Source organism: Thamnophis sirtalis, unplaced genomic scaffold (assembly GCF_051295495.1).
Source record: "Thamnophis sirtalis isolate CommonGarterSnake01/CBP01778 unplaced genomic scaffold, rThaSir2_p1.2 scaffold_9, whole genome shotgun sequence".
NCBI classification, from domain to species: Eukaryota; Metazoa; Chordata; class Lepidosauria; order Squamata; family Natricidae; genus Thamnophis; species Thamnophis sirtalis.
This window is the reverse complement of record NW_028261389.1, coordinates 33,978,783-34,106,644: the sequence shown is the minus strand read 5'-3', so window position 1 is coordinate 34,106,644 and position 127,862 is coordinate 33,978,783. Positions and strand designations below refer to the sequence as shown.

Here is a 127,862-nt window from a genome sequence, read left to right as displayed (position 1 = left end):
TCGGAATGTTTATATACTTGAGAAAGCAGAATTATCAGCTAATCAGCCTTTCTGGCAATTGCTGAGCACTAAGATCTGTCAGCCAATTTCTCTGGCGTTTCTCTGTTTTCCCTATGGTGACAAACTTCTATTGCCTTCCAAACTGAATCCAGCATTTGGGCTCCTTCAACTAACTGTTCTATCATGCTGTTGTGATGGACTTCCAGGAACTCTGTCCAGGAAGAGTACAGGCTGTCCCTTCAAACACGAGAAGAAGTATGCTACTATTTCCGATGCAGCATTCATTGCCTTGAAATGCTGTTTCTCTATCCACAGATATGCTACTGCTACAAATTAAAACTGCTCACAGTTTTAAGCCACTATTTGGCAATATATGTATGTGCGCATATATTACTTATATATCCTTCTATTCCTTCATCAGCTTAAGGAACTCTTGCAAGTGGATCTCACTTTATTTTAAACCTAGAAGAGCAATGAGTTAGGCTGAGAGACAATATTTGGCCAACTGTTATCCACTGAATTTCTATGGCTAAAGATAGATCTGGACCTCTGTTGCTCAAACATCGTCCTTAATCACTACACAAAGCAGTCATATCTTTGCCATATTGTCAGAATTTTTATTAAAGTAAGGCTACCATATGTAGGCTTTAAACATTTGGACAGCCCTTAGATGGAGGCAAACAAATACAGAAAATCAGTGGTCTGACTTTTGCAATCCAGATGTGGGAGTTCTAACGAGGATTAATAAATTGAATACAAATCAGAATTATATCTTGTATGGCAAGCAAAAACAGTTTTCTGAAGAAACTAACCAAACACTTTGTTTAGAGTTTTAATTTTAATTGTCATCTGCAGTAATACATAGGAAGATAAGGTTACTGAGATTCAGGACACAAGGGTGTTATGCTTATCACACTTCAAAAAATGCAGAATTGATTAAGTGCATTTTATGGATTACATTACCCCACCTTTTGTACTATATTCTTGATCTGTAGAAAGATATGACTACCTTAAAGCACTCTACATAGTAGATGCATTCATCATCATCACATATTCCAAATGTGGTTCAGTCTGCTTTCATGCGTTAGCATGTATCTGATTTTAAACCGATATATCCATTTATCAGGTGAAGGGACTAGAAGAACTTACTCGATTTAATGTTCTTCTTTCCAAGATCAATAGTTTGATATACTGATGAAATATGGGTTTTGCTTATATTATCTTGAACTAAGGGCCCTTTGTGTCTGGCATTTGTACTTTGAAGGACTATCAGTGGAAAACCTTTATTTGAAGTTGTCTTCTCTGGAAAGTTCCCTCCTTCTAAGGTTAATTTCAGACAAATGAATCATGTCCTGCTAATAAAAAGACATTGGCAACTACATTTTTAAAGTATTTTTTCCTGAGCAAATTTTCTGAAAAAAGAAAAAAAAAGTTGAGGAAATGGTAGGAAGACTATATCATACATATTATGCTTGACTAGGTTAACATAATATGTTACACAATATTATAAAACTTAATTGACTGATTTCAAACAATAACCAATCTAAGCTGCACTTTATAGCTTAGACTGATGAAGTTTCTTTCAAACCAAGTTCAGCATTTGTTGACCTCATTTACATGTTTCCCAGGTAGAAATACTAAAAGCTGTATTTTAAAGAAGTTGCCACTGTCTTCTTTGGAGATTGTTTTTCAGCATCCCATTCTTGCCTCCAGCCCTGATATTTTATGTTTAGATGTATGAACTTGGTCTAAAAGTCTTCTTTTAGGTTTAGGACTTCCAGTGAGGACATGGCGAACTGAAGACACCTTCAAAGAAGCAGAGATATTATGGGTGAAATTGATGGCTGGATTCAAGATCTGAGTCAACAAAAGGAGAGGCTCCGTGATCACCGAAACATATTCTGGACGTTGGCATCTTGTGAACAGACAGCAGGAACCAATGTTTTTGTGATGAGCAGCTGGGAGTTTAAGGATTCCATCTTTAGGCTTAGTCCAAGAATGACATCACAATCCTGCCAAACTTCAGTTCTTTATTTGCTTACATTGTATAGCAATAGCACTTAGACTTATATACAACTTCATAGTGCTTTTACAGCCCTCTCTAAGCAGTTTACAGAGTCAATATATTGCCCCCACACCACAGTCTGGGTTCTCATTTTGCCCACCTCAGAAGGATAGAAGGCTGAGTCAACCTTGAGTCAGTTACATTTGAATTGCCGAACTGCAGCTAGCAGTCAGCTGGAAGTAGCCTGCAGTACTGCACTCTAACCACTGCGCCACCTCGGCTCTTAGACAGAATCTTGCCAAGCTAAACATATACTACTTTAATATAATGGCTATGACTTAACACCCCCAAGACCACTCCCACTAATGCTTACAGGGCAAGGTACTAATGTATAAATGAGAACAAATCCCATTCCTTTCTAGCACTGGTGATGTTACCTAATTTGATAATGAAATACCTTCAGGAAAATAATCAAGCTGAGAGAGCATCAAGAAACCCATAGATAATGAGTGATAAGATGTTAAATTATTTATACTTGCTGGGATGAAGGGGAAGTTATTTCTTTTGTTTCTTTCTCTTTTTATTTTTTTTCTTTGCATCTTTTTAATACTTCATATCAGTTTTATCTGTACTATGTGATCTTTAACAAATTATACAAAAAGGTTTTCTTCTAAAGAATGGTTTAATGATCGAAAACCAAAAAGGAGCATTGAGCCTAGGAGTTTCCTGACAACAAGGGCCCCCAGCAGCAGATGAATAGGCAGAAACATACATGTTGTTTCTCCAATGTAGTAGATAAATATACATCTCTATCTGTAAAGATAAGGTAAAGGTTCCCCTTGCACCAGGGGTGGGTTCCTGCCAGTTCTAACCTCTTCTATAGAAGAGGTTCCACAAATCTACCGTGCCATTCAGAACCAGTTCCAGTTCCTTCCTCCCTCCCATTCGCACCACGCTTGCCCCACCCGCCGCTCACTGATTGGCTGGCTCACCAACCACCCCGCCCACTCTAAGAGTCCTATCTAAACCTTAAAGTCTTAAAGCTGTCAAGTTTGAACATCCCTGGGTTTTTTTTCCTTAAAGGATTAGGGGTGCAAGGGTCTTGTAACTTGACAGCTTTAAAACTTGCACACTTCAATGCCAGAGTTCCTGAGCCAACATGACTGGAGGAGGAATTCTGGGAGTTGAAGTCCACAAGTCTTAGAGTTGTCAAGTTTGAACACCCTCGGGTTTTTTTCCCCTAAAGGGTTAGGGATGCAAGGGTTAGGGATGCAAGGGTCTTGTAACTCAGTGTTTTTCAACCTTTTTTGTGCAAAGGCACACTTTTTTCATGAAAAAAATCACGAGGCACACCACCATTAGAAAATGTTAAAAATTTTTAACTCTGTGCCTATATTGACTATATATAAAGTAATTCTCCCACGGCACATCTTACACTATGTCACGGCACACTAGTGTGCCGCGGCACAGTGGTTGAAAAACACTGTTGTAACTTAACAGCTTTAAGACTTGCCCACTTCAATGCCAGAGTTCCTCAACCAACATGACTGGAGGAGGAATTCTGGGAGTTGAAGTCCACAAGTTTGAACATCCATGGTTTTTTTTTCTAAAGGGTTTGGGGTGCAAGGGTCTTGTAACTTGACAGCTTTAAGACTTGCATGCTTCAAATGCCAGAGTTTCTGAGCCAACATTTTGGTTGCTAAGCAAGAGCATTGTTAAGTGAGTTTCACCACATTTTACAAGTTGGCCACATCCACCCAGTCACATGACTGCCAAGCCACTCAGTCACATGGCTGGCAAGCAACTCGCACCTGGTCACATGGCCAGCAAGCCACTCCCACAAAGCAGGCCACACCTACAGAAGAGGTTCTAAACATTTTGGAAACATATGTGGTAGCCGTTCCCAACTCTAGGGGGAGGTGCTCATTTCCGTTTCAAAGCCGAAGAACAAGTGCTGTCCGTCTCCATGGTCATATGACCAGCATGACTAAACACCAAAGGTGCATGGAACACTGTTACCTTCCCACCAAAGGTGGCCCCTATTTGCATTTTTATGTGCTTTCGAGTGTGGGCTTTTGTCCTTTCTTTTCAGATGCTGCTGTTACACTTTTGGTAAGACCAACATAGCCTGATGTTCTTTGGTGTATAAGAAGAGCAAGAAAGCAGTTTAACAAAAATTAAAAGAGGCTTTAGTTTCAAAGTAGAAAATCCAAGGGAATATTTTTATGATGTCTCATGGAGATGTTTGTTTCATAAGCAAGGATCAAATCCAACACTTTAAAAGAAACATATGAAGATTTTGGATCACGGGCAGGGCTTTAGCCTAAGGCTGCCAAAAGAGCTGTTTTGTAAGAAAGATGAAAGACAGTTTTTTTTTTCTGGCATAGCATGTCAGGCAGTCCAAGGCAGTTCTTATCACCTCTCAGATCTGGACAGGAAAGTTGTTTAAATCACATCTGGCTGCAGAGAAGGAGTCATGTCATTAGGTTAAACAAGGGGATGGGAGGAAAAATGCAGAAGACTTCTGATTCATGTTCCAATTTGAATTTTAGCCTAGATCTTCTGCCATTTAGATAATCTGATTAGTTACATGCACCCCTTGTCTGAGTACTCTTCAAATGTTAAATGTATAAAAATAACACAGAGAGACTTTATAAAATAAATAAATAACCTCCCTTTCCAGCCTGCCTGTCTTCATTCCCAGACTGTAGAAATAATAGCTTCATTAAACCGGAAGAGGACTATGAAGAGTAATTGAAGGGAAGCTAAGAAAATTTTTCATACTTACATGCTTTCTCTTGGATGACAAGTCCCTCATCTGCTCTTGTTTCGTACTCCTACCAGATTCATGTCCTAATAGAAACTAAGAACGGGGAGGCTTTTCTAAATGGAACATTTATTTGTGAGGTTGAGTCTACATGTGAGTGTCTATTGTAAAAAAGAATAAGAGTATAATTTATTTATTTTGTATCCTACCTTTATTATTTTTACAAATAACTCAAGGTGGCAAACACATTCAATACACTTTCATCCTCCTATCTTCCTCACAACAACAACAACCCTGTGAGGTTGACTGGATTGAGAGAGAATGTCTGGCCCATGATCACCCAGCTGGCTTTCATGGCTAAGGATGGGATTTGAACATAAGGTCTCCTGCTTTTTGTCCTGGTGCCTTAACCACTAGACCAAACTAGCTCTCAATAATAGTTAAAGTTAAGTTTTTTGGGGTCATCTAGTTTATGTACTGTTGATACAGTAAATTTAGAATTAATTCCTCCTGCATCTTGTCCCTATATGGGATTTCCTTTAAGATAATTCATTTCTTTGTCAAACTGCTGTGCCATCACAACATTTAACAGTTTTTAACAGTAACAGAGTTGAAAGGAACCTTGGAGGTCATCTAGTCCAACCCCCTGTACTATGTACTATGAAGAGTAATTGAAGGGAAGCTAAGAAAAGCATTTATAGTTTTCGCTGAAACTTAATAATTATTTGTAAAAAAGAAATCAGTACTTTTTAAACATTTATTGTGAACAAATCAGTATACCAATTTCCTTTATATTTTAATCTAATGGGCACCAGGTAGCCTATGCAAACCGTAAGCTCTGAAACCTCTTATCAAGCTAGATCAACGGAAGGGCCTTAAGATGTACTTTCCTTGGGTTACCTTTTATGTCTGGAAGTGACCTTGTATAGAACAATTGGGCTTTTCTAAAAAAAAAAAAAAAAAAAGGAGCACTATATTAATCCTCTAGATGTTGTTCAGATATTTATCCTGCACTGTTTGCCATAACTGTAAGAAATTAGCAGGCAAGCAGTACACTTTGCCATAGTTGCAATGAATGCCAGTCTCTGGGAAATATCTAATGTGTCCAAATTGGTACCCACTCAGAAGTAAAGCAAACCATGGTCTGGATGTTCTTCTTATGAAAGGAAAGTAGAGATGCCAAAGTTTTGATTTGTTCAATATTTGTTATATTGAACAAATACATCTGAAGGGTGTTTATTACTAATATAAAAATGTTATTAGATTGAAAATAGCCTCCAGGTGCACTTATAAATACCTAGCCAGGTGGTTTCTTTCCACAAGTTAAGGCATTTAACTCTGAGCATGGAGAGAGGATTTTTTTCTCTCTTTTTAATGAGATTTGGATGAGGAGTCCAATTGTTCCATTTGTTATGCTTGTCCAAAATGGCATGGATTGTTCATTCTGTCATTACATGCGTAATGGATTTCTTTAAACATTCATTCATCTGGAACTAATTTAGAAGTTGCTTCCTACGGATGCCAAAACTCCCACTCAGTTCAAATACATGATTCCATATTTTCTAATTCCATCCTGAACATCTCTTTTTAGGTGGAGAAATCAGGTTGGGAAAAGCAGAAAAACTCAGACTCCCCCCCCCCTCCTATTTTTTCCTCCCTCTCCAGGACTCAAGTTAAGCTCAAAGTGTTTAAAGGACTACTGTGCTTCAGAGCATGATTACTGAAGGATAAAAGGGTACCACAGCCATCAGAGAGTCCCCATATAAAAGTGTGATTTGCTCTCAAGACCTCTATTCAAGGTCCCTGGATAGTTTAGATGCAGCCACACTGCCCCCAAGATGTGGTTTTGACTCCCAGGAGCTATTAGCCTCTGTTGTCTCACCCACTCACTCTCCTAGTTTCATTTCCTGAGGTTTCTGATTTCCTGAGTGAGGGATGGAAATATTCAGAAAGAGGGTGGCAGTGTGAAGGAGGAGGCTGCATGGAGAATGGGAGGGAGGGGTCACTTATCATAAATAAAAAGGTCTCCACTTTACCAGTGTAGAGTCTAGGAACGTTGGGAACATCAGAAAAAGCCCCATATAACAGAGGACAGCACAGACCATTATAATACAGTGAGTATGCAGAGCCTAACTAACATCTGTGAGCTGGTCAATTGCAAATGCAATAGCAAGCAAGAAAGAAAAAGGTGTATGTATGTATGTATGTATGTATGTATGTATGTATGTACGTACGTACATACACACACACAATATTGTGATCATGAATAATTTCAAGGGAATAAATTCCAAAGGGCTCCCTTTGCTCTATTAAAATGCAGGATTGTTAGTGAAAGTAAATGCTGGAATTAACACTAGAAATATTGGTTTATAATTCTAATAGGAGAGAAAAGGATATGAAATTAGAGTGGTTCTGAATATTTTAATATTTTAAATGTGCACAGTACTGCATGTTATCTGTGATAGTAAACTTTTCATTTTCAAATAAAAATGATTTGAGCCTCAGAATTGAATGATTTGTTGCTTAGAATTGGGATAAGGAACATATGACTCTAATACTGTAGCTAAACTACAATTCCCAGGATACCTTAATATTTAATATTTGAAGCATGCTAAGTAGGTTGGATGAGAAGTGTAATTCAGCAGCAAGGAAGGTAAGTTATATAACTTGCTTAAAATTAATATGTTCTTCACTTTTTAAAAAGAACATAAAGTTTAATTTGCATTAAAATGTTGCTGGATATTCCATATTTCCCAAATCATTTTTAACCTCTGATTTTAGCATCATAGTAAGCTGCCTATAATTAGCCAGTTAATTTTAATGAACACTATTAAGATATACTCCCATTAATTATGGGTCAAACGCAAAAATAGTATCATTTGGCAAAGAATTCTGTAAATAATAATTATAAACCAGAACCAATACAACCCCAAAGCATTGCTTATCAAAGTTAATGAAAATGATGATACGAACCCAGATATTTTTCCCTCTGAAAATTTATCCTGCTTGACTAAACTTTACATTATTTGCTTTGGGAAGTATGAGACATGATGTGAGAAAAATGCTTAAAATAAAAATACGGTATTTTAAAAAGTCCATCTATATTTCTATGCATTTCACAATAAGCATGATGATGGATGGATGGACAATCTGAGAGGAAGAAAAGATCAGATAAACCATAGATGGTGTTGTGGTGAGCCACTATTTTCTCTCCAAGCATGTCTTGATAGCTTCCTCTGAAAGCAAAGGTCTGTTTGCAAAGACCCCTGCAACACTCTGAGGTTCTGAAACTCTGAGCCTCCTTGTCCTCTCCCACTCAGAACTCTTCCAATAGCTCTTTTTGCCTCTGTTTCTCTCCCCCCCCCCAGTCGTGAGTTGTAGGCAGTATGCCCTGGTATGTGTGTACCGGTGCCTGCTGGAAGCAGAGCCACCGTACTGCAATGGTGCTTTTGAGGGCCTGTGCGAAGCTCCGCCGAGCAGCTGGAGCATCGTAGAGAGTGGGTGTGCATGTGTGCACAGCACATGTGCCAGTGGTGCATGCCCGGCTCCCGTTGCAGCATACCAGTTGCAACGGGAGCTAAAACTCACTATCCCCTCCCCCAATTACAGTTGTCTTTCTCAGCAGGAGGCCAGGAGAGATGCAGGTTAGCTATGATACACAGTCAGCTGATAAAATCCACATAGACAAAGTGGAATATAAACAAGTCCTTACCATGGCAAGTTAATATTTTAAAGGGCATTTTTGCTACTTTAATCTCAGAGATGCAGGGCTAAAAGGAGTGGAAGGGAAACCACTGCCGAAGCTTGGAGGACTGTAGGGTCTCATGGGCTAATGGCTACCGTGATTGCTCTGGTTGGCTGTCTGAGTTGTTCAGCAAGCAAACTAGAGATTTCTGGTCACAGTGCGATTTTAGAAGTGGTTTGAAATAGTTTGGGGATTATGGGGAAAGGTAAGCGATAGTCTTCCATTCTTATTTACTAGGAATTTTGGATGTTATCTACCCAGAGTGCCCGATACTGGAATTCTGTACACCTTTCTTCATAAACATCCCTAGTCATCTCAAGGGGGAAAATGACCTTGAAGGAATGTCATTTGGAGAAAAACATATTGCATATGGATAGTTATACAGTATTCTGGACATATGCACACATTCACTTTTATGCACACACAGTTTGGAAGCCTTCATTGCCGCTGACTTTGGAAATTGAGAATAAGCAAAATTGCCCTGTTGTTTGATTTCCTTGTTCTTTTATTTTAATAGCTCTTCTAGGCTGCCCTACTCCTAACAAACTCTGGACAGGGAATGCCTACTCAGCTCCATTCATGAATTCATTTTATGTGGTATACCTCACTACGCCTCATAATAATCAGTGGCAGCTCATAATAATGGGAAATAGCTGCCAAGTCGCTTTTATTGCCTTCTTAAAGAGCTGTGAAATAACAGTGGCTTGGCAAAATGCTACAGCAGATGATCTTTGTTGGAAGAGGATTGCAAGAACCAAGATGATGTGAAACTCCTCACAAACAGGAAACCAGAAATAGAAATGGGTAAAAGTTCAAGTGACTGAAACCTGGTTGAAAATTAGTATCATGGAGGCATGATGTTGCCATAGTCACTTTATGTGGAAACTGTTCTTGTGATAGTTCTGCTGTTCACTGTCTACAAAACCATTAATTTTTGGTTAGGCAAGGGATTGAGAAACTATGATTTTGAATTGATGCCAAGAATTAAGATTTAGCAAATAGTTAAGCACAATTTGATTGTGCTTATTGCAGATATTTATATGACTCATTATTGGTCACATTTTTATAGTGTGGCAAGCCACTGGCTTGTCCTACCAAAGTTAGCAATTAAAGAAATCATAGTGTTCCCTGTATAATTTATTTACTATGAAGTGTAGACTGGAATTCTCTTTTTTCTTCTTTGAAATATATCAGGACTCTGATTGCAAGAACAAACATTGCTGTTTTTCTCTGGTTTTTAAAAAGGAAATCAGTCAGAGACCCTGGTTCACAAACCATGATGGCATAATGAACAAAAGAAAGATATGCCTTACATAGTAATTCTGCCTAAACAAGATCAGTGGTGCTAAATCCTTCTTCTATCTGTAGCATAATCTACATCTTCCATAGTAGCCTGTTTACTTCTACCCTGTTTCCCTGAAAATAAGACCTCCCCAGATAATAAGCCCAATCGGGCTTTTCAGCACATGTGCTAAAATAAGATCTTCCCCAAAAATAAGACCTCCCCAAAAATATTGCAACACAGCAGCAGCCATGAGGTGACCACACTCACCTCTTCCTGCACCTCAAAAATAATAAAACCTCCCCGAAAATAAGACCAAGCGCTTATTTTGGGGGTCAAAATGAAATAAGACCACGTTCAGGGAAACACGGTATGTACACATAATTTTCAGCATTGCACACTCCCGAGTGTATCTCCTCCCCAGATTTCTAGTCCCATTTCTCTTGCTGCCTTTTTATCTGCCATTACTTTTCTTTTGTTCTTTTAATTATTAAAGAGTTTGGTTGTACAGTAGAGAAAAGCTTTATTGCTACAGAGACTGTATAGAGTAGAACCTGCCTCTAAGGTATGGAGCCCTGAACCTATGATGGCTTTCCTCCTATGGCATTTTTTTAGCATGGGAAAGAAGCTAAGGTAGATGTTTGTGTTTTAGCCAGCAAATGAAAAGCAGAAAGGATTTTGTGCCCTTAAGTGAACCTCTTTGTCAACAAAAGAAGATCCCTTCCCCGCCCTTGTATGTTGAATACATTATATGAACAATATTTATGGTTGCTTTTGTGATATTTAGATTGGCTCTGCAAGATATAGTAAAACTGTGTTTGGGCTGATTAAAATGGAAAGTCACATCCTTGACTGACTCTACACAGAATATAAAACAAACCTTTAGACAGAACATTACAGTAAAACTCTTTTTCTTAGGAACTAATTTTCCTAGAGGGAGGAGAATTTTCTCTAGACCTCCACATTGCTAGTAGTTTTGTAGAGAAGATGTAAGTTTATCAACTTGATTAGATAATAATACAAAGTGGAAGACATTGGAATTTTAAGATTCACTTTGGGGGCAATAAGAAATTAACTTGTTATTACTGAATATAAAAATAAAAGGGGTGGGGTAGTACTGGATGTAGCTTCCAAATTTTCCAATCTGCCTCAGTAAGTCAACTGAGCCGCAGTTGTTGGTGTTCATCAATGTTTTTATTGTGCCAAATCCCTTTTTGCAAAAGCGTTATCATATTAACATGTGCTTCATTTGCCTTCTTGGGCATATCCCAAACCTTGCTTATTGACTTAATAGATAAATAAGGTTTAGTAAAGTATGAAGAGAAGTCAACAGTTGAAAGTAACACTGAATTTTCCAGGATGATATGGTAAGCCCTGCTAATTTTGAGAGAGCGAATGTATGTACTGCAATCCAACATTTCTGGAGGGAGTCAACTAAGGAAAACAGTTATTCATGGAAAGTGGCAAGGACAGGAAAACCAGCAGTCCGCAATAGTTTCTTGATGTAGGGCTTTGTCTGGCACTTTAGTTGAAGGAAGCATTCCAAAAAGTGGTAAGTTGGACCAGGGCAAAAATATAAACTTGGACAAAAATATGAACTTGATTTGATTTCATCTACATTTACACTGAAATATGTTATGTTATATGGTTATTCTTCAGTCATGCATTTAATAATAGTCAGCTTCTGTATTGTTACACATTATAATGTGGTAGCAATCTTGGAGGAGGGATTTCTTCCATGGACTGCTTTCTATGTTTTCACAGGAGAGACAAGGCCTTGGAGCCTTCAATTGTGCCCTTTTGACTCAGAAAATTAAGCATTGTCTTTAGGAGAAAACTAATCCTGTCCCCATGGGCCTGGGTTAAACTTGGAATTCTACTCCACATTCAGTATTTTTGAACATGCAGTGTTAATATCTCACCTTCCTTTGAAATGTGAAGCCCTCCCTCTATAGGAAGGGAGGGAAAGAAAAGAAGCCCACTCCCACCAGAGGCTGATTAAACCCTCTAGGAGGATATTTTATAACAGCCTTTGAGAGACCGTGTCAGGCACAGCGTTTAGCTGACTCTTGTTTTCCTACTGCTGGTTTTAAACATACATATTTAATTGCTAAATTTTGCAGCTTGCTTGGAGCTTGGGGCCAGATTCCATACAGACAGAGAGTAAGGCAAGAGCAGAAAGCAAGAAACAGACGTAAAAATGAGGACCCTCATCATTCTTGCACTCCTGGCTGTTCTCATGGTGACAGCTTTCTGCTATGGTAAGTGAGTCTTCAGTCTCCTAATACTTATTTTTGGGGTTTGGAGTGGCAAAATGGTCTATCATAGAAAGTTGATATTCTGCACACATTCTCATCTAATTTTATTTTCACTTCACTGTTTACTTATCACTGTATTGTATGTATCTTTCTTCCTTAGTAGTCTTTTTCCAGTACTTCAGGCTAGATACTTCCTGCCTAGTGTTCAGTTGTTGTCTGTCCATCTAATACAACCATCCCATTTTGTCTTTACTCTCTAGTAGTAACCCATCTGTGTTTTCAGCAAAGTTAATTGTTTTACTAAGAAGCAGTACAACTTATAAATACACTGTATGCTTGTAAAATTGCAGGATGCAATTTGCAGAAAATGCATATGCTTTTTTTTTTTTTTAATTTAGCTGAGTTTCAGCTGTGATGAAGAGAGTGCTAGATTTAATTTGGAGAGATTGATAAACATATTCTGGTAATGCAGTTGTTCGAAGAAAAACCTATCCTGCAGAGATATTCCAAATGTTTCCTTCTGAAGTTTTAGAGATGGCCAGAATATCCAATAATGAGATATCAATTAAATAGGTAGATATTTAGATAATTTTAGATAATTTAGATAGATAAATAGGTTTTTATTAAACAATGTAATATTTGATTGTTGGCTCCACTTACCTGCAGTGTCTAAAAAAAACCACAAGTTCTTTCAAGTGGTTTATATTTATCTTGCTAAAATAATTTTTGCTCTGTCAACCTTTTGTTGCTAATGTATTGTGTCTCCCTTCACTCATTATTCTTGTGCCTCATTCTTGTGCCTGATATGAAACATGATACATACAATTCTGTAAAATGGTCAAGCTATGAGTAATAATTAGATATGATTGATTTCAGTTTGGGCTACATTACCTGTTTTTGGGTGTCTTTTGTGTATACAACATCTTGGTGCTTTATTAATACTGGACAAGATTTCATAAAATTGCCTAATACGGAAATAATAGTACTTGGTTTGTGTTATCAAGGTATATTTATTCTTGGAATGATGGTACATTTTATAAAAATAATGTAATTCGTAAAACATTTTTTCATTTGAACTATTTGAATAAAGATACTCTAATCTTTTAATGTAATTGTATATCTTTGGAACCCCAAAATAAGAGCTAACCTTTTAGACTTTGTAGGTAAATTAAAGCATGAGTCTGCTTTTTAGTGGACTATATGTGTATGCTAATATGCCTTAATTATAAGCCAAATTCAGATGTTCTTATGATTCCAATATCATGTCACAATTACATACTATAGAACTCTATCAATCCACTTGATTGATAAATTAATTGTACCTGAATTTATGTTATTACAACATCCACTAATATAAATACATTAAAAAAATAATAGTTGATTCTACAAGTAGCTCAGTCTATTAATTGCCCTAAACTGGGAATTAAACTTTTGTAAGAGGATATGTTAATTAGACATATTTAGAAACAGATTTTTGGAGACTAAAAAGATTTTTGATCTGGTTCATTAGGCTGGCTTAAAAAATTCCATTCTTATAGTGTTGTAGTTGAATAAGCCACTTTCTCTTTATTTTCTTACAGAGTCTCATGAAAGCATCGAATCACATGAATTTACAAGTAAGAAATTATGGTATATGGTTCTCGAAATGTTTGGTTTTTGCAGGGAATCTGAAGTGATCTCTCATTGTTACTTAAAAAAAATCCAAGTTTTTTCAATCAATTGAAGGAATACAACCTTACCCTTTCACCATGACTTCAATTTATCCAAACAGCCCACTCAGATTCCCCTGTGCTTTCTTTTCCCATTTGGGCACAACTGTTCTCTTATCATCCAAGCTTGTGATACTTTCAGGGAGCCAAGTGATTGGAAATTAACATCACTAACCATTGTGTTAGAGAACAAGCTAAGAATAGCATCTGTCATAGAAAGGGTGGCAAGCAATAAAATAAAGAAAATAACTTTTCCAGTCCACACAGTGAAAGCCAAGTCTGACCTGTCATCCACAATGGGAAAACACTTCAAGAAGTCTTGCTTATCTATGCCTGAAAAAAGGCCTATTTGAAAGGGAGGAAATGAATATCCACAGCCCTCCCAGGACTGTATCCAGTGAATGTACTTTCAAGGAAGCATTTTTAAGATTGGACTATTAAATTCATATCCATTAGGAGATGTGGTAACAGCCAAGGTGGCGCAGTGGTTAAATGCGGGAACTGCAGGCTACTGCTAGATCAGCAGGTCAGCGGTTCAAATCTCACCGGCTCAGGGTTGACTCAGCCTTCCATCCTTCCGAGGTGGGTAAAATGAGGACCCAGATTGTTGGGGGCAATATGCTGACTCTCTGTAAACCGCTTAGAGAGGGCTGAAAGGCCTATGAAGCGGTATATAAGTCTACTGCTATTGCTATATATTGCTATAGATTCATTGGAAGAATTACAAACAGGGAGAATATTTGTAAAATGGTGATGTTTTAATCATATAACAAAGATATTCAACCTGCAATGTATTTCTACAAGCAACTTTGTCAAAGGATCCAAAAAATAGATGTTTGTTAAAAATCAACTAAACTTTTGTTAAACCTCTTTAGATCCAAATCTCATTTTTATCCATAATCAGTTCAAAGGAAGCTACTTTTACAGTAACATAACATATATTTTCAGTTTTTAAAATTACATATCGATCTTTAGGATAACTTTAGCAACCTTGCCAGTTTAAGAATCCGTTTGCCTCTCAATCACGTCCTTGGAACAAGTTAATATTATGGTAAAACTGGATTATATTAAGGCAGTGTTTCTCAACCTTGGCAACTTGAAGATGTCTGGACTTCAACTCCCAGAATTCCCCAGCCAGCATTCGCTGGCTGGGGAATTCTGGGAGTTGAAGTCCAGACATCTTCAAGTTGCCAAGGTTGAGAAACACTGTATTAAGGGATAGTCTTCTTCCCCAGAACTCTTTTTTGTCCCTGGAGTTCCTTCCTTTAAGCAGAAAAATGGATTTTTCTGTGCCAAGGGTGTTACAAAGCAATCATTCTCTACCTTTATCTGCACCAATAATAGTTAAGAATGGGAAGTGAGAATAGAGAATGAGTTCTCTGATTTCCAATTTTTCCTTTAGGCAATCAGGAAGGGCTACTGAAGATGAAAGGAAAACAGAAGACATATTTTTCTTCTCATTTCTATGGAGTCAACTACACACAACATTATTTTATTTAAAAAATCTGGCCTCTTTTGCATCTGGCTTCTTCCTGATTTTCTATTTCTTTTAAATAAACAAGCTTGCCATGAAATGCAATAAATGGTAGTAAAGTTAGTTTAGATCCCAAAGCAGCTCATTTGTCAATATTCTCAATCAGAATCTTACTATCATTAGCATAATCATAAATCTTTCACCTTGAGTGATCATAGAATATTGTTTTAATAGACTGGTGATTGCTGATCTCTCCATGAGACTGGAGAGAGATCTAATTGTTACTGAAATGCCTTAAATACTGGAACTATTTCAAAAAGCTGGAGAGGAAAATGGGAAAATAATCTGGAAGAGATGAGAGATTAAGAAATATGAAAAATAAATAAATAAATGTGCTTTTACCTTCTGGAGAGAGATAATTACTGAAAAATCAAAACACAACAGCTAGTTTATATGCAAGTGGATAACACTCAAATGCAGGCTCAAAAACCTGAAAGGTTTTCTAGTCCTTGTGTTCTGTTTATTAGCTTCCCAAGGTATCAAAAAGTTGGACTAGATCCTTGCTCTCAGTCATCTGGACTCTTGCATTCTTATGTAACAGGATTTGTACTAAAATAAACAATCCTTCCTCAGATACTTTGTGTAGGCGGTGAGAATGAGTTGGAAGCTCCTATGGAAAATCATGCAACAGAAAAGCCATTCCTTTTTATTAATAACAGAAGGCTTGCACTGAACAGAAGAAAACAATAGGCCTGGCTATCTCATATGGGGAAACCAATGTCAAAAGGACAAGCACAGGATAGATGGGGTGGGTGGGTGTACATCAAGCTGTTATATTTTGATTTATATATTATGATTATGATATATCAACAATTATTATCTATTTATCTCTTTCTCATCAGGTCCTTTCCTTAACAGAAGATATGCCAACATCTTTATGAGACCCCAACCAGAGAACAGGAGAAACTTCTATTGGCAGGAAAGGTATGCTTCATCATCCTGGTGTCTTGGTGCCAGTTCCCAACTTTTACTATCCGATTCACTTATGGGAGCTGAACTCAAATTATCTGAAAGATAAAAGATTATATAAGACTTGCTTTGAGGAAAAGCTTCTTTTCCTCAAAGAATGCTGACTTACATTTGGAACAAATCATAGGAAGAAAATATCCAGAAAGGTTTATTGTTGATACACATGTATCCTGTGCATAGTTGAGAATCAACAACAGCCAAGGTACAGCAACTGCAATGTAAAATGTTTGAGGAAGTGGGATGTCACAGATTGGCATAGTCAATCAGTTCTGCAATTTCTTAATCATCCTATTATTTCTCATCATTGCATTTAGCCCTCTTCTCCCTTATTCTTTTTCTAGTGCCATTTCTTCATACAGCTTTATAATGGTATCTCCCAGCCACTATTAAAGTGATAAAAAGCCTGTCCTGATTACTGATATTTTGGCACAAAAATAGTTGGATGATTCTAGAGAATTCCCCCGAGGGGAAATAACCTAAGGTTTAGGCAGCCAATTGCTGGTTGGAGGCTATGCATTTTTATTTTATTTTGGTTTGAATGGAGATCGACATTATTTTATTTATTTTGTTTTGGCTTGACGGAGATCATTGCTATGGTCATGTCACACGATTGGGAAAGATTGGCTTCCATAGATACCTTCTTCTCTGATTTTCTGTCAAATGTTGACAAGTTAAGAATTCCAGAAGACCCACAGACTGTATTTGATGTAACTTATTGGCTGTGACTGCCCACCCTATTCTAATTTAGACATGGAAAATTTGACACTTTCCAGATGTTGTTGAATATCAAGCTTTCCTGGCTGTTGGCTACCTAGGTGGGGCTCATAGCGTCAACATTTAGAGAGCGTGGGTTTCTCCCCTTGCTCTAAAGCCAATTCACAAGTTTGTTTTTAATGGGTAGATTCTACTTACAGGGATTTTAGCTCTTACTTTGGGAAACATCTGCCCTATTTGAGAATCCTGAAAAGATTATTCAAAGACTTTATATGGCAAAATATGTGAACAGAACTGGGAGTCATTTAAAATATGGCACAGGAAGAAAAATAGAATAAGATGGTACTTAGTAGCTTACCAAAGGTTCACAGGTAATTCTCTTCACCCTGCCCCCAATCTGCTTTTTCATCATCTTCTCCTACTTATGTTGACAGGATCCGAGAGCGCAGGAAGACTACCCAGGAACTCCAACGGGAGGAATGTGAAGACTATAATCCATGTGAACGTTACGCTATGCGCCATGGCTACGTTGCTGCCTACAAACGGTTCTTTGGGCAGAGGAGAGGAGAGTGAAAACATTCTATTCCCAGTGCCTGGAGCCTGGATTTTGTAGTTACAAAGAGTGACACCTTTGAAATGTATTGTTGCTTCTTAACTGCATATTATTCCACCTGTCGCTTCATTCTTTTGTAGCCAGTGATTTCTAGTATCTGTTAATTAGCACAATGCTGATGTAATGATGGTTGGGCAGAGGTTTTCTTATGAAATAAACATTATGGTTTGTTCATAACTGAAGAGTTTTTTTGTGTGCTATTTGTATGTCAGAGATGAAAGTGCATATTTGTACACACTTACTTAGAATTTAATATACCTAATAAAATACTTTGTGTTGGTTGTAACTTTGAATGAATGAAATAAAGGAGCCAACAGCACTGTATTCTCATGATGCCCTAGAATATCTAGGACAGTCTCTAAATTTTAAATGTATTTTTTAAAGTGTAAAAGTAGGTGAAATGTCAGAAGATAACCAAATCTTCCACACAAGTACTCAGTGTTCTTTTGGGGTTCTTACATGAGATTGTGCAAGGATTTGGAGTGAGGCAAGATTGTCAAAATCTCACAAGATTGATGAGCTCAGGTGAAATTGTTTTGTTTTGTGGCTGTGCCTTTGAGTGGGTGTTGATTCCTGGCAATTGCTTTGCCTGATCCCTGCAGTTTTAGGAATTCTAGATTTTTATTATTATTTTGACTGTCCAGAAAAGTTACTGATCCAAGCAACATGATTTTTACAACTCTCATCTAGCCATTTCAGTAGGTTTAGTGATTATTGCTACTATCTTAATTGTTTCCATGATTAAGTGCCCTTAACTTTCAACATTAAAAGGCAGACCTCTAAAATTAAATCCATTAGTTCTTGAAAGTATCCAGATCGGTATGACCAAAGGGGACATAATTTTTGTTGTTTGTTTCACATTCAAAATCAAGCAATAACATTAGTCATCCCCCATCTTTAAGATTGCATAAGATACCCAGGGACACATTCATTTATATAACATAGCATGCTGATGTGGCATGTTTATAACTGTTAAAGAAATGGGTAGAGCACCAAAGCTGGCGTCAGTCATGTTATAAGGTCAATATATACTGTCCGCTGCAGTTTGAATTGTTTCCTTCAGTTCAACTCTGAAGGACATTTGAACTGATTGTATTCATAGACTGGTATGACCACAATACTGCAATCATAGACCAGTATAAGGGACAAACAAAATACAGTTTAAGATAGGTGTTAAAATACATTTGTAAAACCACCAATGGATGCCTACCAGTATACGTGTGGTCTATATAACTGCATCTATGGGATGCAGCCTACATTAAATTATAATGTAAAAACTAATAATATATCAAATACTATGATATGTAAAATTGGTATCTAAAACTTGGCATCAATGAAGTAATAATATCTAAAATGTAAATGAATTATAGTTACAAAAAATGCATTGTGGAAGATTGGTCCATCAGGGTGTGAAGGTTCTTCTGTGAGCAGCACAAAATGTAGCTGCATGTGCTGTAACAAATAGTACTTCATTTACAAGCAACATCTGTTCATAGGTCAAATACAATATTTACTAAACAGGTATGTAGTATGAAACTGGTTCAGATGTATCCATAAAAGAGGAGCAATGAAGAAAAACACTTCCACTAATACCAACAAGAGTGAGGAGTAAAGAAGATAATAGAAGGATAAATAATACTACTACAGCCATACTATATGGGTAGTATGACATTAGATAGCACTGTGAAATCAGGTGTTCAGCAGAGTAATGGCCCAAGGGGGGAAATCTCACTGTGTCTAGTTGTTTTGGCCTGCAATGCCCTATAGCGCCATCCCAAGGGGAGGAGTTGAAATAAGTTATGTCCAGGATGTGAGGGGTCTGCAGACATCTTCTCAGCTCTCCTTTGACCTGTGCAATATACAAGTCTTCTGCGGAAGACAGGCTGATTGTAATTCTTCTTTCTGCAATCTTAACTTTCTGATGGAGTCTGTACCTGTCTTGTTTCTTACCAATTACAGAAGTACAAATTACAGACTCAATAATCCCTCAGTAAAACTGTATCAATAGATGCTGGGGCAGTCTGAACTTCCTAAGTTGATGCAGGAAGAACATTCTTTGTTGTATCTTTTAAATGATGGCTCTAATGTTACCTGTCTATTTCAAGCCCTAGGAAATTATAGAACCCAAAACATGAAGGACTCTACCATGGATATTGTGATGTCGAATATTGTGGTAAAATAGAGGAGCACCTCTATCCTAAAATCCATTCTCATAGCTAAGGTTTGAAGCATGTTCAGCTCTAGGTTGTTATGGTTGTACCACAGGGCTAGTTGTTCAACCTCCTTTCTATACGGGGACTCATCACCATCTCTAATGAAGCCAATGACTGTTGCTGGGGTTCATTATGATAGAACAATATACTATTTATTCACTGTATTCCCTTGAAGGCTCATGCAGAACATGAGTGGAATTAAGAGAATCCAATTTTTTGGACATTGCTTTTCATCATGCAAGTGTGTGCACAACTGTAAAGCTAACCATGAAGGCTAAATGCCAAATTTTATCAAACTGCTCATTCACCATTGGTAGGACTGGCAGAGACTGTTCATAAACAGGTAGGGTTTCTGCAGCATTTAATAAAACATACTTATTCAAAATGTTTTGTGCAGACTATTCTGTAAATATCTAATAATATGGAAAAGCATATTATTATCATAAGATCACTCATGCAGGCTGGCTAATAGTTGACATGAAAAACAACTGCAATCTGTCCACATACTATCATACCATGTATTTGGCACCAATAGAAGAGATTAGAAGATTTGCAATTGATGCAAATATTATGAGTAGAGTATGGGTTGTGTTATGGCCAACATTCCAGCAACACAGTTGTTGAATACATTTGGAGCAAAATATTTTTATACATTGTCCTTAGAGAAATCATTAAACCCTTTTATGCTGATATGGCACTAGTGTGTTTTTTGAAAAAAGTATGGTATGTATGCAACATGAACTGAGATCTTTCAGCAACCTTCATGGAACTCTCAGAAGAAAAGCAGCTGTAAAAAGGGCATGATGCCAATTCCATAAGGGGATTACAGTTCTCAACTGTGAATATACTGTGTCAGCAAAGAAGCATATATTAAAAACTTTTCAAAAGTTGTGAACTACATCAGGAGCAGAGAACCTGTGGTATGCATGGACAACACTGAGGAATGCTACCATTTGTAATTCAGCAACATCTAGATGGCCATCGGTTCCTCATCCCTTGTCTACATGAGCCATCTCTACCTGCTAAAATTAGGAAGATTATATTACAAGAAAAACCAACTTCTTGTTTCTCTGTCCACATGTATTTTGGTCCCCATCCATCTAACTTCACTTTAGGTTCTGTTTTGGTCTAAAGAACAGACTAGATAGAATATTCTGTGCCCTGAAGATCAATTTAATTAAGATGTTGAACAGACCTCCTGGATAAACCTATTTGAATCTGGAAGATGTAGCACCTTAAATCTGAACTAACTGACACAGTAGGAAAATATTGTGAAGCATGATTTCTGTCCATATCATCAGAATTCGTAGCAGTACAAATGTAACAACTCTCTTCTGTTTTCGATTTCCTGTCCTTAGAAAAAACTACCCGACACAGTCACGGCATCGCCTTCAGTTAGTACTCTAACATCTTCAAAAAATTGTAAGCATTATATGTACCTTCAAAGATACTTTTTAATGAATATCATATCCGCTCTATTCCTGATCATGGTTGTATGCCAGGAGAAGGAATGGGCAAACTATGACATGTCACAATGCAAACTCCAGTCCTTTTAATATGTGAGATCACATGCAATCATTGAAGGTCAGCTTGCATCATAATATTATGATGCACAAATGGTCTTTTTGACTTCTGCCTATTACAGACACCATACATGCAAATCATTTTGAGAATATACAGTTCACCTTCACTGCAAGTCCTATAATCAGCCCCTCTTTCCTTCCAGCACTTTCCCTCAAAGACTGATTATATAAAGTGGAAAGTTAATTGGATTTAGAGGGCTCCCAAAACATGCATTACTGAGTACAACTAGTTTAATCCTGCATAAGAATCTTTTTTTTAAATTAAATGTAACATCGTTTCACCAGATTTTACAAGTTGGTCACGCCCACCCAGTCACATGGCTGGCAAGCCACTCCCACCTGGTCACATGGCCGGCAAGCCATTCCCACCTGGTCACATAGCCGGCAAGCCACTCTCACAAAGCAGGCCACACCTACAGAAGAGGTTCTAAAAATTTTGAAACCCACCACTGGGAGACTTGTTTTATTTTTCTGATATTGTTAATTGTGGCTTAGTGTTATAGAGAAATAGCAGTGTGTGAAATGGGGGATAGTCTGAAAGTAAATATTATATTAACTGATGGGGTGGCTACAATGAGAGACTATTGTCTGAGTATTGCTAGAGGAAGCAGTGGACTTTTGATGGATCTCACTTCCTTTCAGATTGTAATCTAAGGGATGCGGAAGTGAAGGTGGAGATAGTCCAAGAGTCTTGCTTTTTAATCAAAGATCAATTGCTGATATTTTCCAGGATTTAATATTAGATGGAAGTACTGATTTGATATGTATTGTGAGGACATGACAGAGAGAAGAGAGGTGTATTAGGTGTGTTTAGATCAGCGGTTCTCCACCCCTGGATCACAGACCAATACAGGTCCATGGCCTATAAGAACTGTTAAGAACTGGGCTGCACATCTGGAGGTGATTGGTGGGTGAGCAAACAAAATGGAAGCCACCACCCCCTCCCCGGTCCATGGAAAAAATGCCTTCCATAAAAACAGTCCTTCATGCCAAAAAAGATGGGGGACTGTTGTCGTGATGTGCTGAAAATTAGACTGAGGAAATGCAATCCTGAACAATTTCTTGGTCTTGTAGAAACATTCGGTACTGGGGTATATAGCTAGGCTTTTTGGAAGTATGGGGGCCCTAAAGACTATTTCTCTCCTCTTTGATCAACCTAGAAACTAATGCTAATGGACTTTTTTTGACTTATGGTGTTCTCATAGCACCCTACCTTATCTTCTCTATTGTTTCACATACATACTTATGCATAAAACTGTTGAGGTAGTTTGTTCAGAGTTTTGGTGAAGGGACTACCAATATGCCAGTGATAGTTAACTCTAATGCTAACTATCTCATCAATATTCTCTTTTTGCCCAATGTTGGTAATGGGTTAAAGGAAAGTTAAACAAACTGAAATAGAACAAGATTAGAAAAATTATTAGAATATTTGGAATTCATTTTACAAGTTTCATAAATCAGTTTCCTTTTCTTTAAAAGACAATATCACTTAGGGAATTAAATCTGTTGCAAAATGTGAAAGATTTTGCATGCATGTCTTGCAGAGGTGGTATGTTGCCGGTTCACACTGGTTTGGGTGAACCAATAGTGGCAGCAGCGCGAGGCTCCGCCCACCCATCCTGAAGGTTATAATGGACCTTCTGCACATGCGTGCACGCTCCCGCTACCGAACCGGTAGTGAAGAGAATAGAATATCATTACTGATGTCTTGTATACATGTTTGTGGATTATAATATACCAGAGTGGCCTTCTTTAATCTGCTACCCTATCTGGGAAAGATGGGAATTGTAGCCTAACACATCTGGAAAGCATCAGCTGGGAAACCCTTCAACTGTTGTCTTAAGATAACTGAAAACTTTAAATGCCCAGCATTTTCTTGTCTCTGTGCTAAGTTCTATGCAGGGTTCTAGGCAATCCATCAACTTTAATAGTTGGGTAAGATTAAGCAATTAGCTGAACAAACTTTTCTAAAGTGGCCAAAGATTCCTTGAGCCAGCAAATGCTGAACTGTTATTAATGCTGTTATTGTTGAATGTACTGAAATCCAACACTTAATACAACATTTCTCAACTCTAAAAAAATTGTTGAAATCCTCATGTCTTCTTGGAAGAACTACTCAAAACCCAAAGTACCAAAGGAACTTAAATGTTTATAATGGTATGATCTGCAATCTGTTTCAAAATAATTAAATTTTAGGAGCATGAAACAGTAAAGCACAAGCCTTAATTCAGTTTATCAACAGGAAATGAAGAATTGTTCCAAAATACCATCAGGCCTCATTGGTTGTTCATATGATTTCACAATTTACTTTAGCTTTGGTTTGCCTAACATAAATTGTGCTAATCTATAAACCATTGCTGGCCAACTAAAATAGGTGCCTTCAAACAGCAGGCTAAACTGTTCAGATGAATGAGACTCATTATGAATGATGACTTAGTACAATTCATGAAGCAATGATTTGTTTTACTTAATTATGTTCAATTCATAAGACTCAAGTAAGACTCAACTGTGTCTGGGTTTGCAAAACTGGCTGGCACAAAAGTAAATACATTATAACTTGGAACCCAACACCAGGGAGGCTAGATTATTATTATTATTTTTAATTCTTGAGGGCCATTGGTTGGATTTTATACAATTTTCTGGTCAACAATGGGGCAGAAGAGGATCAGTTTCAGTTTATATATATATATATATATATAAACTGTGTTTTACAAACTTACAATTAGACTCCCCATCCAGCATGAGATGAGATGGGTAGCACTCGCCAAACCAAACCAAATTAAATCAAAATACTGATCTAAGCCAAGTCCAATGCTGTCAGGGGTGGGTTCCTGCCAGTTCTAACCGATTCTATAGAAGAAGTTCCACAAATCTACAGTGCCGTTTAGAACCGGTTCCAGCTCCCTCCCCCGCCCGTCCTCACATCATCAAGTTGAAGCCACTCCCACAAAGCAGGCCACACCCACAGAAGAGGTTGTAAAAAAATTTGAAACCCACCAATGAATGCTATATGCCAGATAAAATGAAGAAATGCTAGTGATGGAAGGAAGCCTTGTCAATACTCTTCTGGTGCAAGTATTCCTTGAATATGAAAGATATCATGAAGGAAATAGGTGAAAACTGTATTTCTCAAAACATTTGGTTTGGAACCAATTAGTGTGATTATGTGCTGCCACAGCTACAGTAAAGATGATAATGGTTTTAATGGATGATTTAGTAAAATGCCATCATCATCATTGTAGCCATTGTCTATCCACCACAGGATGAAGGCCTCTTCCACGTTTCCAACCAATACAGTTGGTTTTGCCAGTTGGGCCCATAATATTTGCTGGTGTCATTGCTCCATCTTGTTTCAGGCTTCTCTTGTGGATGCTTTTTATCAAGTGGAATGGAATCCATTGTATAGTTAAATGTATAATGCAAATAGTGCCATCCTGTGATATAGTTAAGTTCTTAATTTTAGGGTTGGTTTCCTTTATACCACAGTTGTGAAATACTGTATTTTCAATACTGTGTTTATTTTTACTTATGTGAATTTAAATTAAATTACAGAACACACCAATATGATCTCTCTCCTCTCAGATTTCCAAAAGGAAACTTGACCTCTTCCTTAGCCCTTTCAGAAAATTCTCAATATTCTCTCTTTCTTCTGAACTGGAAGCTACACAGAAGCACATGCTTCATAGAAGCTTTCTCATTGGAACTATTTGAAAATGATCTCTAACTGTCGGGACCCATCAATGAATGTTCTTGGTTTCCTAATCCTTACCAACTATATGGTATGGTATCCCCCCCTCCGATAATACTAAATGATACAATATATTTCAGTAAAATTATTCTCATTCACCTTACTTTTCCTCTTTCCAAAGTGTTAAAACTATGAGCATTTTTTTTAAAACCATGGTTTGATAAAATTTTGCAAAGGCTGTCTGAGCCGTATAACATTTCTTAGGGGAAAGATTTTACCCAACCAGTTAACCATCTCTGAGCAATCTACATTGTAGTTTAAGTTGCTTCTCTCCTATCTGTTCCAATCTGTTTCTTAAACCAATTTCAACAGAGGTGGTATTCAGCAGGTTCTGACCAGTTTTGAAGAACCAGTAGCGGAAATTTTAAGTAGTTCAGAGAACTGGTAAATACCACCTCTGACTGCCCCATCCCCATCTATTCTCTGCCTCCTGAGTCCCAGCTGATTTTACAGTAACTTTACCCTGGAGTGGAGAGGGAATGGAGATTTTACAATATTCTTCCCGTCATGCCCACCAAGCCACGCCCACAGGACCGGTAGTAAAAAATTTGAATTCAACCACTGATTAGCAACAGACTGGGTATTCAATGCAGTTTATGCAAGACTTGATAGATTGTTATCTTATTTCTTGCCCTTCTCAGCCATGCATGGAAAAAAATAGTTTTTCCTTTTAGGGATTATTTCCTCCTTTCTAATGCCCTAATACCCCCTTCTTTTTTTCTTTTTTTTGGTCCTGGAGAAAAATTGATTTATGTGGTTGCTAAGAGTCAACCCTAATTTGATGGCACAATCAAATAATCCCTTGATTTCCCGGATGTTCACATAAGTGAATGTCTTCCCTCTCCCCTACACCCTTATCTTCTTTTTCTAATACATGCCCTTTTTATTTATTTTTTCTTTTGATTGTTTTCAACAGTGCCATTGTAATTCAGATGTTACTACAATCAAAACAAGAGGGAATAGGTATTCTTTCATTGCTATGTTCAATCAGTCCCTAGAAGAGAGAAGGTATGCGAGATCCTGCAACCAACTGGGGCCAGAGCAGCTACTGGAATAAAACAAACTGCTTTCACTATGAAAGGTGACATGTATCATCCATTTCGACATTCAGGAAGTGGTGAATAGTGTATTGTCGATGAGCCAAGGAGACAGTGTGGATCTGCTTATTGTCTCAGATTATATCCTTACAGTGTCTACTGTCCAAAAAAAAAGGAGTCACTGAAAGAACAAAGGTTAGACGTTCTGAATTAGTTAAAAAAGACAAAAAATAGCATTGGAAGAAACGTTAACTACAGCAATTTTTTTCCCCATTCAAGGCTGGAATGCATTTTTATTGCATATAAAACTAACTTTGGAGAATAGTTTTTAATTGTTATCTCTAAAGTAATAAATATGATTTTATTTTTAAAAAGAAGATTAGAATGTTAAAGCTGCCAACTCTATATCCCTGCTTGTGAATCAGTTTCAGTGGACTTAAAAGTAGACCTAAATTTTTTTATTTATAAATAAAGCATTCTCTTCAGATTCATCAATGTACCTTCTTGAACAGTGTAGCTAGTACAGGTACACTGTAAGGCTCAGCAGCTGAGTTAAGTCCAGAGGTGGGTTCCTACTAGTTCGCACCTATTCAGTAGAACCGGTTCGTCAAATCTACCAAACCGGTTAGAAGAGGTTCCACCAGTGGACCCGAAAAGTAGGCCACACCTACAGAAGAGTTCCAAAATTTTTTGAAAACCACCACTGGTCCTTGGATATGATTATTCTACACTATCATGCTCATATTTATAAAACTCAGTGCCTCTGTGAAAGGTAAGGATGACTACTGCGTTTGTGGTACAATCAGAACATTGCATGTCTTGAAGTTGTTTTAACGCAAACCAAAGATGCCTTTTAAAAAACAAGTTTATATCATATTCTTATGCATGCCAGTGCTGTGTGTGTGAGGTAATTTAAGGTGGTTCTGACAAGTGTCGTCAGCATCTTCATATCCCATCACATGGGCGACAAGCCACTCCCATCCGGTCACATGGGCGGCAAGCCACCCCCACAAAGGAGGCCACACCCACAGAGTAGGTTTGAACAATTTTTGAAACCCACCACTGGTTAAGTCCCAGTGCATCATGATACTTAGGCAATATCCACACAACATCCAAATCTGAATACCAGAGGAACATGTACTTTCTGACATCCAACCAGCGGATGTTGCTTGTGTGCCTTTGACCAGAGTGTTATGTTAACATTTCTACCACGCCTAAAAAATGTCATAGTTTTTAATGTAGGGAAATCAGAATTTCCAATCCTGAGGCAAGTTACACATTTGTTTTCTGTAAGGGCAAATTAGTGGAGTTGAATTTGGTTAAGAGTTACATTTACAAAACTAAAGATGACCAAAATTGTGTATATAAGATGATGCTGTGTACTTGGGCTTTTTGGTGTAGCATATTATACAAATAAAGCATGCTGCAATTCTCCATGGTTTCCTCTGTTGAGCTGAAGGAAGCAAAGGCTTGGCTTAGAATAGCAGACTCCTAGGTTCATGAGGCAATAATGGCAGCTGTGGAGGCATTTCCAGATTATTTTCTGTTTCTCACTTCTCCCCCACTCCCTTTTTTTGGTACAATTTTTAAAATTAAACCTGACAATAATTTGTTGATGCAATATCTCCTCGTTCACTATTTAGCAGTGAAATCATGGGCCCTCAAAATGGCAAAGGCTTGAACATTTTGTTACTGCAAACTTTCTTACATCCCACAAACCCCAGGAAGCTTTGGATCCTCAACTATTTGTATCTTCTGCCCATTTGGAATGAATTGTTATTTTTCAGCAACAAGTTTGTCCTTTGCTTTTTGTTCTAAATACTTTTGTGGGAGTCCTTGAAATTCTCTGAAAATGTCAAGAGCTTTTGGCTTCAGGCAAATGTGCAAATGACTGCCAGAACCAGATGTGGGCTTTTTAGTCCAAATGAAAAATTTTGAATTAGAACCAGGACTCAAGAAAGAGAGGGCCAGAGATGTCTTGGCTGTGGGCCTGATATATGTAGTCACAGAATATAAGCAGTAGCCGAAAGGCAAAAGCTTGTAAGAAGTTACTGGACCTTTCAGGAGAAGGTCAAGCAACCGAGAAAAATTATTAGGAAAAGGAGAATATATGATGAAACTCCTGATGCTTCTGCTGTTTGCGTTGCTGCTGACAGTCCCCTGTTGTTGTGAAGGAGGTAAGGGAATATGACATTTAGGCTGTGATCTTCTCTAATTCTGTGACATGCCTCAGACCTACAGTATTTCTTCATGCGTATCTTGGTATTAGCAGTTGGATCCTTAATATGAGATCTGCTATAATAAATCTGAAAGAAGCCTTGACTTTCTCACTTAAGAAAAGCGATACACAGTCCTCAGTACAAATGATGAATGAGCATACATCCCATCATCATTTGAGCAGTCTTTTTCTCTTATATATGAGGAAAAAAGAACCTGATGTGTTCAGATTATTTAGTGTCAAGATAACATTCACAATGAAATTATATCCAAATCCCTTTTTTCCTGACGTTTTAAAATAGAATTTTTTTAAAAAAAAAATGAGTTTGACAGATTGAATAGAATTTTTGTGGCAATGTATAAAAGAAAACAAATTCTTTTTCATGTCCCTTTTCATAATTCTTCAGTTTTAAAATTTAGAATACAGAAGAAAGCAAGCATCTCATATAATTTGCACAAATAGGCTTAATTAGAAAGCCCTGAAAAATGTAAACTGCTAAAACTTTTTCTGAGTATATTTTAAATATTGTTTAAAAATTGTTTAGACAACAATTTTGCCAATATTTTTAATGTAAAAACAAGTACTTGTGTGTTTTATGTGTTGTGCCTAAATGAATAGGGATACAATGTCTCTGAGTTATACTAGATATCTCATACTATCTTGTCTTTTTTTAAAGCTTCATCCAACGCTTTGGATGAAGGTAAGTAATTCCCCATTACAAATCCTAATAGATCTGGTGTGTGTATGGGTAAAAGATAGAGGTGATAGATAGATAGATAGATAGATAGATAGATAGATAGATAGATAGATAGATAGATAGATAGATAGATAGATAGATAGATGATAGATAGATAGATAGATAGATAGATTAGAATTAGATTAGACTAGATTAGATTAGATTAGATTAGATTAGATACCACCTCCATGGGTATTTGTTTATTTATTGTTCATTTGATGACTGTTTTTTTATCCATCTCTTTAGAAAAGACACTGGCAACTTATTGAGAAAGGGATGACAATGCAAACTATCTGAGAATGATGGGACTCAATTGGGGGAAAGTTTCCCTTCTTCCAATACATTAGCAAACCCTTGAACTAGATGGGGGAAAGTTAAGGGTTCCTTCATTTTCCATGTGTTTACCAATTATGGTGACAAATATTACTACTGTTTGTAATTTTTGAATTTTCAGAGAGCCAAATAACATGGAGAAACTTTACAGGAAAGCTTGTGGTCCCTAGTAGCTAGCTTAACACACATCTCTTTTAGGTGTTAAAAGGGACCTGGCACGTACTCCATTTGCCTATTAGTCCCCCGATGAATACATGTCCTGTTGGCTAGACACATAGGAATATTTTTGCCAGATAGTCTGGCAAAAACTAAGAAAAGTTCTCAGAACGTGGTGGCCAAGTCAGACTGTTAAAGCAAAATAACTCTCCTAGCACCTACCTGATTTATTGTAGCATAAATTTTGTGGATTAGAGTTGCTTCCTCAAATACTGTTTAATGAAGGCTGATCTAAGTCTATCATACAAGATCTCACACGATGTCTCCATCTTTAAAAGGAGGGGAAAAGAGAAGCATTTGGCATACATTTTCTTTGGCCATTCAACAGAATTTAAATGATTTTTCTCCTCCAAAATATCACTGGCATTTTTTTTCTATTGAAAGGTCTCAGCAATTCATTGACAATGCAGAATATTAGACCTTTATCTGTGATACTCAGTGATTCCTGATATTTCATGTATGACACAAGATACAGGTAGTCCTCAATTTATAATGATAATTGAGTCCCGGTTTTCCATTGTTAAGCAGGGCTGTTGTTATGTGAGTTGCTCCCAATTTTAGAATCTTTTTTTGCAATGGTTGTTAAGAGAATCACTGCAATTGTTAATTGAATCATATGGTCTTTAAGCTAATATGGATTTCCCCATTGATTTTACTTGTCAGAAGGTCCTAAATCGTGATCACAAGACCTCAGGACATGGTACCATTGTAAATACATGCTGAGTGCCAAGCAATCAGATTTTGATCATGTGCTGTGGGGACATGCTGTGGTGATTCTAAGTGGGGGGACTGATTGTAAGTCACATTTTTCACTGCCACTGTAACTTTAAATGGTCACTAAGTGAATAGCGGTAAGTTGAGGACTACCTCTAGTGTACAACACTGAACACTAATATGACAAGGCATATTAATGTAATTTTTGAATTCTCTGGTTCAGGGAATGTTTTCACAATGATGACTGCTAGACAGAACCACTGTATTTACATTTCCTTTCGGAGAAGACATGTTGCCCAATAAATGGGCCATATTGAAGCCCTAAATCACTACCACTTGCCAATCCTTTATATCTGGACTTTATAGAAGCTCCATATCACCAAATAATCAGTCTTGATCCTATTTTTCATACTAATAAATTCTTCATAGGTTTTCAGAGAATTCCTGTTTCTTGAATGTAGAAATGGTATTCTATCATAATCATATCCCTGGATAGATAGTTGGACTGTGAGAAGTTGGAGCTTTGAACAGAACTGCAGGGCTTTCTTTCAGTCAATGTCCTCTGACCAAACTCCCCATCTGGGGAAGGCTTTGCAAGCCTAATGTTTGCTTGCAGAGGAATATACTTTGTACTTTGGAGCTAAGGGCCACAACATTCATGTAAGCAGAGTTGGATAGGAGATGTTTCAGGAGTTTTATTTTTTAATTGCTACTTCTATTTTACCATTTAAACCGTAGCTTTCACCTGCTTCCTACTTCAAAAAGACAGGAGTCTATCTTTAGTTTTCAGCAGCAAGCCAGAAAAAGGGAACTCAGGGTTTCATACGTTCAGTTTAGAGGAGGTTCTAAACTAAATAGAAAGTGAGATAATTCCTATAAACAAGATTTTTTAATTATCAAACATTTACAAAGTGCAAAAGTTACACCTTGTTTGTTCCTTATTTCCTACTCTACTTAGCATTTAATCTTTAATATCCTATCACCTGTGTCAATAATTTTTCTCTAGTGTTTTATTTTTATTGTTTTATTTATGCTATGCTTCTATTCATTTTTGCATGCCCAAGCAGCTTGATACAAGGCTGTCCTATTCCTATAGTCTAATATCCTTTATAGTTCTTTACATGACCACATACAACTGTTTCCCACACCACACAACTCTGTCCAAAGTCACTTACCTGGTTCTTGATATCTTCTATTACTGGGAGAGATTCAGGCAGATTTCTCTTTGCTGCTCTGGGCTTCTAAGGGATAATGATGCTAGACTTTGCTCCTGGGTAGAAGCCTTGAGGGATTAACAATTCTTTTTTTCTGTGCTTTGCTTGTGCCAACTTCAGCTGCTGCTCTGGGCCTCTAATAATCTCTTGGCAGAATTCTATCTATCTATCTATCTATCTATCTATCTATCTATCTATCTATCTATCTATCTATCATCTATCTATCTATCTATCTATCTATCTATCTATCTATCTATCATCTATCTATCTATCTATCTATCATCTATCTATCTATCTATCTATCTATCTATCTATCTATCTATCTATCTATCTATCTATCTATCTATCTATCCATCCATCCATCCATCCATCCATCCATCCATCCATCCATCCATCTAATCTACCTACCTACCTACCTACCTACCTACCTACCTACCTACCTACCTACCTACCTACCTACCAACCAACCAACCAACCAACCAACCAACCAACCAACCAACCAACCAACCAACCAACCAACCAACCAGTGGTGGGATTCAGATAATTTACCAACCAGTTCTCTGCCTTGGTGGTCATGTGATCATGTGGGCGTGGCCAAGTCAATGTCACTTAGGTCGATGGGCACTTCGTCTTAGTTGTTACAATGGTAATAAGGGTTAACTGGAGAGGCAGTTTCTGTAAGCAGGGCAATAAAGATTAGGCTAGAAACAACCCCAGAATGTTTCATTCCTGCCTTCCTTACAGGATTAACCCTGCAAAGTGGAAAAAAACAAAATGATATTTCTTCCAACAACCGGTTCTCCGAACTGCTTAGAAAGTTACCAACCGGTTCTCCCGGATAGGTGCGAACTGGCTGAATCCCACCACTGCTACCTACCTACCTACCTACCTACCTACCTCGCTGTAATTTACAAAAAGATGTAATAACATCTTTTACAAAAGGCAGCAAGTATGCCCTTTCCTCATCCTGTTTTTTCCACAACAAACTTGTGAGGTGGGTTAGACTTATAATGCTATTGTGGATGCCCATCATCTGGGCCTTTGTCTGCAGTGCCCTGTGCTGCGATTACCTGTCAGCATATTCCACATGATTGTGGATGCCCCAGCTTCATTGGAGCACAGCTGGCCCTCTGCCCTCATACAGACCTCTTTAATGCCAGTGCTCTGACTCACCTGAGAGGTTTCGATGGTAGTGTCTTGGCCTCCTTGAATGTCTTATCGACAACAATCTTGTCCAGATGCCACCACCTTGCTGTTGTGGCCACAACACACTCTTCTAGTTGCCATGCTGCTAGCTGCACTGCTCTGGATATCCTGGCTACTGCTGACATTTATTTGCTATTGCCTGCAAATGCCAATGTGTCATTTATGTAGCTTATTCCTAAAAAGTGGGTAAGGAGGGTCCAAAAAGGTACAATTGGGCAGACAGTTTTTGCCACTGGCTGTGTGTCCTTGCACAAAAAGCAACTGGAATTTCTAGGGCTACAGGTTTGCTACCCCAATCTAGAGCATGAGAGTAATTTTAACTTCAGAAATTATTTTGTGCTTGGCATTTAAGACTGTTTTCTCATTTTTAAAATGTATTTTATTTACAACAGGGATTAAAATTGGTCAAGAAAAAGCAAATACCTTTATTAGAAGACAGAAGAGGGCTTACCCATATTCTGAAAGGTAATGCAGATATGTGTTAATTATTAATTCTCAATGTAACTGAGAAAAGATGAATGCAAAGATTATGAAAAGCATTGAAATGCCAGCATGTGTGATTCTATAGCTACTGGAAATAAATGAATTCTTCTTTGCTTTAACAAGGCTAATTTAAATATCATTGCGGGGAGGAGAAAGTGCTTTTAAGGTGATATCCAGTGTAACTGATGTAGTGTTTCAGAAGTCTTTATTTGGCGTGTATCGGGATAAATACATATGGACTCATTGCATACATTTTAGCAGATGGCACACAGCTGTTACAATCTCATGAAGGTGCTGAATGTATGAAATAAATAAAGGGCAAGAATATGTTTAAATGTTATGATTATCATATTTTATGGTTTTGCTTCTGTAGTGGCTGGAGAAACGTATATATATTCTGGCTTCTGGACTACTGAAACGGATCACAAAGATGACTTACTTATTTTATTACTTACATTCAAGACTAAGGTTCTTCTCATCAGCCAACAAACCTCATGTTCCTTCCAATAGCTGTTCTAGACACTCAAATCTAGAGTGTTATGATCCTGTATCTCCTGTAGCATTGTAACATCTTGCTTCTGCTATGGTTCTGGGGATAAATACAGTTTCTTTTGCAGCTTTAATCTGGTTGGTTTGGTTTGGTTTATTAGATTTATATGAATTTTTTGCTCTTCACTTACCCAAGTTACAGAAACTCATGTTCTTCCTCCAATATCCCTCACTTAGGCTTACCTGGGCTCCCTTATTTTTGGTGTCTCAAGGTTCTACTTTTTGGGGTAACCACTAATTTTCTGGCCACTCTGTTTCTAATCCCTACATGTCACCATTTTGTTTTAATTTAAGTAGATTTCTTTCTCCACCGTATAGTATTCAATCATTTTTTTCAGTGGCATCATAACACTGAATCAGCCTTAGAGAGTTAAGAAAAAAATAAACTGCAAATTGGTGTTATTTCTTACCAGGAAAATATTTTTTTCTGCCAAATTCCAATTTGCTGAAAGAAAATTTGCTTTAGAAATTATTTCAAAGGAGCAAATAACTTTGAAGCAATTCTCCTAGATAAGAGAGCTCTGTGTTCTTGCACTTATTTAATTCTGAAGCATTGAAGGCTGTGTGTGAATATTTTATTTTTCATTGTGCAAATCTCTCTCCAGTAATTCCAAAACCGTCAACTTCTTGCATTTCCCCAAAAGAAGACATCCAGTACATTTTTGCCCCATTTTTGCCCCATTTTTTCAGGAGTGGCACTATGTCTACTCCCTGGTGGAGTTCTTGAAGAATTTCTCTTAAATTTCTCTTCCTTGGCCATAAATTTGGTAGCTAATTTTAAAGTACTATTTTTAAATTTATTAAAACATAAATTAAACTTATTTAAACCCAACTCCAGGTATAAAAAATACCCATTAAGACTCCCATCCATCAACTTTAAAAAAAAAACCCCAAAACCTATAACTTACTCTCAAACTGATTCCCCATCTATACTAACTTGTAGTTAAATGTTTATAAATGTGTGGCTAAAATCTACCAGAGAGGTTGTTGTAGTTTAAATGTAAAAATGATTGGCAGAAATAAAGTTAAACTCCCCTTTGTTTCTCCAGGGAATAATACTGTTTTAAAGGTGTTATTGTTTTTAAGAAACAGTTACTGAGAAAAAATTGCATATATTACATAATTTCTTTGTAAATTATTGGTGAATACAGGTATAACAAACGCAGTAATGTGTTTATTAGTAAAACCCATTTAGTGGCAGCAGATCATCTACCCACAGTGGTGGGTTTCAAATTTTTTTAGAACCTCTTCTGTAGGTGTGGCATGCTTTGTGGGAGTGGCTTGCCGGCTATGTGACCGAGTGGGAGTGGCTTGCCGGCCATGTGACTGGGTGGGGGGTGACTTAGCAGTCATGTGACTGGGAGGGCATGGCCAACTTGTAAAATGTGGTGAAACTCACTTAACAATACTCTTGCTTAGCAACCAAAATGTTGGCTCAGAAACTTTGGCATTTGAAGCACGCAAGTCTTAAAGCTGTCAAGTTACAAGACCCTTGTGCCCCTAACTCTTTAGAACCCCCCCCCAGGGGTGTTTAAACTTGACAGCTTTAAGACTTGTGGACTTCAACTCCCAGAATTCCTCCTCCAGTTATGTTGGCTCAGGAACTCTGGCATTGAAGTGTGCAAGTCTTAAAGCTGTCAAGTTACAAAACCCTTGCACCCTTACCCTTTAGAAAAAATACCCCAGGGATGTTCAAACTTGACAGCTTTAAGACTTTAAAGTTTAGATAGGACTCTTAAAGGTGGGCTGGGCGATTGGTGAGCCAGCCAATCAGTGAGTGGTGGGTGGGGCAAGCGTGGTGCAGATGGGCGGGGGGAGGGAGCTGGAACCAGTTCTAAACATCACGGTAGATTTGTGGAACCTCTTCTATAGAAGAGGTTAGAACTGGCAGGAATCCACCCCTGCCTACCCATCAATTGTTTATCTCTGAATATAATTAAATGAATTGGGAAGCCTGGAATGAGAAAACTCGGGAGTTGGATTCATGATGCTACACTAATGGGGCAGTGTGTAAAGGCTTAGCAATAGCTGTCTAACCTCTTCTCTTAGCCTGCTCAGCAGAATGAGGTGGCACAAATATAGAAAGATTGGCTTACCTCATTTTAAAGGAAATGGTATCATTCACATTAAGATTTAAGGAAGGGATACAGTGCAAGGCTATGGACTCAAGCCTCCAGCATAGTTTCACACTATTGCTGCTTCTTCCTCTGATCTTCTCCCTTTTCTTCAGGTACTATGAAATGTTCAAGTCCCCGATGGAGCTGAAGCAAGAACAGTGTGAGCATTATACACCCTGTAACCACTACTCTGAAATAGTGGGATTTCCTACAGCATATCGCCGTTACTTTGGAAGCATATGAATATAGTCATTTCTCATCCAACTGGGACATCTGCGAGAGCAAAGAGTGACTGGTGCAGGGGAGCTTAAGAAAAATAAAAATAGCATCTTGTTTCTATTTTACTAACAAGAGTTTAACAGCAACATATTCACTTTAAAGATAAGAAATAAGTACTGTCTTTTTTCTGAGGACCAAGTAAGTACTAGCAAGGTCTGCTAGTAATTCTATAAATTCCAGTATTTCTTGAAACATAAATGACATTTCTTGGAAAGGGAAGGCAAAAAATTATTAAGGTAATTGGAAGTTGAGGGAAGTTGAGGGGCAATCTAATGGTAAAATTTGTAATTCTAGAAAGAGATGTTATGGTGAATGTTCTCATATTTCAAACTGCGATGTGATAGGAGGGTATTGTTAACAAGGTTTTTCTTAAATCATTTCATACGTTTTTATATCAATTGATCAATGCACACTTACGTTTTTGTCCTGATCACAGAAGCATTTGAAATTAAAAAAAAATAATACAAAATTCTCATGTACAATGCACGCATTTCAAAGAAACATATTCCTCAACTATGCTGATAATATAGTTCTTAATTGTAATGGGATTAAACATGTTCCTGACAAGGAATTAGAATATAGTGATGCAAATGTAAAGGCTTGTTTTGGTTTTTTGTTCTCTTTATTATTGCTATTTTGCTGACAACATTTGATTATTTCATTTAATGATTAAGGAAGAATGCGGAAATATGGATTTAGTTTAAAATATTCTTCTTACATTTCTAATGTAGAAGATATGTGATTATGGCTATTGCACTCATCTGAGTATAAGGGGCAAACATCTGGAATATTCTTAATCATGTGGTATCTCTGTGCCCAGTACACAGATGTTTATTAAGAATTATGTCCAGCAGAATATCCACTAGGAAACACTGCATAGGATTGCAACAAAAATCTGCTTTAAAATACACTAATATAAGGACAATAGATTAATGAGGAAGAACCACTTAATTCGATTATATTTCTAATGTCTTGTCTTCATTCAATTTGTCAATTTCTCTTAATGAAACACAGTTGGAAGTTGGTAAAAAACAACCTTGAGCAATGACCAATAAGTAGAGGTTAAAAAAATTATCATGGAAATACAATTGGCATAAAGGAGGAAGAAGGATTTCAATGGCATGATTGTATTGATAATGGTATTGATAAGAAAAGGAGGGGAGGAAGATTTTTCTATGATGAGACTTTTCTTAATTTAATGTGCTGTAGGTGGTGGTTTCTATGAAAACACATTTAGCAACTTCAATTACTGGTAGGGAATGTAGTAGCCAATACATTCTCTCTTCATTGGGTTGCATTAGAAATGTATATACTAGTTACCTCCTAACCACAACTCCCCCCCGCTCCTCCCTGAACTCCAGGTTCTGGTGTATTTGCTAAGACTAAAAGACTGAAGACTACATTTCTTAAACAATTGTTGAACAAAAAGGATTCAGCCTATCTTCTTGAACCATTCGCTTGAATTTGCTTAGAAGAACAAAATCAGATTCATTTTGTGTCTTGATGCTGAGATATTTACCTCTATTCTGTCTAGAACTGGAGAGGGAATTATTTGTCAGACAATTTAAATATATGAGAACGATGGGAATTCCCAGGCAAAAACAAATACTATGGAATCAAGATGCTGAGTATGTTTACTTTGGGAAAAGAAACATGGAGTGAGAAGGAAGAAGAGGCTAAGTGGACTTCCTTTGTCAAATTATTATTTATAATTGAATAAAGTTGAATTAACTGGAATTGAAAAATGAGGATAATTATTAAAAGGAGAAAAATGGAAATGTGATGAAGAAAGGAAGACCACAAATATACAGTAAAAAAAAGCTAAGCAGTAGAAGAGAGGTAGCAGCACAGGAAAGAATTAGTAAAGGAGGATAAGGCCATTTCAAGGGAATTGATAAAAAAAAACTCTTCAAAGTTATTAAGGGGAATTTTGAATAAGAGCCAAACCATATACCTATGCCTTTGTTGGCACTGATATTATATACAAAAATATTAACATGTTTGAACTGTAGATGAGAATACAGATACTGCAATCAGAAGTTTTCTCCTTTTTTAATTTAATTTTATTTCTTGCTGGGTAAACAGAAGTAAATTTATAAAAGCTGAGCAATTGCCTTCTGGTTTATTGCCTTTTGTCAATGATCAATGTGACATACTCGTCAGCCACCTTAATAAATCTTTGGAAATGTTCACAAGATGGTCTCAAAGTCTGAACAGCTTCTGCCATGATTTCTGCAGCCATGTGAACGGAATCCTTAGATGTGTGTCTACAATGAATTATCCGCATGAATCTAGTAAGTGAAAAAGAATTGGGAACAGAAAAACTGTGGGCTTTCTGTTTGACTGGTGGTGAACTTTTAGATGAACAGGGACTGAAGTCTGGAAGTGCTTTAGCAATTTCTTCTTTGGTCATGAGAAGCTCACTCACTTGAAGAGACAGCACGGGCGTATTCACTAAATTCCGAAGAGCAATCTCAAGCGTTTCAAGGAAATTACCATGCTTAATTATAACAGCACAAATGGGACCACAGATATTTTCAAAAGTGCCATTATATTGATGATATATATCTTTTATAAGCCTGATTTTTTCATCAGTGGAAAGGTCTGGCAGAATAAGTTGAGAATACAAATTAACTTCAACTTTTTCCTGGAAATCTTTGTTTTTCAAGTCTACTAGCATCTGCATCTCTTTCAGAGCACTCTGTAGAAGCTGAAGATTTTCCTTGATGCTAAGGTTTTCCCGTACTGTAATTATGGCTAATTTACTTCCAAGCAATTCGTTGAGCATTCGGAATGCAGTGTTGGTAGAAGAAACAAAAATGTAGACACAGTCATACATATCGCGGCTGGCCTTGACTAGCTTCTCCTCCTTTCCTCCTCCACAAAAAATGGACTGCATTTCTATAAAAGGATATGTCACACTGAAATTCAAATCAAAACAATATTTAATGGAAGAAAATCATTTGTTTAAATTTATGAAACCAGGGGCAATATATATTTTATGATGACTAGGCTGTACTCAAAATATTTATGATGTATTTCCATACTTGGAGCTAATACAATATATTGTCAAACCCTGAAGCTTGGACACATGAGATATATTTTATTTGAATGGTTAAAAAATATGAATAGCCCTCTTTGATCAGGCCAAGTCCATCTTTTTTCTCCAACGTGGCCAACTGGATGCTTTGAGGGCCTTGCATATAGGAAATATTCCCTCTCTCTTGTCTTTGTTCCTTTGAATCTGGTATTTGCAGGGATGAGATTGCCAACAAGACTAATTATTCTTGACAGACATGTCAAAGACCCTTGATGACACAGTGGTTACAATTCAGTATTGCAGGCAAACTCTGCCCACAGCCTGGAGTTTGATCCTGACAGCGCTCAAAGTTGACCTAGATTTCCATTCTTCCGAGGTTGGTAAAATGAGGACCCAGATTGTTGGGGGCAACATGTTGACATTGAAACTTCTCAGAGAGTGCTGGGGATGGTATGTAAATCTAAGTGCTATTGCTATTTTCTTCTGTGAATTTATCCTATTCCCTTTTAAGCAATTCAAATTAATTGCAATCATCACATTTTGTGGTAATGAATTTCACAGGTTAATATATTCTTTGTAAAGAAATGCTTACTGTTACCTATTCTAAAACTTCTTCCAGACAGTTTCATTGGGCGGAGTGTTCTGAGACAGGGAGAAAAGCTTCCTCCCTGCCACACGTAATATTATACCCCTCAGTCATGCCTTCCATCCTCAGGTGACTTTTCTTCAAGCAAAACAGTCCCAAATGTTTAGTATTTTAGTATTTATTAATATTTATAGGCCGCCCTTTTCCCTAAGGGGACTCAGGGCGGCTTACATAAAATGAAGGGAGGGGGTATACAGACAATAGACACAAACAATACATAGAAGTAAAATAGTAAGCAACATTCATTCATCATTCGGGTGGGGGCAATGTTCTAGCTTTCTTTATGAGAGAGTGTTCAACGTCCTTTCAACCCAGCCCACAACCCCAGGATAATATTGGTGGCCTTCTTCTGTACTTTTTTCAAATGGGGCTATCAGAATTGTATATCTGGTGTACTGTAATGTACTATATAGTAAATTTGCAGATGTACTGCAGAGTTGCATAAAGGGGATTACAATTTCTGATGTTCTATTTTCAATCCCTAGCATGGAATTTGCCTTTTTTTCAGCTGCCATTGATCGATAAGCTGTTTTCAGGGAGGTAGAAATCATGACTGCAAGATCTTTTTCTCAGTTACAGACAGCTCAGACTCAATAAATGTATATGGAAAAAATGGTGGTAGTGGTGTGCTTCTTAATTCAATTGCATAATATTTGTCATTAGCTGCAATTTACCCAGTTTAAAAGATCTTTCTGGTGACCTTCACAATTACCTTTGATTTTTGTCACCCAGAGAAATTTAGTGTTATCCCAATATTTGAGTAGCTCACTACTTAATATTTAGTAATGATAATATATAAATAAGTTAAAAACAGATTGTCTAGGGCCGTGATGGCAAATCTATGGCATGAGTGCCACAGGTGGCATGCAGAGCCCTCTCTGTGGGCATGCGAGCCGTTGCCCCAGCAAAGCTTCACCATGCATGCGCATGCGCCTCCCACCAGCCAGCTGGTTTTCGGGTCTCTGCTGCACATGCATTGGTGGGGGGGGGACACTGCGAATGGCTGTATATTTGGGCTGGTTGCTAAATGTCCAAAATGTGATATGATTACTGGGGATGGGGGTGGCCATTGGAATTTTGATTTCTGGTCATAAGTAACCTTGGGGGGGGGTGTTCCTTTGTAATTTCGAATGGTTGCTAAGCAACCAATTGTAAACAGGGTACTATCTGTATTTATTTATGAAATGTATCTAATCACCAGAAACTGACCAGATTTTAGGAAGTTTACAGAATTTATAGACTGAAAAGAAGGTACAAAATAAAAATAAAATGATTAAAATAATAAAAAGAACACAACTAAAAATTATAAATTTGTAAAAAGGGCTGTCACTATTACAATTAAACACAAAGGCCCTTAAAAAGAGTCACATTTGCACCTGCTTCTAGAAGACCATGATGATGGTGGACATCTCTATTTTGGGGGCAAGCTAGTGCAGCGGAATGAACTGCTACAGGTAATGCCTTCCATTGGGGCCTCTCTCACTATACTCTCTGGTAAATGGGGGCCATTTGTAGGCTATCCCTAGTTGTTCAGGTAGGATAGCAAAAAAAACTATTGGGGAAAAGGCACCTGTAAGTTACCCAGGTCCTCAGGTATATAGGGATTTATACCTTGAATTGCATTTGGAATCTACTTGGAAACATATAACAGAGAACTAATGTAGCTCTATCATGTCTGACTAATGAACACATGTGTTATTACATTCTGGACCAGATAACCACTCCAGGAGTGATATTTAAGAGTAACCCCAGGTGTTATGGATTATAATTATCTGATCAAGAGATGAGAAGGTATGAGTGACAATCTTCAGATCATCCTGTGGAACAGTCAAAGCTGTGCAAATGCCCTTCAAAACATTTCATCCACCTGCTCTTTGAAGAGGAGCAGTTAGTCCAGGAAGTCCTGCTCATTGCAAGCCTGCACTTTTGGGGGGAGCATCACCCCATCAAGAATCAAAGATGGTATAACCTTGGCATTATTCAACTTCTGAATAAACAGCCTCTGTGCCTCTTTGGATTGAGACAGATTGTATTTCTTCATTTCAGGTCATAACTTCTACCACATCTCCCAATGGGTCTTGGGTGAAGGTGTATACAGTAACTAGATAACACCAGTATATTATATCAATAGCAATTGCACTTATAATTGTACTTCATGGTACTTTACAACTCTCCCTAAGCAGTTTACAGAGTCAACATATTGCCCCCAACAATCTGGGACCTCATTTTGCTGATCTTGGAAGGATGGAAGGCTGAATCAAACTTGAGCTGGTGAAGATCAAACCTCTGGCAGTAAGCAGAGTTAGCCTGCAATACTGCATTCTAATCACTGTGCCACCATGATGAGATTTCACCCCAAACTGGCAAATGACTTATCCCAGAAATTTTATGTAGATGTTAACAGGATAGGAATGTAGTCTAAACCCTGATGCATTTCATCATGAAGTGGTCAAGGGTCTGATTTCCCTCCATCCACAACAACCATCTTCTGAAACCTGCCCACTGAGAAACGCACAAAAACCCGGGACATCATCCTTCCCACCTTCTCAACTGGTCTAGAGAATACTGTGGTCAACAGTATTGAAAGGTGCTGAAAGATCTAGTTTATATGGTAAGTTAAATATACAACTGATCTCAGATCTGAAGAAATACACAAATATTCTACTACAAGAAAGTAAGAAATGAGTATGCTGTTAATAAGGAATAGTAAAGTAAAAACACTGAACATATTTTAATTGTGGTTAAGAAATAGAAATTGCCAATATTATCACAAAAGAAAAATGTAGCGGCCTTTCATAAGAGGATGTTTGATATATTATATTGTTCACAGGGAAATGCCAATCTGGAATAATTTAAGAACATAAAGAATTTATTTTACCTGTGTTTTCGTATTTATTCCATCTGGATATGTTCCATCACCAATCTTCTACCCTCGGTGGCCTACTTTGATATTCCTAAGGGACCCAGTTGCAGCAGTTGTCAATAGTCGTCTTGAAATCACAGACTCTGGTGTTCAGTAGGACACACATTTCACATATATACCTGACATGGTAGAGAGAAAAAAATCCTGATCAGAGGTACATTTTATATGCCCTTTAGATTTTTATACTATGAAGATAATACCAGCTGTTCTCTTATTTTCTCTGTTTTCTTTAGGTCTTTCTCCTACTTTTTTTTTTAAAATCCCTTCTTTATTTTTTCCCCCTGTGTTACAATAATTAAGTGTGTATTATTAAATAAGCGACATTAGAAATACTTCGTATTTGTATATTTATGATTTCACAGGTTCAGAAGCAAAAAATCACACTAGTTTTGCATTTGAACCATAATGAAACATAACTTCTTTGGGATAGCATAGATAAAATAAATAGAAAACCTGCCATTTGGCTTGGGATGATTGCTTGGAAAGAGATGAAAAAGAAAACACAGTTCAGTGGGGAAGAACTAGAAGAGGACAGCTCATCTTGTTGAAATATTATCAGTCTTCAAATCACTGACCAATGTGATTTGAATGACCTCAGGCAATGACCTCACAGAAGCCTGTCAGGTGGATAATCCTGCATGATACCAATAATATAACAGTGACATCATACACAATAAAAGAAACAACACAGGACTCTTAACTGCTTCAGTTTAAACAAAACAGAGCAACCTCTTACTCTATCTCCTCCACTTGTCTAGGCTGCACATATAACCAGCTCTCATAATTGTGTACTTTTATTTTCCTTGTTGTTTTCAGGATGCTACACTTTCAACACATTAATATTATTTTTGAAGAAGGTAGCAATCTTTCTTTCCTAAGACTTATTATTTTTAAGGGGAAATTTTCTAAAGAAAACATGGCTTCAGAGCTGAAGAAACTTCTTGGATGAGTACTGAAACATCTTCAAAGGAAACAAGAAAGTCCAGTTGCCTCTTGAAAAAAAAAAGCACCTTGGGAACAACCATGACCTGGATGATTGAGAATCTCCATAGACATAAAGAAGAAATGGATTCATCAAGATAACAGTTCTAATGAAACAAATACATCACATTTATCACTGCTAATCAATCCAGTAGCAGAGTTGTGGGGATAGTCTAATTCAGGAGTCTCCAACCTTCCTGGCTGAGGAATTCTGGGAGTTGAAGTCCACAAGTCTTAAAGTTGCCAAGGTTGGAGACCCCTGGTCTAATTGACATCACATTCATTTCAATTTCCTGCAATGGTGAAAATTACAGAGTTTTAATCTTAAGATTTGCCAAAAGATTTGCCTTTTCAGTAGCAGCTCCGACCCTCTGGAACGATCTCCCCATGGAGATTTGTACCCTCACCACCCTTCAGACCTTCCACGCAATAGCAATAGCAGTAGACTTATATACCGCTTCATAGGGCTTTCAGCCCTCTCTAAGCGGTTTACAGAGAGTCAGCATATTGCCCCCAACAATCTGGGTCCTCATTTTTCCCACCTCGGAAGGATGGAAGGCTGAGTCAACCCTGAGCCGGTGAGATTTGAACCGCTGAACTGCTGATCTAGCAGTAGCCTGCAGTGCTGCATTTAACCACTGCGCCACCTTGGCTCAAGAGCTGGCTATCCCGCCAGGCCTGGGGGTAAAGATTTGATTCGCCCCCACCCGAATGCTGAATGAATGTTGTTTATTTTTTAATTATGTGTTATGTTATATGTTACTGTTTGTATCCCCTCCCTATAAGTTGTTAGCCGCCCTGAGTCCCCTCAGGGAAAAGGGCGGCCTATAAATAAACTTATTCCTATTCCTAAAAAAAAAATTTTTTTTCAGCCACTTTGGTCTAGTGGTTACCGGGCTAGAAAGATAAAGACCTTGAGTTCTAGTTTCCTTCTTAGATAGGAAAGCTGGCTGAGTGACTGGGTCAGTTACTCTCTCTCAGCCTAACCAGTTCACAGGGAGGTCATTGTGGGGGAAATAAGAGGAGGAGTGTTAGATAGGTTTGCCATTTTGAGTTGTTTATAAAAATAATAAAGGTGATTAAATAAATAACCATACTAACAAGATTCTGAAATGCATACTTCTCCACTTCTATAACATCAGTTTTTCATTTACACACTTTCAGCTTTCCTTTCAGCCTTTGCTAACAAAACTAGCATTCTCCTGTACTTCTCTAAAAAGCTTTCTCCAACATCTAACATGTCTTGTATTTGCCCATCCTTCCTTCAATCTACATTTCTTACCAAAGCTCAAACGTCTGATGTGGGTCTGACTTGCAGCAATTGGACTGATGAGCACAATTATACCTTTTCAAAGGTAGCCAATTACTAATTGAATTTCCTGTCTTAAAATGAATGTTTGGCTTTGTAGATGAGATTTTAAATGTCTCTTCAAATTAGTCTTTTGAATGAGTTGATTTTAGTTGGTTGACTTATTATGAATGTTTTAAAGTTCCTAGTATTAATGTGCTGCTCTCATGGCTTTGAACATTTTAAAACTTTTGAAATACTGCATACATTACTTTTGCAAAATTCATTAAAAAAGGACATTTAAATAATATTTAACTTTCCTCAGTCCAGAACTTCTGCTCTCCTGTATTTGTAACTCTGTACTTTGACATGAGTATTGGCAATGATATTGGTGTTTTGAACTGGATGTTTTCTTCATTGAAGCTTCTATTGATTCTGTTTTCTGTAACTGCTTCCTGTCAGCAGTTAAAACATCATTATAAGTACAAAAATGAATGATCAAGATGAAACCAGCTGGTCCCATTTTTTTCTGTGGAAATGTAGATACTAAAATTTAAGTCTAAGAGATCTGTAAACTGAGTCAGGGGACCTTTCTCAACTTACACTTACATCTAACCATAGCACAATATGGAAGTGCACCATCTTATGTTTTTTGCCATCTTCTCATGACTTCACCTTCATTTATATCTGACATAGCTTAACATTTCCACAACTGTTCCAGGTTTATAATCCAGTTCTACCCTTAACTCTGGGATGGGCACAGCTTCTCCCTAGTTTTTGTGCAATTTCCTCAGAACTATTCATCTCTAAGCAGGAGGAGAATTCATTTTTTTAAAAAAACTGAGAGCTGTCCAATATTTGCCAGTTTGTCAAGTTGATCTATCTATAGCTCAGAAATCTAGATCACCTCAAATAGTACTTGATTAAGTGATGAGGCCTTGGAATGAAGCAAAAGAGAGACAGCTTTCCAGGGGTGGGTTCCTGCCAGTTCCAACCTCTTCTATAGAAGAGGTTCAATAAATCTACCGTGCCGTTTAGAACCGGTTCCAGCTTCCTCCCCCCGCCCATCCGCACCAATCGCTCCGCCCGCCTCTAAGAGTCCTATCTAAACCTTAAAGTCTTAAAGCTGTCAAGTTTGAATACCCCTGGAGTTTTTTTTCTAAAGGGTTAGGGGTGCAAGGGTCTTGTAACTTGACAGCTTTAAGACTTGCACACTTCAATGCCAGAGTTCCTGAGCCAACATGACTGGAAGAGAAATTCTGGGAGTTGAAGTCCACGTATTAAAACTGTCAAGTTTGAACACTAACTTGACAGCTTTAAGACTTGCATGCTTCAAATGCCAGAGTTTCTGAGCCAACATTTTGGTTGCTAAGCAAGAGCGTTGTTAAGTGAGTTTCACCACAGTTTACAAGTTGGCCATGCCCACCCAGTCACATGACTGCCAAGCCACTCGCACCCAATCACATGGCCGGCAAGCCACTCCCACAAAGCAGGCCACACCTACAGAAGAGGTTCTAAAAAAAATTGAAACCCACCACCGCAGCTTTCCCTCTAATGCTTCATGTTACAATCACTCCACCCTGTCTCTCTCAGTGCTGGACTGTTATGGAATTTGGGTTTCTTGCCTTTTCAAAATTGTACTAAAGCTGTTTAAAATAGCTTGAGTTGATGGATACTCAGGGGCAGTTGCAATGATGGTAGCTATAGGACAAAGCAGTTAGAGAGATTGGAGGAAGAGAAGTTAGGCCTTTTATCCTGCCATCTCTCCTAGTGTCTATAGTCTGTTGCTAGGAGTTTATGCAAGTCTGGAATAACATTTGAAGATAGCTAAACCAGCTGGATGAACAATCTATCCCAACTAGGATTGCTTCCCAATCCTAACCCATGCCATGTAAGGAATGATTGCTGTATTTTTTTCTGCTGGCAGTGATTTCTAATGGAAGAAGATAGAGGGGGGTGGGGAGAAAGGAGAATCTATTAATTACTTTCCTTAACTTGCCCTGTCCATGGTAAATAAGGACACTCAGAATTCAGTGGCAGGATACTGATAGGTGAGGCAGGGTGAAGGAAATTTTCTGGTATATAGTAGTTTTCAGCCATTAGACTGGTGAATGGTGCTTTAATGAGCTTTATAGAAGTGTTTAATCCAGGGTGGATACCCTAAAATGTTGTCTTAAAACATCAGAGGTTTAAGCAATAAAATAGCAGAGTTGGAAGGGACCTTGGAGGTCTTCTAGTCCAACCCCCTGCCTAGGCAGGAAACCCTATACTGTTCCAGACAAATGGCTATCCAACATCTTCTTAAAGACTTCCAGTGTTGGGGCATTCTGGAGGCAAGCTGTTCCACTGATTAATTGTTCTAACTGTCAGGAAATTTCTCCTTAGTTCTAAGTTGCTTCTCTCCTTGATCAGTTTCCATCCATTGCTTCTTGTTCTACCCTCAGGTGCCTTGGAGAATAGTTTGACTCCCTCTTCTTTGTGGCAACCCCTGAGATATTGGAACACTGCTATCATGTCTCCCCTAGTCCTTTTCATTAAACTAGACATACCCAGTTCCTGCAACTGTTCTTCATATGTTTTAGTCTCCAATCCCCAAATCATCTTTGTGCTCTTCTCTGCACTCATCGTGACGACCAAAATTGGATGCAGTATTCCAAGTGTGGCCTTACCAAGGCATTATAAAGTGGTATTAACACTTCACGTGATCTTGATTCTATCCCTCTGTTTATGTAGCCTAGAGCTGTGTTGGTTTTTTTGGCAGCTGCTGCACACTGCTGGCTCATATTTAAATGATTGTCCACTAGGACTCCAAGATCCCTCTCACAGTTACTACTATTGAGGAAGGTACCACCTATACTGTACCTGTGCATTTCGTTTTTCTTACCTAAATGTAGAACCTTACTCTTTTCACCATTGAATTTCATTTTATTAGATAGTGCCCAATTTTCAAGATTGTCAAGATCTTCTGTATCTTAAGCCTGTCTTCTGGAGTGTTGGCTATTCCTGCCAGCTTGGTGTCATCTGCAAATTTGATGAGTTCCCCATTTATTGCCTCATCCAAATCATTGATGAAGATGTTGAAGAGTACTGGGCCTAAAACAGAACCTTGGGATACTCCACTGCATACTTCCCTCCATGTAGATGCAGTTCCATTGAGGACTACACGTTGAGTGCGGTTGGTCAGCCAGTTACGAATCCATCTGGTGGTGATGCTGTCCAACCCACATTCTTCTACTTTATCTAGTAGTAAGTTATGGTCTATCTTATCAAATGCCTTACTGAAGTCCAAGTAAACTATATCAACAGCATTCCTCTGGTCCACTAATTTTGTCACTTTGTCAAAGAATGCAATAAGATTAGTCTGGCATGATCTGTTTTTGACAAACCCATGTTGGCTTTTGGTTATTACTTTGTTTACTTCTAAGTGTTCGCTAATTCGTTGCTTGGTTATCTTTTCCAGAATCTTTCCTGGTATTGATGTCAGGCTGATAGGTCTATAGGTTCCTGGATCTATTTTTTTTTTCCTTTTTTGAAGATGGGAACCACATCAGCTCTTTTCCAGTCCTCTGGCAGTTCCCCGGTGCTCCAGGATCTCTGAAAAATATAGTTCAGTGGTTCTGAGATCTCGTCTGCCAGTTCCTTCAGAACCCTGGGGTGTAATCCGTCCGGTCCTGGTGATTGGAACTCATCTAGGGTAGACAGGTGCTCACTTACCATTTTCTTCCCTATTTCAATTTGTGTTCCTAAGCTGATTTTTGTGGTGCTGTTTTTGATAGGTTGGACTGTTTTATCCCTTTGTGTCAAGACAGATGCAAAGGGATAAAACAGTCCAACCTATCAAAAACAGCACCACAAAAATCAGATTAGGAACACAAATTGAAATAGGGAAGAAAATGGTAAGTGAGCACCTGTCTATCCTAGACGAGTTCAAATAGTAACTTGAAAGATTCAAAGCAGTAATTTGAAAGGCTGAATCATACTTCATAGAATTCCTTGCTTTGGGTTTGGCTTTATCACCTTTAGAGGTTTCTAGCTCCAGATTATTACTTTCTATAATTTAATACCTTATTTTACATTACTATACAATAATACAATAGCAGAATTGGAAGGGACCTTGGAGATCTTCTAGTCCAACCCTCTGCCTAGGCAGGAAAACCTATACCATTTCAGACAAATGGCTATCCAGCATCTTCTTAAAGACTTCCAGTGTTGGAGCATTCACAACTTCTGGAGGCAAGCTGTTCCACTGATTAATTGTTTTAACTGTCAGGAAATTTCTCCTCAGTTCTAAGTTGCTTCTCTCCTTGCTTAGTTTCCACCTATTGCTTCTTGTTCTACCCTCAGGTGCCTTGGAGAATTATATAATACCTTGTTTTAGGAGTGCAGAACCTTAGTGCCAGCTAGCACTGTACAACTTGGTTCATTTTTTTAAATCCAGAACATCCCCCAAATTTGTTCTCCAGCTTTGTGGATGGAAGTGTAGCATTTAATTCTCCTCTTTTGCAGGCAGACTGTGTGCTTTGTGAAGGGCAGGAAGAAGATTGTGGTAACAGAACTGAAGGGAGATGGTCTCTTTTTCCTTCATTGCTAGCTATAAAATCTACCTCTACAGTAAGAGTTGTTTTGCAGCCCAGTAAATATTTGAAGAACCATCAAGCAGCCCTCCTTACTCTGGAACTTTGAAAGTGGATTCAGAGAGAAGTGGATTCAGAGAGAAGGGTGCTTTCCTTTCGAACCATCAGCACTGACCTCTATACTCTACAATTGGTCTTGAAGCCCAAGATGAACTGCAAGCTTTGCAGTTGAAGTATTAGTCTTCGTTTGGTGATGTCTTGCTTCTTGTAACCTCGGTTTTTTAAAATCACTTTTATCACTGGATCTCAGATAGATGCTTCTTTCTGCACCTTGGATCTTGCACTTTTAAATGAATCAAACTGGCTTTCTTTTTTTAAAAAAAGGACATCTAAATTTCATAGTACAACCATTTGCTGCTTTCTGGGCTAAAAATGTCTGATTTCATTTATGTTTGATAGCTCTGGAAAAATGCGATTAAATTTTGCAACGTAAAATTGATAGTTGCTATACTTGATGCATTTTTCTAGCAACAAGTAGGGTAAAGTGGGGCTGTTTCCCACAGAAGCAAATTCTTAATCGATAATAAAAAAATATTATCTTAAAATGCTGGGAACAGAACAGCAGCAACGTACATATACATATTTTTAAAGGATAATAAAAACCAGTGCAAAAAAATAGTCCGCGAGCGCCTTCTGCAGTCCCTTTGGGATCTAACCTCATGCCTGACCCAAACGGCGCCCTCTCGCGTTCTCACGACTGCCCTTCCCTTGTGACGGAGAGGCCGCACGCGGAGCCCGCGTCGCTCTGAGCAGCTGAGCGGAGAACTGATGAAAAAATAATAATCGACGTTTAACGCTAGGGGGCGCAATCGAGCTGCGTCGTTGCCATAGAGATAGGAAAAGCGCCTTAGCTGTTCGGTTTAAGGCAGCGCCACTTCTCTGATTTAATCCGCAGAGTATTGTAAAATACTCCGCGTGGGACTCGAGGATCACGTTGGAAGTATCGAAATAATGCAAGAGCAAACATATAATCTCTCTTAGAGAAGATACCTCCTGATTCTTTTGTGTTTAACACCAAACTGATCTTTTAACGAAATAAAACATTTTAGGATAATGGTTAATGGTTCACAAATACACCGAATCGATTTGTTCTTTGTATAAAAGCAAAGGAAAGATGCTAATAGGGCCCAGGGGGAGGGGGACACAGTTTCCTGGGGCTGGAAATTTGGGAGCTTTGTTTGAGGCAAAGTCCCTCTGTCAGAGATGGGGAACAAGAGGAAAGATGCTTCCTGAATTAAGTTTGATAACTGCAAACTCGCACTGTTGAAACTTAGGAAATTGCTGACCGGAGCTTTTTGCAAGGGAAGGGGAAGCTACAAGGAGAGATTGCAAGTGGTACTTTTCCAACAATCTTTCCTTGCTTTGTCTAATTGCAGTAGAAACATGTTCCAGCAGTCTTCTTTTGTTTTGGCTATGTGCTTGTGACATTTAATGTACTTCATTCAGTCCATGCCTGAAGCAGCCTTAAATAGCCTTTACCTGGCCTTGGGTTATGGGAGTGATTTCCCCTTTATCCAAATACTGATTTTGTTGTAAAGCTAATCTGATCCACTTCACTGAATGGTATGTTAATGGTGCAGTCAGTGACTTCCACAGAGTGAAGTTACCTTATTTGCCACCTGAAGCTGATGCAGGAACAGATTTTTCTGCTTTGGGTAGCAGAAATGTCTTCCCCTGCCAGGGCTCTGACAGCTGGAATGTTTGGAATGTTTGGAATGTTTATTAACATTTGTAGGCCGCCCTTTTCCCTGAGGGGACTCAGGGCGGCTCACATAAAATCAGGAAAGGGGATACAGACAATGACGCAGACACATATAATAAAAATAATAAGCAACATTCATTCATCATTCGGGAGTGGCGGCTATCTTTGTCCCCAGGCCTGACGGGCTAGCCAGTTCTTAAGGGCTGTGCGGAAGGCCTGGACGGTGGTGAGGGTACGAATCTCCATGGGGAGTTCGTTCCAAAGGGTCGGGGCTACTACTGAGAAGGCCCTCCTCCTTGTAGTTGCCAGCCGACACTGGCTGGCCGATGGAGTTCGGAGGAGGCCCAATCTATGAGATCTAATTGGTCGCAGGGAGGTAATTGGCAGAAGGCGGTCTCTCAAGTACGCAGATCCACTACCATGCAGGGCTTTATGGGTGACTAATAGCACCTTGAAGGAGATCGACAGGTAGCCAGCGCAGCTCGCGGAGGATAGGTGTTATGTGGGTGAACCGAGGTGCACCCACAATCACTCGCGCGGCCGCGTTCTGGACTAGCTGAAGTCGCCGGATGCTCTTCAAGGGCAGCCCCATGTAGAGCACATTGCAGTATTCCAGCCTAGAGGTCACAAGGGCCCGAGTGACTGTTGTGAGAGCCTCCCGATTCAGGTAGGGTCGCAACTGGCGCACCAGGCGAACCTGGGCAAATGCCCCCCTGGTCACAGCCGTCAGTTGGTGGTCGAAAGATAGCTGTGGATCCAGGAGGACTCCCAAGTTGCGAACCCTCTCTGAGGGGTGTAAAATTTGACCCCCCAGCCTGAGTGATGGAATATTGATCGAATCTTTGGGAGGGAAGCACAACAGCCACTCGGTCTTTTCTGGGTTGAGTACAAGCTTGTTAGCCCTCATCCAGTCCATAATGGCCTCAAGGCCTCGGTTCATCACGTCTGCCGCTTCATTGAGTTGGCACGGGGCGGACAGATACAACTGGGTATCGTCCACATATTGATGGTATCTTATCCCGTGCCTTCGGATGATCTCTCCCAGCGGTTTCATGTAGATGTTGAATAGTAGGGGGGATAAGACCGAACCCTGAGGCACCCCATATGTTAGGGGCCTAGGGGACGATCTCTGCCCCCCCACTAACACCGACTGCGACCTGTCCGAGAGGTAGGAGGAGAACCACCGCAACACGGTGCCTCCCACTCCCACCTCCCGCAGTCGTCGCAGAAGGATACCATGGTCGATGGTATCGAACGCCGCTGAGAGGTCAAGGAGAACCAGGATGGAGGAATGTCCTCCATCTCTGGCTCTCCAAAGATCATCGGTCAATGCGACCAAAGCGGTTTCTGTGCTGTAACCGGGTCTGAAGCCTGACTGGAAGGGGTCGAGATAGTTGGCTTCTTGGCTTCATGTCATTTTTTAAAATCATCAGCTGGGAAATGCAGGGTAGGGTGGGCAGCAGATTGCCTAATGAATTATGAGAAACAGAACTAACTTTTTTGGGGGGGGAGGTTCATGCAGACTGTTAATGTTTTTTTTTAATTTACTTATAAAATACAAAAACAAATAATAGGAAAAATAGGGGAGGGAAAGGAAAAGGGAAGAGTGCAGAAAAGAAGGGAAAAAGAAAGAAAAGGCATTGATTTCAACTCCGTTTAATGCAGTATAAGATAATAACATACAACCTCAACTTTTTACTTTCACATAGCCATTTCTATTGTAGAAAGTTAGCACCCACCCCTCTTCTAGAAGAATGACATATTCTAGGAAATATTAAAAAGGCAGAATATTATATTTCTCTGGATGAGAAATGGAGGAATATGTTTTTCAGGCAGGAAGCAGACTCACTCTTAATAGCCCCTATCCTCCTCAATAGCCCCCAGCAGATGTCAGCACTTAAGAGCTAAAGAGATGCTAGGTCTATTCATAAGCAAATGGTTCCACCACAAATCCGCGGTAGACTAAAGCGCGCTCGACGAAAGCGCGTACGTGACGTCATCACAGCGCGACGAAAACGGCACGCTGTGAGCGGTAAACTTAAAATTAACGTGTAAATCTAAACCTGACTCCCCCAAACCTAACCCTAAACCTAAGCCTAACCCTTAACCTAACCCTAACCCTAACCCTTAACCTAACGCTAAACCTAACGCTAACCCTTAACCTAACCCTAACGCTTAACGTAACCCTAAATCTAAACCTAACCCTTAACCTAACCCTAACCCTAACCCTAAACCTAACCCTTACCTTTATGTGAATCGGCTTGCTTTAATTTTATTTTAATTTTAATTTTATTTATTTTTAATTTTATTTGTCGCGCTGCTGATGACGTCACGTACGCGCTTTGATCGGGCGCGCTTTTGTGGACCGCGGTTTTGACGGGTCACGTAAGCAAATACCCTCGCCCAAGATCCAACATAGGTAGGATTACCCCTCAGCTACAATAGGAATTGCCCAAAGCCACTTCCTTACATCACCTAGCAAGATTCAACCAAGCCTGGAACATAGACAGCCTACAGAGCTAAGACCTCTGCTCCCTATGAGTCTGACAGCCAATATGGTACTTGTCCTTGCCACAGGAACAGGAAGATCACGTTCAAAGCCCAAGAGAGGGTATAAATAATATTCACTCTCCACTTCATGTGTTCAGCTGTCCAGGACCTAAAACCCACATGGACCTGTTCACCATTAAACCATTCTTCCAAGCAGCCTCCCTGTTTCCAATGCCTTTCTCCCCACTTGGAACTGAATCCAGATGGACATTTCTTCCAACACTATATCAATACATCTATTTAATTGGTAAAACCCAAAATAAAAGTTTCATTCCCGCCCCCACCTCAAGCAGAAAGTCCAGAAGTGGTTTCCAGATAGAAACAAAAGTACTTATATATTTTTTCTTTTATCAAAGCAGTCAATTTAGCCATCCCTGCTAACTCTTGTCAACTTTTGCAGCCATTCTTCCATTGTGGGGATTGAAGTGTCCTTCCATCATATTATCAGTGTTTGGATTGCTTTGGGATACGGATTTAAACTTGAATCCAAAAGATTCAAATTTGGATTGAAATTTGAATCCAAAGGTAATTTATCAATAGATAGTGCTGGTAGTTAGCTTTTCTTTAAAAATCTCTCATGCAAAACTCTTGCACATAAACTCATTAGGTTTTTACAAGGATAAATACAAGGTCATTGTCAGACCTAATCTCATAACCCAGGTCTAATCCCAGACAATTCAGTATTAAGGGGAGTAAACAGGAGATATATTCCCATTGGCTGATGATGATGATGAGATATGAGAGGAGGAAGATCAATCCTGTAAGTGGTAAAGCCAAGCCATCTACCCCTATCTTTATATCACCACTTATATTGTAACAAGAGCCGAGGTGGCGCAGTGGTTAAATGCAGCACTGCAGGCTACTGCTAGATCAGCAGTTCAGCGGTTCAAATCTCACCGGCTCAGGGTTGACTCAGCCTTCCATCCTTCCGAGGTGGGTAAAATGAGGACCCGGATTGTCCTCATTGTCCTCTATGATTGTCCTCATAGAGAGGGTTGAAAGCCCTATGAAGCAGTATATAAGTCTACTGCTATTGCTATTGCTATTAACTAGGGTAGCGCCACTTGGCTAGCATCATGCTTGTGGCAGGTTAGAAATTGATACTGGAGGTAGAAAACATAGGTTGGTAGAAGTTGATGCTAGGGCAGAATGTGATAGATAGCGCTTTAAGCTGTGGGGAGTCTCAATAGACATATTCTTTCAGAAACTAGTGTTTTCTCTTTTCAGTGGCTAGTGCTTTTTAAATACAGCACAGATCATTCTCTCCTAGGAATAGTAGCATTTTGAAAACTTTTCTTCCATAATTAAAACATTTGCAGAAGTCGAACGTTTGTGTCTTCTTTTTTTGCCTTTTTTTTGTGGCTCCTAATAAGTAAATGCATTACCTGATTACAGAGCTAGATTTTTTCCTGATGGAGCAAAAATGAACTATATGGCACTAAAGTGAATAATAAACTAGGGCTGCTGTATATAGGACAGATTTTTGTACAAGTCCTACATAGATTGTTCACGCTGTTATGAATGCAACTGAAATGCAGAACGCACTCACCAAATTGCAAATCTAACATAAATTAGTGCCTGCATTTTGAGTACTATGCTGCAGTTGCAGGTGGCTTTAAAAAGATCTGAGTCGCAACCTCTTTAAATTGAGCCCTTTTTATTTTGCAGTGGTGTTAATCTCAGATATTTGTCATTTTTCGAATTGTATACAGAGGTGCATTTTCATAACTTTAAAAACTAATCCAACAATAAATACCTTGAAATAAAATAAGACCGTGTCTTAAAAACAGTAACGCCTATCCCCCGTTAACTGTTTCCTCCGTTACGCTTTTAAGTTATGCACTGAAGATGGTTTAGAATGAACTCGGAAGTTATGTATAGAGGCAAGTTTATAAGTCTATGTGACCAAACGTCACCCATTTGGCCGGAAGTCGGCGCCGTGCGAGTATCTCTAGCCCGCACTCGGTTTTGTTGGTACAGCCGTGAAATCGCGTGGATTTTTAAGATGGCGCCTGAGTAGGAAACTCTGTGGAAGCGGATTCGATTTTTTTTCCCGCCGGAGGCAGATCACCGGGCTGAGTTAGCTGGTTGGAGGACTCCATTTGAATGGGCTCTGTGGAAAACGTAGCCCGTAGTTTCGCCTTGGTGGCTCTCTGGGCGGTTTAGGACTTTCGGCCTTGGCGGCAGGTAAGGAAAATAAAGTAAGAAAGGGTGATTTCTCCCTTGGGGATCTTCTCTGTCCTAAACAGTTACCCCTCTTTGCCCATCTAGCATTGTTTATGTCGTACCTTTCGTTCTCCTTTCTAGATTTGCAAATATTTCACGCTAGACTTGGTTAAATATTAATAAGTGGCTGTTAATGGACTGGAGGTTGTGGTTGTGCTGCATTGGACCATTATTTTAATCTTATTCAAAACATGAGCCAGCTGTTGTCAGAGCTGAGTAATTTCAATACAAAAAGGAAAAAAAAAAGATTTTGGATTCAGCAACTGTGGGGGAATTATTTCTGCTTTTCCTCTTTTGTTAATCAGGGGTGTGATTTCAGAGACTCCTTAGCAGAAGCCATGGTCACAAGAGATTTGAGGAAGGCAGAAATGTATATTAACAGAGTTGGAAGGGACCTTAAAGGTCATGTAGTCCAACACCCCCTCCCCCCTCAAGTAGGAGACCCTACACCATTTCTGACAAATGGCAGTCCAATCTCTGATGAATGGGAAACTGTTGAAGATGGCTTATTATTCTCTGTTAGGATATTATTGAAATTATGTTTTCCTCTATCTTGTCTAGTTTCATCAAGTGGAACAGTAAAAGAGATAAATAGTCAAAATGGGAAGGAGATCAACATCTTCCACTAAGAGTGGGAAGTTCATGAACCCCACTGACCAAGCTAGTAAGTGCCTTGAAATCTTTTCATGTTTGGACATGGAATAGAGAAGATATGTCATTGTTGGTTTGTAATATGTTCTATGTATTAACACTGTTCAGATTTCACATGCATCCATATTCTTCAGTTTACCAGTAAAGAATATTGCTTATTTAGGAAAATAAAAGTATGTATGAATACATTGCATATACCTTCTAAATTTATGGGATGTAGACAAAAATACATTGCAAGGTGACCCCTAGATTGGAGAATCTAGCTGGCACAAAATAGCATAAACATGCTTGAAGTAAAGTTGAGATTTGGTTGTGCTTGAGTTGTGCTTGAGTTCACTGGAAAAAATGTGCCCAAACTGACCAGACTGTCCTTACCATTAGCAGGCATTGCTTCATATAACATGAATGCTATTAAGGCTGGTAATTTAATCTACATCTTCTCTGTTATACCAAAGCCAGGATGCCCAGTGGGGATAAATACCTATTAAGCATGCTAGTGACAATTGAGCCATTTGAAGATTATGATTTGGAATATAAGAAGAAAAATAATAAATAATATGAATGAAATGAAAATGATTAATGAATTAAAGTAAATTAAATTCCACGCCTTTGAATCAAAGATGAAGAATACAGTAGAGCCAAATAAAAGTAATGCCAACTTTGGAAGGGGATTGATGCATCTATGCCGAAAATGGGTGTAGATTTAATTATGAATGAAAAATTAAATTAAATATAAGAAAGTCTGAATTGAGGTTATTTAGGTTGTACTGGGAACATGTGAAAAGAGGAATCAATCGGTGATAGTTGGTAGAATATTAGTGGAAATTGGATGGAAAAGTTTTAACGCAACCATAAAATATTCATATGAAAACGATATCGTGCAAGTTCAGAGAGTTACATTATCTGCAGCAGTCCATAAATTCTGTCCTTCAAATGGATGATGAATAGATATATGATGGATTGTTTAGTGCTGTTAAGGTGGTATCCATTCGGAATGAATATAACAAGTATAAAAGTAAATGATGAGTACAAAATACAGGCAACTTACAACCATTTCTTTAGTGACTTCAAAGTTACAGTGGATCTGAAAAAAAGTGACTTATGACCGCTTTTCACTTTTATAACCATTTTAGCATCTTCATGTGATCAAAATTTGGGTGCTTGGGAACTGATTCATATTTATGACTGTGTCCCAGGGTCATGTGATCACCTTTTGGGACTTCTGACAATGCAAAGTCAATAGGGAAGCCGAATTCACTTAACAACCATGTTGTTAACTTAACAATTGCAGACTCACTTAACAACTGTGGCAAGAAAGATAATAAATTGGGACAAAACTCACTTAACTGTCTTGCTTAGCAACAGAAATGTTGGGCTCAATTATGGTTGAAAGTCAAGGTGATATATTGAGATGTTTGGGTCATAGAGAATGAATGAGGATCAAGTTGCAAAAAAACAAAACAAAAAACCCTGTAGGAAGAGTGAATAGGTTAAGAAAAAGGGAAAGATCAAGAAAGTTGTTAGATTGAGTTGACCAAAGGGAAAGGTGATAAGTTTTTAAAAAGTGTGTGTGTGATCAGAGATCAGACAGAAAAGAACAAAACATGAAGTGATAGATGGTCATTTAGAAGGATAGGAAGTTTAGAGGGGCATGTTGAATGATGATGGTATACAGTATTTTTAACTGGTTTATTTGATTATGTGCCTTTCATTTCTTTGGATGACTATTTCTCCTTTTTTGTGCTTTTGCAAAACTTATATGAAAAGGGAATTACATAATGGATATATGTGTTTATGTGAAATTAATGTCCACATAGACAACACCACGAATTCTTTAAGGGAGAGTAGAATTAATTATGGCATTAGATTTTGCAGTAGATGCTGCAGTTAGTATAAATTCAGTTTTGCAACAATACTGGACAATATCAGATAGTTTCAAAGCAGTATTAAAATACATTGTGTACTGTGATATTCTATAAAATGGTACTATGAACAAATGAAGGCATTTGCTGACTACATAGATCATTGTGAAATGGCAATATTAGAAACAAATTACCTTTTTATGCTAAAAAAGAATAGATGTATTGAATTACTTTGAAAAACAATTGTTACACAGCAAAATAATAACTTTTGTATTGAATTAAATTGTTCATGATGTAAAGCTGCACATGATCCTTTTCTTTTAATGTTCTTCAAAATAAAATAAGTTATTTTTAAAGTGTTTTATTTATTTATGATAGTAGCCACCTTTTCTATGAAATACAACATGGTATCCAGGAGGATCTTGTGTAATATAAACCCTACAAGAACATAGAGTATGTTGGAGGGAGAATAGCTGATCCAGAGTTAGCTTAATGATCAAGTGGTGACTTGAAGTGGGCCCAAGTCCAAATAATATAATATATATATTATGACTATATCCCCAACAGTTGTTCCAAATGGGTTTTTACATTTGGGAAATGGAGTCAAAGGTATTGCTGTTAATAGGTAATCACTACTAAAATAATAGAAGACTAAATTTCAGATTGTTTAAAAGTACAAGTTGACAGATTTCTGATTCCAGTCTAATTCATAATTTTATACATTCTTAATATCCAAATTTGAAATCCAGTTATGATATAAGTCTAGAACTATTCCAAAAATATTAGATATATTTATTTTATCTGGTTTTTATTTTCATATATAAAAGGTGCCCATTCATATATTATCTCCATATTTGCACTATACTTTTTACAAAATATACATTGGTGATAATTTAAATTTCTTTTTGTAGGAAAGGAGGCCCGGAAAAGAGAACTGAAGAAGGTAATAGAACTGTGCCAAATTATAGTCTGGCAGTGCTTTGTGTTTTTCTGTTAGCTTTGTATCTGACATTAAGCGCATGTGTATTAATATAGAATTTACAAATCATATTAGCTAATCAAAGTTTTTCCTAATAAACTGTCTTGTCTGAGCAAGATTTGATACAGAGCACTGGGTTAGGATAATGGTGCTGTTAATGGTGCTATCATAAATTTTAAAAGGATACCAAAACTGCCTCATAAAACTTGGACAAAAGATAGTATATAAAATGATTATGTATATACAGTGGATATAAAAAGTCTACATGTCCCTTGATAAACGCCAGATTTTTGAGGTTTAAAAAAAGCCCGACCAAGATAAATCACTTCAGAATTTTTTCCACCTTTAATATAACATAAACTATACAATTCAATTGAAAAACAAATTGAAAACTTTTAGGAGGAAAAATAACAATAAAAATACACAATAGTATAGTTGCGTAAGGGTGCACACCTTCTTATAAATATGGATATGATAGCAATAGCAGTTAGACTTATATACCGCTTCATAGGGCTTTCAGCCCTCTCTAAGCGGTTTACAGAGTCAGCATATTGCCCCCAACAATCTGGGTTCTCATTTACCCACCTCGGAAGGATGGAAGGCTGAGTCAACCCTGAGCCGGTGAGATTTGAACAGCCGAACTGCAGTCAGTTGAAGTAGCCTGCAGTGCTGCATTTAACCACTGCGCCACCTTCTGATTGTCTTCAGAATTAACTAATCACATTCAGCCTGATGGTAAATAGTAGTAAGTATACACCTGCCATCAAGTAAAGTGACTTTGATCAAGTCCATATAAAGTTTAATTGTTCTACTAGATTTGTCTGACATTTATGCAGTTGATTTTTATAGCAAAAGGCGTAATCTGCAAAGAGATTGCAAAGCATCAAAAGGGATCTCATTATTGAAACGTATTAGTCAGGAGTAGGGTACAATCCCTCCCCCCCCCCCCAAGGCATTGGATATACCATGGAACACAGTGAAGACAGATATCAACAAGTGGAGAAAATATGGCTTCAAAATTGATGAAAAAACAATAAGAAAAGTGATCTGAGAGGCCCCCATTAGAGCAACATTAAAGGAGTTGCAGGAATTTCTTGCAAGTATTGGTTGTGTAGTGTATGTGACAAAAATTTCCCATAGTCTTTATATGTCTGGGCTATGGGATAGGATGACAAAATGACAAGACGGAAGCCTTTTGTTATAAAGAAGGAACATCCAAGCCTGACTGAATTTTACATCAAGTCTGGGAAACTGTGTTATGGATTGATGAGATCAAGGCTGAACTCTTGGGCCATAATTTCAAAAAGTATGTTGGGTACAGAAATGACATTGCATATCACCAAAAGTACACCATGATGGTGGCAGCTTTATGCTTTGGGGGTGCTTTTTTTTTCAGCTGGAACTGGGACTTTAGACAAGATGGAGGAAATTATGAACGTTCAAAATACAGTATTTATTTGTTAAATTGCCTATCTCACTGTGGGAAAACTTTCAGGTCTCTGCTAAAATGCGGAAGAGGAATTTTATCTTTCAACACAATAATGTCCCAGTGCATACATCCAAATCAAAAGAATGGCTTCCTCCAAAGAAGTTGAAAGTTTAAGAATGGCATAGCTAGAGTGCGTTTCAGGTTTCAAGTTTATTAGGATTTGTATGCCGCCCACTCCCATAGGGACTCTGGGCGGCTCACAACAGACAAGAAACATTTAATTTTAAAAATAGAGATAAAAAATAAAAATACAGTATTAAAATTCATGTCACCCATTCCATCTAAGGGGGGCTGGATATCAATCAACAGCCCCAGGCCTGCCGGAACCGCCAGGTCTTGACGGCTTTACGGAAGACGTCAAATGCGGACCTGAATACAGTTGAAACTTTGGTGGGGGGGGAGTTACCCGAAGAGGACTGTGCATAGGAGATGTCCTTTCAGTTTGCAGCTTTTGCAAGGAAGAGTGGGGAAATATTCCCAAGGCAAGATGTGCTTTGCTAATAGGCTCTTAGTCCAAAAGACAATGCTGTCATAAAATAGAAAGGTGCTTTAACAAAAAGTATGTACACTTATACAATCACATAGTTGTATTGTTATTTTTCACCATAAAAGATTTTAGTTTTTAAATTGAATTGTATAACATATATGTTATATTAAAGAAAAAAATTCTGAAGTGATTTTTCTTGGTTTATTTTTTTGCATCTCAAAAACCTGGCATCTTAATAGGGATATGTAGACTTCCTATATCCACTATAGGTATTAAAGAGAGGAAGAATGATATATATTTGGATGTGTTGGTGAGTGTCATATTGTCTGTAAAGCTTGAATAAATAAACTCTCTGAGTTTGCCAGATACATAACGTTCAGAGTTTTAAAAAGTTGCACTTTTATTGTATTAAGTAAATTAAATATAATTCTGGCTTTTATTTTCTGTTGAGTTCAGAACAAAAAGCAGCGCATGATGGTGCGCGCAGCAGTACTAAAGATGAAGGATCCCAAACAAATCATTCGAGACATGGAGAAACTTGATGAAATGGGTAGGTTTGAATCTCTTTTTCAATTCGTATAGAAACAGTAATGTGATAGAAAAACTAGCTTAACAAGCATTATCCATTCCTGTATGAGAAAGAAAATAAAATCAGAATTAACAAGTGATAGATGATTGTATAGTCATGCTGGCCAAACAACCATAGACATGTCTTTGGAAAACGCTGGCTACCTCAGTTAAGAAATGAAAATGAACACTGTCCCCTGTAGTTGGACACAACTTTTTTTTTAATTTTTGGATGATTATCAGAAAAAATAGTTGCTATTGTATTTATCTATTTTCTGTTCCCTATATGGTTGTGCTTGGCTGCTATGAACCTCCGGTAGTGGGAAGTTGAAGGTTTACATAATTTTTTTTTCATGTATCTGTCCCAATTCTGTTTATAGAATTTAATCCAGTACAACAGCCTCAATTAAATGAAAAGGTGCTTAAGGACAAGCGTAAGAAACTGCGTGAAACTTTTGAGCGTATCCTGCGACTATATGAGAAGGAGAATCCAGACATTTATAAGGAGTTGCGCAAGTTAGAGGTGGAATATGAACAGAAAAGATCACAGCTCAGTCAGTACTTTGATGCTGTAAAGGTATCTATTCACATTAGCTTTAAAATATTGGTTTGATTTTAAAGAAGTTGATTTTTCAGATTGTTTTTCAAACTGAATTATTTGGAATTGCTCATGTGCATGATTTGTGTCTTGCTGATAACAGTATGGATCATGAGGTTATTGCTGTAATTTAATCTTATAAACATGGCTTCATTCAGGAGCCCAGATGTTCACTAGAACTTTTCATAGAGTTTAATAATTAGTGGTGACAGCAAAAACATTGTTTTTTAAATCTTCTGATTTCATTTGCAGGGCTGAAATAACTGAGCTCAATTAATATAGTTTGCCGTATATTCCTGCTGTAAACTTGTGTTACAGAATTTCACACTGTTACTTCTTTCTACGAATTGGTCCTCGGGGAAACTAAACATTGTGCAATTGGTTGCTGGTCATTATTCATTAAATACCATGTTTTAAATCATTGGTTCCAGGCCTGTGGTTCAGAGATCAGTAATGGTGTACAAAGCACTAGTGGTCTCTGATAAGTTTCAAATACTGTCTGGTGTGGATCTCAATATATAAAAAAATATTGGCCAAAAATGCCAGAGAGAGTCAAAGATTTTGTCATGAGATAAGATAGTTTGTAAGAATTTAGCATTTTTAAAAACTAAAATTGTTTTAGGGTTCCTTGCAGAAAGGGATCATGTGAGACATGATGTCTGCAGACATTGTTGTCGGCCCTGATTTATAGTCATCCTGAAAACATTTATGATGATGCATTTGCATGAGAAAGGCATGTGGTATCTCAGTGGCTAAGATGCTGAGCTTGACGATCAAAAAGCTCGGTAGTTCGGTGGTTTGAATCCCTAGTGCTGTGTAACGGAGTGAGCTCCCGTTACTTGCTTCTGCCAACCTATCAGTTCGAAAGCATGTAAAAATGCAAGTAGAAAAAAATAGGAACCACCTTTGGTGAGAAGGTAACAGCGTTCCATGCACTTTTGGCATTTTGTCATTCCAGCCACATGACCATGGAGATGTCTTTGGTCAGCGCTGGCTCTTCAGCTTTGAAATGGAGATGAGCACCACCCCCTAGAGTCGGGGACAACTAGCATATATGTGCAAGGGGAACCTTTACCTTATTTGCATAAGGAAAAAATTAAAAACTGTTATTTTAAACAGTTAAGATTGTTTTGCTTGTATTGATCTAATAAACATTAGGTAGGGAAGAAGAAAGTGGACATAGCAATTCTTGAAGTTAACTTGTTCTTCAAATGACCATTAAGAATGGAGACAATTAAAGGAATGTAGACACTGAAGTGGGATACCACAATGAATGTAAATTCTTGCCGTTGAAAATAAATAATAATGTACTGTATATTTATTACAATTGTTATTTTCTATCTTTCTGTCAAAACACCTGAACATTTTTTTAAACATTATGATGTCTTAGAACGTCTTAGAACGACATAATTAAAAAAAGAATATTACATGGAACTTAATGTCAATCAAGCAGCGCCAAGCACTTGATTCAAGCAGCGCCAAGCAGTGGTAGGAAGCACTTCCAGGGAAACAAAGATGGATTTTGCTTTTAGCGGAACTGATGACTGCAGGGGAAACTGTAGCCGGTGAATGAATTGGCTCACCAAACTCTTTTCCAAATTAAGGACAGGACTTGGGATCAGACAGAATGCTCCTCACAAATACCTCCCCATCTACAGTGGATTTTAGAGTTCTGGGAGTTGGGAGAGTCAGCTTTGCCCAAGATGCAGCTCGGAACTTTTAAAAGGATGCTGGGTTGGCTCACTTCCCTCCTTGATCAATTTATGGAAAATGGGCTTGTAAATTACTTTTTGGGATAGTGAGAACCTTCAGAAGGACAAGTTTTATTACCCTGGATGGTTGTCCTTCAGCCTGCAGTGAAAGAATTTTTATGTAAGTTTAAAACTTAAAACATTTTTTATTTGGAAATAAGCAGCAAAAGGATGATTAGAATGTTGATTTTGGAAAGCTTTTAAAGAGACTAAAGGGGCCAAGTTGACTGGAAGTAAGATGTTGAAATATTTCTTGTAGTTTATTTAAATTTCTATTAAAATATAAGGCGTTTTTGAATATAAGTGTAAGAAACTTCTTCTACTTTCTTCCTGGTGAAAAGTTCTGGATGAGATAAATATATGAGGAGATCTTGAATGCTGGCTATTAAAGGCAATCAGAAGGAATTAAAGATTATAATTAAAGGAGAAGAATTATTAGTACAGAATGGAAAAAATAATTTTAACTTTAAGAATTCAAGGATGTTTGGCAATGATGTACCCAGAACTTTTTCTTTAGATTGTCTGATAAAAAAAAAAGTTTTGGGGGGGGGGCTTAAAAGAAGAGATAGGATATGACTGAAAATAAGGCTGTTTTGAATATGGATTTAAAATTGGCAATAATTGACAAGAACGATGTGAGATGAAACCAGCTGAGGTTTTATTAGTTAAAAATTAAATAATACTTATTTTTGATATTTTCAAATTTAATAACATATAAATAATAAACCTAAATAAATTAATAAAATAGAGAGCCAGTTTGGTTTAGTACAGGGATCAGCAAACTGCAGCTCTGGAGCCGCATGTGACTCTTTCCTCCCTCTGCTACGGCTCCGTCACCGGTTGGTGCCACAATTTTGAGAGGAGCCTCCGGTGTGGTGGAGGGGAGAGAAGCACATTGCTCCAGAAGAAGACTCTATGGCAAGGGGAGGGTTTTCCAGTTGTCTCTACAATTGATAGAGCTTTCGGTTATGATAGGTAGAGGAAAAGTACTCCGCGCTAGGAAGAGACTCTATGGTGGGGGAACTGAACTTCCGGTCAGCTCCAGAATTGAACAGGGGGCTTCCAGTTAGGACCTTTGTGGCTCCCGGTGTTTTCTTTTCTGTGGGAAAGGAGTCCAAATGGCTCTTTGAGTGTTTAAGTTTGCTGACCCCTGGCCTAATAGAAAGTGGGGGGATGGACTGTGAGTCTTGTCTTAATGAAAGGGAAATCATTTCTATATTTTCCCCTTTTTCCATTCCACCCTGATTTTTTCTTTTTCTAGGTGCACATTTTATTTATTATTTTTCTTAATCTATATTCATTTTTATTGTACTTTAAATTTTAATTAAAAAAACTATTATAACAAAATGTCAATTAGGCAGTGTCATGCAATACAGATAGGTTATCAAATCTTTGCAAGAAGTAGTTCTGCAAGGAGAGGATACCAGTAGAATTTACTTGTTATCTATCTTAACTACCGGACTAAAACACTACATATCACTATTTTTTCTGTATTTTGTACTTTGTATTTTATTCTGTACTTTATTCTTGTTTGCTGCTTTAATTGCCATTTTGTTTTGCTATAAAGCAGTATATAAATATGCTTTCCTATATTTCAGTTTTGGTGATACTATTTTATAAATCAGTTATTGAACAGAGTTGGACGTGTAAAATTTTTATGTGTAGTAATCCTTTTTCTCAATAATGTTTGTTACTGACAGATTGCTAGATCACTTGGTTCTGTTGCATTAATTTGAAAATCTGATTCAGTGTTTCTAAATGTTACCACTTTGTTTCCATTAGTTTTTCTTTTTGTGAAAAACAAGCTTGCATGTTGTAACTGTAAAGTTTTTTTTAAAAAATCTTCCTGGTTTTATATTTTAACAGCTATTTTTGTAAAAGTATTTATTGTAAATGAATGTTAGGATATAATTCCTTCAAAATTAATAGAATTATGCAAGTTATATTGCAAACACTGATGAATATATCCATGGGCACCACTTAAGGAAACTTATTTTTTTTCCAGAATGCTCAGCATGTTGAGGTGGAGAGCATCCCCCTGCCTGACATGCCTCATGCTCCTTCCAACATCCTCATTCAAGACATCCCTCTACCTGGAGCTCAGCCTCCTTCCATTCTCAAAAAGACATCAGCCTATGGGTACGAAAGAAATTACATTGCAGACGACTGAACTTGAATGGAGTTGGTAAAATGATTAGAATCCTGTATTGTTATTTTGTAATTGCTGTTTGTTTCATTCTAACCATAATTGCTATTTTCTTTGTTTTATTGTCACAAGCAATCATAATGTGTTCAAAGTGTAGATTAAGGAATTCAAAATACACATTAAGACAAAAGTTGACTTTCTTTACAGGAAAATGTTAGATTAGGACCAGAGAGATTCATGTTTGAATCCTCATTCAGCCAGAAAGCCCAGTTGACGGTTTTAGATCAGGGGTGTCAAACTCGTGTCGTCACATCTGGCCTGCGAGCCGCAAATTTGACACCCCTGTTTTAGATCATCAGCATCACTTGGCCTAGTCTTCACTTTTCATCATTGTGATAATTTCAAAAACGTTCCACATTTGTTATTTTCCCGTTTGTCTAGTACACCTTTTACTTTTTGCCTCAAATATCTTTTTTATATTATTAATAATAAGGTTTTATAAATAACTTTGGCTGCTACTGCTGCTTTAACCTGTTCTGGTGAATTCAAACCAAGAAACACAACTTTTGAAAATAGTCTGTTCTTTAATATATGGAAAGGCATATTATGAACAGATTCTAAGTCCAGGAACTGAAGGCATAATTATGGCAAACCCATCAGAACTCACAGATTCTGTTTGTATATTACATTCAATCATTGTTTGGCATTATATTCCAAAGAATAAGCTTCTTGCAATTCTTTTCTCCTCTCTTCTTTTGATGAAGCTATCAAAAATAGCTAATTGCCCCTTGATTTCCCCCCCCAGGCTTAGATAAATCTGATTAGTATTAATTTTCTGTTTTAGTTAATAATACTAGCCAGTTTCAGTAAACACTAATTATTTTCATTTTTAAAATAATTTAGGCAATCAGATATCTTGATATCTTTAGATATCTTGGAAACTGAAGCAATTATTTCTAATCTTATATCTGTTTAAGGCGAAGCATACTCATATGTTTGATAAGGGTATTCAGACTTCCTTATCAGAAAAAAAGTAGGAAAAGTTTCAGACTTTCAAAGTTCCTAATATTGAACTTACCTGAATCATATTTCTAGGCCTCCTGTCAGGCCTCTTACTGTACTTCCACCTCCTGGGCATGGTGTACCCCGTCTACCTCCTGGTCGGAAGCCCCCTGGACCTCCACCAGGACCACCACCACCTCAGGTTTTGCAGATGTATGGGCGTAAAGTAGGATTCACTGTTGAAATGCCTCCTCGGAGAAGAGATGAAGACATGTCTTATAGTCCAGAGACAGGTAAATTGCTTTCCCTCTTCAAACTATTAGTACAGGTTGTCTTTCACTTATGGCTACAATTTGGATTAGAATTTTGATTGCTAAGTGGTATAGTCGTTAAGCAACTCATGACGTGCCCCCACTCAGATTTACAATCATTTTGTGGTTGTTAAGTGAATCCAGCTTCCTCCATTGGCTGTATGTTGGAAGCTGGGTAGGAAGGTCACAAATTACAATTGTGATTGCAGAATGCCACAATCAGTCATAAGTGAGCATAGGTTGTAAAGTGCCCAAATCATGATCATGTGACTGGGGATGGTGCAACAGTTGTAACTTTGAGGATAGGTTGTAAACCATTTTTATTAATGCCATAGTAACTAACCATTGTTAAACGAATAGTCATAAGTTGAAGACTCCCTGTATATCATTAGAAAAATAGATATTTTCTGAATATTTACCTTGTATTTTTAAGAGCTGGAACTAGAAAAATTGTTTTAATTTTAAAAGCAAATGCGATAGAAAAGAATCTTTCTCTCCCTCCACCTGTCCCAGATAAAACATAGCTTAAATTTTTACAGGTCGAAGAGGCCATGATGATGATGCTTCCAGTACAAGTGAAGATGAGGGATACCCTGACGATATGGATCAGGACAAGCATGATGACACTACTGATGACAGTGATAGTGAAAGAAGTGATGCTGACAGTGAAGGGGAAGAGTTCATGCATCTTGATGACAGTGCTGAAAGGGAAGGAGGTGAAGACAAGAAATCTGGTAAGCTTAGGAAAAACGATTTGGATCAGAATTAACTAATAGGAAAATTAGTAAGCATTGCACTTATAACATGCATGTCTATAAGCTTGGGAAGAAACAGCTGTATTCTTGAAATGAAAACTGAATAGATAACTTTTGGGAAATTATATATTGGTAAACCTAATAGAAGCACTGATAGATGATGAAAAAAAAAATCATATTTCATGACATACTTTCACAGGTCATAGTGTACGTTTTGCTGACATTCCTGGAAAATCAAGAAAAAAGAAGAAGAACCTGAAGGAACTCACACCCCTTCAAGCAATGATGTTGCGGATGGCTGGTAAATAATTTTTAAAAAAATCTTCCCTCTGTCCCATGCTCTTGTTATTTTTTTAGTTTCAAGCTAGGGAAACTTGTTTAAAAAAATAACATCCAGGATAACTTTTAAGCAAGGATTTATATTAAGAACTCAGTATAGTAAAGGATGTGGGGTATTAATACAAACCAATTGTGATGAAATAATTTCAGATGATAACTTGCTTGGAGTCATTATCCTTCAGATTATTAAATTCACATGTTCCAGAAGCATCACATAGAGATAGAAAGCCAAATGAAAAACTGTATCCTGAGTGAATTTTTAAAAGCCTGAGAATGGACCCAAGTGTAAATCCAAAAGAATTAAATTTTATAACCTGGAAACTGAAGGAGCATACAGATAAATATTCACTATGGATAAATGTAATTTAGTTTGCAATGAAAATTTGTTCCAGTTGTAACTGACTTAAAGCAGAGTTGTCATGACTGGAAGATTAGTAGATTTATGGTAGCACATGCTCTTATTGGAATCACATTAGGACACTTAGTTTGTACAAGCAGAAGCCTATTGAGGATCTGTGGGATTTTTTTTTTACTAACTGTTGAACAGATGGGAATTCTGGGAGTTGAAGTCTACACATCTTAAATTTGAAAAATATTATATTAAACCATTTTGTAAGTGCAATTTTATTTTGGACCATGGTGATCTGTCCCAAACATTTTTATAAATTTCTTGATTTTAGTGTGTCATCATTTATTTTAGTCTACCATTAATATGCAAGGCTGATCCAAAGTAGATATAATATTATACCTGTTAAATTCATTTACACAATCTTTGTTAGATTGCAGCCAAATGAGAAAACACATTTCTGTTTAATGAAGACTTTCCTGATTCCCTTGGAAGCTTCCCTTGCAATGAAGATAGAAGCCACAAATAAAGGGTAGTTATCCAGATCAGCTAGGGACGCGATGACTCAGTGGCTAAGAAGCTGAGCTTGTTGATCAGAAAGGATGGCTGTTTGGTGGTTTGAATCCCTAGTGCCGCATATCAGAGTGAGCTCCCATTAATTGTCCCAGCTTCTGCCAACCTAGCAGTTTGAAAACATGTAAAAATGCAAGTAGAAAAATAGGAACAATCTTTGATGGTAACAGTGTTCTGTACGCCTTCGGCTGGCCACATGACCACGGAGACGTCTTCGAACAATACTGGCTCTTAGGATTTGAAACGGAGATGAGTACCGCCCCCTAGAGCTGGAAATGACTAGCACACATGTATGGGGGAACCTTTACCTTTATCCAGATCATGGTAGGAAGGGGAATAAAAATATATTCCTACACTTTCCCAATAACCTTGAAATTGCTTAATATTTGCCTTGTGTGCTATTTGCATAGCAAAGATAATTCATATGTCTGGAGTGCATTTTTATCATAATGATTCAAAATATGTTTGTTTTTAAATTTTCCATAAAATTAAGAAAATACATAAAGGAATATTGGGTTATTATCCACAACCCTTAACTTATTAAGTATTGTAAAGAGATACCTATAATTTTTTTATAGGTCAGGAAATTCCTGAGGGTGGCAAAGAGATAGAAGAATATTCTGAAGAGGATGATGATGACGATGAAGATGACTCTGATGCAGAGGATTCTCAGCAACAGCAGCAGCAGCAAAACACAGAAGAGTCACACTCAGAGATAGGATCTTCAACGCCTTCTCAAACAAATCCGCCCCAGCAGCAACCTCCACCTCAGCCTGTCCCTCCAACTCAGATCCAAGCACCCCCGATGCCTGGGCCACCCCCTCTTGGACCACCTCCTGCACCACCTTTGAGACCACCAGGGCCTCCTACAGGCCTTCCTCCTGGACCCCCTCCAGGTGGGTATTTGAACAGGCAGATTTATTATCAAACTAGCTATATGTAGGGACCCTGATGTCATTTTATGAGAGCTTGATTCAGAAAGAAAATAATTTGTTTTAATTGCTAAGTCACCCTTTTCATGAAATGGAGTGCTTTGTAAACAACACATTCTTGAAACATCATTTTTCAATTTAACCCCTATGTGAAGTTCCCAAGAGATGACCTAATTAATTTACGAGCCTCAAGACAAAGTTTTAAAAAAACCATTCATTTATTAGGATCAACATCTTGGCATATCCTTCTGTGAAGCCGAAAATAATTTCCACTTAATGGCATCTGAACTTTACCCCTCTGTCCCCTCCCCTCTGCCCTGGTCATAAATCACATTCACCAACAGGGTCCTACGGCAGGTTATGGACATGCACATTCACATGCCAGCTGCAAGAATATGTGACCTGACTCTGGCCAAAAGTATGCATGGAATTCTCCCTTCTCTATGCCACTTGATAGTAGTCATGGCAACACTTTACAAGTTGACACCATATCAATTAGAAGATGATACTGAAGAATTATCCTTAATGGAGAAATAGTCAACTAACATGTATTTGTATGATACGTTTAGGTGCTCCTCCTTTCTTAAGACCACCTGGATTGCCTGGACTGCGTGGACCTTTGCCACGGCTTTTACCTCCTGGTCCTCCACCTGGTCGGCCACCTGGCCCCCCTCCTGGCCCCCCTCCTGGTTTGCCTCCTGGCCCCCCTCCTAGGGGGCCCCCTCCTCGTCTGCCACCTCCAGCTCCTCCAGGTAATGTTATAATTGAGAAGTGGGATGTTTTTATTTCCCCTGTGATTTCTAGTAGAACACAGATCTCATTCTAAGTTGGGATTCCATGAAGTATTGGGAGAGATTGTAATTGAAGAAAATAAATATTGTTGAACTTTGTGTACTGCACAGTGTTAGCAAGTGCAGTGATAGGAATGTTTATACTTTAGAATTCAACTGCTGGCCTGTAACTCTGCTGTTGTAAATATTATCATACCTGAATTGTATAGGTAAAGTTCACTAGGATATGTGTTTTAGGATTAGTCTTTCTTGGTAGATGTCTTGAATTTTCATACAGATATTGTGCATGTAAGGAAACAAACACAATGAATTTATGCTTAGGAAAATTATTGAGAATCTTAACTGAGACATAGTATATAATTTGAAATTTAAGTTTTTATTCTTCACAAACATCAGAAGAATAACAATTTCTCTTTCTGCAGGTATTCCACCTCCTCGTCCAGGCATGTTGCGCCCTCCTTTGGTTCCTCCACCTGGTTTATTCCCACCTGCTCCCATTCCAAATCCAGGTGTATTGAGCGCTCCCCCCAGCTTGATTCAGCGCCCCAAGGCAGATGATACCAGTGCAGCCACCATTGAGAAGAAAGCCACAGCAACTATTAGTGCCAAGCCACAGATTACAAACCCCAAGGCTGAGATCACCCGGTTTGTGCCTACAGCTCTTCGAGTTCGGCGAGAGAATAAGGGAACAGCTGCGTCTGTCCTGAGAAAACCTGATGATGAGCCTTCTGTTCAGATAACCAAAACAACTCCTAAGGCTGGCTCATCTGCCCCTGTTTCTGTGCAGACCAAGGATGATGTTTATGAAGCTTTTATGAAGGAGATGGAGGGGCTTCTGTGATAATCAGTTAAGATTTCTATCTTCTATGATGAGATACGGGAATGGGGTTCCATGTTATAGTGGCATCCAGTTGAACAACATCTTTTGTGACAATAAAATATCTTCCATCTCAATCTGTGATCATACTTGGGAGGATAAATCATAATTGAAAATGGAAGAAAAGGCACTGTCATATTATCAATTCTAAAGAAAGACTTGGTTATGTCTGTGCTGTATGGGAAGTATATTGTCTTGACTATTTTTAGTGATCAGAAGAAATACATAGTTTACCAGGGTAAATTCTGGCTCTAATCTCTTACATATAAACCTGATCATCAGGCTTTTGTGTTTGGGTGGCTTCTGTAAATATTTTGCAATGCTATTTTTTAGTTGGTGAAATTTCTTGGTTTGTGCACTGTCATAGAGGTGGGCAGACAAGATTGTTTCCATATGTGGCATTGCAAACGGTTTGTATCCTGCTTATTCTGAAGTCACATTAGTGGCTTCTTGCTGGCAGGACAAATACCATTGTCTTTTGAGAGAATAAATCTTTGATGTAATACAACCGTTTTTGTCATCACGTGTCTGCATTAACACTTTATATTTAGAAAGAGAATGAGGACTTTCTGATTAAACTAGGTAATGGTAATGACATTTAGTAAATCTCCAATGAATCCAGGAAAGAGATATTTGTTTTTCCAGTATTCCCCAACTGTGTAACTTCTAAATTCATATTCCTAATTTTTGGTTGAGGTATCTGGTGGGATACAGAGGTAACATTCAATGCATTTGGTGCTCACGAGGTTAGGAAAGGACATGTTACTGATTTCATTTGAGAGAGAAGGCATAGTCCATGAATTTATCACCTCTGTCTTTCATTCTTTTGTACTTTAGGCATGCCTACACACTTAAAATCTTGGCATTTGCAAGAGAAAAAGAGGGGGGAAAGTGAAAACAGCACACATTAAGGGCAGGAGCACTGACTCAGTCTAGTGCTCACTAATTTATTATTTTGGCAATCTAACATTTCACCTGCTTCCATGCTAGGAAATCCTTTTTGGATTCTGCTTTGTGTATGCTTTGTGTATCTCACATTGTGCTTAATTTTTCTATCCACTGCCAATACATTTTTGAACTTTTTAATTTGGGGAAAGTTATTCTGAGGTTACAATGCATCTAAACCGCATTGATTGGTGCATGAAGCAGGAATGGAATGTGCTACAGCATGAATATTTTATACAATCAGAAGAGTTAACAACATCTGAAAGTAAAATTATTTATATTGGCTGGTGCTTTGAAGGGCCATGAATGAACTGAACAAAAGTGTCCTGAAAAATAGATATGTACTACATCTCATTCTTGGGAATTTAATGGTTGGAGAATTCTGGAACATTGCATTTTTTCTTTGGATCACACTGAATCAGTCATTCTAGGAACAGTTAATACACTGAATCGGAAGTTGTTTGTACTATATATGTGCTTCAGATGAAACAAACCTGTTTCAGGGCATGACCATCTCTGAAACATCATAAACCATTTTCAGTTTAGAGAATTATTAGAAAATCTCCAGAATGACTGCATTAGTATGGTTTAAAGGAAAAATGGAAAGTTCCTTATGGAAGGAAAATTCCTGTAATAAAAGGAACTACAAAATGATGGCAACGTGAGGCATTTCTCAGTTACTGAATTTTTCGGAGTATAAGACACACCGTTTTTTCTCAAAAAAGAGGCTAAAAATCTGGGTGTGTCTTATACACGGAATACAGCATTTTTTGCCTTCTGGAGCTCACCCCCACTTCCATAAGCGGTGCAAAGCCTTATGGAGGCTTTCAGAGAGCTTCTGGGGGCTGGGGAGGGCAGAAATGAGCAAAAAATGGGCTGCTTTTTGCCCCCCCAGCCCCCAGCAGCATTCTATAAGCCTCCATAAAGCTATGCATGCAATTCTTTTGACAAAAAATTACATTGATCAAGTGCTGTACCAGCAGAAACACCTACCTATCTACTGTATTTCTCTCTCTGTGTCCCTCTACCTACCTACCTACACACACTCACTCCCTACCAACCTACTGTATTTCTCTCTATTCCTTTATCTACCTACCTACCTCTCTCCCTACCTATCTACTGTATTTCTCTCCTCTCTATTTCTCTCTCTATCCCTCTACCTACCAACTTACCTACACACATTATCTCCCTACTTACCTACTGTATTTCTCTCTCTCTCTCTTTCCCTTTATCTACCTACCTACCTAACTACTCACTCACTCTCTCTCCCTACCTACCTACTGTATTTCTCTATCTACCTATCTACTTTTTTAAAAAAAAAATTGCCTCTTCAAAACCTTGGTGCGTCTTATACTCCGGTGCGTCTTATATTCCTAAAAATATGGTATATCCCCATAAGAAAGAGGGATGTAGGAAGTATTAGCAAAACAACAGGTCTGAAATAGACTCAGAAGGAAAGCCTGATAATATTTCCCCTCCCCCCCTTGAGGAGACATGGTTAGGAATATTTTTAGCATTTGCCTAAGATTTTGGGAGAAATAGAAGAGAGCCTATTTAAAGGCTACATTTAATTATTTAATAAAAGTCATTTCCCTTTGTTTCTATGGTAAGCAAGTGTCTGTAATATCTTTTATTTGCTCCATGTTCCATCTAAATGTTACCTTTAAGACTTTAAAGTACGTGTAAATCAGGAAAGTTTAGTGGTGATAAACTTTTAGATAGAAATAACAACAGCAAGGAGGGTATATGACAACCATTCAGAAAGCATAAAATGTTTCCCTTTGGTATCACTAATCAATTTTTGTGACTGCATTCATATGGCATTCTTTCTATGGTTAACAATTTTCTCTATCCTGTGATCTGAATTCATGCAACATACTGAAACAAACTCTTAAGAGGGACTTACACACACATTGCTTGCTTGACCTCACCATGGTAAACTGGCTCGTTGTATTGTGTTAATAAAGCATTAATATAAAGATGTAAAGCTACATTCAGCAAAGTAAAATATATCACTAGCCAGTAGATTAAATACCATGATTCTAAAAGGCATGTAGTTCTTGATTTGCAACCATTTACTTAGTGATGGTTCAAAGTTACAATGGCATTGAAAGAAGTGAGTTAGACCAGACCTCACACGATTGTTACAGTATCCCCATAATCATGTGAACAGAAGTTGGGTACAAGAGAAGTACTTGGCATGTGGGATGTATTTAGGACAGTTGCAACATCCTGGGGTCATGATCACCATTTGCAATCCTCCCAGCCAGCTTGCAACAAGCTAAGTCAATGCGGGAAGCAAGATTTGCTAACAACACTAGCAAACACATAAATGTGATTCACTTAACTGCAGTGATTCCCTTAGCAGCCATGGCAAAACATTGTAAAATTGGGCATGACTTTTGGAAGAAATGTCCTTCTGAGTTCATTTCCAAGTGGGGAAAAAGATACTGGAAACATGGAGGCTGCTTGGAAAGTTGGTTTAAAGGGGGACAGGATCACATGGTTTGAGCTGAACAGAAAAGGGGGGCGGGATCACATGCTTCAAGATGTTGGGTGAAGAAGAAAAAGCAGAGATGTTGAAAAGTCCCTAGTTTTGTGCCCACTCTGGCTTTGAACTTGGACTTGTATTCTGATTGGTTGTCAAGACTCCCATGGGACCATGCAGGGGCAACTCTAGGCTGTGTTTTGAGTCAAAGTTTGGTTGAGCATTGTTTCTTCACAGGTGCCATGTTGTGAGATGAGTAAATGGCTAACACTATCATGTCTTAATCCCATCACTCTGGAGCTGAAGGGGGGATCTTTGTTATGTAGAATCGACTGGCTCAGGCCTTAATGGTTCATTGACAAAGGGGAGGTGTTTCTGTCTCCCATTTAGAGGAAATATTCTGTCCTTTTAATATTTCCTAAAACATTCCATTTTCTAGTAGAGGGGTGGGGTTTAGCTTCCTACAACTCACTTAATTGCCTTGCTTAGAACAGGAATTGTAATCCCAATTGTGGTTGTAAATCAAGGACCACCTATAGTGAAAAGTGGGTGGGTTATATCAATATCTAGGAATTTGTAAATAATGCGAGGCTGTTTTTCAAAGAATGAGGAAAGGGATAGTTAAAGAAAAACCAACACAGACAGGTTTTAAGAAGAAATATAAATGCTTCCAATTCACCAGAACTGAAGCAGCTTCTTGGATGAGGAACAAAACTTCAAGGAAAAACAAAAAAAAAAATCCATAAGAAAACAAAAATCTTGAAAAAAAGCACATTTGGGACAGGTTTGCAGTATTTCTTAAAATTTCAAATAAAAAATATTGATGGAAAAAGGTTTTGAGATGTTAAGGTTAAACAAGTAGGACAGTTCCCAAACGGTTCAGAAATGTGAATGATTCGAGGTGTAAAGGAACGTGACTACCTTGCTCTTTATTAACCAAAATTCAGGAGGCGCCCTCCCCTACGTGCAAATTGCTAGAGTTCCGGGTGAAAGAGTTAAGTTGAATTTAGGGTAGTTTTCAACGGTCTCCCGGCTGTTGGGCGGGAAATTAGAAATTTAGGTTCCCCTTTTTCACTCATCGGAGAAAGATCAGAATCTTCGAGACTGCCCTTGGGCAAGCATAGAGGTTGCCGGGCTCGTGGACAATTGAGGTGAAACAACCCTTCCAAAGCTACACAAAACAATTCCTTTATAGTCATAAATCTTCAAAGTATACAGAATTTTCCCGATCCCAAAATGGCGGTTGATATAATGGTTATTTACTGTGTCTAGAACAATTAAGGCTTCAAATAAAGCAAGGCGTACAGAATAAATGCTTCAGAAGTCACCCTTTTTCTGCTACAATTTAGGTACATTCTGTGGGGGCAACGGTATTTACTTAGCCCCCCATGGGATTTGGTTGACAAATGGGCTCGAGCTCCTTTCGAGACGAAGGTGGCGGCTCTTAAAAGAGCCTTTGAGTATGGTGTTTTCCTAAAAAGGCCGAATGAAATCCGACAGGAGGCAGATCTAAGCTCTCTCCCCGCGGATGCGGCGCGCCAGCTGAATGTCCTTGGGCATGATGGTCACCCTCTTGGCGTGAATGGCGCACAGATTGGTGTCCTCGAACAGCCCCACCAGGTAGGCTTCGCTCGCCTCCTGCAGCGCCATGACGGCCGAGCTCTGGAAGCGCAGGTCGGTCTTGAAGTCCTGGGCGATTTCCCGCACCAGCCGCTGGAAGGGCAGCTTGCGGATCAGCAGCTCGGTGGACTTCTGGTAGCGGCGGATCTCTCGCAGGGCGACGGTGCCCGGGCGGTAGCGGTGAGGTTTTTTCACGCCGCCCGTGGCGGGCGCGCTCTTACGGGCAGCCTTGGTCGCCAGCTGCTTGCGGGGCGCTTTGCCGCCGGTTGACTTGCGAGCCGTCTGCTTCGTCCGAGCCATCTCTCCGCTCGCGCCAAATGAGGACAAGGGAAGAAGCCTTGAAAGGAAGGTTGCGATGCCCACTGCCTAATTTATAGTGAGTCCCGGTTTCTCTCTTGATTGGCTGGCTCCAGGAAGGCAATTTCCATTGGAAAGCTTCTGGATTTGAAAACGCGCGCTTTGCCTGATGCCCGAAAGCTCCGCCTATTACTCTGGTTTGATGTTTGTGTTGTTTTTGCGACTTTCCGCATCATCTCTGCCAAACTGAGAGCTTCAGGATTTCGTGATTGCCGCTCTTTAGTAGAATGCGATTGTTGCTGCAGTTACATTTTCTATGGAGCGGAGGGAGTACATATGTTAAGAGAAAGAGACTGTTAAAAATCCTGCCTGTTTCAGGATTTTCAAGGAAGCAAATACAATACTCCTTCCTCCTATTTTCACTACAACAACCCTGTGAGGTAGTTGGGCTAAGAAAAACACCCAGCCAGCTTCCATGGCTAAGGGAGAAGTAGAATTCACTTCAGAACTCTTCATATTCATCATCTGAAAATATATAAAATAGGTGTATAATTCAAAGTTTAAAGCGTCCTTCCTAAATATCAACACCTTATATTTCTTCTAGTTTTCAGAGTTGATTTGTTGGTTGTTTTCACTAGAAGTATTTCAGGAAAAATAGTGGTATATATAGCCATAAATGAAGTGTTCTAACTTCGTTCTGGAAGAGAGTGAAGGATGAAATCTATGTGACTTGCAATTCTATTTTCCTATTTGGGAAAAAGGGCTGAACTCAATGAGATTTTTTTAGTAACAGACTTGCCTTGGATTCTCTATAAAAGTTCATGATCTTTTGTACAAGTATTTGAGTATAAATTTCATTGACTCCTACATTTATTTCACTCCACTCCTGGCATGCCCAGCATTTATAGTTTCATATACACATTGCTTCTAAAGGTATGTGAAAGCACTTACATTTTGTTCATCCCTGTGTGCACTGTAAATTTACAATGTAAATACATCTCTCATGACTTGAGATTTTCACCCAAATAACTAAGTAGGATGTAGTTTTAAAGGCTATTTTGTACTCAAATGTAACAAGGGGAAATATGGTGATGCTCAGCAATCAGAATATTTCAAACTAAGGATTGAATGCCAAACTAATTAAAAAAATAAATTCCTTTGACAGCAAAGTGGTTTTCATGCTGACTGCACTTATTTAAACTGAGGCATAAATCAGAATTTTTAATAAAATATTTGCCCCATAAAGCTTTTCTCAAATGAAAAGTGAAATTGTATCTAAACTGTAATCTTATGAAGTGTAATCTATTTTTCTAGGTGTAAATCCTATTGAATTCATCATAATGTAGCTCTCTTATGAATAGAAATGTGTCTGGTTTTTTGTTTCTTACGCCTGTGTGAAATCTCCACAGGAAAATCATTTTAAATTTATTATTATTCAATCCCCAGCCAGGGATATCAGTGTTAGTCTCCCTAAACTGAGTTGTAAAAGGTCCCACTAAAATGATCACTCTTTAGATTGCCTTTTTGCATTCAATATAGGGTTAAGTTTGTAAATGTGAGAAAAGGGTATTATAGCATATATACCAGCATATGTAATTCTAATTTTGCCCATATTGTTATATTATATGACAGTTTTTCTTTGAAGATAGTGATTTGCTTAGGGCTTGCTTGATTAGCAATGGTGAGTGTACTTTGTAGAAGTCTGTGTTACCTCAGTTTACTTGAACTTGATTTATAGTGAGGCTGTTATGCTAAAACCCACATATTGTGCCTCACCTCAGAGATTACTATCTAAAGAAGTGATCTGCATAGTTTTTCCGAACATTTAAAAAAGTGCATTGTTTTAATTTACAAAGAAAAACAAAACTTCCACTCTTTCCAGGTCTTCCCAGATCCTGCATTCGATGGTTAGGTGCCCTTTTAAAAAGTATATGTTGCGTTCTGCTTTTTGAAAAATTAAAGGCATAAAAAGTACACTTTCCTCTTTCCCCCATTGTAAGATCTCGTTATTTAGTGGCATAAATTCTGTAAAATTTGCAATTTATTAACTCTAAAGAAACACAAACTGAGCGGTCGGAAGAGTCCCTTCAGCCTTGCAACAGGGCGGGTTCTGGAGCGGACCAATCACAGAGCAGAGCAGCTCTATAAATAAACAGCGGCTGACCTACTTGAGCTCACTTTTTGTGTTTGGAGAATTTTTTTTATTAGTTGCTTCTCTCAGCGATCATGTCTGAAACCGCGCCTGCTGTTGCTGTTACGGCCGCGGCTCCAGCCGTAACTTCGAAAGCTCCGGCGAAGAAGGCGAAGAAAGCGGGAGCGGCGAAAGCACGCAAGGCGTCGGGTCCCAGCGTCACCGAGCTGATCACTAAGGCGGTGGCCGCTTCCAAGGAGCGCAAAGGGGTGTCTCTGGCTGCCCTGAAGAAAGCTTTGGCCGCTGGGGGCTACGATGTCGAGAAGAACAACAGCCGCATCAAGCTGGCTCTGAAAAGCCTGGTGAGCAAAGGCACCCTGGTGCACACGAAGGGAATCGGTGCTTCCGGCTCCTTCAAGCTCGGCAAGAAATCGGGCGAAGGGAAAGAGAAAGCGCCCAAAAAGAAGGCAGCTAAGCCTAAGAAGCCGGTTGCGAAGAAGCCCGCGAGTGCCGTCAAGAAGCCCAAAAAGGCAGCGGCGGCCAAGAAGAGTCCGAAGAAACCCAAAAAGCCCGCGGCGGCTAAGAAGGCCACCAAGAGCCCCAAAAAGGCTAAACCGGTCAAGCCCAAGAAAGTCGCCAAAAGCCCGGCTAAAGCGAAGGCTGTGAAGCCGAAGACTGCCAAGCCCAAGGCCAAGCCTAAAGCGACCAAAGCGAAGAAAGCGGCGCCCAAGAAGAAGTAAATCCGGAGTTGGTCCGTGGTTGCTTTTCTAAAAACCCAAAGGCTCTTTTAAGAGCCACCCACAGAATCTAAAAGAGAGCTGTCGTCCGCTCAGTAAAAAAACTGTTCGGATGCTTTTAATACCCTGAAACAAAGTAACAATGCAGTGTAGCTTGGGCACTAGGGCATCATTCTTTAGCTTTCAGGGGTGTTATTGAGCTTCGGGGCAAGTATACTTAAGATCAGAGCTCTATATACACAAGTAGACAGACGAATCATTCTGAAAAGCATGGGGAGGGAGCGGGGATGATACGTCTGCATTTGGTTAGGAAGAAGTGGGCAATAAATGCCACCCGCGTGGGTATTTTCATTAATAAAGGTGCACGGCGTCGGGCTTTCACTTGCTAAAGGAAGTTTTCCACTTTCTGTAGTCTCATTTTAGGGAATATCTATTAAAACGGACACGGGCGTTTATATCGAAAGTTCCTATGAAATATGCTGATACCGATATCTCAACCCTCCCAGGTTTGCTTCAAAAACCCTGAAAGTTTAAATGATCTCAATAAATATGAATCACGCCTTTTAATTTAAAAAGAAGGAAATATGTTTTTCCCGACCGGGAAGCGGAATGGACGCGGCATAACTTTAAAAATGCTTGTGAATGAAGGTTTCGTTCGCTCAGGTTGAATTACAGGTCTTTTTCTTCCCTATCAAAGGGTTTTGTGCTACGCTTTTGATAGGCTCACACTAAGACGTCAACTGAACAGCCAATAGCCTCTCGATGTCAAGTAATCCAATCAGTGGTCACTCTTTGCTCTGTTATCCAATAGAAAATATGAACCAGAAGCCTTTTATTTGCATGGAAGCTGGTATGAAATAAAGCAGCACTTACTAGTTTATTATTGGGACATTTATTGTGGCGTGTATTGGCTACAGCTAATTGTTCGCATGACTCCCTCCCTTTTCCTTCCCCGATTAAGAGGGAGAGTGGAAAAAGATGAACGATGTTTTAAGAGAGTTGCTCTATCAGCGTTTACAAAATTTCGAAAAACATCACTGGATCTAAGAAAGCCACTCCTTTAGTTTATTTCTTTGTCACTTCAGGAGATTCAAAGTGATAGTGTTTTCTGTTATGTCGTTGTATCTGAGAGCACAAAGTTCCTAAACAAGACTTTTCAAAAAGTCTCAGTTAAATGATCACACTCCTAAGAAGCATGTCATTTCAAAATTTTCCACTATCCACGAGATAATTTCTTGGAAGGGCTAAATAAATAAACCATATAAATGTCTTTTTCTTAATAAACGGAAGACAGAACGCTTAGGATTTAATAATAGTTAAATAATTGAAGCGAAATCACGTCCTCAACGGGTGCACGTGCATAAATGAAATTGGTGCCCATTGAGTATAATTGAATATAAGGCACTTTCTTCCAACAATATAATATTTTTTAAAAAGACGCCTTAGTAATACTCTTATGTTCCTCAATAATTTTCAGTCAAGCTGTGAACGAACAGAAGAAAATAGATTTTGCTTTCCGGCTTTTTAAAAAAATATAGTAATATTTGGGGAAATAGAATACCAATTTAAAATTAAATAAAAGTGAGTAGCAAAAAGGTTAAAATTGGCAGTCTCATCTTAAATTATTGCGCGCACTTTTAAATTATCCAATGAAGCTTTGGTTCTCGGGCTTCAGCCAATCAATGATAAGCTTCCGTCCAATGGCAAGAGGCTTTTTCTTAGGACTAGCCAATCAAAAGTGCAAGGCGATGTATAAATGCTGTCCCGCGAATTTGTTTTCTTCAGTTCCCTTTTTTCTCCTTTCTGCGAAGAGATGGCTCGGACGAAGCAGACGGCTCGCAAGTCAACCGGCGGCAAAGCGCCCCGCAAGCAGCTGGCGACTAAGGCTGCTCGCAAGAGCGCGCCCGCCACGGGCGGCGTGAAGAAGCCTCACCGCTACCGCCCGGGCACCGTCGCCCTGCGAGAGATCCGCCGCTACCAGAAGTCCACCGAGCTGCTGATCCGCAAGCTGCCCTTCCAGCGGCTGGTGCGGGAAATCGCCCAGGACTTCAAGACCGACCTGCGCTTCCAGAGCTCGGCCGTCATGGCGCTGCAGGAGGCGAGCGAAGCCTACCTGGTGGGGCTGTTCGAGGACACCAATCTGTGCGCCATTCACGCCAAGAGGGTGACCATCATGCCCAAGGACATTCAGCTGGCGCGCCGCATCCGCGGGGAGAGAGCTTAGATCTGCCTCCTGTCGGATTTCATTCGGCCTTTTTCGGAAAACACCATACCCAAAGGCTCTTTTAAGAGCCACCACCTTCGTCTCGAAAGGAGCTGAAAGTCTCTTTAATTCTAGTTTAAATGCTTTGAAAAATTTAAAACACTCAGCGATGTATCTATACGTACTTATTCTAATCCTGTCTCTTAAACCAAAGGGTAGGTTAATGGAATGGTTAAAACATCGGGAGACTGAGTTCTAAGCCCGGTTAGGCACCAAGGTAGGTGGGCTAATGGGCTTTAGCAAACAGCCAGGGGCGAGCCGTTTATGAAATTGTTTTAAGAGAATTACGAAACTTCCAGGAGGGAACAATTGACGCGCATGCGCACACGGTAGCAGCTAGGGTACTCTTGAAACTGCTCAACTAGTAGGATGGTTTGTAAAAGGCGCTGTTGTGTAGGGTGTTTTAGGTTTAATTTCGAGTTCAGAAACTACTTGGGAAGCGAATGTATTTAAATTTAGAATGGCATAGGCATTTTCTTAAATCCTGAAATTTACCAAGTTTCATTTACTGCTTAATTTTTTCTGGATTTAGGCAAAAGGTATCTAGCAACAAATGGAAACTACCTTGCTGGATTACAGGTGATTGACTAATAAAATGAACTAAGAACAAGCCCTCTGCTTGATAATTATTCCGAATCCGTCTTGATTTGGGTAAGTTTAAAACCGTTTTGTTACTCTGCCAGTGGTGTTTGTGCATTATCTCAATGTGTTTCTTCCAGGCACAGGGATAGCAATAGCACTTGTATACCGATTTACAGCCCTCAGCAATTTACAGAGTAGGACTATTGCCCCCAACAATCTGGGTCCTCAATGCTCTTCAGTAAGTTTATAAGGTGATAATGCGAGCAGCAAAGGTCTTTATGTGAACTTGTATGAAAGTGGCTGTGCACCTTTTTGTTACATTCCTTGCAAATGTATTCTCAATTTATAGGGTGAAACTGGGCTTTTGAAAAGTGCAAAGCTTCCCACATGGCTTTGTAATGAAATCAATGTTCTGATTATCCTGATATGTGAGCACCTGGCATCTGAGAACATTTGGATACTGTACCTCATTCCTGTAATAAGTCACCCACTCACCACAGCTGTACTGTGGAATTATGAAGCTGCTTGCCATGCAGTGGTTCATCTCATCTTTATTCTGGGGCTCAGCTTGACATTAAAAAGTTGATGTGCAATATCAATTGAAGTCTGCTTCTTACTCTCCCTTCAATGCTTTGTTCTCTTTGTGTAAACCAGGTGTTTTCTGGTTTGGTTTTGCATAATTTCCCCATCAATAGGTATTTGCAAAGAGTTTTGGACATGGGACAAGTGATTCTCTGTATAGTCTGTATTGTGGATGTTTTGATCTGTAAACAACAGCTTTGTTTTGATAGACTTCATTGTCACTTTGAACACTCATACATTAAAATGAAGTTTTGTTGCATACAGCTCTCAGGGTCATCACCTCCAATATACACTTCATAAACATAATAACAAAATTATGCATATGGCCACATACATGACAGAAACAACACTAGTTTGAGTATACATGTACATGGCGAGAAAAATGAGTTTACCAGATGGATGGCATAAGAAACAGCTGTTACAGAATCTGGTCCTGCTAGAAATACTTAGAAACCTTCCAAGAGGGGGACAACAAACATGCGTGCGCCCCTGTGCATGCATGCATGATACCCTGTGCTCTCCCTGCCCCTGCACTTTGCCCGTGCATGTGCACATGACCCCCACATGCACCCCAAATCCTGCTCATGCATGCATAACCCCTTGCGCTCCCCCCATATGCATGCACCATCCCCCACATACACCCTGCCATCCTGTGCATGACACCCACATACGCCCATGCTACCCCATACCCCGTGCATGCACACAGGTCTCCCACATGTGCCCCACCACCCATGCATGTGTGGCAGAGACCTAAAAATCAGCTTGTGGGCAGGAGGCATGTGCACATATGTGGTGGAGCTGAGCTGGGGTGACTGCTCATGTACCCACAGAGAAGGCTCTGTGTGGCATGTGTGCCATAGGTTCGCTATCACAGGTTAGGCTGATATAATTGGGAAGAGGTAATTTCTTAGGTAACCTGGACCCACCTTACACACATCCTTCCCTCTAAAAAGATGGTTAGATACCAGATAAAAATTGTCCATGGTAGTGAAAAGGAAGTAAACCAAGGTCTCTTTAAGAGGTAATGGAGAAATTCTTTCAGTCAAATAAAAAATTGCCACCAAAACCCATGCTCACAACACTTCAGGCCAAGAGGGGCATGGATCTAAAGACTATGTGGATGAGTTCCAAAGGACACTCTGCTTATTCAGGGCCAATAGCCTCAAACCGTTCCCAAATAATTTTGCAAACACTTTTCTGAAGTAAGTTTAGGATATAATTTGTCTAAATGCTTCATGTTTCTCCTACACCAGGAGAGTGCTGCACACACCATTAAAGCCTTACAGGTGTAACAATTGCACTAGGGGGTATTTATATTCTATTATATTAATAGAATAATCCAAGTTTAGAAATGGAAGGATCTTAGAAAATACCTCATTCTATGAAAATACTGTTTATTCCCAAACAATGAACCTAATGATCCGTTAAAAAAATAAGGATTTTGTGATTAACATTTGGTGCTCATATAATGTAATGTAATTCATTTTAGACAGTTAGTACCTAATGTATTACTTGAATGTGTTTTGCCTCCTTTGATCCTAGAACAAAAGGAACATTTGAGCTCTGCATCTGGGCAGTAATTCAAGATCAAGATAATTATTAAATTTTGTTGATATTGTTATTTTATTCAGTTGTGTTTAATTATTCACACTTAAGTCAGCAGAATAAACAAAATGGGAAATTAAACATATCCATTCCAAATTTCTAAAGAGTTCTCTAAGACAGTGGTTCCCAAACTTGGCAACTTTAAGACTTGTGGACTTCAACTCCCAGAATTCTCCAGCTAGCTTTTCTGGCTGGAGAACTCTGGGAGTTGAAGTCCACAAGTCTTAAAGTTGCCAAGTTTGGGAATCACTGCTCTAAGATATTTTTTTCTGCGGTGGCAGGAATACTTATTCACATCTAGATGCAAGGTAAATTCTTCAGACAGCTGAATAATTAATGGAGAAGGGGTGTCCTTCCAGCTTTGCAGCATTAGCTCTTTTGCAATCTTTAAGAATGCTTTCACTGATTATGATTACATGCCATGAAGTCATTCTTGAATCGTAGTGACCACATTGATTTTCTCCATGATGATCCATTCCTAACCTGGTTCTTCATATCGTCTAATGTTGCACTCATCAGTACTACAACTATTCACCTTGCTACTGGTTGTAGTCTTTTTTTCCACCTTTCTCAGCATTTGACCTTCTCCAGAGGGGTAGGTCATCACACAGTGTGTCCAGATTATGAAAGTAGGATAATCTGAGTCTGGTCATTTGTACCTTGAATGAAAACTCTTGAGTTGATTTGTTTTATGGTCCACTTTTATTATTTGGCTGTCTGTTCTGACCCCCCCCCCCCTTGTCCTACACCAAAGCACGCCGAGACAAAGGTACTTCAAGGATTTATTAACACACAGACAAGACCTTGGCAGCAATCCAGCACAGTCCAGACCTTGCAAGCGATCCAGCACAGACTAGACGTTGGCAGCAATCCAGCACAGACTAACCTTGACAGCAATCCAACCTGCCAAGGTAACCACGAGAGTTCTCCAGCTCTAGTGAGTACGTTGACTCCTGCAACGAGTGTGCTCCTGCATGATGTCAGGAGCACACTCCCTTGTCTCCTCCCCACTGGTTCAAGGCTCAAGCACCTCCTGGTGGCCAACCAGCCTCTGCGCCCTGCTCAGAGTCGGAACCCTGTCCAGGGTCCTCCAGAGCCGACTCATAGGGCCCCTCGCTGTCAGAGTCTGGTGACGGTTCCTGCTGGGCCACAACAGCTGTCTAAAATAATACCAGAAGTTTTCTCCAACATCAAGGTTCAAAAGCATTGATACTCTTCCTTTTCACTGTCCTATTAATATTTGTCATTATTATATAATTAGAAAAAGAACAAATCTGCAAAAACCCATAAGCCTTCCAGAACAACATTAATATGCTTAATATTCCTGCCTTCTATTTTTCCCATAACAACAACCCTGGATTGGGCTGACATAAAGTGACACAAAATCACACGGATGGCTTTTATATCTAACTCACATTCTCCTTGTTTCTAGGCCATTACTTAAACTACTGCACCATACTGGCTCATGTCAATTTTTTCCAAAATGCAGAGTCATTGTGTTAAGCCACAATAATTTCTCTTTGTTCTTTCAGTCTCTTGTGTGATGTATAAAACCTTTCTAGATTTTAAATCAGAAATGGGTGTTTTACAGCCCACAGGCTACATCTGGCTCTGGCTATTCCTGTCCAGTCGGTGGTAGTGGTGGAGAATGAGGCATTGGCAAGGAGTGGGGCATCAGACAGTGGGGCATTGGAAGGTGGGGCAGAGAGCGGGGCAGTGGCCCTCCACAACAGTCCTAGGTTTTCAGGTGGCCCCTTGAGGACGTTTATTGCCCACTTCTGATCTAAATGTTCATCCTTTGCTCTCTGTAATTTCGGAACTGACTGCAGATTGAACTGCCAAAATTAGCTGAATTTCAAGCACCTATATCTGGTACCTGCAGACAACTGCCATGATGGAGACTCATTTATGTTTGCTATTCTGTAACCTACTCTCTATTTTGGGAGACCCTGCATTCTAGGGCTTTTCTCCACCTGCATCTAATATCAGCTTAAACATGTCCTTTAACAATAAAGGTGGACAAGAAATATCATGCTGTTTATAGTTTTCTGCAAATTCAGGATGAATGAATTACCCTTCAACTCAACAGTAGAAGGCCTATCAGGTTTCAGTGGAATAATGATCAAACTAAGTTACTCAGTGTTACCCAATTCCTGAAACCTTTAAATGATATCTGTAAAATAAATGTACTGTGATTATAAACACTGTTTCAAAAAGAAAATTGTAATCTGTATTTTCTGACCTTGCCTTCCCAAAGCACCCTATCCTTTTAGGAAATAAACTAGCTAAGAGCCATATGATATATTGATTAAAATGCTGGGCTTGGAGAGGGGAAACCCACGTTTTAGTCCTGTCTTAGTTATGGAAGGCAATTGGCACTGCCTCTCAGCCCTAATCAGTGCCAGGCTTGGCAATAAGCCATCTGAAAACAATGACTTGTGGCATCACGTACTAAAACTTTGCTGTGTGACTTCTGCAGGCACAGTCTAAAAGAAGAGGTATGGTAATCAAAGAAGAGAAATGCTAAGAAAAAATAGAAGAAAACTATCCACGTTTCTGCTGTATATATAGAGCAGAGCACTTATTTCTTCAGATCATTAATATATATGCATAAGTAGTGCACTAATGTGCCTATCATCCCTGTCATTGTATTTTTATTCTCTTATTCTTGTTCTCATTTTTATTTGACATATTCCAATAAATAAAATAAATATGTATGTTAAATACTAACTAATACTTTCTGTGTGGAATTTTCACAGTTGTCACTGTGTTCTGAGTATTCCTGTTCAGTCAGTTACACTGTGGACCCATTAAATCTTTTATCTTACTGGATAAAATACACTACACTACTCAAGATCTTTCTCACCACTGAGAATTTCCCAGCCACCAGGTGTTGCATGGGCGCCTTGGCTTTCAAGGTTTGGAGAACAGCTTACAGAAAGAAAAAAGATTGTCACTGAAATTAATGGAGAAAGAAGAGAAAATCTCCTGAACGCTGCAAGAGATATTGAAACGGCTGCACAGTAGTTGAAAAAGCTGGTAAAAGAAAACATGTTATGCAACGTTGCAGTCCAGATTACTGTAGCTGTCCATTGGCTTATTGCATATAAATGTAAGTAGCAGAGTACCAATTACTTTGCTGGATGATTTAGGTTTTAATCTTAATTTTGGTACATGAAATCCAGCAAAAATTTATATGACTCCTATTGGATTTAATGTCACATTTAAGGCTTCTGCCTGAGGCATAATAACTGGGACTAAAATCGATTGAATGTGGTAAAAATTTATGTAGAGGCTAGGAGACTGGAAAAAGAAATAATTGGTTCACGTGGCACATAATTAAGGTATTGGACTGGAGTGAGATCAAGCCAGAAGTCAGTTAAGTGTCTCTGTTCTGGATCAGAATGTATATATTTTTGAGTAAATAGCTGCTGGTTTTGCAACTGTACTACTGGCTTAAAAAAAAGATTTCTGCCTACTTTTTCTTGCCATATTTCTCTCTCTACTAACTCATTTGCTATTTGGATTAATAATAGTTCTTCTTTTTAGATGGTGCAGGCAGTGGGCCTGTGGTAGAAGCTTCAATAATCCCAGTTGGAGGTAAATGTAAACTCTTAGCATGCATGATATATTTATTTATAATGCTTACCCATCTGAGGTATTATATATTGTTATTGCAGCAATATAGACAAAATTATGGAATATATTTTAAATCTCTTCATTTTTTATTAGAAATCATCTGACTTTGATTAATCTCAAAGAGACTAAGGAAGATTGATTTGTTCATTTCCTGCCTTTTTTATTTTTACAAATCACTCAAGGTGGTGAACATATCCAACACTTAAAAACAACCCAATGGGCTGCATGTTGCCCTTCACTTAATTTTGGAAATATATATTACATGCCAGTTTGGATGGCAAATCATGGTTGGTAGCTTATGGCAATGTGTGAATTCAACCAATTATGGCTTATAGAAGAAATTGATTAAGTAACCCATGACTAGTGAGCTCAGCAACGAACCTTTTCATGCAGTTTAAAGTGAATAGCCTCAGAATGGAGGACTGGGTGGTCTTCGGATGTTTGGGGACTGTAGTTATCAGAATTCCTCAGAGGGGCAACTCTGAAACATCCATAGTAAAGAGGTGGAGGAGTCGAAAGGAAGGTGTCCTTACCCACACCATTTGCCACAACTCTTCCTCGGACCTGGGATCTCAACCCTCACACTTCTATTATCTGAGTTCCAGGCTGTCCCAGTGAAAAAAATGTGTCAGGCAGGGAATTATGTTATTAAAACATTCTTGAATAAGGAAATGTTCTGCATCACCTGGAATCCGGATAGAGTACAAGAGAAAATCTCCCTTCACCGGCAATCAGATTCCCACCCCTACCCCTCTTAGGTTTCAGTTTTCCTCTTTTAAACAAAGACACTATTGGAAGAAATGTCCATCTGGGAAACATGGAGACTGCTTGGAAAGAAGGTTTATTGATGAACAGGATCACATGCCTTGAAGATCTTGGGCAAAGAAAAAAGGGAGGAGATGCTGAGAGTGCCTGAGAGTGGATTTTATGCCCTTTCTGGGCTTTTGAATTTCAGCTTGTATTCTGATTGATTGTCAGACTCCCATGGGGCCATGCAGGGGTAACTTTGTAGGCTGTGTTTTGAGTCCAAGCTTGGTTGAGCCTTGCTCAGTGATGTAATCTTCCAAGATGCCATGTGATGGATTCTGTTGCTAGAAGGTAATCCTACCTTTGTTGGATCTTGGGTGATGGTATTTGCTTATGAATACACCTAGCCATCACTTTATCTTTTAAGTGCTGACATCTGCGGTGGGCTGTTGAGTGTGGGGGCTATTAAGAGTGAGTCTGCTTCCTGCATAAAAACATGTTTCTCCATTTCTCATCCAGGGAAATATAATATTCTGCCGTTTTAATATTTCCAAGAATATTTCATTTTTTCTAGGAGTGGGTGGGTGCTAATTTCCTACAACACCAAATCCAAGTGGGTATGGCAAAATGTGGAACTGCATTACAAACTTAATCCTGGAATGTCCAAGAAAGTAAAGATTTTTATTTGACTACAAGGCACAAAGTAGGAATTAGGCTGGAAAGCTGAACTACAACCAACTATCTGAAACCGAGATCTGTATTACAAAGCTCACAGTAGTCAGTAATTTATAAACAAATGAGGTAGACTGATAATTGAAATACAAAAATTATTTTTTTTAACACTGAACAGGTTTTCTGTTGGTTTTTTTAAAATTACAACTAAAATAAAAGTTCCTTTTCCGCTTTTACTTTGTTGGTTGCCTTTCTTCTAAAGTTTGCTGGCTTTAGACCTGAATCCTCAGGTCCTGAACCCTACCCCTTCACTCTCACTAGGGAATACAATGGTTGTTATACTTGAAGCTCTCCCCCCCATCAAGTTAACTGCTCAAAATTAAAAGACCCCTTAATCTACTGCAGGATCCCATGATGGGAATGGCACAATTAGATAATTTCCATTGAGGATAAGGTACTAGTAACCTGAAAACTACAGTAGTCCTACAACTTCCATCACCCTTACTAGCCATCTAGATGATGCTAAGAGATTATTTTCTGATACATCAAATGTGTGTCTCATATTATTAGATGCTCTCTTGTTTGCTTTTGCATTAAATAAATGTACCATTGTCTCCATTTCCATGCCAGACCCTAATATAGCAGTGGGAAAACTTTCATCCCAGTCTAGTACATTTGAAGAAAAAGGGGAGTCATGGAAGGCCATTGATGGATCCCTGGCAAATATCTATACAAATGGAGACTGCACTCTGACAAAGAAGGATTTTGAGCCCTGGTGGATGGTAGATTTGACTTCAGAATTTCAGGTATCTGCAATAGTGATCACAAACAGAGGAGACTGTTGTGAGTCACGAATAAAAGGCGCTGAGATTCTGATTGGAGATTTGCCACAGAAGGGCGGCACAATGAATCCCAGGTACTGGCACGATACTATATTGTCCTCTTAAGTGGGTTTATGAGAAATAAGTCTTACTGAAACTTAAATCCGAGCATTTGTGTGAATAAACCCAAATGAAGCTTTTTTAAGACATGCAACTCACAATAATTTAGGAAGATTTAGATTTCCTGTCCTGTGAAGTGGAGTGTTGCAGAATGTGGCACTACAACATTCTGGATAAGTAGCAATTTTAGGAGGAGAGACATGTTAGTTTATGGTGCCAAAAAAAATCAGACAGAGTTTGGTATAATCTTTTCTGACTAAATTTTTTTAAAGGACATACACTTTTTGATCTGCAGCTCACTTCATTGACTTAAAACTGTAATAAAGCCTGCTCATCACAGTCGTAAGTGTGACAGTTATAAACTGGGTCACCGATCCAATTTTATGACATTTTTGTGGCAGTCGTTAAGTCATTAAGTGAATGTACTAGTTTTGCTGAAAACTAGTAAATGCCAGTTTTTGGCTGAACTGTTGTAAATTCAGTCACATGACACTCCAAATGGCCGTGAATTGAGTTGTTGAGCACTCAAAATAATTCTTTTAAGTAATTTTCTTGCCCTGTCAATTGTAAGTCCAGTTTTGATAACATCTCTATCTTGTCATCTAAAATTTGTTCTATATCTATAATTTCAATGACGACATGTTTTGTGTCTATAGAAGCAGACATCATTATACACATTGTTGATATTGTGGCTATTTTCTGATTCCAGTCTTCAAAATTCTTCTTTAATATATCCATTCTTAGAACGTTTTCAACATTTTTCAGGTTATAAATTGTTCCTCTTAACTTTAGCCCCATCTAGTGCCTATTTGTTGAATTCATGAAATTGCATTTTTGCTTTGTAAAATCCTAAAGAGAATTTATTTCCAGTGAACAGCTGTTCGTTCTTTATAATTAATTCCAAAATCTTATTATGAAAGTTTCAACATTTCAATTTTATTTGCTCCTTTAGCCCATTCATAACTTTCTAAAATCAAAATCTTATTTAGCTTTTTGCTGTTTATATCAGATTATTTAAATTCTTAAATTTATCATTAAATTTTTCTTTCATTTAGGATTGAAGGCAGACTCAACTGGCATTTTCAGATTGATCAATCCAAGGATCTTTAATAGCTTAGAAGTAGTTAATGAGCAATTTCACAAAGTGGTTAGAAAGTGCGGTTTGTGAACTTAGTATTCTTTAAAAGTGCAAACAAAATAATCTCATCATCTCCTGCCACTCACACCAGTGGAAAACAGCTGTCCTTTGATCCCCTTATGAGGAGCAGCCTTCCTTACTTGTCCCAATCTCCCATCCTCTCCTTATGTGGGAAGTTCCAGGGAACCATTTGATTAACCGGTTTCTTGGTCTTTGCTACAGTTGCCCATCTTCAGTTTGCCATACCTCTCCTGGAAATCCCAATTAAATTTTCCTTCTGATGCTTGACATGCAGCTACATCTACTTGACACCACTGTGTAATCCCGACATAACCCTTTTCAGGTATTTAGCAGTCATCCAGATGTTCTATAGCCACATCTGCAGTTCCAGCTAGGCATGGTTATTTTCAAAATACTGTATTTCATTACTGATTATTTTCATCTCTTTTTGCCAGTTAGTTCTATAGCAATTGAAGAGGCTCAGTTTTTTTTGGACTCAAGCCCCTTTTCTGACTTCACTTTGTCTTTATTTCTGGAAAACTTGAAGTTTTTCCTAAACTCACCCTTTGGTTAGTTAGTTGTTGCATTTTGATTGAAAGAAGTTCCAAAGTTTTAATTTTGAGTATTACACATTATGTTGAGCTGAACATTAATAAACTGCAATTGTTTTTGGAGAGGTTAAATATTTTGAAGCTGGGTTAAATAATAAATAGGTACTAATCGATGTTTGATCAGTGCACCAATGAATCTAAAACTTACCCTGTGGTAAGATGAATAGCCAATGAATTTAATAAATAAATAAATACAATTTCATCTTGTGAATTAGTGCATCTGCAGTAAAATGTAACTATTTTACAAGTCAATGGGAAGATTGCCAATCTATACCATCATATTTATTCTACTTGCTCCAGAAGCAAATTAAATTGCACAGTATAGTTTTAGGTAAAGGTAAAGGTTCCTCTCCCACATATGTGCTAGTCATTCCCAACTCTAGGGGACGGTGCTCATTTCTGTTTCAAAGCCGAAGAGCCAGCGCTGTCCAAAGATGTCTCCGTGGTCATGTGGTCGGCGTGACTAAACGCCAAAGGCGCACGGAACGCTATTACCATCTCACCAAAGGTGGTTCCTATTTTTCTACTTGCATTTTTACATGCTTTCAAACTGCTAGGTTGCCAGAAGCTGGGGCAAGTAACGGGAGCTCACTCCATTACGCAGTGCTAGGGATTCGAACTGCCAACCTTTCTGATCGACTAGTTCAGCATCTTAGCCACTGAATCTAGTCTTGTATAGTTTTACAAGGACCAATATTAGAAGAACAGAGATTACTAGCAGATATAGTTCCCCATCTGTTCTGAGAATCTTGTGAAAATCATGGCTTGTCTTAGCATGAATGTTGATAGGACTCATACATAAAACTCAGGGACTCAGATTGTGCCAGTCTGCAGTTTAATAATAATCTGGCCCCTTGGCAGGTGTGCTACAATCAACAGCATGGAACGTGGGGAAACAATGTCATTTAACTGTGCAGGCATGCAAGGACAGTATGTGACCATCACAATCCCGGGGAGATACGAATACCTAACAATCTGTGAAGTGCAGGTTCTTGCACATCCATGGCTTCAAATAGGTAAATAGAAACTGTGTGAATATTATGTGCACAGTAGTGAACAGAGGATGTATGGCTTATGTAATGTTCTGTGTTTGCTGTATTTCATCATAATGGGGATTTTGCTTTACATCAGACATCTAATGTAAGAAAAATGTAGACTAAGATGCACATACCTTTAACTGACAGCATTGATGGTTTCCTGTTTTGTTGCTATAGGAAAAGTGAATTCTTGTATTTATGGGGTGATCAGCAGAATAGCAAAATAATCAGACAAAGAGAAAGATGATTTACTGTTTCACAACATCTTTCATTTCATGGAAAAGGAGATAAAAGTTATACAGTTAATAAATATTCAGGTAGTAGGAACTGCATTGCAATAGTGGGGATTTATTGGTCTGAAGGTGTAATCCTTAGCTATCCTGAAGCTGAGCTATAAAATTTTACCAGTGAAATGGCTAGTTAGAAAAGAATGTTTTTTATTTTATTTATTTTTAAAAAAAATTATGATCTCAAAAGGGGACTTTTAGGAGACAAACTGCCTGCATTGTTTATTTTAAGAGAGAGAGAGAGAGAGATTGATTGATTGGTTTTCATGAGGGTGGGGTAAGGCACCCTTTTCCATATCTACATCCTCTTTCATTTCCTAGTAGGTCAAACTAGCAAATCTTATTCTTGAATATTAGAAATCAGACATTTCATTTCTTACAGTTCATGATGGAGGAAGGAGTCCTGTTCGAGACAGTGAAACTGACTCAGGTATGTGAGAAATCATCATATCTTTGCCCAGATGTATCCACATGTACAATTCACCTGTCAAGAGGATCTCTGACAGGTCACTGGGGCGTGTGGGTGGATACAGAAGTAATAGGGAGAGGTTAGTAATTGAATGTCACTGATTTGCTTCGTCCTGACTGATGTTTGGCAGGAAAGACACAAAACAAGTATCGGATCAAAAAGGTGGCGAAATGTTACTACTGCTCCTGCTGCTTTTTGTCTCAGGGCCTTTGAGATTAATTCATTGAAAGCGAACTAACAGAGGAAGGGGACAGAGATAGAGGCAGAAGTAAATAATGAATCATTTTATATACACCTATATATGTTGGAACACTCTAATCGGTGGGATTCAAATAATTTAACAACCGGTTCTCTGCCCTAATGACCATCTGGGTAGGTGGGGCTCGGTGGTCATGTGACTGGGTGGGCGTGGCCAACTCAAGGTCACTCAGGTCGATGGACGCTTCACCTTAGCTGTTACAATGTAATAAGGGTTAACCGGAGAGGCAGTTTCTGTAAACAGGACAATAAAGATTAGGCTAGAAACAACACTAGAATGTTTCCTTCCTGCCTTCCTTACAGGATTAGCCCTGTAAAGTGGGAAAAAACAAAAGGAGATTTCTTCCAACAATTGGTTCTCTGAACTACTTAGAAAATTACCAACTGGTTCTCCCGAATAGGTGTGAACTGGCTGAATCCCACCACTGAACCTAATACTAAAAGTTATTTAGAGGATACAAAAGAAGAATAAAGATACAAAAAAAGCAGAAGAAGATATATAATAGTTATTTGATTTACATTTCACCCCAATCAGAAAATACTGTTAGCAAAAATGTAATACAAAATCCTTCGTAAAAGGCTAAAAACAATCAAATCACATCCCACTGTTACTTACACTACCTGATGACATCAATTCAACCCTCCATGGCTTTCCAAAGTAACTTTGTTTTTAACAACTTAAAGAAAATCTGTAGAGGAAGGAGGAATTTGATTTCTGAGGGAGGCTATTTCAAAATGTCAACAAACTCTTCTATCTTTTAAAAATGTGTGGAATCACAAGGCAGTTCTGAGATGTTCAATTTGAATATGTTCAAGTGGGCCAAAATTGGGTAGAAAAGATTGTCCTGTCATCACTTGGACACCAAACCATATAGGTTAAAAAAATCCCAGCACTTTAATTAATCCCAGCACTTGGAGCTAATAGAAACCAATGTAGGATTTCATTAAGCACTTACGTATGCATCAGAGGTGGGTTCCTACCGGTTCAGCCCGGTTCGGCCGAGTAAGTAATAACTCTGCTGCCCACGCATCCGAACTGGTTCTATTGGGGGTGCCTACAGTGCTGCAATCTTGTTTTTTTGCTTCTGCACAGAAGCAATTTTTAAACTATTGCGCATGTGCATGTAGCGCACATCAAGCGCGCGCATCCAAAGCGCATCCCTGAGCAAACTGGCAGTAAAAGAATCTGGAACCCACCCCTGGTATGTATGTAATGAAAAATATATAAACTGTTTTAAAAAAAACCAATGTAAGATATGGGTGCAGTGTGCTCATGTTAGTGAATGTCCATCAGCAACTGGGCTGATATATTCTGGACCAACTCTGAGACCATACTTCTAAGTAGGTTTAAAAGGCAACCTCATGTACTGCATGCAATAAAGTAGTCCAAATCAGAGATGATAAGGAAGAGAGTCACTGCCACAACAGTCTGTCACTCCAGGTATGGCTGTGATTGGTATACAAACTGAAGTTAGGCCAGACTTTCACCTGCCCATCTAGCAATAACTGTTACTCTAGAAAGAAACTTCCTCCTTCAAGATAAGTACCACTCCATGAAGAAGAACACTTGAGACATTGAAGAACTTTAATGGACAAATAGTAGCTCTAGCTTGCTTTGGTAGAATTTCTGCTTTTTATATCCCATCCATAACCTTACAGTCTATAGACACTGTGTCTTGATATTGACAGCATCTCCTGTTTACCCCAGAGTAATAATGTACAGATAGGTATCAGTCTATTGTTGTTAACCACACCTATATAATATATAATGGTTTTTATAACATACTGTATGCTAATTACTGTAGTATGCAAGATATAGCTCTGTGATAACACATAAGTAAAAACACTGATTTAGTGTGCTTCTTGAAAGGTCATGATAATGTTCTCTCTCCTAGGTCTACAAGGAAGAGTTCTGAGTTTCCCCAAGGAATCAAAAGGCAGTTTTGTGATCATATCCCCAATGCGGCATTTGAATTTGATGGAATTCACACTCTGTATGAGGATTGCAGTAGAATATTTAGGTGAACACAACATAATTCTCTTCTCCTACCTTTCTCAAAGTGATGAATTGAGAATCTTGCGTGAAGCAATGGGCCACTTTGGTTTACACATGGGGGGTAGGAGTGTGAGGTTTGCCCTTCCTGATCTCAGCCCTCTGGGGAGCCACATCTGTGTCACTTGGGAGTCAGTATTTGGCCTTACAGCCTTTTGGATGAATGGAAAAAGTAGTATCCGAAAGGTGTATAATATGGGACACATTCTACAAGCAGGTGGCACAGCAATGCTTGGCCAGGATCAAGGGGCACAAAATATGTCTGATCAGAAAAAGGCATATTTTGTAGGAGAAATAACAGATCTCTACATGTGGGATTATGTACTAAAATCACATGACATACAGAAAGTTTTCCAGGCCCATGAGTTTCCCAGCGGAAACATCTTTGATTGGAAAATATTGCCATATAAAATTAGAGGTAATGTGATGGTATTGCCTAAGGGCTAATAATTCTGTGTGTACATATAAATAAGTATGGAAATACAATCCTATTTCATTGGGCAGCAAGTAAATAAGCAATAGTGGTATGATATCTAAGATGTTGAAACATAACTAGTGAACATTTTCTTCTTAGTTTGTAACCGTTCATGTTAAAATTCCTTGAATGAACCCATGAAAATATAAAAAATAAAATTGTCTTATGAATAACAAGTTTGATAAAGTGTATTTTTCTTTCTCATTTGATATGGCCAACTAAAATATCAAAAGACATGTCTGATGTTTGGAGGCTGGCACAGTTTAAGGAAAAATGCAAATGGCTATAAATGTGGTCCAGTTGCTAGGGGCCTGACGTGCAATCACAGGACTGTGGGGAGGGGGGGGATCGGTCATTAGAATCTTTTTTTGTGGGGAGGGGTCTGTCATAACTTCAAACAATTGCTAAGTGACTGATCATAAGTCAAGGACTATCTGTACTTGATGATCATCCAATCTGCAGATTTTCCTTCTGTCTCCCAAGATCATTCCCAAATACCATTATACCGCTTCTTGGTTTTCAAAACACTGAAAAGTTGGGTATCATCCACAAACTTAGTCAGCTCACTGCCTATCCTTAAGCCTAGGTCCATTCTGAACATTAACAAGCAGTAGCCCCAACACAGATCTATTTCTTACTTTCCTCCACTAAAAGTTGCTCATTCATTCTTGCAGTTTCCTTTTCCATGTTTTAGCTAGAGACAGTTTGGTGTAGTGCTTAAGGCATCAGGTGAGAAACTGGGGGACCCTGAAATCTAGCCTCATCTTGAACACAAAGCCAACTGGGTGATGTTTGGAACACATTCTCTCAGCCCTAGGAAGGAGGCAATGGCAAACTACTTCTGAAAAATCTCGCCAAGAAAATTGCAGAGACACGTCCAGGCAGTCTCCAAGAATGTTTTAGATAGTTAACAATAAGTGGATGAATCCTCTTCTCTCATGATCACTAAGTCTGCCCCTTTGATGAGGAAAGTTGTCTAAGGCTTTTCTAAAATTTTCAAGAGTAGATACAATAGGTGCCTATATGCATTTTTGAAAGCTGGATAACTCTGGATCTGGTGTATCCCAGGCAATCAAAAGCAACATTCCCGTGACACGTTTTTCTCCTTTACAAAAGAAACAGAAATCAAGTAATCTTGAAGATTGGATGAGATCATCCCCTATTTTCTGAAAAGATTCTGCCAGCTCAGTCACCTGCCTGGAAGGCACAGAATCCCATAAGCTGAAAGAATGATGTCACCAGTTATTTCAAGAAGAGGAAGGGTAGAGTCCTCCCCTTGGGAAATGACCACATTTGATTAGAGTCAGGAACAGTAGTGTGTATGTTTGTGAGTGTGTGTAGATGTATTTTAGAAAAAGTGAACACACAGTTTAAAGATGGTTTCCTGAATCTAACAGGAGTGGCACTTGTCTCCATGGCCAGTGTTCAGTGTCATATCCTTCTGAAGTCTCCAGGGGAAGGATGGTGTGTAGGGGTGCCAGGAAATGACATATTTCTGGTCTGATGCAAAGCAATCCCACTGGAGCAAAGGGGGGAGGTTGTGGAAAGTATAAATAAAGCTGTTCCCAAAACAGCTTGAGAATTATTCATGAGAACACCAGTCTGAGAGAAAATGATGGTAGGTGGAATTAATACTTTTTCAATCTTTGACAACTTTTTGAACATTTTATTGAAGATACTTTTATCCTTGCTTTTCTATGAAATAATTTACTTTACCTAAAAAGAATACTAACTAACCCACTTACCATAAGTCAGTGATTCTTCTTTTGTGCTTTCTAGTCAGTGTTGACTCCTGGTGACTGCCTGAACTAATTATTGCGGTTTTCTTGGCTAGATTTTTGGAAGTGGTTTGCCATTTCTTTCTTCCTAGGGTTGAGAAAAGTGAATGACCCAAGATCACCCTGCTAGCTTTATGCCTAAAACAGGACTAGAATTCACAATTCTCCAGTTTTTAGCCTTGTGCCTTAACCACTACTAAATTGGCTCTCATTATTATTGTACTTCATTTTAAATTGTCATTCAAATGTATCCAGCAAATATTCTACAATGTAATGATGTCTTGGGCTGCAGTTTATGCTCTTGGACTTGGAAGGGAAAGGAAAGAAGGTTTTTTTATATTTAAAAAATTGTTATGTTTTACTGCTGAAATATAGAAAACTACAACCCTAGTTTTAAAAAGATAGTGATTATATAGTGAATGTGATTAAAAAAACAAACAGATTATGGTAAAAATTAATTCAGGCTTATCATTAAATCTAACTGACATGGAGACATTCTACATCACCTCCTCAGTTTTAAACAGAAACTTTTCAAAATGAAACTTGTATCCTGAAATCATTTCTTAAAATCGGGAGTGTAGACATCTTTCCAATCACCTAAATGTATGATTTTGTTGTGTCCCAAGCTTGAAAAAGCCAAAGCTTTTTATGAAATGACCAATTCCATATTTTTGGAATGTAATTCAACATCACATTAAGACCCTTATATATCACATATCTTTCTTTGAACTTGTGCTGGACCCCCATAATATCATTTTTGTTTAGTTCTTAGCCTAGGAATGAGACAGTTTTAAGTCCTAGCTACATTAGTGTTAAAATATATTCCCCTCTCCTTTATTCCAATATTGTCCAAGGGCAACCTCAAAGTCATCATAAAAGTTTAATCTTCTTCATTATCTTTGAGATATGAGGTGATTGGCAGAGACTGAAAGACAGGTAAATAAAGATAGCAGAGATTGATACTGGGGCTAGCAAATTTGATTCCTGTATAGTTTTCTGGGTGAAGTATGGGAAAAAGTCATATAGTATGTACATGAGAAAGCTGAAGTCCAAAATAGATCATGTTTATTTTCACTTAGGGATATATGCCTCTCTTACTGGTGATTTGCAAGGGAGTGCAGTAATTCAATAGCTCTCAAACGATGCTACAAAAGATAGTCCATGAAAAGTTTCACAGGAAAGCTTACCAAGATTTTAGGGATTAGTTTTAGAGGGCGATATCAGAAGGAGCAAAAGGTCTTGGAGCAATGAAGAGTTAAGGGGCAAGGGCTTAAATCTCACATTAAAATAGGATATGGTTTTATAGAATGAGTAAAAAGCAAATTGCCAAATTGCTTCCCTGTAGATATATTAGGATGGCAACTCTCAGAATTCCTGGGCAGGGCAAACTTTGTTTAGGATTTCAGATGCACCTGCATGTCTCTTGGTCAAGGTATGAGGTTGCCTTTCTTAGTGACCTTCTTTTATTTTCCCTTCTTTTCCATGAAGATTATGGAGTACGATGTCTTCTCCTTCAGTTTCGATCCTACATATCGCTTCTACAACACACTGCTTGACCAGCAAAGCCAGCTATGCAACCACATCAAGAAACTCCAAAAGATATTACAGAGACTCAGCAAACTGAACAGATGTTCTGTCATTGCACATCTAATGGGAAATTCTTTAAGTGCAGCAGGAGCAATTATGGCCATAGTGGGGCTGTCTTTGAGCCCTGCAACTCTAGGAGCCTCTCTCTTGGCTTCTGGGGTGGGTTTAGGAGTGGCGGCTGCAGGAGGGGCCGTTTCCATTACTTCAGACCTTTCTTTAGTGTTCTGTAACTCCAAGGAGGTGAAAAGAGTAAAAAAGATTGCACTGGCCTGTCACAATCAGATGAAGGAAACGATGAATTGCTTGGAGTTCCTGCACCGCAGTTGGAATCCCACAGACCCTTTCTTATTGCAGACTGAAAAAAATGCTTGTATTGCCCTTTATAATTCCACCTGCTTCCTGGTGTTCTGTGGTCCTCAGGGCTTTCTGTTGCCTGAGCACACAGAAGAGGTGACAAAAGTGAGCCATATCCTACTTAAGGCAAAAATCCAGAAACTGGCTGAAAACCTAGAAGTCTGTGCAAGACACATGGATGAAATCTGCAAGCTTTTAGAAAGCAGGAAAGCATGTTCCTGGAGGACAAAAAGATTAGTATGATGACATGGGATGAATGGTCAGAATGACTCTGCAGTAACACCAAGTCTTCTTGAAAAAATGTAACCTGGGCATAAAAATGCTGAATACCGGTACTGTAATTTAAAATTAGGATTTTATGTACCCAGGGATTTTCTCTATGCATTTCCTAGGATTTGCAATTATCTGCAACCTTTTATTTTTATTTTATTTTGCTTTTGTTTTGCTGATCAATGTAACATGCAGAAATCATAGTTGTATCAGTTTGTAGCCTATACTTTCAGCACATTTCAAGGGAAGTTGTTTGTCACGAAGCACCATACTTGGGTTTTCTGGGCAGGAAAAGTTTTCCAAATGTCTGATTGTAAGATAGCACAGTAAGCTGAACTTTCCTTAACACATGAAATTTCAATTAATGTTTCACAATAGGAGGAAAATATAGGCGGGAATAATTTTCAAAGCTCTGACAGTAATTGTATTTGAATGCTCAAGGGGTCATGACGGAATATGCCAGCATAGACAAAAATATTTAGCAAGTTCAAAACCTGTTGAAGTGTTAGAATCAGACAGATAAGCAAAGCCTAAATATTTCTGAACTTTTCCTTATGATGTTCTCATAGCACATGGAAATTTACCCTATAAGTAGGGTTAGAACTGAATCATTTCTTTACTTTCGTTTCTAGAATTTACGATCTTTGTCTCATTTGTCTTTCATGTACTCTTTTCACACATTTGCCAGAATATATGTAATTTTATATTTATTTATATGGGCCAGTATTATTGAACTCTTTGTTTAAAAGAATAAGAACACTGTTAACACAAGATAAGATATTCTTCACTGTGTCTGAGGCAACATCTTTAAGTTGCTTGAAGTCATTTTCTTTGCCAATATTTTCATTCAAAAGACATGATAAAGAAGCCAAATAAAAACTAGGTTGCAAACCAAGATTCCCCCCCCCCAACATTCTATTAGAATTTCATTTGAAGAATTATTTTTAAGAAACCTCCTATGCATTTCAGAAACATTTTACAAATATTTTAAGAAAAGCCTTTGCAGATTGAATCTTTTGATAAAAACTGTTCTGTGTTCACTAACTTCACTGTAAAAAATAGATGTTCCTCTTCACTTGATTAATCATCAGTTTTATATCTTCAAAATATTGTTGAATAGAAGGCTAGGAATAAAAAAAAACCTAAACCAAAGATGGTGGGAACCTTTCCTCAAAGACTTTTTCACAATGGAAAAGAGAGTTAGCCAAGCATTTTTCTTTCTTTTTCTTTTTCCCATTTCTTTCACAAAGGATAAGGCATGCTGGGATCAAAAGATAACAGAAGAGTTGAGTTGTTGCTTTGTAACTGGATACTGTAAACTTCCACTATCTTATTATGTTTGAAATTCATTTTACAAGAAACTGTAAGATTCAGCAGTCTTGATGGAAAAACTAAGAATTAATTGGGAATGATTTTTGCACATTACAGAACTTTTTCACACATCTATACATATTCATGCAAATAATTTTGTTTTAATAGAGTTCCCAAATCTGGACACCAGATAGGGTCATCTGAAGATCTTCAGCCCAAATCTGGTAGTAGTACAACCCGTACCCCCCCCCCCCCATCCCTGCAAGTGGATGTCAGTTCTGTAAACTTTTTAATGTGCTATTGGAAATTATTGCCTGGATGTGATAAATTTGGAACCAGACTCCCTAAAAGAGAAAAGATGAGAAAAAAGGCAAAAATAACCATACATGCCTATCAGAAGAATGAGAAAATGTTTCGAGGTATACATGTAAGCTTAATTCTCAACCAGATGTTGTGTTTTGAGCTATTCCATTTTACAGAGCAGGTCTAGGTTTTATGCAATTGAATGATTTCTCCTATCTCTACAAATAAGAACAAGAGCTCACAACATGACAAAGCTATCCTGAAATGCCTGCTTTCTTTAGGCAGTGATTTTATTTTCATATTGGGGAGCATTCAGTCATATGTGTCCAATGACACAGCTTGGGCTTATCAGTAGTGAGAACGAAACCATCAGGCTGTCAAATCCAAAGATGATGTAATGTTTCCCATTTCTTTTTGTATGAGTAAGGAGTATCTTGGGAGATCTCAAGTTCCTTAAGTGATGGCAATGAAGGAATTTAAATGCATGAGAGTCAAAGGATGTGAGTGTAAGGTGTATTTTGTGGAGACATTATAGCAAATCTGGCATATTCTTTGTCGGTCTGTCCCTGTGGGAAAGGAAAATGTGCCCATTATTATCTCTGGGTTATTTCAGTCATTTATAAAACCAGGAAACATATTCTACAGAATCCTAATGCAGTGTAAAAATCAGAACAAGTATGAAATTATTTTGTGATCTGTTATTTATATTATTTCTTCCCAATTCTTGAAAAATCTATTTCAGAAAAAAGCAACTTCCACAAACATCTCAATGGATTCAGGATATTTGTAAAAATAAATATGATAGCTGGTATTATTTCTTCATCTTCAAATATACAAGTTCAGCAGAAATTATCAGTGGGGTAAAGTTCCATGATCACAATAATATGATCCTAGTTCTTTTAATCTAAGCTCTCTTCTGCTCTTCTATACAACTTCTGAGAACACTTATGATAAACTTAAAACCAAGCGTGACCTTTTGTCCAAATGCTTCATATTATGATTTATTCAAATAACTAACCAAGTGAGATCCCAAACAATGGTCCATCTGCAATTTATGCAAGTAATACTTTGCCACATACTAAACAGGTGCTTCTGATACTGATACAGTACTGTAGCTGAAATTCAGATCAAGAACACTGTGATCCGTGAGCTCCTGGGGCTAATGGATGTGAGTTGCAAAATTCAGTATGACTACTAGATAAAAGCAGAGAGCTAATGCTTTCTGCACTTCTTTACTGCTGTCTAGATTCTTGAAGTCCAGATCTCGTAGCCCTAGGATTTCCAGATGACTACTAACTAAGCAGCCTGTTTTGCATTTGTTAAACAAAATTCTGCACTGGTCACCTCATTTAATTTTCAGCAGCCACATGTTATGTTAGTGGAGTACTCTTTGAGGGAGGGAGATGGTTGTGATGGAATGCAGCCAATAGTGGCACTAGTTTCACTATATACTTTCACCATTAATGAATGCTGAGAATGACTAGAATAGAGTGAATGTATTTATTTCTCTTCTGCGCTTTGTATTTTCAAACCCCTAAAGAAGTAAGAATGCTACTGAACAAGCAAACATGAACCAAAAGCCTGAGAAGGGGCACATGTATCACTGATCTAGAAACCTAACAAAGATACAATATATTTCTGATGCCACACTGCATATAGGACATTTAAACACTAGTATCGCATGTTCCTATGGATTGTTGACATATATAAGAGATTCCAAAGTTATACAAAGGGCAGATCATATGACAAGCAGTTTACACTGCCATGTAGAAATGCCTAAAACAGGTCTAATGCAAATATCTTGGAGACCTAATCGAGCATAAGGAAGAAAAACTCAAAGGAAAGGTAGACATGTATTTTTGAAGTATTGTATGTGGAAAAAAGAAACTGACCAAGAATGAACAAAGAAATCAGAAAGATTGTGTAAGTAGAAAGATTCATTAAGAAAAATGGAAAATAAAGGGGAAAAAACCCTACAGATAAGGCTGCCAGGTGACTAAAAGGGTCTCCTTTTTGAATAATGATAATACACGAATGGTTGGTGGATGTTTAGTCACTGTATATGTTATCACTTCAATTTTTGATTTTTTGTTTGCAAATATTGTTATTTGGCAAGTGTTGCAGAAACGTGGCAAAAATAAATCTTTCATATTTATAACTGATAAATTGGTGACAATATTATTTGTAAAAATACAGCGACTGTGAAGCTTCGACTTTAAGTTACACACAATAAGTTTGTTTGGATTTCTTAACACATTTCCTGCTCTTATACAAGAAGAGGATATGGCACTGTGAGATACCAGCAATTGATGATGCAGGTACGTCATAGTTCTTCAGTGGTCACGCACTTAACTAGGATGGGTTCTCCCCATCCCCCACCATTAACTGGGAAAGTATTCATGCTATGGATACACTTCCTGATATGTTTTAGCCTACGTGAACTCCCTGCACAGCCTATTTCCTGGTCACATGAGAGATATGAATTTGGGAGTAGAAAGAACTGTTGTATATATAATACATGAAAGTATGACTTCTAAATGAATAAAACCCAGTGTATAAGTAATGCTGCTAATCTCTGTTTGTAGGATAGGCACTTAAAAAGTGCTACACAGTCTCTACTTAGATAATAAAGAACAAAAATAAGAGGCTAAAATCACAGATTGTTTTTTTCAGAGCATTTAGAGTAAAGGAGGCATGTAAATAAGGCAGTTAAAATGAGAAACATTTGTAAAAGTCACATTTGGATCTATGACAACTAGGTCTATCAGTTTTATAAATCCTTGGCAAATTACGCACACATTGTAAGTATACACAATAAACACACATATTAGAATAAAAGTGATTTGATCTGAGAGCTGTGTTTATAGCCTTTTACTAAAGCTTGCATGAAAGCTGTCTAGGTATCCTTGGGTCAATCACTCTCTCTAAGCCCAACTCACCTCATAGGATTGCTGTTGTGGGCAAAAAAGGAGGACATAATAGTATTAGGTATGTTCACTACTTTGAGTTACTTATAAATATTTATAAAGGCAAGAACTAATAAAAAGGGAGTTATTTTGGTGTAGTGGCAAAGATAGTGGACTAGAAACCAGGAAACTATGAATTTTAATTCTCTGACAAGCATAAAAGCTGACTGGATCATATATTTGTAACATTTCTACTTTATATGCCAGTCAAGGAACTATTAATTCAGACAAACAATAAAGAACAGATTAATCAAGGAAACATTAAGAATGCTCCCACCAGTACTGACAAGGTGAGCCATTTGTAATAGAGAGCAAACCCTACTCACTTCTAGTACAGATGTTACCTAGTTAGGTAATGAAAACAATCAAGCTGAGAGCACCAATGGGCCTACATTTCTGCCTTATGCACAGCAGCCAGAACTATCCTTCTCTTTTGACTTGGGATAAAAAGTTTACTGCTCCTAAGTATTGGGATAAGTCCCAATAAATCCACATTGATCATTCAGAAAAAACTATATTTAGAATTTACTCCCTTAGCAGTTTTTATCTTAAACTAGCAGAATGTATATCTGCTAGTTTTCTGAAATCTCAAACAGTTGTTCATTTTGGGGAAATAAATACAATACCATTTTATAATTTTCTACATCTCTTCTGGAAACTCCAAGACAATTTAAACACTGCAGAAGCTTCCTTTACATGTATATAATTTCTAAAAGTCATCAAAGTTTTCGACTCAGAAGTTAGCTAACAGTTTTGTTTCACTTCAGTTAATCGGACCCAATAAAGGGCTTTATTTAAAAGTTTGCTTTTCTGGATTTAGCTTTAGGACACATTTACTTTTTCTTTTTTTACTGTACTTAGACTCCATACCTTCCCCAAGATCTCTTGGCAGCGGTCTTTGGGATCAGTGGTGGTCTGTATTGTAACACTCAAGAGCCTCCCCTAGGAGCTTTGGGCAAGGGGAAAGATATTATAAAAATTAGGCGCCTCTTTTTCTCTATCGAGAACCCCGACTCGCCTCCAGCGCAGCAGTAAAACTTTCGACGGACAGGAGACTTAAACAACGTTCTTCCCAAAGATGGGCGGCTCTCCTATTTTATGGCAAGCCTAGAGATCTTACGTTCAGCAAAACTTGAATTTCCCCATAGATTTATATAAGATTTTATTGCTGCGCTGGAGGCGAGTCGGGAAGAGACGCATGAACGTTAGAGACGAATCCAATAAGCCTTTCAACGATTACGTTGAAACGGCTCAACGTTTTATCTGTAAAAAGAATACACTCGTCTTTCCGGAACTGGGAGGCTTTGAGATGCTGACGCTGATGTCTTCCTCTCGCTCGCTCTCTATACCGGAGTGGGAGGGGCAAATGTGAGCATTTGGACTCCCAGTCCCAAGATGCTTCGCGCTACATTTGAGGTTAAAGGTGAAGAAGAACATGGCGACGAGCGTGGAGCACGGGGAAGAGGTGGGAGAGATCGCGGAAACGTTCAAACACCTGGTGAGTGGGGTTTCTCTTATTAACTTTACTATTTACCGTCTCTTCATCTCTCTCTCTCTTCTAGTGCCTGATATTTCTTCTGTTTGCTTCTCCTTCATTTTAACTCTCTGTGAATGACACTTGCTATCTAGTTTTCTAGTAGTCTGTTTTGCTGTTTCTTTTTCTCTTTTTTCCCCCCTTAGCCTTCAAAGAAACAAACTCTATTATGGCAACGCGCACGCACACACACACACACACACACTCTCTCTCTCTCTCTCTCTCTCTCTCTCCATAAAAGCAGGGGTCTACCACACTAGGTGGGATCCAAGGTGCATACTATGCAGAGAAGCCTCAGAGATACCAATACACAGTGGCAGGGTGTGAGATGCAAGCAGGAGTAGCATATACTGAAGGGCACCACCAAGCAGCTGGCGTTGTGTACAGGAACATCTGCACAATATATGGGCTACAATAGAATTCTTTATTAGCCAAGTGTGATTGGACACACAAGGAATTTGTCTTTGCATATGTTCTCAGTGTACATAAAAAGACAACATACATTCATCAAAAATCATAAGCTACAGCACCTAGTGATAGCCATAGGGTACAAATAAGTAATCAAATCACACTAGGAAATAATATAAATCGTAAAGATACAAGCAACAAAGTTACAGACCTGCAGTCATAAGTGGGAGGAGATGAGTGATAGGAATGATGAGAAGACTAATAGTAATAGTAATGCAGCCTTAGTGAATGGTTTGACAGTGATGAGGGAATTATTTCTTTAGCAAAGTGATTGTGTTTGGGAGAAAACTGTTCTTGTGTCAAGTTGTCTTGGTGTGCAATGCTCTATAGCATCGTTTTGAGGGTAGGAGTTGAAACAATCTATATTCAGGAACCTCCCAAGTTCAGATATGAGATCACACAAGAAGGTCGTGGAGAAAAAGAGGGCTAAGATCCTGTGAGACTTTTGGATTCTGATGGTCAGGCAGGTACTAGCCAATCAACAAGACATCATGGTAGTAGACAAAGACCAGAAGATAGTTGTAATGATAAATATAGTGGTACAAGTGACGGCAACATCAGGAAGAAGGCATATGAAAAGCTGGAGAAGTTCCAAGGCTGGAAGGTGGAACTAGAGAGGATGTGGAAAGTAAAAGCCAAAGTGATGCCAGTGGTGACTCCTAAGTCGGGACAGTGGTTACAACTGATCCCAGGAAAAACATTGCTTTCTGTCCAAAACAGTGCAATGTTAGGAACAGCTAAGATACTATATGGAATGTTCAGACTTCCAGGCCTCTGGTAAAGAACCTGAGATTGAGGAAGATATACCACTCTTAGGGGTGAGAAGGGATTTTTACATGCCACCCTAATCTTCCAACTCTGGGCCATATACAAGAAATAAAAAGACAAGTCTTAGGGTGGGGCACAGCCTCATTTAATTTTTGTCTCCTGATCTTGTAGACTTAAGGACTTTGATTTTTTAAACTGTTCTTTAAACTTTTACAAAAGCTAGACATGGTGATTGTATAGGTACCCATATTGACTTATGGAATAGAGAAACAAAACTAGTCATCCATACAGAATCATCATTAATTGACCTCTGATGCTACAGAACTCAGGTGTTTTCCTCTTTAACTTAAGGGCTCTAGTTGTAAACTAAGCTAGAAGACAAGGGGTCATGATGGAATATTACTATGCAGGGATGTGACGCCAGGTGGCGCGGTGGTTAAATGCAGCACTGCAGGCTACTTCAGCTGACTGCTAGATCAGCAGTTCAGCGGTTCAAATCTCACCGGCTCAGGGTTGACTCAGCCTTCCATCCTTCCGAGGTGGGTAAAATGAGGACCCGGATTGTTGTTGGGGGCAATATGCTGACTCTGTAAACCGCTTAGAGAGGGCTGAAAGCCCTATGAAGCGGTATATAAGTCTAACTGCTATTGCTTCTATTGCTATTGCTATTTCAAAGCTGACTTGATAAGCTTTACTGTATACATGAGACGTGATCAAGACTTATTATCATTTGTTCCAGAAATAACCTTATGAGAGCAAAATAGTTAAGAGAATGATGGTTATGCAGTTGCAGATGTCCTGAGAGAATTGGTCACATCTCTTTTTAGTCTGATTGTTGCCCTGGTTTGGAAATAAATTCAGTCATAGTAGACCTGCCGGGATAGATAGAAGAATTAGAAGTTTTGATGTTTTGACTGCTTTTAATACCATTAATCATAGTATCTTACTGGAATTCCTTTTTGAGTTAAGGATTGCTTTGAGTTAAGGATTGTTATACTATTGTTAGTTGTAGTGATAGGCTTAGACTAATAAGTAGATTGCTGTACTCCTAGACCAGTGATGGCGAACCTTTTTTCCCTTGGGTGCCAAAAGCATGCCTGCAGGTGCCCACACCCATAATTTAATTACTCCCTGCACCGTGCCCCCTGTGCATGAGCACATTACACCCACCCCACCCCCCGCTGCCCCGTGCATGCGCACACGCTGTTTTGGAATCTGGGGAGAGCAAAAACGGTCTTCCCCGCCCCCCCGGAGGCCTTCCAGTGGCCAGAAACAGCCCTTTTCCTGATTTCGGGTGGGCCCGGTAGACCCGTTTTTCGCCCTCCCCAGGCTCCAGAGTTTTTCCTGAAGCCTGGGGAGGGTAAAAACAGGCTCCCTCCACTGAAGGCTGAAAACGCTCTCCCAGAGCCTCCACGCAAGCCCTGTACTTACCTGGCATTGCACAGAGACTCCTGGGAAGGGAAGGGCAGCGTGAGTGGGGCAGCTGAAAATTAGCTGGCCAGCACACACATGGGCACTGGAGTCGAGCTAGGGCAACGGCTCGCATGCCCGCTGATATGGCTCCTTGTGCTACCTGTGCCATAGGTTCGCCATCATTTTCCTAGACCCTGACAGTTGTTCTGTAGAGTGGCAGAGAGTGCTTTACCAGTACTTTCAAACATCCAGATCAGATGTCTTCAAACTTGGCAACTTTAAGACTTGTGGACTTGAAGTCCCAGAATTCTCCAGCCAGCAGAGCAGAGCTGGCTGGAGAATTCTGGGACTTGAAGTCCACAAGTCTTAAAGTTGCCAAGTTTAAAGACGTCTGATCTAGATAAATTCTGGGAGTTTAAGTCCACAAGTCTTAAAGTTGCCAAGTTTGAAGACGTCTGATCTAGATAAAGATAAAGTACCACCAATATTCTGGTGGTACTGAAGTCTTCTTCCTCATTACATTTCAGTTAGATGTGGCTGTGCACTAAACTGGTGTCTCTTTGTGAACCACATTAGAGATGTTGTGGAATGCATCAGGTTGAGAAAGGGGAAAGGAAGTAGGTCAAAACAGAATGTGGAAAATCCAAAGTAAACATTTATTCTGTTATGATCCTAAATCTAGTCTCTACTACTGCCATTCTGAATTTTAGAACTCTTTAGAACCATTTAGCCACTGAGTCCAATCTCCTGAATACTGCAGGAATCCAAATTAAATCATCTAAGATGGTTTTTTAATTTCTGTTTTAATACATACTGTGAAGATAAGTTACTGCCCCTCCAGGTAATTGGCTCCAGTGTCAAAATGTACTTGGTGTTAAGTTTTCTTTTTCCTGAGATTCAGTTGGAATCTAACCTGAGTCCCTTGTTTCATATCGTCCATTCTGGAACAAAAGAGTCTTTATGTCACATTATTTTCAAGTATTTGAAAATTACTACCACAATTTCCCTCAGTATTCTCTCCTCAAGATTAAGCATCTCTCCTCATAATCCTGAGTTTTAACCTCCTGATCATCTTTGTTTGAATATCTCTAAACCTATTCTGTTTTATGAATACTTCAAAATTAGTCCCCAGAACTGGATTTATATTACTACTCAAGATGGGGTTTGACCAAGGCAGAATACAGTGGAATGGTTATTCCCCACACATTAAAACTATGACTTTGTTGTATCTGCCTGCCTTGTAACCAATGTTCCCTCTAATTTTTTTTCAGTGTGAGCAGAAAAGTATAGTGTTTGAGCGGCATATTTTCATGCCTGAGCACCTGAATTCTTTTCACAGATGTCACCTAAGACAACAACGAAATCAGTATTATTTGAAACTCAAAGATATGTTTATTCAAGGTACCCGCTTAATTAAAAGTGTTATATAATATCAGTATCACTTAACAACGGTCCTGCTTAGCAACCAAAATGTTGGCTCAGAAATTGGCATTGAAGCATGCAAGTCTTAAAGCTGTCAAGTTACAAGACCCTTGCACTCCTAACGCTTTAGAAAAAAAACCCAGGGGTCTTCAAACCTGACAGCTTTAAGATTTGTGGACTTCAACTCCCAGAATTCCTCCTCCAGTCATGTTGGCTCAGGAACTCTGGCATTGGAGCATGCAAGTCTTAAAGCTGTCAAGTTACAAGACCCTTGTACCCCTAACCCTTTAGGAAAAAAAAAACCAGGGGTCTTCAAACCTGACAGCTTTAAGCCTTGTGGACTTCAACTCCCAGAATTCCTCCTCCAGTCATGTTGCAGCAACGTCATCTGCGTGGATCTGCTCCATCTTCGGGTTTTTTCACAGGGGGCAGGGCTGCCGCTGAAGATGCCAACGAGCCCCCGCTGCCACTAGAATAGCTGCTGCCACCTCCTCCTCCTCCAACAGCACCAACCTATTTGCTGCCCAGCGCTGCAGACGAGGTGAAGCCTCCAAAGCTCCCGCAGGCGCCCCCACCCATGGCAGTGGCAGCGGTGCCTCCCCCTCCGCTCGGAGCACCTCAGCTGGGCTCTGGGTTACCCCTGCCGACGCCTCCACCTCCACTGTGCTTTTCCGAAGCCATGAGGCCTTTTTTCCTGCTCCTGCGCCCTCCGCCGCCTTCCACTAGCTCCCGCGGCCAAATGGCTCCTCAAAAGCACAGCGGAGGAGGAAGGGGGAGGGATAACGCGGGGCCAGCTCAGGTGCTCTGCGTGGAGGGAGAGGCACCTCAAAGGGGAGGTGGCACCTCCACGCAGAGCACCTGAGCTGGCCCCCGCGTTATCCCTCCCCCTTCCTCCTCCGCCGTCCTTTTGAGGAGCCATTTCGCCGCGGGAGCTAGTGGAAGGCGGCGGAGGGGGCGGGAGCAGGAAAAAAGGCCTCATGGCTTCTGAAAAGCACGGCGGAAGTGGAGGCGGCGGCAAGGGTAACCCAGAGCCCAGCTGAGGTGGTCCAAGCGGAGGGGGAGGCACCGCCGCCGCTGCCATGGGCGGGGGCGCCTGCGGGAGCTTTGGAGGCTTCACCTCAGCTGCAGCGTTGGTGGCAAATCCGACAGTGCTGTTGGAGGAGGAGGAGGAGGCTTCCGGAGCCTGTGACAGAAATCACTGTGCACAGTTAGAAATGGCTGTGCGGTGTTTTCTTGCCACGTGCGCGGCCGCGCAGCCGCGCACCTTAGAGGGAACAGTGCTTGTAACCACATAATTCTGCTGGCTGATGTTCAATTTGCAAACTGATATTCCAAGACCAAGTATTCTCACTAAGAATCATAGTATCATGTATCACAACTATCACCAAAATAGGTATTTTCCATTTTATACTTGTGCCTGTGATCTTTGTTTCCTTCGAGAACGTTGCATTTTTTTGGTAAAATTTCATTCTCTTACACTCTGCCAATATCTGTATTTTATCAAACTTGTATGCATTCTATTTCTGTCTTCCAGAGTATTAGCTATCCCATCCAATTTTGTGTAACTGTGTAATCTATTAAGCATTGTCTCTTCTTCATCCAAGTCATTAATACAAATATTGACAGGTAGAGATTTTGGGACTGAATCGTATCGGTAGTCTTGACAATCTTGTGTCCAGTTTGATGAGGAATCACTAATGGGAATGTTCTGTGTATAATTTTCAAAGACAGATATGTACTGATTTAATTGACATGCCATCTAATACTTAACTAGCTTGTAAGCTTGTTAATCAGCATGTCATGACATACTTCATCAAATGCTTTGTTGTAGTCAAGATTCATTATGTCTGCAATATTCCTACAATTTATTAAGGTTCATATAAAGACAGGCTGGCAAGATTTCTTCTTTCCAAATCAATGCTAATAAATTACTCCATTGCCTTAAAGGTGATTACAAATTGACCCTTTTATGGTCTGCTCCAGATTCTTAGAAAATAATGTTACATTCACTCTAGTTTATGCCCATGTTTGAATATACTTCCAGTCTTCACTTAAAGTCAACTAGCATTTTCCTGTCAACATTGCATTTTTTACTTTAAATTTAGTCAAATATTTCTTGATCATGTTTTTGTCTCAACCTTCAATGTTACCATGTCGTAATTTCCTGGCAAAACACAATACTTTGGAGACGACTAAACCAAAATAAAAGTTTTTTTAATAGCTCTGACTTTACTTTGTTATTTGTTAGTAATTTTATGGTCTCATTGAGCAGCTGTTATACTGATTCTTTCCTTTTCCTTTTATTTTGAATGTATCTGTATAAGACGTTTCTATTATTCTTACTTAACACAGCTCCTTCTGAGAGTTAGTTTTCCTGACATGAGCTGTATAATTCCAAATTACTTTCCTATATTCTTCTTTTGTGACCTGGACTTGATTCTTTTCCAATTTTCTAGATGTGCTTTTGTCTTTAGATATTTTCTAAATTTGTGTAATGACATTGGTTTCTGATGTTCTCCATTTTTCCTCCTCACAACTGTTTGCAAGTGTATTTCCTTCTTTAGGAATTCACACTCATCTTGAAGTACTTTTTATCAGTTCTGTAAATAGACTGAAGGCAGAGGAGCAATTAATTTGGATTTTGGCAGGAGTAGATTTTTTTTTTTACAGATAGTGCAACCGCTATTTCTACTGCACATGTATCTTTTGAACAAATTCAGTTGCGATTTCCAGTCATGGAAGGCCACGCTCCAGATCCTACTTGCCTTTCTGTACTAAGAATTTAAACCTTATTTATTTTTGTTATTTATTTCATATAGCAATAGCACTTAGATTTATATACAGCTTCACAGTGCTTTACAGCCCTCTTTAAGTGGTTTACAGGGTTAGCATATTTTCCCCAACAAACTGGGTCCTCATTTTACTGACCTCAGAAGGATGGAAGGTTGAGTCAACCTTGAACCTGGTGAGATTCGAACTGCTAAATTGCATTAATTTATAGACACTAAAAGTTTCAAACTATGCTATAATATTTTTGATTTTTCAATGAGGGGTTTAAGGTCCCATTTCATTAATATTGTCACATTTTACATTACACAATTTTAAAGCTCATTAGAGTTGTTGCTTCTTCCCATCCAAAAATTCAGTTTAAACCCTCCTAATCAACCTGCATTTCAACCTCTGGGCCTTGTTGAGGTGACTAAGGGTTTTAGCACCTCTCCCCCCTTTCTGAAGACAGACCAGTGTAAAAGAGAAACATAATCGTGTTATTTTAAGTAAAATAAAAGATGTAAAAGTGTTTACTTTAAAAAAAACCCGGATGTAGTGCTTGAGACAGATCACAAGAGGGCAATAATTTGCTACATTTAATGCGTCTGGGCAAGATCTTAGAAGAGAGTCTGCTACTAGACCTTATATTTTAGTTCACAAGAAAAAAAAATACAGAACAAAAAATATCTTCCTCAGCCTGACAGGAAAAAATAGCTGATGATGGATGAACAGAATTTTCTCTTTTCTCAGAAAACATAACCCCAAGATAAAAAGGCTTAACTAGCACCCTAGAGAGAGAAGGGGGGGAGGGGGGAGAGAAAGATAAAAAAAATAACACTGTTTTTCTCTGGGCTTGTTTACCAGTTCCCAGGAGACAAATAGATTCCTGATGCACAAGTCCCTTTTTGCCTTCATGGATTTTTTGAGCTTCTGTCAGATTCCCACCTTCATCAGAGGAACATTTTTAGGTTTCTCCTTTTTCTAGCGCCAGTACTCCATTTCTCCCTTGTTCTCAAAGAATTGAAATCATTCTTTCATTTGCTGAGAAGGAGGGCTGGGAGAATTCTGATTCTGTATGAGATGGAAAACATGACTCTGACACTTGACGATTTAGCTCTGTCTGTCATGAGGACTGGAGTCTGGAATATGTGTCTTTGGAGCAATCCCATTTTGCAGTGAGTGGTTTTCTTCAGAGTCTGTTTCATCTACAAGGGCCTGAAAATATTTCTGAGTTCCATTGGGCCAAAGTAGTTTTACATTCTGGTTGTTATTCTTGTCCTGTGGGCTTGCATCTTTTTTCCCCACGACCATTTTTTTAATGCTTTTTTTTTTTTGAACTGATAAATCCTTGTGGTTTCTCATCTTGGAAGTGTGGCCATTTGTTCCTCTATCTCTTTGACATTTCTTCAATAGAGCTATTAAGCTCCCTCGAGGTGGGCAGAAAACTTGTAGTGAGTTGTTCCCAGAGATAGAAATTTATTTTCTATGAGATTGCACTTCATCAGAAAGAAAAAATATATAAAAAGGTAAGGGTTCCCCACGCACATATGTGCTAGTCGTTCCTGACTCCAAGGGGTGCTGCTCATCTTCGTTTCAAAGCCGAAGAACCAGCGCTGACCAAAGATGTCTCTGTGGTCATGTGACTGGCATGACTTAACACCAAAGGCGCATGGAATGCTGTTACCTTCCCACCAAAGGTGGTTCCTATTTTTCTACTTATATTTTTACTTGCTTTTGAACTGCTAGGTTGGCAGAAGTTGGGACAAGTAACGGGAGCTCACTCCGTTACACAGTGCTAGGGATTCAAACCAGCAAATTGCCAACCTTTCTGATTGACACGCTCAACATCGTAGTCACTGAGTCACCGCGTCCCTCTTAATAAAATAAATATATAATTGAGGGTATCGTTAAATCATTACTGACACTGTAGGATCAAGTAGTTATGGCAGCTTTGGTTAGCATACCAACCACACATTTTTCTCAAGAGGGATATCTTAGCAATTCAATAATTAATTATCTAATATTTAAATAATATTTTATGATTATTAAACATAGTAATGTGTTTAAAAATAATTACATTAGCTGCCAGCAAGCTTCTAAAACCAAAGTTTTACTTATGATCTACAGGGCCCTGAATTGGATGGGATTGTCTTTATAATTTCACCCTTGATCAATTTCTTTCTTTGTTGGAGAGGTCCTCCTGCACCTGCCTAGAACTGCAAAATGCAATTATGCTTGCCTGTTGATGAGCTTTCTCTGTGATAAGGACTTTACTCTCCTGGAATGTTTGCTCTCCTGAAATTCATGAGCCACGGTGGCTCAGTGGTTAGAATGCAGTACTGTAGGTTACTTTTGTTGAGTGTCAGCTGCCTGCAGTTGGCAGTTCGAATGTCACCAGGCTCAAGGTTGGCTCAGCCTTCCATTCTTCTGAGGTGGGTAAATGAGGACCCAGCTTGTTGGGGGCACTGTGCTGATTCTATAAACCACTTAGAGAGCACCGTGAAACGGTATATAAATCTTACGTATTATTGCTATAAGATACTGTTATTACTTACATTAGGAAGTTGTTGAAGATCTATATCTTTACCCAAGTCTTCTCTGTATGAAGATTCGATAAAAATCATTTTTCCTTTCATTTATTACTATATGCTTTGCTTCATTTTATATTATATTTTGCATTGTATAAATCTGCTTTCAGATGCTTTTGTAAACATACATTAATAAAAATATAATTGTTCTTCTTTTAAAATTTCCAGTTTTCTGGAAATGGAAAGAGAGAGAGAGAGAAATGCTACCGTTTGTATTCAGATCTGTGACCTCTTGCTTACCATAGATGTGCTTCTTCCCTCTTTTTTCTTTGAAATAACAGGGAGTGACAGATGTACTGTGCGAAGCATGCAGCCAGTTAGGATGGAAGACACCAACAAAGATCCAGATAGAAGCTGTTCCACTTGCACTTCAAGGTGAGTATGATTCTGGGACCTGCAATTTAAGGAAAAGGAACAAAGTTTGCAACACTGATAGATGTAATCTGTTATTCAGAACAATGTAATGAACGGGTCTGCATTTCCAACTCTGTGAACTAGGCTAAATAGCAAGACATCTTTCATTTATTTATGGGACCTTTCCACATACCTCCATTGTTTAGTCTAACCCTAGATTAATGATAAATATAGTTTTTAAAGATTGTTAGCTATTTGGGAAAAGAGCCAAATGCTTCACTAAGTGAAAAGAGAACCATCTTACTTCTGGTGCTCTCTTGTACATTTGCTCAACTAAAATTTTGGTTCTGTCAATCTATTGTTACTCCCCTCCCCCCCCCAATTGGCATTGAATGTGACTGTTCTTTTTTTCCTCATAGGTCGGGACATCATTGGCTTAGCCGAGACAGGATCTGGAAAAACAGGGGCTTTTGCTTTGCCCATCCTTCAGGCTTTATTAGAAACTCCCCAGCGCTTCTTTGCTCTGGTACTTACACCCACCCGGGAGTTAGCCTTTCAGATCTCTGAACAGTTTGAGGCTCTTGGATCTTCCATTGGTGTCCAGAGTAGTAAGTATCCTGTTTCCTCAAAAATAAGACCTCTGTGGATAATAAGCCCTCCCCGAAAATATTGCAACACAGCAGCAGCCATGAGGTGACCACTCTTGCTGCCTCCTGCACCTCAAAAATAATAAGACCTCCCTGAAAATAAGGCCAAGTGCTTATTTCGGGGGTGGTGGTGCAAAAGAAAACAAGACCCTGTCTTATTTTCAGGGACTTCCAATGAATGTAAAATATTGTGAAATTGAAGAGAATAAGAAAGCATCTTTACTAAATACACAGATTCATCTATTTGTTCTAAACTTTCTTATCATATACATAAAATTTGCAACTATTGTTCCCGTTTACACATAAATCGCTCACAAATGTCTGTCTAACGTTCACTGCAAGTTATTTGGTTTTTCAGCTGACAATATAGCAAATACATTACTTACAGAGACAAACTGTTGTGGTAGCGGTTGAATAGTGTGATTGACTTGCTGAGGTGGCCATTATTTAATGTTTCCTTTCCTTTCCCTAAGCTGTCATTGTTGGAGGAATTGACATGATGTCCCAATCTTTGGCCCTAGCCAAGAAGCCCCATGTAATTATTGGTAAGGATCTACTCTATAATTTGATCTTATGAAAACAGTGAGATACTAAATAAGGGTTAGGAGATACAATTGACTATCTGATGCACTCCCCCTCTCTTGCTTTGCCACCTTAATGATCCTTGAATCCAATTAACTAATTACTGGTTTTGTATTTTAAAACAATAACAATTGAGAAAACTTATCTGACACACTGACTTATAATGTCCTTTTGGGTGCTGTGTTTGTTTGAATCTCTTAAATTTTAATTTCTCTAATTCATTACCTTTCGTTTTGACAAATTTCCTATGGACAATAGTAACTGATATATGCTGTTTGGATAGCATTTTCTCATCAAATTTAGCTTTAGAATGAATGGATTAGCCATCTTGCATCTACTCTTTCCTAGAGAGGAATTCACTTAACCTATTAAGAGCAAGTCCTTGGGTTGCTAAGATTCAATAAGCCCATGTAATTTCAGGTCTATTTCGGACCTCAGCATATGCTTTGCAAACTTTTTGGCAGAGGGAAGCGATGGTCCTATTTTGCCTGTTAACCAGAAAAGCCACAGCAGATTAGAAACCGGAAGACAGCAAGTTCTAGTCTTCGATAATTAGCTATGAGAGGCAACTGGGAAAACTTGCACCAGTCACTCTCTCTCAGCCCAACCAACCTTACAAAGTTGTTGTGGGGAAATAGGAAGAGGAAGCTGTGCTCACCACCTTGAGTTATTTGTAAAAAATAATAAAGGTGAGATATGAATAAATGAATAAATAAATAACGAACCCTTATAATACTCTTTTCTCAGCTACGCCTGGTCGTCTTATTGATCATCTTGAGAATACAAAGGGTTTCAATCTTAGAGCTCTGAAATTCCTAGTTATGGATGAAGCTGACCGGATCCTCAATATGGATTTTGAAACAGAGGTGAGGTGTGCCCATCCCTGCCATTTTAGAATGGTTCATTGTATTGTTAAGCTGGTATTTTTCAGAAATATGGTTCCAAAATAACACATACATTCATGGGACAGGTCAGGCTTTCCTTCCTGATATTGAATGTATATCCTGTTTTCTCTTGGTCACTTAGAAGTAGCTGCTTGGGAAGTAGATTTATTAAGTTCCTTTAATATGGCTATGACCCTTCCCAGTGCATCCTTGCTAAAATGAGCCCACATAAATTTGAACTGTTCCCATTGGAACCTTTTAGTTGCTAAACTCATCATTCCTTGCTGAAGAGTAGTGCAATGTCTTGGCTTAAATTCAAAGTTTTTGCTCTGTGGCTTCCATCAGTCATACCTGGTATAGGTCTCCATGCATGCCCATTGACTAGTGTTCTATTTTTTTACATTTCTCTTTACAGGTAGATAAGATCCTGAAAGTAATTCCCAGAGACAGGAAGACATTTCTCTTTTCTGCTACGATGACTAAAAAGGTATGAGGCAGCTTATCACTTTGCCTTTGCTTAGGATAGTGAGACAGAATTAGGAGATAGAGGAACAATGGAATTATTGTCTGCAAATTTAATTTTAATTCTCAGGTGCAAAAACTCCAGCGTGCAGCCCTCAAAGACCCTGTGAAATGTGCAGTGTCATCGAAATATCAGACAGTTGAAAAACTTCAGCAATACTATATTTTTATTCCTTCCAAGTTCAAGGTAATTTATTTTTCCTTTTTGCTTTGGACTTTCTTTACTGCTTGGCATCTTTTTAAATTTGTTCCCCTTTGCCTTTCATATTTCCTGATTTAAGTTCTTTTTTTTGATGCTCTTAGGATAGTTATCTTGTGTACATTCTGAATGAACTTGCTGGCAACTCATTCATGATATTCTGCAGCACATGCAACAATACTCAGAGGACGGCACTCTTGCTTCGAAATTTGGGCTTTACTGCTATTCCCCTCCATGGACAGATGAGCCAGGTACAGGCTAATGTGTTTGCAAGAAAATTTCTAGATTACTATATGAAGTAACAAATGTGTAATAAGAGCAAATCAGTATGTCCTCAAATTTGTTTTCCTTTCAATAATTTTTTGCCCAATGGGATTGTGTGTGACACATTCCAACATTGTGATTAATAAATAATGCTTTCATACCTTCCTTTTTGCCATGCAAAATGAAGTGAAAAAAACCATACGTGAATGCAAATGTGCTCTTTTGTCCTTCTAGAATAAACGACTGGGATCACTGAACAAGTTCAAGGCTAAAGCACGGTCCATCTTGTTGGCTACTGATGTTGCAAGTAGAGGGCTTGACATCCCTCATGTTGATGTAGTGATAAACTTTGATATTCCTACCCATTCTAAGGTGAGCTGAAAAAGCTGTTAGCTGAGGTACGACAGACTCTGCCGCCTAGAATTTGCAAAAACGTCATTAAAGATTTTGAAACTGAATTTGCCTATTTATTAAGAACTTTTTGTGAAGGCTTGTTGTGTGAAGTTTAGGAGACCTGGACCACACAGCAAGGCTTTTCGGTTGTGACCCCCAGAATATTGCTGTCACCTGTAGCTCTTTCTGTCTTAACATTTTGTAAGATCATTGGAACAAGTCGGTTCTGCTGTGCCTTTAATCCTAATTGATTGATTAGCAAAATTTGTCTTGGAGGTGGATTTAATATTGTTTTTCTTGTATCTTTTCTTTATACACTGCTCAGAGTTTGTGAATTGGGGAAAATTACAAAAAAAATATCTATAAAATAAACTAGAAGAAATGGGCAACTCTTGGCCCTGTTCTTCCATGATTTCATATAGAGTTGTGAAGCACTGATTAATATTAAAGCTCAGAAAGCTAAAGGTATGTCAGCAAGAGCTTGAATGAAAGAGTGAGAATTATAGATAAAACGAATTAGTAGTGTAGGTTTGAGGCAGTGAGGGTGAGGTGATGGGACCATCACCTTTAGTGGTGGTAGCAGCTCCACAATGGACCTTTCCTGTTGGAATCTCAAATGAGAGCAGAGTCACATATGACTTTACATTTTACACTACGAATAGTGCATACTGTATTGCTTTATAAGGAATTAACTTGGTTTTCCCCTTACCAGTTTTAGAAAGCTGAGCTGGCTTCCTTTATCTGGAAAACTGTGTTTTAATAATTGACATTTATGATGCAAAAGTTTTTTTGGGGGGACATTTATTTTAATGGTTGTCCTATGACCACCATCTTGTTCAGTTATTTACTTTGGATTCCTTTCAGGATTACATTCATCGAGTAGGGAGAACAGCTCGAGCTGGACGATCTGGTAAATCGATCACCTTTGTGTCACAGTAAGATATTATTTTGTGCTACTCCAGCTGTACCACTATCAGAATTTATGTATTCCAATGCAGTGATTTCCATCTACAGTGTCCATGGGGAATCCACAGTTATTTTAAGGGTCCGGCAATTTGCAGTAAAGGTGTGTGTGTGTGTGTGTGTGTGTGTGTGTGTGTGTGTGTGTGTGTGAGAAGCATCCCAGCTCTTGCACAATTGGAAGGAGATTTGAGAGAAAAACAGTTGAGTTGGGCTAATTCTTTTCTCCTTCCAATGCTAGATTTCCCTATGTCCCAGGATATATAATGTAAGCATAGCTTTTCTTAACATTATTAAGTTTCTGCATTACACCTGGCCTTAATTTATGTAGACTGCCCATAAATTGATGAGTGAAGCTCCTGCAGGCTTTTACTGAGGGGTAAACTCGGATGTGCAGATAGCCTGCCTAGTATTTGCAGCAGAATCTTCCAGACAGGCCATAGTTTATGATATATTATTTGCTCTGTTCTTATATAACACTGATGTCTACAATGGTTTTGACTCAGAGGCCCACTTCGTAATTGTATTTTTGCTATATAGTGGAGAAAGTTCTGTTTTGTTGAAGATCGAAATGAAAAATTAATAAAATGAATCAATAGCATAAAAATATTGGTGAGTTTGTGTTGCTTTTAACACTCAAGTAACTGACAGGCAATTAAATGGGCTGAGATTCTTTCTCCTCTTGCAGGTATGATGTGGAACTCTTCCAGCGCATTGAGCACCTGATTGGCAAAAAGCTGCCAGCCTTTCCCACTCAAGAGGAAGAGGTCATGATGTTGACTGAGCGTGTGGCTGAAGCGCAGAGATTTGCTCGCATGGTAGGCTGCTTTAATGCTTGGTCTGGGTTTGTTTTATGTAGAAAATGTAGCTGTTTCACCCATGATTGTGAGAATAATATTAGCATTTATACAGCTAATATACAGGAGTATATTGCTTTGGCAGTCAGATTCCAAACAAGGCTGCAAGAGCTGAGAGATTCTTTTATTCTTGCATGAAGAATTGTATTGTATGCTTTCACTATTCTAGTTCTTTTTTCTTTTCCAACATTAAAAACATCAACTCAGGAGCAACTCTAAGGGGTCTTTTGCTTTTTCTATCACTACCAACCTTTTCCTAATTAATTTCTATTAAATAACATGCCCAAAATGCTACCTAGGGGAGTATTTGAATGCAAAATCACATGCCAACAAGAATGGTTGTTTAATATTTTCAGCAGCTGTTTATCTTCTTCATTGTGTCAGTGATTGATTTCCTTAGAGGTCTCCTGTTTCCTTTGCAGGAATTGAGGCAACAAGGGGAAAAGAAGAAACGCTCTCGAGATGAGACAAATGATGATGATGACGATGATGCAGAAGGAGCGTTGGGAGTCAGGAAAAAAGTTACTGGTGGGAAAAAAAAGAAATGGAAAGTTCAGAAATAAATACCATCAGACTTCATTTCTCTATATTTTTATGCAGTTTTTTTTATCCAACATCATTATCAGAATGACTTTCAAGGACTCATGAAGAACATCTCAGCAAATTTAGCAGTCCACCCTCATGGATATAATCTAGAAATGATTTTCCTTGCAAAATGGGAAAATCTCTTAACATTGGAAGAGTCTTATTAGTCTCTAACAGCAGTTGGGATTCCTCTGAAGAAAGCAGAAGAGAACAGATTCCATGGATTCTTTATGGACGGTGGAATTGGGAATATGGCAGAAGCTTTTCAGTCGGCTGCCACCCAAGTTGCAGTCAATTATTTTTGCAGCCCATATTTATTTAATAAGATAATTTGCAAAAACATGGGGTGGAGTGGGGGAGAAAAAAGTAATGTATTCTAATGTTCAGTATGCGTCAGCAAATAGCAGACTAATAAGATCCTTGAATATTAAAGTGAAGGACTTGATACAGAGGAGAAGAATTAAAAAAAAGCCTCTGCTAAAATTTGTGTTTACTTATTTATATAATTGTGCTATGGCTGCAACTTCTCAGTTTCCTTTCTCAGTTTATCTGACATTTAGCCATATTTATTTGTCTTAGTCTGTTATGAATGCATCTGTGGACTCTGCAGTTTAGTAAAACTTCTTTACTATAAAGATCTGTCTTTATAGTAAAGAAATTTTATAAACTGGTGGTTTTTCTATGGCGGGTCATTCCTGAGGCAATTCTTCTTGACAGCCAACACTAAGAGGCGCTCTTTTTTCACCTCAGGTCTGTGCCCGAGTGAATTGTCTGATTGATTGCTCATAAAGCAAGAATCCAAAGCCATGCCCAGGAATTCAAACGAGAGAGCACTGTTGCAAGTTTGTCATCATTTTCTGTCTTACATCTTCCACTGTTGGCTCATTTCTTGTGGGTGACTATTAAGAAGGAAACTTCACCCAAGCAGATCAGATACCTGATTGATGAGTTGGAATTTGACGACATTCTTTTTAATTCCCCTGTTGACCACATAGTTTCAGCTCTTAGAACTGTGTTTTACCTGTGTTGTAGAGCCACCCAATGGGACAATCCCAGAGATACAACGAACAACCAAAGCCAGGACTATAGTAACATTTAGAACTTTATAAAATAGAAGGAGCAACAGATGTCCATAGGGGAGCTTTCATCCCAATTAGTCATGATAGATCGTAGCAGGAGGCACTTTGTCCTGACATGTTTATCAGCTGGCTTCTTTAACATCCAGGTTATTTATTTATTAAATTTGCCTACAAGATTTACAGTTCTAGGCTCCCCTTTCCATCTGGTTCAGGAAATGATGGAAATCATTATAAGGTTGGCATTTGCATATTCACATTGGGAAAAACTGGGTGGGAACGGGAGGCGCTGTACTTCCTGCTCCCAAGCTGCATGTGATAAAATCCGATTGAAGGGAAAGGGAAGCTAGTTATGTGATCAAGGAGAGCTAAGAGTTAATTATATTGATAGCAGGAATGGAAAGACTAAGTTGAAAAGGGGAGGCAAAGATCTGATAGCCAGAAGGCAGCTGGACTTCCTTGGAAAAACAGCAGGAAGAAACTAGTACTAATAAAAAATATTCTAGCTCTGGTCAGCCTTGCAGAATAGTTTTCACAACATTCTGATATTTTCATTTACAATGCATTTTTGAACCAGGACATTTTATAATAAGATTTTGAAACTTAATTTTTTACATTTTTGTTGCTATCATAAAGCTTATGAGAGAGGGAGAGGCCTGTATATAACAAGGAATTTTATAAGTACTGTACATATGCCCTAGCCTAATGGGCACTACATTTTCAATGGCTGGGAATAAACAGCCATTCATAACTATAGGAGAAAATGGTCACAATAAAGCAAAATTTGCAGTAGAGGTGGCTTCTTATTTTATATGCGGGTTTGGCAGAGGCTGAGAAGGACCCGTTATATGGATTCCATGTGTCTTTTGAAAAACAAACTTGGGGATTATTAGAATTTAATCATAATTTGTATAGTTCTGATCCTTGCATCTCCAAAAATGTATTATACAGCTGGAAAAGTTGAGGAACAACTTTTAAAACATCTTTAGCAATATCCCTTTGAGAGAATTTGGTGATGCTTGTAATGAAAGCTAAGGAAAAATAAAGGCAGGTGAAGAAGAGTTTGTTTAAAGCATCTATGGTATGGTATGTACCAGTGATAGCTAACCTTTTCTGGTCAGAGTGCCCAAAGCGCATGCACGTGGGTGAACCCCCAAAATGCAATGCGTGCGTGGGCCATGTGCATGTGCCCCACCCCTGCGCATGTACATGCAGCCCCTGCACATGCACCCACCCCATGCATGTGCACGCAGACTCCTGCATGCGTCCCACCCCCCCGTGCATGTCCGTCCCCCACATATGCACCCCGCCCCCACACATGTGCAGCAGAGACCTGAAGACCAGCTGGCCAGCAGGAGGTGCTTGCGCATGTGCAGGGAAAGTGAGCTGGGGCAACAACTTGCATGCCCACAGAGAAGGCGCTGTATGCCACCCCTGCCACGCATGCTATAGGTTCGCCTTCATGGGTATATACTGTTGCAGTCATGTTTTGCTTGGGTTTGCAGAGGCATCTAACTGGCTTCCATTAATATAAAATGCTGGACAAGATGGGCTTTTGTCTACTTCAGCAGAATGGTTGTATACATTGACAGTTTGGGTAAAATTAATCTTTCCCCAATTTTTAGTGATTCCAGCTAAAACTGAATTTTGGGGTGGTGGGTTTTTTGTTTTGCTTTTCTTATCTATATCATAGATTGCAGACGGTTATTCCTAGGATCTTGCCACTTCATAGAAATGAGAGAGATCTAGATGTCCTAGTAGACTACTACTTACATATGACCCGCAGTGTTCTGCAGCTGCTAAAAAGCCCAATGCAGTCCCAGGTTGCATCAATAGCATCAAGATCACGAAAAGCGATAGTACCTTTTATACTGCATTAGTAAGATCACACTTGGAATACCGCATCCAGTTCTGGTTACCACAGTGCAAAAAAGATGCTGAAATGGTAGAAAGAATACAGAGAAGAGCGGTAAAGGTGATAAAAGGGCTAGAGCAGTGGTAGTCAACCTGGTCCCTACTACCCACTAGTGGGCATTCCAGCATTCATGGTGGGCGGTAGGGTTTTGCTGTAACTGCTTTATAAATTTTATAAAGTAAAGTTACTTCCCTACTTTATAAATCACCATTACTGTGGAACCGGTGGGCAGTTAGAAAATTTTTACTACTAACACAGATACAAAAGTGGGCGGTATATGTAAAAAGGTTGACTACCCCTGGTCTAGAGGCTAAATTTTACAAATTTTAAGGGAACTAGGTATGTCTAGCCTAAGAAATAGAAGGGTTAGGGGGTGACATAAGTGTCTTCCAGTACTTGGGGGGCAGTTAAAGAGAAGGCTTGTGAAGACTTGCTGTGTGAAGTTTAGGAGACCGGGACCACACAGCAAGGCTTTTCTGTTGCGACCCCCAGTATGTTGCTCTCACCAAGTCCCTGTAGCTCTTTCTGTCTTAACATTTTGTAAGATCATTGGAACAAGTTGCTTCTGCTGTGCCTTCAATCCCAATTGATTGATTAGCAACATTTGTCTTGGAGGTGGATTTAAGAGATGAGGGAGTTGATATTCTCCAATACAGGGCTGGAGCAATGGGTAGAAGCTTGTTAAAGAGAGGTCCAACGTGGAATTAAGAAATTTCCTCACAATTGAAGAGTTTACCTCCTGGAGTTGTGGGTTCTCCATCATTGAAGATTTTCAAGAAAAGGTTGGACATCCATTTATCTGGGATGGAATAAGGACTTCTGACTTGG

General features: G+C 38.7%; 10 protein-coding genes across 13 annotated transcripts; 8 read left to right on the top strand and 2 right to left on the bottom strand.

The window, feature by feature from the left end:
• The first annotated feature begins 6,737 nt into the window (after positions 1-6,737).
• Positions 6,738-17,773, top strand: MGP (matrix Gla protein). Of its 2 annotated transcripts, XM_014052237.2 has the most exons (5): positions 6,738-6,886; positions 11,923-12,060; positions 13,638-13,673; positions 16,143-16,224; positions 17,418-17,773. In XM_014052237.2, exons 2-5 carry the CDS (start codon positions 12,000-12,002, stop codon positions 17,554-17,556), a joined length of 318 nt encoding a protein of 105 aa, XP_013907712.1. In that variant the 5' UTR covers positions 6,738-6,886; positions 11,923-11,999; the 3' UTR covers positions 17,557-17,773. The 2 variants fall into 2 exon arrangements, with proteins under 2 accessions (XP_013907712.1, XP_087579406.1); XM_087723280.1 differs by lacking the exon at positions 6,738-6,886 and having other exon boundaries at positions 11,819-12,060.
• An 8,335-nt stretch (positions 17,774-26,108) lies between these two features.
• On the bottom strand, positions 26,109-50,455 carry CUNH12orf60 (chromosome unknown C12orf60 homolog). 3 transcript variants are annotated; one of them, XR_015697733.1, is made up of 5 exons: positions 50,328-50,394; positions 42,807-42,970; positions 33,753-33,886; positions 29,843-29,949; positions 26,109-26,358 (listed from the first exon to the last, which is right to left on the bottom strand). XR_015697733.1 is itself a non-coding variant. In XM_087723279.1 (3 exons), exon 3 carries the CDS (start codon positions 39,139-39,141, stop codon positions 38,365-38,367), a length of 777 nt encoding a protein of 258 aa, XP_087579405.1. In that variant the 5' UTR covers positions 39,142-39,163; positions 42,807-42,970; positions 50,411-50,455; the 3' UTR covers positions 38,283-38,364. The 3 variants fall into 3 exon arrangements, 2 of the variants coding, with proteins under 2 accessions (XP_087579405.1, XP_087579404.1); XM_087723279.1 differs by lacking the exons at positions 26,109-26,358; positions 29,843-29,949; positions 33,753-33,886; positions 50,328-50,394 and adding exons at positions 38,283-39,163; positions 50,411-50,455; XM_087723278.1 differs by lacking the exons at positions 26,109-26,358; positions 29,843-29,949; positions 33,753-33,886 and adding an exon at positions 38,283-39,163.
• On the top strand, positions 28,211-36,839 carry LOC106537937 (osteocalcin-like). Its single transcript, XM_014052240.2, has 4 exons — positions 28,211-28,354; positions 29,072-29,095; positions 33,207-33,279; positions 36,077-36,839. Exons 1-4 carry the CDS (start codon positions 28,288-28,290, stop codon positions 36,204-36,206), a joined length of 294 nt encoding a protein of 97 aa, XP_013907715.2. The 5' UTR covers positions 28,211-28,287; the 3' UTR covers positions 36,207-36,839.
• A 5,508-nt stretch (positions 50,456-55,963) lies between the features above and the next one.
• On the top strand, positions 55,964-73,196 carry WBP11 (WW domain binding protein 11). The gene is made up of 12 exons (XM_014052238.2): positions 55,964-56,193; positions 56,794-56,896; positions 59,657-59,688; positions 62,157-62,250; positions 62,648-62,844; positions 66,622-66,755; positions 67,858-68,057; positions 68,615-68,809; positions 69,030-69,131; positions 70,667-70,984; positions 71,590-71,772; positions 72,234-73,196. The coding sequence occupies exons 2-12, from the start codon at positions 56,833-56,835 to the stop codon at positions 72,650-72,652; spliced, it is 1,938 nt and encodes a 645-aa protein (XP_013907713.1). The 5' UTR covers positions 55,964-56,193; positions 56,794-56,832; the 3' UTR covers positions 72,653-73,196.
• A 3,829-nt stretch (positions 73,197-77,025) lies between these two features.
• On the bottom strand, positions 77,026-78,358 carry LOC106537936 (histone H3). The gene has a single exon (XM_087723277.1). The coding sequence runs from the start codon at positions 78,039-78,041 to the stop codon at positions 77,631-77,633; it is 411 nt and encodes a 136-aa protein (XP_087579403.1). The 5' UTR covers positions 78,042-78,358; the 3' UTR covers positions 77,026-77,630.
• Positions 78,359-80,220: 1,862 nt separating this feature from the next.
• LOC106537923 (histone H1.11R) lies at positions 80,221-81,784 on the top strand. Its single transcript, XM_014052211.2, has one exon. The coding sequence runs from the start codon at positions 80,265-80,267 to the stop codon at positions 80,907-80,909; it is 645 nt and encodes a 214-aa protein (XP_013907686.1). The 5' UTR covers positions 80,221-80,264; the 3' UTR covers positions 80,910-81,784.
• LOC106537939 (histone H3) lies at positions 80,404-83,833 on the top strand. The gene is made up of 2 exons (XM_087723275.1): positions 80,404-80,531; positions 82,720-83,833. Exon 2 carries the CDS (start codon positions 82,720-82,722, stop codon positions 83,128-83,130), a length of 411 nt encoding a protein of 136 aa, XP_087579401.1. The 5' UTR covers positions 80,404-80,531; the 3' UTR covers positions 83,131-83,833.
• Positions 83,834-88,900: 5,067 nt separating this feature from the next.
• Positions 88,901-98,441, top strand: LOC106537919 (pentraxin fusion protein). The gene is made up of 6 exons (XM_087723276.1): positions 88,901-89,050; positions 89,488-89,538; positions 91,627-91,912; positions 94,548-94,702; positions 95,393-95,440; positions 97,633-98,441. Exons 1-6 carry the CDS (start codon positions 88,990-88,992, stop codon positions 98,235-98,237), a joined length of 1,206 nt encoding a protein of 401 aa, XP_087579402.1. The 5' UTR covers positions 88,901-88,989; the 3' UTR covers positions 98,238-98,441.
• A 2,118-nt stretch (positions 98,442-100,559) lies between these two features.
• On the top strand, positions 100,560-102,377 carry APOLD1 (apolipoprotein L domain containing 1). Its single transcript, XM_087722524.1, has one exon. The coding sequence runs from the start codon at positions 101,460-101,462 to the stop codon at positions 102,225-102,227; it is 768 nt and encodes a 255-aa protein (XP_087578650.1). The 5' UTR covers positions 100,560-101,459; the 3' UTR covers positions 102,228-102,377.
• A 5,853-nt stretch (positions 102,378-108,230) lies between these two features.
• Positions 108,231-124,037, top strand: DDX47 (DEAD-box helicase 47). Its single transcript, XM_014052244.2, has 12 exons — positions 108,231-108,332; positions 118,078-118,171; positions 118,570-118,758; positions 119,271-119,342; positions 120,127-120,245; positions 120,679-120,750; positions 120,856-120,972; positions 121,089-121,235; positions 121,483-121,620; positions 122,506-122,576; positions 123,290-123,419; positions 123,881-124,037. Exons 1-12 carry the CDS (start codon positions 108,270-108,272, stop codon positions 124,019-124,021), a joined length of 1,353 nt encoding a protein of 450 aa, XP_013907719.2. The 5' UTR covers positions 108,231-108,269; the 3' UTR covers positions 124,022-124,037.
• The last annotated feature ends 3,825 nt before the right edge of the window (positions 124,038-127,862 follow it).

Bases quoted from the DNA above. Each gene is read 5' to 3' on its own strand.
- LOC106537939 (XM_087723275.1), top strand. From the start codon at position 82,720: ATGGCTCGGACGAAGCAGACGGCTCGCAAGTCAACCGGCGGCAAAGCG.
- LOC106537937 (XM_014052240.2), top strand. From the start codon at position 28,288: ATGATGAAACTCCTGATGCTTCTGCTGTTTGCGTTGCTGCTGACAGTC. The intron at 29,096-33,206 runs GTAAGTAATTCC...TATTTACAACAG, and splicing joins ATCCAACGCTTTGGATGAAG to GGATTAAAATTGGTCAAGAA. The intron at 33,280-36,076 runs GTAATGCAGATA...CCTTTTCTTCAG, and splicing joins GCTTACCCATATTCTGAAAG to GTACTATGAAATGTTCAAGT.
- MGP (XM_014052237.2), top strand. From the start codon at position 12,000: ATGAGGACCCTCATCATTCTTGCACTCCTGGCTGTTCTCATGGTGACA. The intron at 12,061-13,637 runs GTAAGTGAGTCT...ATTTTCTTACAG, and splicing joins GGTGACAGCTTTCTGCTATG to AGTCTCATGAAAGCATCGAA. The intron at 13,674-16,142 runs GTAAGAAATTAT...CTTTCTCATCAG, and splicing joins CGAATCACATGAATTTACAA to GTCCTTTCCTTAACAGAAGA.
- LOC106537936 (XM_087723277.1), bottom strand. From the start codon at position 78,041: ATGGCTCGGACGAAGCAGACGGCTCGCAAGTCAACCGGCGGCAAAGCG.
- LOC106537919 (XM_087723276.1), top strand. From the start codon at position 88,990: ATGTTATGCAACGTTGCAGTCCAGATTACTGTAGCTGTCCATTGGCTT. The intron at 89,051-89,487 runs GTAAGTAGCAGA...TCTTCTTTTTAG, and splicing joins TTGGCTTATTGCATATAAAT to ATGGTGCAGGCAGTGGGCCT. The intron at 89,539-91,626 runs GTAAATGTAAAC...TTTCCATGCCAG, and splicing joins TTCAATAATCCCAGTTGGAG to ACCCTAATATAGCAGTGGGA.
- CUNH12orf60 (XM_087723279.1), bottom strand. From the start codon at position 39,141: ATGCAGTCCATTTTTTGTGGAGGAGGAAAGGAGGAGAAGCTAGTCAAG.
- LOC106537923 (XM_014052211.2), top strand. From the start codon at position 80,265: ATGTCTGAAACCGCGCCTGCTGTTGCTGTTACGGCCGCGGCTCCAGCC.
- DDX47 (XM_014052244.2), top strand. From the start codon at position 108,270: ATGGCGACGAGCGTGGAGCACGGGGAAGAGGTGGGAGAGATCGCGGAA. The intron at 118,172-118,569 runs GTGAGTATGATT...TTTTCCTCATAG, and splicing joins TGTTCCACTTGCACTTCAAG to GTCGGGACATCATTGGCTTA. The intron at 121,236-121,482 runs GTACAGGCTAAT...TTGTCCTTCTAG, and splicing joins TCCATGGACAGATGAGCCAG to AATAAACGACTGGGATCACT.
- APOLD1 (XM_087722524.1), top strand. From the start codon at position 101,460: ATGTCTCTTGGTCAAGGTATGAGGTTGCCTTTCTTAGTGACCTTCTTT.
- WBP11 (XM_014052238.2), top strand. From the start codon at position 56,833: ATGGGAAGGAGATCAACATCTTCCACTAAGAGTGGGAAGTTCATGAAC. The intron at 62,251-62,647 runs GTAGGTTTGAAT...TTCTGTTTATAG, and splicing joins GGAGAAACTTGATGAAATGG to AATTTAATCCAGTACAACAG. The intron at 68,058-68,614 runs GTAAATTGCTTT...AAATTTTTACAG, and splicing joins GTCTTATAGTCCAGAGACAG to GTCGAAGAGGCCATGATGAT.